Here is a 107521-nt window from a genome sequence, read left to right as displayed (position 1 = left end):
TCGCAAACATATTATGACATGAGAAACATTCAAAGAAACGTGTTTGCAGTGATTTCACATTTTTCTCAGTTAAATATGGTATAATAGACAACACATAGATTGCACTGCAGCTTAAGCCTGAGTATGTTCAATAAGTTGATACTGTTTTTGAGCCAGTATCTGCAGTGTACTGTGTCCGGTTTATCTACCAGATTAAAGGTGATTTGCACACAAATGGTCCAAACAGCAGAACTAACACCGGTTGAATATATCACTCAAGTACTACCAACTATAATGCTAATCTTCACTTCTGTTTTTGTTTTCACTTTGGCTTGCATAATGGGCAGATTATTTTCTTTTACAACAAAATCAGTTGCACTATTTTTTCTTGAGGTGCAGTCTTTGTAAACAACTTTATTTACCGTTATCAAGCTTAAACACTGGTAGTGGCAGGAGTGTTATATTCTTTTCCAACCTTATTGTAGTTGCTACATCCCTGTGCAATTACCATTACATATAATGTGTAGAAAAATGTTCTTGTCTGTTATTTTGAAAGATAAATACCAGACATTCAATTAAAGCACAAGTCTTATTTAACACCAAGTACATTAAGTTCCTCTCTGTTCAGATGTCAGTTTTTGGTTTGGTTTGACTTTGGTTTTAACCCTGTGCTCTCGGAGTGGGCTCTCTTATTTTGACATAAATCAAAACGCACTTTGACAGGAAGTTGCTGCTGGTTGCACGCGCGTTGTTGTCGTCGCGAGCTTGACACAATTACAACAACTCTGGAAACGGCGTAAGTGACAGTTGGCGTCTCCGTTACACAGGTGAGTGGTCTTCAATTTCCCAACGGTTTTAATATCATTTATCAGATATACACACGTTTATTATTTTCATATGAGACTTCTGTGGCCGGGCAGGCTCGGGAGGACGAGGCGTTTCTGTCACATGAGGAGGAGGAGGAGGAGAAAGGGAGGCTGAAAAAAAATAGAATAGGCTTTTTTTGACAGCTAGCTTTTAGCTAGCTTGGTCAGGTAAGGTCGGCTGAGACAGTGGTGTTTGCCGAGGATAAACGAAGGCGTTGTACAGCTGTCACGGGACGAGCGAGGCAGCTGGTAGCTCGTTTGTAAAGCACACGACAGAAACAGACATTATTAATGGTGTGTGTTTTGCCGTGTTGTCAAGCCACCATAGCAGCAGCAGTGTGTCTGTGCTTGGAGCCAGCAGGGCAGCTCAAAGTGCACAGGGAGTAACGTTTCTGGAGGTGTTTTGTCGCTGCTAGCGGCGGATAGCTTCGCCCTTGGTTTTACCGTGACAAAACATCCGCCTCCGTGATATTTAATTGTCTATGTTGCTCTCATTGATAGCGCAAACGCTGCTGGGAATACCTGCAAGAAGACCTGAAGAAGTGGAAGCACAGGCCCAGCTGTCCCTAGTCCTCTCTCGGACTTTACAGCTCTCTTCTCTGCCATGGAATAATTTTTCGGAAAGTTTCTGCAACAGCGCGTCTACAATCGCCCCTTGTTTTGTTTTTTATGATTTTATGAAGGAGTGTCACGCCTTGCCAGAGTTGGACAGTCATTATGATGAGCATTGAAGCCCGGCAGCAGCAGCAGCAGAGGTTTAGCTCATGACTGAAAACCATGAACCAGCCAGAGAAGTGACCTCGGCGGACACAGCAGCCTGAGGGTGCCACACACTGGCACCATGGCATCCAACGAGAGACTGTATGAGGTCTGGATGCTCTACTGCACTAAGGTGAGTTGTACACACACACACACACACACACACTGTGTCTCTGATTTGGCAAAGGGGTTATTCTCTTCTGACATTTATACTTTGCATGTGTAGTGTCACTGTCTGTTTTTATAACAGACTGAACATATCTGCATAGCAGACTATGGTCAGTAATGAGTAAAATAAACTTTCAAATCTTGCACTGACAGGCAATTTTAAACCAGAGTTATTAAGTCCCCTTGTTTGAAGCTGTATTTAGCATCTTTTCATTACATACATTACAATTTTCAGATGGCAAAAACTGTATGCAGTCTCCTGAATTATTTATTTGTAGGTTTATGGAGGAATAATAAAGGAAAGACAGTTGCTTAAAATCAGGTATTACAAATAGTTTGTCTGTAGCTGTGGTCAGGGAGGAGCATCTCATAATGTAGGGGGGGCACTGCTGCAAGGAACAGGGCAGTGCGTTGTTTTTATAGTGCAGATGAATGAGTGATACTCTCGTAGAGACAGCACCCCTTGAGTCAGCTGTTGGCTAGATTTAATTCACTCTGCGATACAGCATGTGCACATCCCAGCATCCGATCAAAGCGGCCCGCCTGAGCCGCTCCTCACGTGAGCCAGGCTGCAGTTACACACTTTATTCCCACAGTAATCCCTCACTAGAACACTCACACAGAGTACACACCAAGCTGTTTTCTGTGAGTTTAGGATATGACATCGAAACATCCTCGCCCGTTGAAGTAAAACACATGCGGACACAAATAGAATATCTAATGCCTGTGGTGTGGGTGTTTGGGGGTTCAGAAGTATTAGAAGTATTCTAGACACGCTGCTGCCCGCACACACTTGTCACAGTCACTTGTGAAAATGCCAGCAATTGCTGTAAGCATACACATTGCATTTGTTCTAGTAGGAGTGTGTATTTGCATTGACTAAGCATTAAACTGCGACGAAGGATCATTTCATTTCATTCTGGCTGTGAGCCAGGGTCCACAGGGCCAGTATTTCTCCCTGCATGAGGCAGAAGAGACACTGAGAAAGAAGCATTTAAATATATATGTGTAGCGGTCTGTCTCTCTCCGAGCAGCTGAAATGTCAGGTATGGCTGGCGGGGTGTCTCTACGCTATTAGTGTGTGTGTGTGTGTGTGTGTATGAGAGAGAGAGAGAGAGAGAGGGTTGCCAGGATATGTTGGCTGTGAGGAGAACCTGCAGTCACGTGGCCTAAATCAGATGAGGAATGTTTCCCTGAGACCCCCCCGTGCCCCTGAAGGGTTAATTGTTCCACAAGCAACCTCCGTCCTTACCTCCCCTACCCAGCCTCTTGTTGTCTCAACCCAGAACAATGATTTTCTTATCTTACTGTGTGCAGGGAAAGACTTGAACTTCAGGTTAGATATGTTTCATAGAAAGTGTTTTCATTGTGAAGAATCTAGTTGCATTTCTGACTGTTTTATCTGAAAAACCACCTCAGTCTGAAGTGATATGATGTGTCAGCCATACACATGCATTGTTTAATAATTTTTTTCCAGGATTTCAGACACTGTGTTGTTAGCATTTGAGTGGTCAAATTTAAACTGATTATCGGATATTGACATTCCGAGCACAAGCAATAGCTATTTAAACTAGACCATATAATTCAGTTCAGCGACTTGCGACTTGCGAAGTGCTTTATTTTTGCGCTCATCCTGGTTCAGTATCCTCCCTCATGTCCTCTGTCTGTGTAATGATTGACAACAATAGAGGCATCACTTCCTTCAGTGTCAGAGGGTGACAGCTGAACTGTTCCCTGAGGAAGAGTCAGTCAGGTGTGTGCTGGTGACTGTAGAGGTTTGCACGTTACAGGCAGTCATGGACCATATTGGAAGAACCAGCTCGTCCTGTTTTATCACCTAGACATCAGCCATCTAACCCCAGTGATTCCATATCTCTGTATGTCATTATTATTCATCTGATTCATCAGTTGATTCTGCTGAAAAGGGAAAAGAGGCAGGGTTTGTATTTAAACATAACTTTTCTAATAACTTCTCTGAAAATGTCTTAAGCCAAAAGCAGCAGCTGTGCACATCTTGATGATGAGATGATGATCAGAAATTGCAGGGCGAGCAGCTGTGGCTTCAAAGCTGGTGTTGAGGAGTGTGTAGGAGCCGGTGTGTTGGTGTGAACTGGTGCTGCGTTCAGATTGTGCAGGAAGTAACTGTCTAAGCATTTGTCCATTTGTATTTACATCCAAAAAAGTAGTAAACAATGTTTTAGAGTGATGTCCAGACATGTCCAGCATTTACACCGGGCTCAGGAGATTCATTCAAGACGTGACCCAGGATCTAAATATAAATAAAAGGTTAGCTCCACTTCAAACAGCAAATACATCAGTAAACAGCCACAACTAATGTGTAAGTACAGCTGTAAGATTGGTCTGTGTTTTCAATTTTGAGAAACACACCAAATGCTTACTTTTAATTTATATGGTATTTAAAGTTCCTCATTGTATTTGTGAATATTAGTAATTTATATGGTTACAGTAATGTAATTACAAACTGCAAACTTGCACTTGCAAATCTGTAATATACTGTTGATATACCCTTTAACAAAAGGTAGGATCATTACATCCTGAAACACCGGCAGGTTTGTACACACAGTAGAGGCTTGTAAATAGAACAAGCTAAGATTTTGTGTATTGATGTAGTAGAGTTATAAAACACTCAGAGGATTTATAACGTATGAATTTTAACAGTCAGGATCAGTAGTTGCAGAGGCTGACTCCAGCTTGCTCCTCAGAGTCGTAGAGGGCCGAGAGGTCACAGACAACTACGACAGCTAAGACTGTTACGTAACCAGCGATCCTCTTAGCTGCCTGTCATTGGTTTGTGCCAGAGTGTTGTCCCCGGGCAGACGGAACCGCTGCTTGCCGCTGGTGTACAGTGGCAACAACACAACGCTGCAGCGGCTCTCCTCTTTCACCAGTAAATTAAGCAGAAGGGCTTGTCAGAGAAAGTGAAGGGTTTAGCAGACTTCTGAATAATTCTCTCTTAAAGCCATTGTCTGCTGCAGAAAAGCCCTTTTAATTCCCAACCACAGGGAACATGCCTCAACAGACAGGGGCATCATTTCAGCCCTCAGTGGCTTTAAAGCTGGGTCCACTATCTAAATTCTAGAGAAGTCCCCACTCCTGTTTAATTGTCAACGAACCAGGGTTTTCTGGTTAAAATCCACAGAGCCGTCATCCTGGCTGATGTCACCTCACCCCACCCTGCCTGGTGAGTAGCGTTTTGACTGGATCGGAGGAACGGCAGTAATTTGCATAAACCCCCTACGCTTATGGGTATAATGGTTTAGTGAGAGGATTGGGGGAAGAGAGGTGACAGCAGAGGGGGGAAGAGAGAAACGAGGAGGGAAATAAAATGGAACATCTGAGCTGGAAGTGATGGAGGAGGAGAAAGTGCCGCAGTTTCACATATTTGCTCAAGTAGATTACTCAGGTCTCTTTCTGGCTTTGCTGCTCGCTTGCTTGTTACAGTTTAATCTGTTTACACACACACATACACACACACACGTGTGTGTCTGTACACCAGCCACAGACTCACACAAGCTCACACACTCGGGCTTCGGTTCATGTGCTGGTATGCAAAGTTTGTTCCCTCAGGCTAGCTTTCTCTCTCACTGCCGCTTATTTCATTCTGTGTTTCCCTCTTGCTTCTCATTTTCCTCAGTGCTATGAATATCTCTGGAATAACACTGATGTCACTGACATTGTGTATCAGGCATGCTTCATGTGGTTTTAACCCCTCCCACAAGCATCTATAAATATTCCCCTGGCACCGACGTCACGGCCCGAGGAGTTGTCACCGACTGAAGGGCAGTGATGGTGCAGGGGCAGAATGACCACAGTCGTTTTGTGCAACCTACAGGGAGTGGACTTTTAAACATTGTGGTTTCAGTGACTCCACACCACTTCCACCACGCCAGGTCACCCACAGCCACCCAAACTAAGCAAGCAGGCACCCAACCAGGCGGCCGACCACGCCTGTCTGGAGGGGTGGAGCCCTTGCCTTGCTTAGCTGCAGACTTGTGCAGCAGCACTTCTTAAGAGCAGCTGACAAATAAGATAAATCTCATCTAATTTTAAACTTTTTTTTAAATGAACCAGTTTCCTTTTAAATTAGTTGGAATTACAACCAAAGCTGTTGGTGTTAAGTTTCCGCAGAAAATAATGACACATTTAGCCTGAGGCTTGTGAATGTTTTTGTCATAATTGTTTTATTACAGTAGTAATTCTTGTTTTTATTGTGTGCGTTTAAAACTTGGTCGACTTTGGTATTATGTGGTTTTTTCTTTCACTTGCCTTTAACTTCTTGAGTTAAAAATAAGTACCAAAAAACAGCTGCAACCAGTAATCGATCAATGGAAAAGTAATTGGAAACTATTTTAATAATCAGTTAATCATTGCAGTCATTTTGAAAATTAAAACCCAGCATTTGTCGCCATTTTTGAACATTTCATAGACAAAACGATTCATAAAGAAAATAATTGGCAGCCCTACCACAAAAAAACATAGAGTTTATAACAAGAGAGGATTCATTTTGGTCAAATGAACATTTACAGGACATGGAAATGATGTGGATTATCTCTTTTAATGGACATGTGTGTCACACTGTTGACATCTAGTGATTTTATGTCTTAAATGGTATCAGTTTTCCACCTATTTAGACCTCTTATTATCATTTATCAGCTGCTATGACGCATTCCAATGCTGCCAACATGTTGTTAGTTCAGAGGATGTGATATGACCTTGCAGAGTCTGATCTGCTGTCCCAGGTCAACACATACGTCATACCAAAATGAATGAGAGCTGTCAGTCTAGACATTGATCCCTCATCAGCACTTTCACTCAGGGCAACCTAACACTCTCATCATTGTGGGAGCCAATTTCGAGAATGAAGTGCATTGATCTGTGTCGCTGGTGACCTTGTTAGCTTTACAGAGGTCAGCTTAAACAGATCTTTAAGAATGTGATGTAGTAGACTGGCAAAGGGCCTAAAATGATAATGGATATACACAGGAGAGCCATGTGATCCTCTCATAGGAATTGTTTTTATACACACTGGGAAACAAGATGATTATGGGAGTTGGGACAAGGTGATTGTTGTGTTAGGGTTCCTACTTGTATATCTAGATCATTATGTCAGGCCAGTGATGAGGATAAACAGAGCCATGTAGAGCAGGGTGTGTCCCTGCCTGCCACAGTCCAAACCCTCAATGGGCATCTGTGCTCCCAAGCTGCTGCCTAAAAAGAGGACATTCTTTCTGACACACACACACACACAGAGTCATTTTGCCACTGCTCCTCGCAAGCTCAGTCATTTGAGAGTGAAGCTGCTGGTTTAAATCGTCACCCTGTTTTCTGGCAGTAACGTCCACATGCATGTATAGACAATAGACTATTGCTGAAGTTCTCCCAGCAGAGCATATTATTCACACGTGGCTGAGGCTTATTCCACTCATATGTCTCTCTCTTCCCTGTCTCTTTCTGTCTCTCTCTGTCTCACACACACACACAACAAAAGCCAGTGTCTCAAGATTGTTCTGATGACTTCACAGTGAATTGCAGAGAGCTGGCTTCCTGCTTAGTTCTGGCTGATTCCCACTCTGACACGCAGACAGAAGCAGTCAGCCTCTCAACCCCTCTCCCACTCTTTAGCCAGATGGCACCGCTATGCTTAAAAAAACCCTGTTTTTTTCACAATTGTTGTGTTTTTTTTCTGCACATTCTTGCATTTTATGCAATGAAGTAAAAAGGAAATATTTTGGTTTGTGAACTGTCTGTGGCCCTGTGTTCATGTGACAGTCTTCTTGTTTGTCTGAAAGAGGCATCATGGGATATTTTCAGGTGTAGATGGTTTGAAGTTAGTCAGGGATAACTTCATTCTAGGGAAGCCCAGTGTCATCCAAGATAGGCCCATTAAAACCACACTGTGAACATTAGTACTGTAATTTGTCTTTGATTGCTTTTTGTTCTTATTCTCCATCTGTTCCTTTGTTTCCTGGGGTAGCTTTATGGCTAAATATGTTGTGGTTAGGGTTAACCCTAACCCTCTAAAAAAAAAACCCCATCTTAATTAATGGTCTCCCAAACCCATGCAGTTCAAACTATACTACCAAATGCACAATATCCTGACTCGTGTTATTATAATCTGCCCCGATCACCTCTTCAGCCCTCCTTGACCCAGATTGCTCACTCGCACCCTCCAGATGGCCCAAAGTCCCTCTGACAGGATCTGCTGTGGGGGTGATTACTCCTCTTATGATGAATTAATGACTCTCTCCAAGCTGCGTCAAGGTTATTCACATAGCCTGCACCTTGCATGCATGTGGAGTAGAACCGAAATTATTAGTCGTTCTGTAGATTGAAAGAAAAATAATTTTCTACAATTTCAATAATCAGTTTATCATTTTAGTGATTTTTTTTTTTCAAAGCAAAATGCCAAATATCTGCTTGTTACAGCTCCTCAGATGTGGAGATTTGCTGTTTTGTATCTTTCTAAATGTTTGGGTGTGCTGGTTGAACAAAACTAGCTTTTGGTGGTAACTGACAAAATAAATGAAATTTCAATAATCATAGTCCAAATTAAGTTTATCTAAATAATCACAAATCACTGATTTAATGACCTTAGAATACTCAGTATAAATCTTCTTGCATTGTCTCTTTCTTTCTCGGCTGGAAAGACATTGCCTTCTACACCTTAAGCCATGACACAGTAAATGTGTATTTACCGGCGTAGTCATGTGTTAACAAGTGTGTGTAATAGAAGTGACTAATTTCTTTGTTCATTGTCAGTTAGTGCGATAATGATGGCAATAAAAACTGACACTGCTCTCCACCATTTGTGTTTTTATTGAGACACTGAAGAGCTAATGCTCCCAGTAGTAATAAGTAACAGGTAATGGGTATTGGGAGACTTTTTGAGTCTACAAGAAAACACATCTTTATGACCCCAGCTCTTGCCAGTTAATCAGTTTTGTAGATTTGCAGTGTGGTCCCCTGTGTTTAGTGTTCTGAGGGGATTTTACACTTTGAGCTCTGCTGTGACCCAGCAGGCTGAGCCAGGCCAGCCTTCCTCTGTGGCTGATGTTGCCATCCCATCCATCTCTGAGCATTGTTCCTGGAATTTAGGAAATGTTGATCAGCCGGCTGCTAGAAACTCCCCCTCAGAATGTAGTCAGACCTGTTTTCCACGCCCAACAGGTGCGTGTTTCAGCTTCCTTCACACCTGAGGCATTCCTGCTGCCACGTGTTTTACATGCTGCTGTAGCAACTTTATAAACAACTGTATCACATTTTTTTAACATAATGTACAGTCTACACTCATCCAGTGTTTAATTCCTCGAAGCAACGGAAACATGCTTTGAGTCTTTGAAAGGGTATTTTAATCTTTCATATCCATTGTCACTCATTCTAAATTACAGTGAGACGAAAAGGTTGTGGCCTGTTGCTGTCTGGGTGTAGAAGTCACAGAGGACTTGACTGTGTTACTCACACATACACATACACACACACACACACACACACACACACACACACAATAAATTCAGTCAAATTGCTGATTGCAAAGTCCTGTCAACTGCTAACCATTTATGTGTTTTAACCATGACAGCTTTTGTTAACAAAGGCAACTGACCGTACTCTCCTTTGTCTCTGGTTCTCCCTCTTCCGTCTGTATCGCTCTTCTCTCCCCTCCTTTCCTTCTCTGTCTTATGATTTCTCAGAGGGATCCAGACTACTTGAAGCTATGGCTGGAGATTTTCATCAGCTCCTATGAGCGATGCCTGGATGTGGACTTTGAGAAGCCACCTTCAAGGTAACTTGTGACAAACTGTGATCATCATCAATCATTTCCAGGTCATTTTTAAATTAGAAACATGTTTCTACTTTAAATTGTTACATTAGTAGTAAAAAGCTATCGCTGATAAAGCTAAATACTCTCTTTGTTTTTGGTTTATCCAAAACTTTATTAGATACACACCTTGCAACAATAGCAATTGCTTTCTAAATATATTCTTATGAACAGATTATAAGCAAGATGTTATTTAACTCTCTTCATGATATAAAAGTGGATACTGTTAAAGTTTATATTCATATAGTTACATTGTCCATAACTTTTAGCTGATGATTTAACAGTTTATTCATTATTTAAGCTGATAATTTCAACGCTGTTTATTTATGTGCTGTCACCTGTTTCCATCTCTGATAAGTATATATATATATATATATATATATATATATATATATATATAATATATAACTTTCCTGATACGTTAACAGTGCCCTTGTTTTAGTTTTCTACATTAGGTCATTGCTAGTTGGCTCAGAACTACCTTTTATGCATCATCCACAACATGACCACATGCCATGCAATCAACCACAGCACAACCCAAAATAGCACGACCGCACCAGAGCAGCCACATTTTGCTGCCGGTGATGCTCTGATATGTGTCAGCACGTGAGCATATGAAAACCTGTGTCCCATGATTTTGACCATACGGAAATAGGTGAATTGTTTTTGAAACCTTGGCCATGCTGCCAGTTGTGATCTCATGAGCATCAGATGAAGCCCCACAGAAGCCAGACAGGCAGTCACATTTTCAATCAGAGGCAGGGCCATGTGAAAGGGTGGAGTGGGGTGGAGGAATATGGGGTGGCTAAATCCTATTTGTTGAGCTTTTCATCTCTCCCTCTCTCTGTCATTTCCTTTGTCTCCTCCTCCCTTGAGTCATTTTCTCTCCCTCTCTCTGCTGTCTCTTTGCCTTATGTCCTCTATCTTCTTTCCATTTTCTTCCCTCCCCTCCTTTCCTCTGCAGCTGCCACATCTGTCCTGCTTTCCCACCAATGTTGATTGCATGGGTTTGGCTGTGCTCTCTCTCTCTCTCTCTCTCTCTCTCTCTCTCTCTCTCTCTCTCTCTCTCTCTCTCTCTCTCTCTCTCTCTCTCTTCTTTCATATGAGCAATGCAGCACTCATGCTGTTTTTCCTAGGAATGCCTGAATGCACCAGGCATGTGTGCGTGATTGAGTGAGTGCAGAACAGGGTCTCCCCCTTCAAGTTGCCCTTGTGTATACTGCAGCAATGCTTCCATGATAAACCTCCACGATAAAAGCCTATGTTTAAAGTATTCATCAGCACTTTACCAGTTTTCACATGAGCCTCTGATGTACGTCTGGTACAGTATATAAGCAGCCCTTCCTCCTTTCTAATGGAAATTCTTATTCATCCTGCTTTGTTGGTTGCAATGCTTCTGTATCTCCAGGCCAGAGGAGGTTCCCCCGGTGTTGACCCTCCTCCCAGACAACATCCTGCAGGTTTTGCGCCACCAGCTGCTGCAGTGCGTCCAGAAAGCCTCTGATGGCTTGGAGCCTGAGCAGCAAAATCTGGCTCTGCTGCTACTCAAGTTCCTGATCATCATCTGCAGGTCAGGACAGGAAACATACTCACGGTTAAGCTGCTATGTGTGAAAAGATTCTGTGAATCCTGTGTTTTTTGGTATGCTTTTGGAGAAAGGCCTTAATTTTTGGTACTCTAAAACAAGTGACTGATAAGCTAACGGTCAACTTGTCCTCTGTGTGTGTCTGTATATGTGTGTATATGTATGTATGTGCATGGTTGGATGATTCTAAAAGGAACCTGTCCAACGTGGAGGAGATTGGTACTTGCTCTTACATCAATCACATCATCACCATGACAACGCTATACATTCAGCAGGTACTACTTGGCAAATTATGGTCTCAAAGACATTAGTGGCACAAAATATTAAATTTACTAAAGTAATTACTCAGATTTTATAGTAAACTGAAATGACACCTTTTTAAAGTTCAGTTGTTATCCATCCTGCATACAGTATGATGTAGTGATAGCTTGAATGAGACATGTAAACGCAGGTTTGAATTGGGTCTGTGTGTGTGTTTGTTTGTGTGGTGTTACAGCTCAAGAGCAAGACCAAAGAGAAGGAGATGGCAGACCAGAGCCAGGCGGAGGAGTTTGTCCGCCACGCTCTGGCATTCTGCGAAAGCCTCTACGACCCGTACCGCAACTGGAGGCATCGAACCTGCGGGTAACAACGTCCAGCAGCTTAACTCACTCACCTTAGTATTTATCCTGGCAAACAAGTGTTTTTATAACAGAAAAGGCTGCACTGAATGCAAATGAATCAGACTGTATATTGATATAGTTTGGAGTGGTTTGTTTTGTGCACACTTGGTTGATTTTGTGCTGTTGTTGTTTGTTTTTAAGCTTGATTCTTTACTATATGTCTCTTCTTTTCCCAGGGAGCAGTTGGGTACAGTAGAGAGAAGCAGACAGAAGTACAAGGCAGCTCCACTCACTGTTGAGTTTGTTCCCTTCTTTTATCGTAAGTCTCTCTTTTTTTTTTTTCAGTCCCTCTCTCTTTCCATGTGCAACGCCATGCCAGTCACACTGTGGAGAAAATCTAAAACTAAAATAGAGGTACAAGCATCAATTGTACATGGTACTATGAATTAACCTGCCCCAAATAACAGAAAACAGTCTCTTCACTATGTTACATTGCATTAAACACTGGGCATGTAGTAATTTTACAGTCCTTACTATTTATGGTTCATACTTCTCCTGCCTGCTTCAGTAGTCCTTTCGGTGTGGATGAGGAAGCAGTCCTCAACATCATAAAAAAAAAGCCAGCTGGTGATCACAGAACATAAGCTCCTCTCTCACCACCTTTTTTTAAAAGGGCTCTCATGCCGTCACTGTCCCTCCTGCTGCCTCCTCCCCTCTCCTCTCCGGGTCCAGTTGAATCCACTCTTTGTGTCCGTGTTCTGTTTGCCAGGCGTTTGAGATGAGCCGATAGTGAATGGTGTCTGTCAAGCCACTTCAGCGATGCTGGCGGCCATTTTGAACAAATACTCCCTTCTGCCCTGTGTCCTGTGTGTGGCTGCTGTGGTTTGCCACCAAAGATAACGCCCAAGGCCCAGCCTCACAGGCTGTGTGTGTGTGTGTGCTTTTCTGTGTGTGTTATGTGCAATGATTAAGTGTGTGGGAGTACCCAGGAAGACTAGAAACCTAGAAAGAAGTTCTCTTCCTTTTCGTCCATTGTGTATATACTTAAAATGATGTAGAGATGGTGGAATGAAATTTAGTTGTGGCGTGACTGGGGTATAGGAAACAGACATCATGGAGCCAAGATGTCATGTTTCTTCTCCCCAGTTGAATGTGTTGACAGATGAGTTAATGGATGACAGAGACCACCATGACCCAGAGGTTACTGGCAGGACCGCCACATGCCTGAGTGTGTTTGTGTACTGTGTGTACCAGCTGTTTGCAGATTTCATAGAGATTCTATGTGTGTGTGTTTTTATTAGTGTTTTGTTTATAGACGCTTCATGGTTGTGTTGTATTTGCATAGCTGACATCATGCCTCCAGATCAAACTAAAGGACTTCTGTTTGTGTGTGTGTGTGTGTGTGTGTGTGTGTGTGTCCTGTGTCAGAGTGCTTCCAGGAGAGTGAGCACCTGAAGGAGAGTCTGAAATGCTGCCTGCTGCACCTGTTTGGAGCCATAGTAGCTGGTGATCAGGTAAGCTTCTGGATGGCCTGGAGGTCAGTGTCTACCTGGCAGGGAGCTGAATCACTTGATAACTGTTGTGGCCTTATATCCTGGAATAGATGTGTTAGGACGAGGCCCAAAAATGGCACCACATTCATTCAGTCTAATTAAAGCTCCTTACCCAGACTTCCACTTTCTTGGGCCGTAAAACATGGGCATATAAGTCTAGTAATTATGACACAAAAATAAATGTTGACAAGTTTTGTGGTAGCTTTTTTTTGGAGGTCAAAGAGTAAATCTTTATACTGCTGATTTGTAAGGCAGAATGTCTTTACTTTGGTCTGTATTTGTTTGCGCAGTTAAAACATCATGGTAAAAGATATACAGCAGTACAGCATCGATGGAGAAGAAGAAGAAGCCAGCGTAACTCTTGGCAAGAAAGCAAATAAATGCGATTCCCAAAATGCTGAAGAATTCTTTTCAAGCATTATATTTTCTTGAGTCAGCAAAGTTATATTCTAAGTATAGTTCATTAACATTTAAGAGGCAGTTAAATATTTAGCATGAGAAGTTCCCAGCCAGTGTTATTTATAGTGTGCTGTATCTGTTAATTGTCGCAGGACAGTGTGTCCTCTGTTGTGTATATCTTGACAGATTTGCTTTGAGTCACCTTTGACTAACCACCATACCTTTCACTCTCCTCTCATCTCTCCTACATCACTTTGTTTCCCTCCCTCCACCCCTTTGTCCCTGGCAGAGAAACGCCCTGCTTGCCATCTCTCCAGCCACCATGGAGGTGTTGATGCGGGTGCTGGCTGACTGCTCCATGGGTAGCTGCTCTTCAGATGAGGGCGAGGACTGGGACAGTGAGGCCCCCGACCGTAAGGCGCTGCTGACTCTGGGCTGCCTACGAGAGGTGGTGCAGCGCCTCCTGGCCTCCAGCTCCGACCAGCGGCAAGTGGAAATCGCCTCAGTGCTGGAAAACTACTTTAAGCTGCTCAACTCGGACCCGGCGGCTGTGGTTGCTGCCCGACAGCAGCAGCAGCAGCAAGCTAAGGGCCGAGTGCCGACACTGGGCCGCCACTGGGAGAGCCGATTTGTGGCCCTGCAAGTACACATGCTAGGTAGGTTTTTAATAATACAGGCCTCAGTCCATTATCAAGTTATGATATTAAATGTATTCTCTTGAGCTGTTCTATTTTGTTGAATAATTATTCGCATAAATTGAATCTACTATTAGCTATTGTGACTCCTGTCTCTGTCTGTCTCTCATGCTGTCTCTCAGACACTATCAGGGACATGTTCCTGTGTTCAGACAGGCCAGTTCTACAAGCCATCTTCCTCAACAGTAACTGTTTTGAGCATCTGACACGACTGCTGCAGAACAGCAAGGTAACCGCGCAGGTCCTCCAGTCTAAATATAAGCTGAATACACAGCTCACATATGAGTGAGAGTGGCTTGATCTTGTGTTTGATAATCCTTCTGAGCTGATTTTTCTGGCTTGGAACTGGGCAAAATCAAACATTATTCTTATCTGATATACTTGACCATATCTTGTGTCTGATACTATAATATCCTAAGGCTGCTCGCAGTCGCAGTCTCATAAAGTGTGACATCCCCAATACATAATTTTTTCTCCACTGCAGTCTTTATTTATACAGAACATTATCATTTCTAAACTATATTGTTTTTATACAGTGATACAATGTCTTGGAGTGAAGTAGTGTGGTTTAGCTTGAGGCTTGTTTGCAGTTGTTTTTTTTTTCAGGATATAAAGGAGAAAATTAACAGTATCTTTTGATAAAAGATCTTGGCTTCAAGTATCAAAAGTACTCATTATGCAGAATGAAATGAAATGGAACAGAAGGTTCTTGGTTACCTTCCTCCATTAAAACTTTCCAAAACATTTTCCACAAATACGCCCATGTTTTGTCTCTTATCTCTCTGGTAAATCAGTTAGAGTAGTTCAGGTATTTTACGTGTAATTAGGACAGACTCTTGTCCAGGTCTGGTGTAGCCTGTATGTCATGTTTAGTAGTTTTTAAAGCTTCAGTATGAGAAAGAGCATTTTGCCCACCTCGCATGTTTGCCTCCCGACAGCAAGGCTGGATCACCAACACGCCTCCTCACAGTGACCCCTGCTGAGGGTCACGGCTTCTAACCTCTCACCCTCTCCTCTCCTCTCCTCCACTTACAACATCTTTCCTCCCCTGCACCGTCCTCTGTCTCTTCCTTGTCTCCATTTTCTATTTCTATCGACCTCCCCACATGCTATGTTGACGTGTTGCCTGTTGTGTGTGTGTGTCAGCTGGTTAACGCTAGGTGCACGGCGGCAGACAAGGACCAGAAAGATATAACCAACAACAGGTTACTGACAGGAGAGAGGGACACTCAGGTACCACCGAGAAAGCCCCACCCCACCTCACCTGACCCCCTTATTATCCATCTACCTGCCCCTCACCTTCACCTGCTGCTGCCAAGTCCCACCACCTTCCTTGACCTCACCGGAGCCACAGGGCCTCTCCACAGCAAGACAGTGCCACAGCTTTGTCCCACATGATTATGTTTAATTGGATCATGTTTTAATGGAAAAAATATAATCCGCTCAGTGAGTTGCTGGACTGTGTTACAGCTGGCACTCAGCACACTGTTAGTCGTGGATGAAATCTGCATAACCTGCTATAAAACCACAACTTCTCATTTTTATACTGTGTGTGTTAGAGGTGCAGTAGGTGTGTTTTGTTTCCCTTCTGCAAAACCAGACCAGCTGATTCCTACTGTTAAATCTCTTGAAGCCACAGCACCTGTGTGATACATCTCAGGACTGTCCTTTGAATGGTGCAGTGTTAACTATCAGTCAGCGCTCTTTTCCTGAATCATCTCATATACACAAAAAGGTCACTTGTTCCCCTCAGTGTATGCCAGCTTTCAGTCTTCTCCGTGTACTTTCCCTACTCACAAAGCCACTTTTATAAAGTATAATCCCTCCATTGATGAGGATAATGTGAATACAGGTGGACAAACCTGCATGAAGACACATGCACACCAATGTGCCTTTGTTGTCGAGCACCTGTAACCCGATACAGCGGCAGATGCTGCAGCCTGCTTGGTGGGTTTTTTTGGGAATAAAGCTTTTCCCGTTCCCGTGGACACCAGTGCAAATCCAGGGTGGAGCTTAGTAGGTTAAAGCAGGTGTTTAGTTAAAAACACCAAAACTAAACTTTCCAAAATAGAATGGAATGAAATGGTCTTGCTGTGGAGGGACCACTTTGCCTCTTGCGTAGCTATATCATCTCATTTATGTTATTACCATTTTCAGTTTCCTCATGGCTCCCCAGCCCTCCTCACTCCCCTCCCTACCTTCCCCCCACGTTGTCCTGGTTTTCTGCGGTATCCTATGGGTTCCACTGGAATGCTATCACATTGGCCTGGTGTGTGTTCTCACAGAGTTCAGTGGTTCGAGGTGATCTGGACTCAGTGATGATGATCTAAGTGTTTGATTTTTGCCACAGTCCCTCTCCAGCTGGTCCAAGACTCTCTGTAGGCTCATCCAGTCTACAGCTGCCTGTTAATTAAACAAGGGGTTCAGTGACCCAGAACATGGTTGGTCATGAGCAGGACAGAGCTGGATGGAGATGTGTTTGTGTTTATTTTTCATGGTTTGGCTTGTGTTTTATGGGTTGCATGCTTTCTGTGTGCGTGTCTCCGTGAGATAAAAGAGTGCAGCTCTTCTTTGTGGCTGTCTGTGTGTGTGTGGAAGTGGGTGTTTTGTTGTTTTTATTTATTTATTTATTTTTTACCAAGTCCTGCTTCCTGCTCCAGCCAGATCTTCGCACTATTAAAAGGATTGGTTTTATTTTTACCTGGAGCAGAAAGACAACACTTTCCTTATCTACACTTTAACATCTGCAGTACAAGCTTTGATGCCAGCTCCTACTGCAGTGACACACGGGGTGCTAACCATTATCAGTGATTTTACTCACGTTTTCACAATAACCGAATCAAACTCCGAGGCATCTGCTTAAGTCTCTCTTTTATTCCTCCCAGTGTGATGCATGTTGTTTTCAGAGCCTTAAATGAGTTGATCATTATCATTTTAGTGATAAAAACCTTGTTCACGAACATGGCTTTAAATTGTATGCATGCTTGTTGCCCATGTAAATAACTAATATGAATATTCATCTGGAATAAGAGGAGATTTGACTTGTGTCCTGTCATCTGTTACCTGTGACTGACCCGTCTGATTGTCTCTCAGGTGTTTCAAGGGCGACTAGACTCCCTCGCTGTAGCAACCATCAAAGCCCTGACAACAGTGATGCACAAATCACCAGCTGCAAAGGTAATAGGAATATAAATACATTCATTTAATCACATGTACTTCTAATTTACTTTTGGACTAAATGCTGATAATTAAATGCTTTTCTTTCTGAGCGCTGAATGTCAAAAGTTACAACAACCAAGAGACAATGATCAATGGCCAAGCTGCTTATTCCAATGTGCTTTTTACTTTATTCATCCACTATTTATGCAGACCTGAAATGAGGATACTGTCTGTTCTCAGATGCCACAAATTTGAATTTAAATTCATGTTCCTTTCTTCTGCCACCCCTGCAGGAGGTTTTCAAGGAGCGGATCGGTTACAATCATCTGTATGAGGTGCTCATCTCTCTCGGTCAACCATCCCGACACCTTCTCAAAGAGTTGATGAACATGGTGAGAGTTCATCATGAGAGTTCACGTTTTTTTTTTTTTTTTCTCTTTAACATTTGTTGGTTTAGATTAACTTTGTTACTGTATTTGTGTGTAGGCGGTGGAGGGTGAGCACACCTCAGTGGGGCTCCTGGGCATCAGTAATGTGGAGCCCTTGCTGTTGCTGGTCCAGTGGCTCCCAGAGCTGGACTCATCGGAGCTGCAGCTTTTCACTGCTGATTGGCTCCGCCGCCTCAGCTGCCTCAATCGCCAGACCCGCGCCACCTGTGTCAACGCCACCATGGTCATGCGAGCACTGGCTGCCCTGGAACGCCATCAACGACTACATCGAGCTTGTGCTGAGAGCCTCCTGGGGCTGGTGGGCTCGCTGGGCTCCCAGTCCTTGAGTGCCAGGGAACTGCTGGGGTTTCTGCGTCTCCTCAGGCCTCCAGAGTCCAGCCAAGCACACCCCTATGTAGCTCCTGCTCTGAGAGCCCTCCTGGCCATGGTGCGCAAGCAGGGCTTGGAGAGTGCCATGCAGTACTTTGACCTGTCACCCAGCATGGCCGGTATTGTCGTTCCAACAGTGCAGCGCTGGCCGGGCTCTGCTTTCAGCTTCCTCGCATGGTTGTCGCTGGACCAGGACCAGTTGGGCCCACACAGCAAGGACAAGAGGAAACAGCTCTACAGGTGAGATGGAAAGACAACAGTTTTAAAGATGCTCTTAACTATTTTCTTATCAGACCCCAACATTAATACTGAAACATCAAACTATGAAATTTTAAAAGTCATAATGTCTATTGTCTGTTATGTTTACAAAAGATAGCTTCATTATATAACATCATTTTATTCATGTAAAGTTCTTTGTCTTCTCTGTTTGGCAAAGAACAGAGATAAAAGAATCAAAAGGGAACATATGTCAACACCTTCTCACACTCTCACCTTTATTTCATCTCGCGCAGCTTTTTTACCCCAGGAGGGACGGGGTTCGAGGCCTTTATTAGCTCAGCAGGTGTGCTGGTGGTGGCTGTATGCACAAAGAAGGAGTATGTCACCGTCATGCTGCCCGACTACTGCTTCTGTGACTCTCTCTGGGTGAGTCCGGTTCAGTGACATCATTTGTTGCTTACTGAAAGGGCAGTGTCACTGAAATGGGAAAATGTAGACAAGAATAAAAAAAATTCCACTTGAACAGCACTTCCACGCTGGTTAAAGGGAAAAAAAAAAATTCTCTCTGAATTTCTTTCTACAGCACAGCATCGGTGTGGTGCATGTGCCAGGGAAGAGGCCGTTTGGACAGAGTCTTGTCTACATTTATGTTGATGGACAGCAGAAACTGTCTGCCCCCCTTAAGTATCCCACCATGACAGAGGTGAGACTTGCACTCATCTAATAATTAATAAAAAAGATCAACGTAAAACATCTGTTTTAATGCATTAATTGGTGAAAGTGTTTTATGTATATGATGTTGAAGTTTACTGTTTGTTAACTCTCAGTCTTGTTCTGTTCTCCTTCACCTGCAGCCATTCACGTCCTGTTGCATCGGATCAGCAGGCCACCGCACCACGACTCCCCCGCCCTCCCAGATCCCAGACCCTCCCTTCTCCTCCGCCACCACACCCACCACTCGCTCCTCGCTGGGCGGCATCCTGTCCCCGCAGACCTGGGGGGGACTTCTGGGGGGGAAGCCTGAGTCTGTGACCAAGCTCATCTCAGCAGGGACACAGGACAGCGAGTGGGGAAGCCCCACATCCCTGCAGGGCCAGCTGGGAAGCGTCATGGTGTTCCATGAACCCCTGCAGCCCAATCATATAAAAGCCATCTGTAGTGCTGGTAAGCAGGAGGAGGAGGAAGGAGAGGAGGATATATTTAGAATTAAAAGAAAAGAATAGAACAGGACAGAAACAACATGGATCATACAGCAGATCAACTGAAGAATGTTTTTTGTTCTCTTTTCCTCTGTCTTATATTCTCACTCTGCTTTCCTACACAGGTCCAAACTGCATCTCTCCCTTCAAAGCCCAGGAGTCAGAGCTCGGTGACCTTTCATTCAAATTACTGCTGCACTACTCACCCAAGGTGATTGGACTGCTGTGATTTCAGCCATCCCTTCTTCAAACTTTCAAAGCAGCCATGTAGAGAGAGCAGTGAATGTGATTCTTGCGATTGAATCAGGTCATTGAGTCATACAGGTTTAGTTTAGTTAAGCAAGTGTTAACTAGACACGGCCCTTCTGTCAACAGGCTTGCAGAAACCCCATCTGTCTAGATCTGTCTCCAAACATGCTGCATGGACGCCTGACTGGGAACAAAGTCGTCAACTGGGATATCAAGGTGGGAGCAACATGCAACTCATGCTATCATTAAGCTGCTGTGTGCTCACATTTGTATTCCAGGTTGTATTCGCATGGATGTTGTGTTTTATTACATGTTGCTGTTTTATCTGTGGCAGGATATGATCAACTGTGTGGGTGGCCTGCCAGTGCTCTTCCCTGTCCTGGAGCAGCTGGCCCTGCTGACCCCTGATCAACATGCCAGTGATCCTGCAGCTGGGTCCGAATTCATCACCCCTGATGTGGCCACACCAGCTGATGGAGACTGGGTCATTCTCCCATCCAACAGAGCGTCAGGTCTGTTCTGCCGCAACCAGCAAGCATTTATTTCTGTTTTTCCCTCATTTCTCTTTACTCTCTTTACTTTTTTCTTCATTATCTGTTCCAGAGGCTCGCCTGGAGAAGAATCTGGTGGCCACCTTCTTGTTGGTGCTAAAGCATTTCCTGCAGAGACACCCAATCAACCAGGAGAATCTGCTCCACTCGCACGGTGTCGGTACACTGGGAGCTCTGCTTCAGAAGGTCTGTTTAAGCCTAAATTTGCACACAAATACTATTACCAGGGTGGAATTATGGGAATTGTGTTCAGGAGGGGCTCAAATTCTCAAATTCAGACACATCTAATTTGTGTCTGCTTCACACACAAATTAGCACATTTCCTAAAACACATGTCCATAATTTTGTTATTACACAAATAGCATGTTTTTACCGTACTCTCAGTACATTCCTCTGTTCAGACATATCTGGGGAGTACAGTCTTGCAGTGTAATTGTTGTTAGGAATTGATTTGACGTTTTAAATGAAGTATTTACAGTTTGCACTCAGACCACAAAAGATCGTTTACACCAGAAACACAAACCCTACACCTCTCTGCGACGTGTGACCTTAAAACAATGCAAGTTGCAAGTTTTGGTGGGGGCATGAGTCCCCTGATAATGCTAATCCTGTATGAGTTGTGGAGTTCATTTCACAAATTGCATTAATTCCACATAGTATTAGTCCATGCAAAAAGGACTTAAGCCTCTTCTGTTTTTCGCCCTGTTCAGGCTGGATTAGTTTGGTTCTGTAGCAGGGACATTAAGAATCTCTGACTGACTTCAGTTTATTTTTGATAAAAAGACCACTTACAGCCTTTATTACATTACTCATACTATATGAAACTCACATGTTGTGAGAATTATGAATGAACCTCCCCGACATTAATTCACCTCCGTCAGCTTTTGTCAGTCTGTTGGCTTGTCTGTGTTTGTTCTGTACGTCTGTGTTTGTCTTTTCCTTTGTGTCTCTCTCTGTTTTCCTCATTTGCTCATTCTTTAATCCTCAACTCTTTTTCTCCCCCCTTTTGCTTTCTGACTTTTCTTTGATCCAAGTGCCTCTGTATTTATTTGTTTATTGAGGCGTTGGAAAATACATCTGAATCAGCAGTTGCGCCATGAGAAAGTGCAAGCCTCCACAGAGACCCAGATAAAAGGAAATGTCTTAGATGCGGTAATAGTTGCTGAACGCAAAGTAACCACACCCTGTAAATGGTAAAACTCCAAATAAACCACTAATGTGTTTCCCCATTCCAACATGCCCCTTATCTGTCTGTGGAAAGTGTTCTGGGTGTCACATTGCTTTATACTTGCTTGCTAACAAGCCTCATCGTGGTTTATTGGTTTATACATAATAAATACCTATTTCATGTGTCGCCCATTTTCCAATCACCTTTGACTTCTACTGTAATCCCTCCCCTCTTTGTGTTTTGTTATTTTGCACATGTGCCAGAAAAGGTGCATGTAACTGAACTAATAGCAGTAAAATACAATCTATTTTTTTTTGGTGTGCGTTTAGCTGCCGGCAGGTCATGTGGACGTCAGCGTGCTCGTTGCTATGCAGCTGCTGATAGAACAGGTGACGTATGAGAAGAACCAGGCTCTGCTGCAGCAGTTTCACACACATCTGCTGTTCAATTTCAACATCTGGAACAAAGGAGACTTCCCTCTACGTATCGGTGAGATTGATGTTTCTGTGTTGGGGAACATGTGTAACATTTGGAATCATATTTTTTAATAGCTAACTACTAGAACACTATGCAGTCTTCAGTAAAATAGAATTGTTAAATAATGTTTGTGTGTCAAACATGGTGAGTGTATGTGTTTCTCTGAGACTGTTACCAGTTCTGAGATGTACCCTTGCTTTTTTCTTATAAAGGTCATATCCAGTACATGTCCACCATCATCAAAGACAACAGGAAACAGTTCAGGAAAAAATATGGTGTTCAGTTTCTGGTGGACACCATACGCCTTTACTACGGGTGAGACTCCATATTCCAAAGATCATACATACATATATTTTGTATTGGTTTTTTTTTCCTACACAAAACATTATCTACATCCCTTTTGTTCTGCAGGAAGAACAGTAATAAAGAGAGTGACCTGAGTGAGGATGACATCCGGACCATCCGGGCTTCTCTCTGTGGCCTCATTAAGTACTACATCAGCAAAGGCATGTCACAGGAGGAGATGCACAGCATTCTGGGATACGTTGCTGCAATCGGAGACGAGGACCAGGTGAGGTGGTGGGGTCAGATATTATTCTGTGAGAGGAAAAGTTGGTTTTTAATGATCATATGCATCAGAATTAAACCTGCTTGTCCTGTTGTACAGTAACTTAATAAGACTGTCCCTCAACAACGACCAGAAAATCCCTGAAATCAGATCAGAGAGTCCAACTTTCACTTTGAACAAAAGGTCAATTCATTTCCAGCCTTGCACGGAGCCAGTCAGCACCTTGAGAAATAGACTTTGAGGTGTGTCGCGCCAGCATCTAAGAAATTTGGAGTAGGTCAACTTATCATCAGTGTATATTTGCCAGATGACCCATATATTGTGAAACTGGTTAATGCCAGCTACTTTTTCCATCTGAGGATTTCCCTGTGAAAGCCGATGACCTTTCACTGCAGGATTTTCTGTTTCCCTGTGACACTCACTGCAGTGATGCCTGTGCAGGAAGCTGCACAGCTCATTTCCCGCCTGGCAGCTGTTTTGCCATCCTCTCTCTCTGCATTATTTTTAAACATTTTCCTCTGTGTAAGCAATATTCGTCAGCTTTTGGCTGAAATAAACCGCTTCATTCCTCGGCTGTTTTCCTGTATGACTCTAAAGCTCCATCACTCACTGGATAACATTTTCACAGGGCTTGTTATATGTCACCTTTTTCTTTTTTTTTTTGAAATCCATTCCTCCTCTTGTCACACCTCCTCCCCACCTCTCTCCCTGTTTTTAGCCCTGTCTTGTTTTTCATTTTGTCTGTCACTTTGCATATCCTCTTACACCACAGCCCTATATGTGGAAGCTTACATCACCCTCTATGGACATGTGGTCAATATAATCGCATGATCCTCCTCTACCACCACGCGTCTGCCACCTCTCTGATACTATTTATCCATTCACCAAGCCGAACTGACTCTTCAGATGCCATCCTTAATGAATCATGTTGAAACAAAACTCATCACAATATAACATAACATAGCATATAACTCTGTTCACGTCACACTCAAGTTTCCCAGCTCCTTTTTTTATATTTTACATTTGCCAAATATGGTTAAAGATATGAGCCTGTGCTGTACATGCAAGGTAAGCCTTGTCTTTTAGATTTATGATTACCTTCTCAAACAATGCAGGGATCTGTCAAAACAAGCCTTGACCGTGCAAAAGTGACTAAATGTAGTTGTGGCTGTGTGTTTTTGCTCTGTGTGCTGCAGCTGTGTGGACTGCTGGAGCTGTTGCTCAGCCTTCTTCAGAGCAGTCCGGCCAGGGACCAACTCTTCCTGCTGCTCTTCGAACCCGGGGCGGCCGACTCTTGCTACGCTCTCCTGCTGAATAACAAACACTCAGACCGACTCAGAGAGCTCGTCTTCAAGGTGAGTTCCTGGCCAACTACACATGGGACACACTACCACGTTCTGTTAAAAGCCCCTGCGCTGAATTGTTGCTCATAGATCCATTAGTTTAAAACGTGACCAGAAATTATGATCTCCTGTGTTCAGCTGTTTGAGCGCATGTTGCGCTGCGACCGCGTCTACGAGAAGAATAAGCAGCGTTTGCGGCTGAGAGAGGCAGGTTACTCCGGCCTGTCGCTGCTCTTCTCTGAGCTTCACATCACTCCGAACCTGATCCGCTGCCTTCTCAACCAGGTCCTCCACACAGGTCAGTGGACGTCTATTTTATCCTACAAATTCATTCTCTGCTGCTCATCAAGGCCAGTGCCATTACGTGATCACTTCTTGAATTAATGGAATCAGTTTTATGAGTCCTCATGGAGCCGTTAAGCCAGTATTTGTTTTCTTTAAACAGAGGACCAGTGTGGATTAACCTTAATTCTCTTCCACTCACGCACACAGTACAGGACACTGGAACTGAAGGCTGAACTGTTTGTAGAGAGGCTGAAAACACAGAGCTCAAGCTTTATGTCAGTGTCAGTGGACAGAATAGACAATAGCTTTTGCACATTGAAATGCCAAATCAGTACTACATATATAGAAGGGTATATGTAAACCTGTGTATCTTCAGATCAAGTGGTGAACTACAAGGACCTGATGTCTCTGGTGCAGCTCACCCACCGGGCCGGACCCACTGTGCGCCTCATCGTCTGCAAGAGGGTGAGCAAACACCTGGACGTAAACCTGCAGACACTCAATATATGTATGATATACACTGAATAACAGCAGACACAGGAAAGGGCTTTGAGGTGCCAGCAATCAATTTTTGTTTTCAAAGGCTTTGTTACTTTTCATTTATTTTTCCTGAAGGTTTCAGTCCTTGTTAATGTGGAAAGTCAGCCGTTAATCCGCCTCTTCCCATAATCTCATCAGCAACTTCTGTCTGATTTCATGCTGCACACAAAACAAACTGTGTGCCTCACAACAGGAGCGCATAGTAAAAGGAGCTGGTACCGTGTTGAGACGTTGGATGTGTGCAGCCTCTCGGTTTTCCTATATCCTGTTGTAATGACCCAATAATCACATAAGTTTAATGGGTTTGAGTCTGTACGTAACTGCATAAGTCAGGACATACATCAACACCAGCAGTGGAAAAAAAAACTTTAAAACATTTTTCATCATTAGCAATTAGAGTTAAGCTTTGAAGATTGTTTTTCTTTCATCCTTTACCTCTTAGTGCTGCGTGATTCATTTCTCCTGCAGGTATCATTAAAGTTTAATGCTTTTCCTCCTCTGTCTTCAGGTGTACCAGCTACTACAGTCCCAGCAGGAGGCTGCCGTCCAGATCTCAAAGCAGCAGTGTTGGCAGGACACCCTTATGCGGCTGTACCTGCGGGGTGAAGGGTCCTTGACGCTGCGGAGTGCTGACACCGTCAGCACCTGCAGCCTGGACCTGACCCGGCCCAGTGGCGGCACAGCTAACCGCCTGGAGCTGCCACTGGAGAGGAGGGCACGGGCAGGAAGCGCTGGCCGCCTGGATCGGCTGGAAGATGACCGGCTCAGCATAGGTGACACGCGCTCTGTGGACAGCCTGGAGAACGGTGACGTCATCTCGCTGCTGGACACGCCGTCTTCCTCTGCCTCCACTGAGCCACAGCTCCACAGCAAGCCGTGGGTGGTGGGAAAATCGGGCGGCCTGACGCTGGATCTGTCCCACCTGCAGGCCTATGAGGGCGCGGAGAGTGGCAGCCAAACACCCGGGAGCATGCCCAGCACTCCGTCGCCATTGGAGGGTTCAAAGCCTTTCCCAGGAAACTCTGGGGATCGAGATGCAACTTCCTCCCTGGCTGAAGACAGTTTCCTCTTCAGTGATGATATCTCACTGGGGGAATCCTTCAACAATGCTGAGGTAAGATGGGGACCACATGGATTTGGCACACAGCTTTAGGACTGATCCACTGACCAGATCAGATCCTTTTCAGTTCATCTTGCTGAGATAACTCAAGAGAAAGGATGAGTAAGGGAGCGTTTTGTCATCATATTGTTGTTTATAGTTCATGAAAAGGACAAGGTTGGCAATGTTCTGTATTAATGACATTCCTACCCTTGTAGGCACTGTCGTTTTAGCAAACATTACTCATGCAGGAGTAAATAGTGCATTTGTTGGGGACTATTTTCAGCAGCACGGTGAATCTGGCATCATAATGAAGGAACATGTCATCCAGTTTTTTTTTTTTCTTTGGTGTGAGTAGGAATTTCAGAGGAGCAATATCACCTGTAATAAATCCTAAAATAGTTTCTTATAAAGCCCCTGGCAGTAAACAGATGATTAGAAATCCCGGTGTCTGTACTTCATATGGTAGTCTGTATCTCGAGGATGTCTAAACAGCAAGAGCTTCTGACTCAGTGGGTGAAATGCCACCACCACCTAGGGGAGCCCAGCTCTGACTTTTATCTAATGCAGTCTTTTCGTCATTTCAGTGTGTCACTGGAGGGCAGAGGTGGAAAGAGAGACAGCCCGCCTCCTCCCACAGCGGGAAGCTGTCGGTTAAAGCATCAAATGTGTCACTTTTAAAGCACTAGTTTCAAGAATTTGTCAGAGTTTTGGTAGTGTTCTGTCAACCACATTCATGAAAGAGCAGCTTATATCAAAAAACATTAAAGGGAGGGGGGTCATACTGAAAGTCAAGCTGTCTTACAGCTTTGAGAAGTACTAGAATTCTTTAGGCACTGAAACAGGGAAGAGTATCTGCTCACACAGCAGATAATGTTCAGATTTTCCAGCCCAGGGCTGCAGTTATGCACCAGAAAAATCATTAAAGCTTAATTGAATCTATTCTAAACATAACACTTGCTTTTCTCTTTTTCTGTCTCTTTTGGTGTGGTGTTGCCCCCTAGCGGGCAGAGGAGGAGCTGTGCAGCATGCTGCTGGAGATAGTGCTGTGCGTGATGTGGCGAGGCGTAGAAGGTTCAGATGATTCGGCGTGGCTGGAGCGCGGCCAGGTCTTTTCAGCTCTCACCAAACTGGGGACAGCCAATGAGCTGCTGCTTCCTGTCGACCAAATCAAACTCAGGTCAGCCCTCTGTTAGACCGCAGACAGCAGTGGATGTAGTAGGGGCTGAATGCTTCCAGAGACAGGCTTGATAACAGCACCTCTTGGTCTCTGTGTTCTCTCTTTGTTCTCTAGTCTAATGGAACGTATGCTGGAATGGGCAGTGAGTGATAACCGCGAGGCATCAGCTGCCACATTACCACAACACACGGAGAATGCAGTGCGGTTGCTGCACATGGTACAAGACTTCCTGCAAGCAGAGGGCCTGGTCAATCCAGCACTGTGGACAGAGAAAGTGCTGGAGGAGACTGTGACGCTGATGGACAGCCTCATGGTGTGGTATTCTTCTGGCTCCCAGTGGTTCCAGCTCTCCCAGGTTGGGCTGAGACTGCTGCTGGGCTTCATGGCTCAGGAGGACCCTGAGGTTACTTTTTTTTCCTTTATTATCCACAATTTCTTCCATGTTCTTACTTTGTTCTTACTTACTTTTTTACTTTTTGTAAAAAACAAGCCTATGAATGTAAAATAGTAATTCACCTGTTTTCTAGGTGTGTGCCATGGCCACTGCCAAGCTCAATGGCATCCTGCAGACTAAGGAGGTGTCCAGCCAGGACGAGGCCTGCTACCTGTTAGGGAAGGTGGAGGGCATCCTGCGACGCTCCATCCAGGAGCAAACGGAGGAGACCTACTCCTTCTTGGTTCCTCTGCTGCGAACGCTGCTCTCCAAAGTCCACCGCCTCCTCTACATGGAGCTGCACCTCCCCCAGCTCCCTGACACCAATGGCAGCCCGTCCTTCTTCGAGGACTTCCAGCTGTACTGCAACTCACCTGAGTGGCGCGTCTACCTCGACAAATATGTATGAGAATGAGATTTACAGTTACTGTTGTTGTTTTAGTTTGTTTTAAATTTTAATTTTAATTTTAAAAAGTAATGGAAATGTCATTTTAATGTTGTTTTTCCTCCAGATCATTCCGTACATGAAGCAGTATGAAATTGAAACATTCAGCCAGGGCCATGAGACCATGGCTCTGTACTGGAAGGAGTGCTACGAGGCCTTCATGGTCAGCCTGCATAAGAGAGAGAGGGAAAGGGGTGAGAGCAAGATTCGCTTCCAGGTTAGTTGGATCATCTCACATAATAACTGAAGCTTCTTTTCCTGCATTTCTGTCCTGATATGCGGTGTTGGTCTGGTCCAAAGCTTCTTTCTCATGAACTCCTGCCTTCTTTTGTCCTGCAGGAACAATTTGTGGAGCCCTTTTCACGCCGAGGCCGTCAGGAGAACCTACGCTACAACAGCATGTTGAAGCAGCAGCACAGCCAGAACAGCGCCATCCTCAGGCAGTGGAAGGCAGCACGCCGGGGTTTGGTGTGTGAGCGAGGGCCCTGGGCTGACAGGTACTCATATTAACTTCTCTCTTTATGTGCATGACTTGGTTTTTTTTCTGCGGTATAGTATCTACTGTAGTGTTACAAATCCTGTCAACTTACATCATGTCAGCTTTAGTATTTACTTACTTAAGTTAAGATGGAAGCAATTGCAGCAGCCGTGGTTGGAAAACAAATGGAAAGAAGTTAAAGTGTATAAATATAATTCCATATAAATATAATTTATACAATTTTTAACAGGCAACAAGATGAGATGCACTGGAGGGTGTCCAGTGCTGAGAACTTCTCCCGCATGAGGTTGAAGCTGGTCCGTAATTACAACTTTGACCCTCACAGAGAGGCCAGCGCTCTGAGAGACAACCTAGGTAAGACAGCTTTGCCTGTGTATGTGCCCAATGGTGACTCCCTGTAGCAGCAAAAGGTACCTACTCCACTGATGCATTATAAGGATGAGTGTGTGTGTACAGTGTGTCATGAGCGCACTCATCTATCCAGCCTACCCCTGATAAACAGATTAAAAAGGGCTGACCTTGAAAATCCCCTTTAAGCTGAATTTATATCCTACCCCTCCATCTACTTTATGAGGAGGATGATCCAATCTGCTCAGTGTGTTCCTTATTGGGTTGTATGTAAGATTGAAGCAAGAGAATTATTTGATTATATTACTGTTGCATAGTTTAACAGTACTTAAATTTTACTTAATTTAAATTAATACTTAATTTTACAGATTTCTTTATGAAACATTATGACTTTTATAGGATTTAAAACAAGTTACTAACTTTTTCAGACTTCTCATACACCCACAGGTCTGCAATTTGCTGTGTTCACAGCATACAAACACACAAGCCGGCAGCAGCTTTGCAGGTGGTGAAAGGGCCCAACAAGTGCCAGATTCAATATAAGTTAATAAAAGTCACCCATTACACTGGCCAGTAACTTTGTGAAATGATAGCAATGAAATGCTTACACTTGCAGACTCTGAACCTTTGTGCGTGCTGTCCATCATACACCCAGCATCAATAAAACAAAACAAAACAGATCAATATCTGCTGCCTCATTGATTCCAGAGGCCTTTGTTAGGTAATATTCACTTTTTAGGAACTTGTAGTAAAAAATTGATCCACAGGAGTGATGTGAGTGAGCAGATTTAAAACTGTAACTCCTCTGTTTATGAAACAAAAACTCTAAACTGAACTGAAAGATGCTGCGGGGTGTTATGTCCCTGGAAGGTACGTTCTTATTATTTGTGTGTGCCAAGGAGTAAATTTAGAGCACCGCCATGTGATATTAACCACTGCACCATCTCTGGATGCCTCCTTAAAGTTTTTAATTGCCACTTGTCTCTCCTGCTTTGCTCAGGTGTCCATCAGCAGCGTGTAAACCCAGAGTCTCTGCTGCTGGAGGCTGTGAAGCAGGTCAAAGTCAGTGACCTGGAAGACGACATCCTGGAGCTGCCAGAGGATGACCCTGCCGCTGCCAGCAACCAGTCAGTCACCAAATACAACAACCACAGAACAGCAGAGTTCACGCAGAGACAAAGAGAGTTATTTTGATGTTTTGTAATATTCCCTCTCCGTGCCCTGCAGGGTTGAAGCAGAGGAGGCAGGCCAGAAGGAGAAACTAGTGTTGTGGGAGGACTGTGAGTTGGTGACAGTGGTGGACGTGGTGCCTGGCCGCCTGGAGCTCACCACCCAGCACATCTACTTCTACGACAGCAGCCAGGAGAAAGAGGAAGGTGAGGAGAGAGTCAGAGGGGTGGATGAGAAAATATGGGATATACATCATTAAACTTTTACTTACATTAAATGCCTACTTGTTTCCTGAAGGAGTGGGCCACGACTTCAAATGGCCCCTCTCTCAGATCCGAGAGGTCCACCTGCGACGATACAACCTGCGTCGCTCTGCTCTGGAGATCTTCCTCATCGACCAGACAAATTACTTCCTCAACTTCAAGAAAGAGGTGACGAGCCACAAACATAACATGTCCACAAAACTAGATAAAAGGAGTATACACATAAAAGTAAACAAGTGTCCAAAACTCTAAAATTCGAGACGAAATTTTGATCCCTCTGGCCTTAATAGGAATAATTGTTATGTACTATTTAAACAGGCAAGGAACAAGGTCTACAGCCGCATGCTGCTGCTGCGATCCCTCAGCCTTTACGGAACCCGCTCACCACAGGAGCTGCTCAAAGCCTCTGGACTCACACAGGTCAGGACACAGGAAACAATGATGTAGAGGTGTTACATATATCAAAGTGTCAACACACACATAATTTAATGAAATCTTCATTTTGTAGGAGCTGACTTGATTGTCTGATCGCTGACTCTTTTGCTTTTGCATCTCTCCACCACACAGAAATGGGTGAACCGGGAGATTTCCAACTTTGACTACTTGATGCAACTCAACACAATTGCAGGCAGAACATACAACAACCTGGCTCAGTACCCAGTGGTACGTTCCTCACTGAATACATTATTGTACGACAGTGGTGACTGGGTGAAAGTGACTCTTTGAGCTAATATGTTGTGTGTGTTTGTTACTAGTTTCCCTGGATTTTAGCTGACTACACTTCAGAGGAGCTGGACCTGTCTGATCCTCGGGTGTTCAGGGACCTGTCAAAGCCAGTGGCGGTGCTTAATGAACGCAATGCCAAAGCTGTCAGAGAGAAGTAGGTCTCCTCTGTACATATTTCAGTAATTCTTTTGTTGAATTATCATCCAAACGATCTGCAGATTATAGGACATTTCTAAGACATCTGTCAGCAACATTTTGAATGTGTCCATCAGGTATGAAAGTTTCGAGGACCCAACAGGCACCATAGACAGGTTCCATTACGGCACCCACTACTCAAACGCGGCTGGGGTGATGCACTACCTGATCAGAGTGGAGCCCTTCACCTCCCTGCACATCCAACTGCAGAGTGGACGGTAAGGAGGCCGGTCAGCCAGGGTCTGCAGCTGCTCCTCCTCTTCTTTCTCCCCATGCATCTCCACTGTTGACAGCGATTGTAATCGTGCCTGTGCATAGCTGCTGCTTCTAGTGTTCAGTATACATCCTTCATCATACATTCCTGCTTTCAGGTTCGACTGTGCAGACCGCCAGTTCCACTCCATCCCAGCAACATGGCAGACCCTTATGGACAACCCCAACGACGTCAAGGAGCTCATCCCGGAGTTCTTCTACTTCCCAGAATTCCTAGAGAACCAAAACGGTGAGGTTTGAATCAAATCCTTTTCAAGTCATTTCAGATGTTACATAAATAACTATCACTCATTTCTGTTAAAGCTGTGATACAAGACATATTTGCTGAATGCAGATAAAAGAGCTTTCAGCTTGCAGGCTCATAAAATGCTTAACTACTGTAAATGGAGGCTGACTCATCATGTAGGTGTGATATGTAGGAAAATGTGAATAAATATTTATTGCAGCAGAATCAGATTTGGCAAATGCTCAGCATTATTCTGTTAGACTTAGATTTACACAGGGTCCAATAGTTTTTTTAGGATGGTCATACATATGATATAAATTCATTCTCTGATCGCCTTTTTCCCCTCACCTCGGTTCTCTCTTTCTGTTCCCTTCTCCTGTGTTCTTGCTGTCACCCAGGCTTTGATCTGGGTCGCCTGCAGATCTCCAAAGAAAGGGTGAATGATGTTGTTCTGCCCAAATGGGCCAAGTCCCCTGAAGACTTCATCTACAAACACCGCAAAGCCTTGGTGAGATATAGTTTGAGTTCTATGGCTTTAGTATGACTCTGCTCACAATGTTTGTGTGTTATGTGGATTTTTGGAAAGGCTGGATTACAACCTCAGTTTGTGTTTTTTTTTCCTGACAGGAGTCGGAGTACGTATCAGCACACCTTCATGAGTGGATCGATCTGATCTTTGGTTACAAGCAGAGAGGCCCTGCAGCAGTAGAGGCTCTCAATGTCTTCTATTACTGCACATATGAGGGTAAAGCATCCACAGCATCCATCATGCTGTCATGTCACATCATGGTTTTATTTTTTTTCCTCAAACTCCCATAATAATTTTGTCAAATCATGCAAATGTATGTGCAAACATTTATCTATTAGTTGTTATTTCTCTAAACTGTATTGTAACCACAGTAAATTACACAGACAGTGGAAGTTAATTAGATTTTATAGTTTTCTCCTAAAGGAGAAATTCAAAAAAATTAGACACAATTGACTGAAAACATTTTTACTTCTACTTTAAGTCTAGAAAAAATTATAAGTATATTATTGTGGTGTTGCAGGAGCAGTGGACCTGGATGCCATCACTGATGAAAAGGAGAGAAAGGCCCTGGAGGGCATGATCAGCAACTTTGGGCAGACACCTTGCCAGCTGCTCAAGGTGCAGACACTCAAAAAGATACATGATACTATTTTACTTTAACATAAATACGCAATAAGCCTGCTACCTGCTATTACTCAAAGTAATGAAGCTCTGTCTTTTCTATGTCTGTGTGTTTAGGAGCCCCATCCGGTGCGTCTGTCTCAGGAGGAAGTGGAGAAGAGGAAGGCTCAGCTGGACTCGTGTCCTCTCAGCATGTTCGAACACCTCAGTGACCTCAAGTCCTTCTTTGTTGAGGTTTGATCTTGCAACTACTCATTTACTCATGAATGGAAATCGAAGTATCTATTTTTTTAACCCATCTAAAGCTGGTAAACTAAAGTAAAACAGGAATAATTTGACTTAAATGTTTTCTGTTTCAGGGCATCAGTGACAACGTGCCGCTGGTTAAGGCTGTGGTGCCAAAGAATCAGTCCCATTCCTTCATCACCCAAGGGAGCCCCGACACTATGGTGAGTGTGATGATTATTGTTATAATAAAGGTTACAGAGTTGTTTCAATTTTTTTTCTACTCTTTTCAATTGTAAAAGTAATGGTGTTTACATTGTCTCCAGGTGACGGTGAGTCAGAACTGCCTGGTTGGGACCCATGGGTGGCTGCCTTACAACAAGAATATCTCCAACTACTTCACCTTCATTAAGGACCCCACAGTGTCCAACACCAAGTGAGAACATGCACTAATAAACCTCTCTGTGGTGCCAGCAGCAAATCACTGTAATCACAGCAAACCTTTACCAGGATCTCTCTGAGCTCTCCCACCCTCTACTCTCCCCATGTTCACCTAGGACTCAGCGCCTTCTGTCGGGACCCTTCGCCCCCGGCGTGGAGGTAACAGCAGGGCTGTTTGTGGTCTCCCACGATGGCAAGTTGCTCTTCAGTGGTGGCCACTGGGACAACAGCCTCCGGGTCACCTCCCTGGTCAAGGGCAAGACTGTGGGACAGCACATCCGACACATGGGTAAAGAAAAGTCTGCATCTTGACTTGTTTGTGTTTGTGTGCAAACTGACGTCGGCTGAAATAGAAAAGACTAGTTTGAGTTAAGTTTTTCATTTTTATACGTGTCCCTCTGTGTATTTGTATGTCCTGTAATAATCATTGTGTTTGCTCATCTCCCCTCCAGACATTGTGACCTGTTTGTCTACAGACCACTGTGGCATCCACCTGATCTCTGGCTCCAGGGACACAACCTGCATGGTGTGGCAGGTTCTGCAGCAGGTTAGGACACCGAGGCCTCACTCATGGTCAAAGAAACATGTTAACATAGGTTTTTAAAAAGTGTATTTACTCTGTGAAACCTCTCTGTTAATATTTTCAAAGTACTTTCAGCAGTTAATCGATAAATACAATATTCATATAAACACACACATACATGCCTAATCACTTCTTGCTTGTAGGGCGGAGCTCCTGTGGGTCTCTATCCCAAACCAGTTCAGGTGTTGTATGGACACACAGATGAGGTGGTTAGTGTCAGTATCAGCACAGAGCTGGACATGGCTGTTTCTGGATCACGGGTAAGAGCATGTAACACACTGATCTCTTATGTTTTGTCTCATTTTGCTCATTGATAATTTGGCCTCTAAACTAGGTTTTAATTCTGAGAGTGAAAGAAAGATGGCGCCAAGCTGTAGACCGAAACTTTTTGTGACCCATCTTCTTTTCAGTGATTTAAAAAAAAAAAAAAGTTAAAACCCAAAATCAATTGCCTGACAAATTAACAGATTTTTCAAGTGAATGAGTTATTGATTTTTCTTTCTTACTAATGCAGTTAATTTCCTCCATAAAAAGCAGAGAACCCAGACAGTTTGTTAGAAGGAGTCGAACTATTTCTAGGTATTATAATGAGCTTTTTTTTAAATTTCTACTATGAAAATGCTGCAGGACGGGACTGTGATCATCCACACAGTGCGTCGGGGTCAGTATATGCGTTGCTTACGGCCGCCCTGCGATAGCTCTCTGCCGCTGTCTATCCTCCACCTGGCTGTGTCCTGGGAGGGTCACCTGCTGGTCCACACCTGCCTCGAGGGCAAAGCAACACTCAAGGTGCATGCACTATTTTTTCTGCATGAACTACACAGTCAGAGAAGTGACCTGGCGAGGCACAGGCCCCCGCTGGAATCTGATCGCTCACCTCTGATAGATAAAGCAGATTAAGATTAACTTGATGTACAAAATGTTTATTAAAAAAATGTTTTTTTTTCTTTCCCAGGATAAAAACGCCCTTCACCTTTACTCTGTAAATGGAAAGCACCTCTGCAGTGAGCCTCTGAAGGAGCAGCTGACTGACATGTGTGTTTCAGGGGAGTATGTAGTTATCGGCAGTGAGCAGGGATACCTGTCCATCCGTGACCTGTACAGGTAAACTTCCAAACACGTATTTGCACAGGAACAAACTCTAAATTTATCATGGGCAACTGTCCATGTGTTTAATGTTAATATGAATCCAGAATGGATTTCAGATTTTAGTCTAACCCCAGTCTGAATGCATGTGGACGCCGTTGACATTCCCTGTGCTTTGTTCTTCCTGTTCAGTCTGTCCCTGTGTACGGAGCCCATGGCCATGCGGGTGCCGGTGCGCTGCGTCTCCGTCACCAAAGAGCAGAGCCACGTGCTGGTGGGCCTGGAGGATGGCAAGCTGATCATCGTGGGCGTGGGCAAGCCGGCGGAGGTAAAGAACTCGCTGAGGAACTACATCGCTCAGAGCCTGGAGGGATCGCCGCTCATGGCCTCCCCCCTGCTGGCCCCGCTTCGAGCTCGCTCGCCAACCCGCCTGTTGCACCAGCGCGACCAGCTGGTGTTCAGCCCCACTTCCAGCTCCCAGAAACACTAGCAGCTCTAGTCCCTTCCTCCCCCCTTCGTTCGCTGTAGATCTGCCACACACAGATAAAGCTGCTGCACATTTCACCCATGTTGCAATGCTCGGCCTCAGTGTCCTCAAAGACCTTTTACCCCACAGTCACCTCTCCGTCTCAGGGATGGTTGTCATTTGGCTTCACTCCTCTCTTCCCAACCCACCACAAACACACACACACACACACACACATTTCCATCTGAGCCACACAGATTTAACACATTCCTTCAGCACACAGCTGAGCAGACACAGTCGCTACTAGAACCACAACTGTGATACAGGAACAACTTGTTGTGCTTACCTCATTCTGTTGTTTTGAAATAATTGGCATCTGTGCAATATCTGACTTTATTTGGCCGTTGACCTGGGATAAACTCCCTCCCGTGCTGTTTACCTGAAGTGTCATTATGTTACGTGTTTGAGTGTGCTCTACGAACTATAACAAATATGCTGTGAGACAAACTTAATACTAATTAACGCTTCTGCAGACTCCAAGCCATATTAAAAGTGTAGCTGCAATCTAATAATGCAAACTAATAACCTAGCGCCAAGATAGACTTAAATGTTCTGATAATGTAAATAGGTGGTGTAGCTGTGATGGTGGTGTAGATGTAGGACGTTCATACAAACAGTTTGATCTGAGTCATCGCACCGTGTCATCTTTTCTGTTCAAATCGACTCACACCAAAGCGAATCTTTGATTTTTCTCTTCATTGCCTCACAAGTCAATCAAGCTCTAATGAACTAATCAATCACTCATGAATCATATCCTCCCCTCCTTTTTCCCCCTCTTCTTTTGTTTTCTTTGACTTCACGCTTTTCTTTCCCCACCCTTCTCCTCCCTTGTCCCAACTCCTCCTCCTCCCTTGTCCCAACTCCTCCTCCTCCTCCTCCTCCTCCTCTTCCTCCTCCTCCTCCTCCGCTCTTCTCAGATGCGTTCGGGCCAGATCACACGGAAGCTGTGGGGCTCCAGCAAGAAACTGACCCAGATCTCTTCGGGGGAGACGGTCTACAACACCCAGCACAACCACAACTGACCCGTCCCAGTCCCCCTGAGCCCTAAATCCTCCCCCTCCACGCACATCCTACATTCCTGTCACCCAGTTCTCCTCCATACTTCAGTCATCAAACAGGTTGCCTCACTCTGTCCTCTGTCCCTTCAGTTCCTCCAGCACCTTTCCATGGTTTAATGGGTGGTGGGCAGCTGTTTTGAGGTGCTAGAGCATCAAATTTCACACAGTCTGCACATTTATGTGTCTGTTTATGTCTGTCTGTGTAATCCATCCTGCTTCGGATTGGCCCTACGGCGCTGGCGCTGTGGTCCAGATCCAGAAGTCGCGCCCAGCCTCAGCACCACCACAGCCCACCACCCACCCCTCCATGGCTGCCCTCTTCATCCCTCAGCTGTTCCATCATTACATTCACATCATACAACACCGTTCCTCCAGCAGGAGCCTGCTCACAGAGGCACCGCGTATTCTCCTTCTCAGCTAAAATTTGAAAGGATCGATCGGCTAACTGCTCTCCTGTATGTTTGTGTCTGTGTGTGTGTGTGTGTGTGTGTGTGCGCATGTGCAGTGTATTGCCATGCTCAATCTGAAAATATAGTTTCAAGTGACCTTTTTGTCCCTCCCTCAGTTTGCCTTCCGATGCAGACAGGCGGGGCCTGTGTTCTGTAGGCCGAGACTTTTCATGATTGCCTCAAAGCTGCCACACAGCAGCCTTATGCAGTAAGACGGCTCCATCACTCATAAGACCAAACTCTCTGCCTTCCCCATGGTTTTTACATGTGTCTATGTGTGATTTACTTTCTTTTCATTATGGATTTCTTTGTTGTTGTTTTGACTTTTGATTTTTCTTTTGACAGATTCATGCATGTGCCCAGCAACTTGGCATCTGTTCGTGTACATGGTATTTTTGGTCCATTTTGAGATTAGGTAGCAGTGATGGAGAAGTCTTCTTTTTATGTTTATGTTTGGATATAGCTGACTTGTTTTGTATCAGAAACAGAACAGCAGAAGATAGCATCTGTCTTCAGTGTTAGCATATCGCTTAAAAATAGTTTTTTAAAATAAATTAAAAAAAAAAAAAAACACAGGTGAAACACTACATTCTTAAACACAACAAGCTTCCATGTGAAGATTTATCACAGCAGTAGAGAGAAAACAACTTCAAGTCATGTAACGCTTATCTCTCCGTGCTCCATTGAATGTTTTTAAGTTACTTGAATCCGTGTTTGTTTATTTATAAGTAAAAGTAGCAGTTTTTTAATCTCACTTGAGTACGGACACCGGTGTGGCATATTTGAAACTCGTCTAACTGTTCAGACACCTGTAAAAGAAGGAGAAAGAAGAAATCCTCAAGGGCTTTATGAGATGTCAGTGTTAACAGCAATACAGCTCCTTCGGCAGGTGCCTGTCGATGCTTTCTTCCTGTTTTTCCTGTTTTACCAGCCCTCTACTGTATCTCCAGTCTTCCTATAGATTAACTGGGTTAGTAAATGGACCCTGACTCCCTGCCCTTTCTCCCCAGCTGCCTTTAGCTATCATCCTTTATCATTTTTACATCTCATTCTCCTTCCTGCTCATTGTGAAGTGACTGATTTTTCTTTTTCTGGGGCTGCAAGGTTTGCCTTGTTAGGTTGCTTGGGAGATGTGTTGCTCGTGTGTGTGTGTGAATGGGATTTCTTTACTCTGTAACATCCGAATCACAAAGAAGCCACAGTATGAAGCTTCTGTGGATGAGACTGTGTGATTCATATTTTTGCACCGTACTTGTGTGTGTGTTAGTGTGTGTGTGTGTGAGGACATGCTAATGATGCATGTGTTTATTTTTTATAGCCAAATTCTTGTTTTCATCATACATGTTGATATGGTGTCTCTGATTGTGTGAACCGTGTTCAGCCCCTGATTGTTTTGGCTCTCTGATGGGTTTGGCATTGGACACAGGGTTTTTCTAATGGTTCTCTCTCTCTCTCTCTCTCTCTCTCTCTCTTTGTTTTCGTTTTTTTATGTGATTTTGTATTTAGTTATTATTTAAATGTCACAGCGAGGTGTAGTGCAAAGACCAATCTGTGTCCTTCTTTAAGAGATTCCTGTGAAAGGTGCAGAAAATATTTTTCGAGTTTGTTTTTTTTTTTTTCATTCATCCATATACATTTGTCCTTCAGACAAAAGACCACTGTTTGAGTTGTTCCACGACTGCAACAAACGGAGTGCCTTTATCCCAGTGTGGTGTTAACATAGAGCTAGGTTTTTTCTCATTACTGAAGCTTGTCGTCCCCGTAAATCAAATGAAAAAGCAGCATTCCACAAGTTAAACCTCCGCAGTTTCAACGGGAACCAAGAATATAGGAGCAAAATCAAAAAGTACTATTTTGTGTCTTAGCAAGTCTTCTCTGTGACGGTCACCAAATGGATGTGTGTATATCTGTGATTATTTATGAATACAGTATATAATGTACAGCATGATTTTTATTTCAGCGTATTTGAAATGTACTTTTGCACTTTCCAGGTACTAAATTGTAACAAATTCTTTTAACTTGGTTCCCTAATCTGTACAAACTGCTTTGTATACACAAGTGGAAAATGATCATTAAAGTCTTGTCTAAGTTTAAATATAAATTTGTGGTTTATCTGTCTGAGGTTGTAACTGTTTAAAGAAGGGCGGAGAGTGTTTGCTGTGGCTGAGGTTAAATGTCTTTTTCCTTTTTTTTTTCAGTATGATACATTCAAGAAACAGAAACTTTTATATATAATATGCCAAGTTTTATTCAAGGAGACACAAGCAAACGGAGCAGTAGGTATCCCAAACTAATGGAAACAGTGCTGCTTGTGTAGAAAGATCAGGATAGTGTCCTCTGTCTTATTCTGTGTTTCTATGTGGTCTTCACGCAGTGATTGGGTACGAGCAGATGGACGCTCTCTTCAGTTCACAATCAGCGGCCGTCCACCAGCCCTCATCTGCAGAACAGGGTAGGGACAGATTTGTAAAAGACACATTGGCTTGCCAACTATTTAAAGTGCTGTTGTTTAAATATTCTGAAAATGAACTGTTTTAAAGAGACAGAACAAAGGGCAAAGACTGGCAGGATCAAAGTTAATTTTTTAGTATCTTATCAACTCTTTGTGACAGAGCCAGAAAGTTATCTGAGCTTCTCTGACCTATAACCCCTCAAGCTAAAGGTGTGATTTCATAACACAAGCCTCTCACACAGTTGGATTTGTAATGTATTTATCAGCTTGGCTTAAATAATGAGTAGGTGCTGGTATTTGTTTTAATGAAAAATGTGATACATAGATTTGACTTTTGGTGAAAACAGCACCTAGATATTATGCGTTTTCCTTTGCTTTAATGGCCTTCCTGCCCAGATACAGAAGCCTTCTGTGAGATGCTGACTTTAGACACGAATCAGTCATTGGTGTAGATACAGTATGTGTGTGTCTGTTGTGTGTTGTGAGTGTAGGGTCTTACCTAAGTTGAACATCTCCAAACAGACAGGTTTGTCAGTGTGAATGTTGGGGTGTCCTGGCATCCAGTCGCTGTAAGTCCACTCTGACCCGTCTGCCCATGATGCCTGCTGGTTCTGAGGTAGGCAACACACATACAGTATGTCAGTAAGTCTGCACACATACTTGATTAGCCCATTCTTATTAAACTTGACAATTAATGTATTAAAATGTACAGTGGAGGATGAAGTACTCAGATCCCTCACTTACACAGGACAGAAACAGATGGAGCATTTTTAAATAAAAGTTCAAAGGTCAATGTTTCACCAAGGTAAGACTAACACTATCTGTGCTGCTGATAACGTATCTGATGACACTCTCCTTGGCCTCCTTTCATTGCCATGGTACAGGACCAGACTGCTGGCATCACAGTCAGTTTCCCAACGTCATTCTACTATTACATTATTGCTTTTTTTTACTTGAAAAATAATATTTCCTGGCTACAGGTACTGATGGGAGGTTTGCATTGCTTTTCCTGAAAAACAGCCTTCCCTCTCTTTCAGAATGTGCGTAATTGACTGTCAGCGAGAGGCTCTTGCCTTGACTGTGCCTCCCAGCCAGGTCAGCACGGGGTTCTTCTCACCACCCTTGGTTACCAGGAAGACCAGGCGGGAATGCAGATCACCACTGGTCACAGATGCGAGCTCAGCATTCGGGGCGAGAGCTCTGCAGACGTCCTGGGAGCAAAGGACACAGAAAAGTATGAGATTTAATTTGAAGAGCCACAAACACAGAATTTTAGAGTGTGTTCTTAAAACAAAGCATCTCCTAATCTATTGCAGGACTGGTAGATTGTCTCACCTGTGCTTCTTTGAAGGCCATTGGCATGGGGTTGAACTCATAGCAGTTTCTGTTGATGACCTCCCCCTTACATGCCACTATCTGTTTTTGGATCCCAGAGAGTGCAGTTCCCTGCCCAACACCAGCTGGGATAGACATCGATTGTTCTACTTCAGGCCTGATACTATCTGAGGAAGACATGATGGGTTCAGTTCCCTGCCTGAAACCATCTGGGATCGACATGAAGGGTTCGGTTCCCTGCCTGAAACCATCTGGGATCGACATGAAGGGTTCGGTTCCCTGCCTGAAACCATCTGGGATCGACATGAAGGGTTCGGTTCCCTGTCTGAAACCATCTGGGATCGACATGAAGGGTTCGGTTCCCTGCCTGAAACCATCTGGCATCGACATGAAGGGTTCGGTTCCCTGCCTGAAACCATCTGGGATCGACATGAAGGGTTCGGTTCCCTGTCTGAAACCATCTGGGATCGACATGAAGGGTTCGGTTCCCTGCCTGAAACCATCTGGGATCGACATGAAGGGTTCGGTTCCCTGTCTGAAACCATCTGGGATCGACATGAAGGGTTCGGTTCCCTGCCTGAAACCATCTGGCATCGACATGAAGGGTTCGGTTCCCTGCCTGAAACCATCTGGGATCGACATGAAGGGTTCGGTTCCCTGCCTGAAACCATCTGGGATCGACATGATGGGTTCTGTTCCCTGCCTGAAACCATCTGGGAGATGAGGAGCAGAGGGTTCCTCCACCCGCACCCAACCACCACCACTCTTCTGGGCTGGAACATCAACAGGGACTGAAAGACAGAGGGTCTTTAGATTAGACGGGCTGCCTTAAATATAGTGACAGTTTATTAATCACAGAAGAGACAAAAATATGGTCTTTTACAGACGTCTCCCTTGTAAATTAGCTGCTTCTTGCATATGTTACTTTCATAGTAAGAGCTGAAAATTTTGGTGAATAAATGATATTTGTTTTTCTATAAGTTGTGACACTCTATAGGTTCCTCACTCTCATCTGTCAGCCAGTGTCTTCTATCCATCTCTCCAAATCCATTCCCAGGAGAGGACTGGATGAAAGCTGGAGGAGAAAATGTATAGGTGCTTAAATTAGTATATTTGCACATGGGTTTGGATAATTAGTTCTCGATGGTGTTTGACAGACAGTATAACAGTGTGTCTCTCCTTACCAACTCTTCTGTCCATCTCACTTTTATCTTTCACCAGGCCAGTGTTGAGGTCAACAAGGAACCTCCTATAGGGCTCAGTACCTTGTCTGAATCCATCAGGAACAAGCTGGCTGATATCGGAGTGTTCCGTGCCCTGACGAAAGCCGTCAGGGAGCTGGTAGGTTGAAGGTGTCTTCTGCAAACCTCGAGGGGCTGCGACTGGGACAGCTTGGAGGCCTGTGAAAGGTATGGTTTATTGTACAGTGAGCTGTTGCTGAACTCTTCCAGCTGTGGTTGCACGTCCTGCATATTTATTGTTAGAGAAATAGGCAGTAACATGAACCAAGTGAACCAGCAGTCAGTGGGTGAATGCACAACCTTAGACTTTGCTGCAGATTTAACAAACGCCCTCACCAGCTGACACATAACTGTTGAGCCTTTTATATCAATTATTAACTATTGTTCCAGAATAATATACCGGCCCCAGCTTTTCTTTAACAGTGTAATAAATCAATGATGGTCAAAGTCTAATTTCTATGCAGCCACTGGGGAGGTCTGATTGCTCTGATTACTTTATCATTTGCCACAGTTTTGCTGCCAAGACAACAATGCACAAAGCTGCAACTAATTATGTCCTGGAAATATCAAACAGATCTAACCTGTACTGTTCTCCACAATAACCAGTATTCTGTTAAGAAAAAAATCTAAAGTAATATTAAGGAGAAAACGGACTAGGCGTGGCTGTGGAAAACATTAAGCTGAAATCCATTTCCACTGGGTTTTATTGTGATGATTTTGTGAATTTTGTGATTTAAAAAATTTATATGAATCTTCACAAAACCATTATGTCTCAGAATAATTATTTTTGGAAATGAGGATCATAAAATCTCCTTGGTTTTCTGTAATAAAATGATTAAAAATGATTTAAAATAAAAAACAGGAGAATCACATCATCTACAAATGAAAGAATTCAATATATCCAGTAATATACAATAAATGCTTGCCCAGACACTCATTATTAAGACTTATTACTCTACTACACTTAATATATCAGATGAAAACTGTATTGAAAGATGGAGTGATCTTACCTGACACTGCCAGGAACAACAGCACTACTTTCAACATCCTTTAAACACAAGAGACAGAGCAACTTTAATCAGTGTTCGCTGTTTTTTCACCTGCTCTTTTCCCCTCTGCACAATTTCCACCACACAAACAGTATATCACATTAACACTGTCTGTGCTGTATCAGCTTGTCAGTGTGTTTAGCTGCTGGTTGTATAACCTGCTGTAAATCTAAGGACTGATGGAAACGGTGAGTCGGTCTGTGTGCTGCTTACCTGAGACAGCAGTGATGAACACTGAGAGCTAAAAAAAGCTACTCATTAATATGTCACTGTCTTGGTCATAAACACTAACTGTACTAATAACACTTTGAATGTGATTATCTATTAATCTGCATCTCCCATTGGATGCACTTTACCCCCAGGTGTTGCCTGATAAAGTTTTGAGCACAGATATAACAGCAGGTAATAAAGTGCAGGCTGTCGGCAGTTGACCTGTGACGTAACGCCGTCAGACTGAAAGGCCAGCTTCCTGTGACATCCTGTTATACTGTACACATCCTGTTTTCCAGCTCTTGTAAATATATTGAAGGTGAATGGCACTTGGTTTAATCGAGGGTCGCTCAGTCAATATTTGTAAACGTGGACAGAGAGTGGAGGTTACAGCAGATGTGAACATGAGGTAAATGCGACAGAGAAGGTCACTAAAAGTTGTTTTTGGGGAATGGAGTGCAGTATTTTGATGTACTCCTTCTCAATACTGCAAACCTAATGACAGGGGTATAGGTAGGAATTCAGGTTGAATTGATTTAAATTTTATTTTTTAAAAATGTTCTGCTCCTCATTTCACTGAATTTTTAAAATAAAGTGTATGTTATCACATCAGCAATGTTTAAGTCTAAAGATACAGTTGGTCCTATAGATTCTTTGTGAAAGAAGTGATAAATTATTCAGTATATCTGGATCCACGTGGTGCATATGCAGCACAAATTCATGAATTCTTCATTGTCTATAAGGAATTCAACCAGTTCCTATCATGGATATGTCAGAGTGTGTCAAGGTGTGTCCTCTTTTGAAATATGTTAAAAGTTCAAGGTTGTGTGTAAGAGTTGGCGTCTGATTTTGTTTTTCTGTCATCCCCTTTGCAGGAGAGTGTGGAGGTCCAAAACGTGGAAGACTTTGACCTTTGTTGAGCAACACTTTGGAATTTCTCGGTTTTAATACTCTTGGCACACAGCGGGACGGTTACGCTGCTTAAGTGCATTCTCATAGTGAAAAATACTCTAACTCCGCTCTGCCGGCTGACGCGGTAATTCAAAACGAGCGTGCAAACTTTCTCACACCCCGATTGGCAAACTTACGCAAGGCACCTGAAAGGCACGCGGCATCTCTTGTAGCGATGTCAAGCACACGACAATTAACCACCAAACAGTAGGAAACATGGCGGAACGGCCTTCAAAGTAAAAGTTGAACGAAAACTTCGGTTACGAGTGGAAACCTGTGTGCCCCGAACTATCAATTTGCGCATAATACCTCTCTCTGGGTGGCTTAAAAAACAGATTGTTAACACATTTCAACCTCTGGACGGCGTGAGCTCCGAAAAGTTGCAGCACGCTGGTTACTAAAGCTTTTATTTTTTAAGTCATGACAGGAAGTTGCCCTATTAGTTATACTCTGACATCGTTTTCCAGGAAATACATCGGTACCTCTCACATTTGCTGCTTGACCACATAAGCCTGGGTAGTGTAATTGGAGCAAATAGCATCTGGCTAATTGGTGTTTTGTAGCTGATTACCACAAGGCAATCAACTAATTGATCTGGGAACTCAAACCGCGAGCAGTTGCCATAGGTTACACGTGACGCAATGAACGTGACAGTGACAAAGTGACTTCTTGCAGCTAAAACAAGCTAGCCTAACTAGGTAGCACGGTTGGCTAAGGCAAACAACTTTGGGTGTCTTTCCGTTGAGAAGCAAAGAGCTCGACACAAGTGAGCTTTAAACGGAGCGTGTGCGTGCAGCGCGGGTTGGAGAGTTTCTCATCTTGTTTTTCAAGGTCTCGTCTGCTCGGAAATGGCTCTGGTAACGGCGTTAAGAAGACTGGCTCACTTTAGGATACGAGAATACTCTCGGAGGACGACGGCAGCAATTTCGGGTGACTGGCTGACGGGTCAGAGGAGTTTCACCACCGGCACACAGCCCGTGAGGTGGGTAACTTTACGAAGAGGAATATGCAAACACAGGGCAAAGTTTGAACTTAAACCGGTTGGATAACATCAGTCTGTCCGCACGCCAAACTCCATTCAGAAAACACATGTAGTTAAATGTGACCTTTCTTATCGGTTGAGTCCTGACAGAATATCAGGTAGAATAAAGACCTTTTGCTAATGTCACCCTTTCCTTTGCTATGGTCAGTTCTGTAATTTGCCCTAAATATGTATAATAATAAATATGTACATTATGGGACATGTGCCACCAAGCAGACCTTATTTAATTTAGATTTCAGCTTTCAGTATTGCATTGTTTCTTCCCATAATTGATCCTTTACTAGGAACACTATATAGGCCACAGCCAGTGCACGCAAAAAAGTAAGACTGTTATAGACTAAGACTAGAAAATGATTTTCAAAATAGGTGCAGATGAATTTACAGTTGTACATTTTTTATGTGAAAAGCAGGAATATTTTTATTTGACAAGAATTAACCTCTTACACTGATTTTATTTCCTTTTTGCTTGTATGAGCAACTTTATTTAGAAATTACCTACATGTAGCATTTAGGTAACAAAGCTGGTTTAATATGAGTAAACTGTGCATTTATGATTTTGTATAATTTACACTGTTCTGTGTTTCCTGATCAGCTCTGACCATTGGAGGGCACTGCAGTGTGGTAGAAGCAGTCAGGGATGTATAGAGCCCTAACTCTTTAACCATATAGGCGATTGACCTAAAAAGCAGTCAGATTAATACCTTAAGCCTTGAGCTTTGAATTAAATGTAGTGCTGTTTGAGTTGGCTCATGCCAAAATGCCTCGAATGATTGCTTGAAAGTTGTAAAGTGTGTCGCACCATTAAAAGTGTCACACTTCTACATTTATTTCGGGCTGAGATATGTTCAGAAGATAGGTTCTGTACCAGTGCTGAAAAGCCAGAGAGTCATAACAATAATATAAGACTAGTTGTTTTTGACACTTGTACTAAACTTCATACAAATTACTTACAGGAATAATGGTCATTTAGATGAATTGTTCAGCTCTGCCTTTGGGTTTTTATTCAATTTGGATTGTGTTTGATTTAGTGGTGTGAAAACTTGTGTGTTTATGCCACAAAATCGCACATAATGTGAGTCTGTAGTTTGTGGGAATAAGCTGCTTGAACCTTGGATGAGGCTAAGACTTCACATGTCTGTGAGGCTGAAGTGATCCATCATTCTGTCTAGGCACAAGGCTTGGACCAAGGCTGGGGTTCACAGGGCCAAACAGCTTACTTAATACTTCTAACTTGACGCTGAGGTTGAAGGTTTGGTTTGCCAGGCTGTCCTTAAACTGTCTGACACGGTTCGTGTGTGGTCACGTCAGACGGGTATGGCCTGCCCAGACCTTCACATTACTGTCATTTTCAAAAAAATCCACATGGGTGATCAGAGTTTAACTCTTAATGTCCAAGACTTAGCATGCTTTTGTCTTAAGAGGTCACTTAGTGCAGGTATGGTGAGGGTATGGAGTAGAGCTTGCTAATTGATAGTTTCTTGTAAAGAAGATTACACAGGGTTTCCTCTGATGTTGAACTTTCCAGAAGGTCACTGAGTTTAATATTTATTGCGAAGGAAATTCTCTAAGTTCCTTTGCAGTAAAGGGTCACAGGTTGTCTGATAATTTTACAAATGTGATCACTTTGTAACTCAGGAATCGTTTATATTTCAATGGATTTTATAGTTAATTTCTGGAAAGTTATAAGGAATTAAAGAATCCCGCAGCCTTGTTTTTTGTGTATCAGTAGTTTGGGTATTTACATGTTATTGAGTAGGCGAAGTTAAGCAAGGAACAGTTGATTTTGATGTCTTCGTTCTTTGTCGTTCTGGTACAATTCATGTTTAATAGCTAATAAGAACTTTCGTTACTGCTCAGAGATCAGAGAGAGATCTTAATTTGATTTCCACCGAAACATTCGCTGTGGTTAAATCGTGATTTGACCAACAAGGCTAAGAACATGAGGAATGTTTATCCTTCATTACACTGGACAGAAACATTCATTGACTGAATCAAGTCAGGATTCGGCAGCTCCTGCACAACTGACTAAAGTTGTAAGTTTCATTCAACACAGTCGAAAGACACTTTCCTGTTAAATTCATTGTCTCAGCTTTTCATATTACAGCAGCTAAACAGGCTATTTGCTGGTAATGGATGCAGACAATCCTAAGACATAATTCTGATATTGATGTGTAATGATAATGTGTTGTTCTCTCTCTCTCGCTCTCTGTATTTTCATGTCTCAGGTCGGACAATAAGGTGACGGTCCACTTCATCAACAGAGACGGGGAGAAGATCACAGTGAAAGGGTCTCCTGGAGACTCGCTGCTAGATGTCGTCATTAACGAAGACCTCGACTTTGATGGCTTTGGTATGTCAGCGAGCAGAAACACACACACACACACACACAAACGTTTTTGGTGTGGGATAGCGCTGTGAACTGCTTTTTCTTTGCTCATTCTCATTTCATCACCCATTTTTTCCCTCTGTTGCCTCCTCGTTTGTGAGCTGTTCTCTGGCAGGATGAAACTTGTCTTACCCTGTCTGTATGTAACTGAGTTAGACCTCATCCATCAGATACAGTTCTAAAAGTGTGTGTGTGTGTGTGTGTGTGTGTCCTTGTGCTGTAGGGGCGTGTGAGGGAACGCTGGCATGCTCCACATGCCATCTGATCTTTGATGAGGAAGTCTACAAGAAGCTGGGGCCGGTCACGGATGAGGAGATGGACATGTTGGACTTAGCCTACGGCCTGACTGACACGTAAGGAAACACACGCACACACACAAACACACACACACATAGAAACAGGCCTGTGGAAATCCATAAATAAATGTAGTATGTGCCATTAAAATTACAGCAGCCTTGTCCTTTAAGAAAGTCTCCTCCCAGCGTGACTGATGAGTTCGTTCTGTTGAGGTAATGAGATTTGTCAAAGCTGATCAGATAATCAATGAGGGACAAAGGAGTAGAATAAAATGTGAGAAATGTAGTTGCACTTACAGGCTGTGTATACTTGCATTGATACAATTGATTTTAAATTGGAATAATAGGTATTAAGAACTCAGGCAGAGTGAGTCTCATAGCCGACAGGAGGTTTATTAGGAACACTATGCTCATATTCAGTATTGATACAATAAAGTTTTTAAACACTTATTATGTGGAGAGTCACTAAACATGGTAATAACTGTATTCACCCATAGCTAACAGTACGACTATAACTCAAATGTGGAAGCAGAGGAAACACTGTGGAGCTCAGTAACACTGATGGCAGGGTGAGAGGGGTGAAGTCATATGATCCACTATCAACCAATGAGGCGAGAGCTTTTTGTAATTCAGATTTTACTCCTAATGCCTCCACCTCAAAAACATCCAAAGTCGACCTGGATGTAACATACGCTCCTCATTTTTTTTTTTTTTTTTCCCCACTTCAGGTCTCGTCTGGGCTGCCAGATCTGTCTGACGAAGACTCTGGACGGCATGGTGGCCAAAGTTCCAGAGAGCGTAGCCGACATCCGACAGAGCAAAGACGAATCGGCTTAACCGTAGACCCTCTGCTGTGGAACGTGGGTGTAGACAGTGTGGTTGTGCCCAGTCAGAACTGAGGTTACGGCGAGCACACAGGGACAATGGTAGGTGTAAATCTATCAGTACTGCAGTGTCTGGTCAGCTGCCACAGCTGGGGTTTTTTTTTTTTTTGTTTTGTTTTTTTTTGTTGTTGTTGTTGTTTTTTTCTTCATTTAAAAAAAATAATAAAAACCTTCCAACTCAAAGACCACTAGCACCAGCTCTTAATAAACAGGAAGTAAAAATACAGGACATGGACTCAAACTAAAAAAAAAAATCTTTTTATAGAAAACAAAACTGCGGTCTCTGTAACCATTAGACAACCTTTACATCGTATTATGAGGAATAACAAAATATTTATGATATGTAAACTCTAAACTAAGACGAACCTATGATATCACATCATTGTAAACTCCTATTAATCTGCCCTGATTAAACATTTGTCCATTTTAATCACTGTCCAAACAAAAAAAGCTAAACGTGCATTTAACTGTGAATGTATTGGACAGCAGTGACAGACTCTGGACTGTCACTGCTGTCCACTTCTAGTTTGTGGCGATGCCTTCCATTCATTGAGAGAGCGTCTTTTTCCTTTCCTTGTTACTGTGACTAAATTTACACTTTAAAGTTACGAAAACACAGCTCAGGTCCCGATGCAACATCCAAACATATGAAATTCAGACCCTTCTTTTTCTGTGTAAATTTAGTCATGTGATCTGAACAAGGCGAAGGAAAAGGTCAGCTGACTGAAATGCCCAAAGTATTTTATGTTATTTTACATCGTATGTATACCCCTATTATTGCTGGTTTGATCGAATCCGTCATGTAACCCTATGATTTCATCATGTGATTGTACATAGCTAGAACAACCATTTATCTGTGTATAGAGTGAAAAATAATGTAATAAAAAAAAAAAATCACCTTTCTAATGGCATTCTGAACTGTCAGTTTCTGCACGATAAATATGCTGTTTGTATCCGATTTGATCATCCTTTCAAAACTTTTAACAACAAAAGTAAACCAATGATTTCAGCACGTTTAAGTCAGACTTTTAGGCCTAATAACACTACGTACCTTAATACATATATATATATATATAATAAAGAGGCTTCAACAGTTTAAGAAAGCAACAATCTTGTTGCCTATTTAAACAAAGTTTGAAAAACATGAATACTCCCATGTTTGTAATAGAAACATTAGGACAAAACAAATATGATTAATAATCAATACAGGCTTTTTGAAAACCACAGAAAACAAAGATCAGAACCACAAATTGCACAGCTGTGTATATACGTTTGAGCACATGTAGTGGAAGTGTTAATGCTGAGAAGTGTCTGAAGTGTGTTCCATGTAGAAAAGACTGGAAAACTCTTTCTGACCACGTCAGCACGGTCGCCACTGATGCGACAAGTTATGACACTTTAACTCTGAACATACGCTGACTTGTAAAGAGAAAAAGCAAAGTGCAGTTGTATGGATGATCACAGTGTGTACCCAGGCTGCAGTTACTCTAGCCCACATATGAATCAGACCAACGTATAAAAAAAACATCTACAAAACTACTTAAAAAAAAAAAAAAAGGCTCAGAGAGTTGGGTTAATAATAATACAAAATAAAAGCACAGTAGAATTTGGCCTCAATTGCTTTGTTTTGATTGTCTTGTGTTTGGCTTGCTAGTCAGAGTTTGGAGATTTAGAGGCAGAGAGTAGGACAGGGTGGGGTTGGGGGTCGGAGGGTGTGTGGGGGTGGGGGGGGGGGGGGGGGGGTGGGGGGGGGTTAGGAGAAGTCCCACACAGCCTCAGGAGCGTCGGCGGTGGGTGATGTCGGAGCGTGGCAGGACGGGCCGGGGGGGCAGGATACTGGAGGGTCCTCGGGGCTGGTGAGGGGCACTGCTGGGTACATGAGGCTGAGGAAGGAGTCTCTGGTGTGTCTCTTCACCTGTCGCAGAACAACACAACTCAATACACGGTGTAGTGTTATCTCTCAATTTTAAATCAGTGTCAGCTCTCTCTGTGTTATTAATTTTTTACCCCCCCCCCCCTCCCCCCTTCTTGCTTCTTTATATTTAGTCCCCCAGACCTCACAGGTAGCAAACCCACCTGCTTGAAGAAGGCGTGGGTCAACAGTGCAGATGCTGACGGTCTATAGAAGAGAAAGACAGGACAAGCACTGTCAGTTGTGTCATGATTCGTGTGTAAGTGCAGCATTTGAATGTAATCGTTGGGGTTGTTAAATAAAGTTGACTCTTTAAAGTAAGGACCTGCGCTCAGGCTGCTGCTGCAGACACAGCTGGACCAGGTTGTGCAGGGTGGCTGAGTGGTTTTTAGGTCCGGGGCTCTGAGGTCGGTCGGTGGGAGGAGCGGTGGCGCTGTGCGTCAGGCTTCCGGTGGCCACGCTCTCCCCGATGCCGGAGTCCACCCCGGACCGCGACACCTTCAGCCCCCCCAGCTCGCCGAGCGGGAAGGGGGCCACATCCAGCAGGCAGCAGTGGGAGCCGCGCAGCTTCTGAAGAAGCATCTGAACAGGAGGATTCAAACGGAGAGCAACGCTGCATTTTGTGCTTTGAAAGCTAAATGTGCACATGTTCTTGAAAGACATGTCTGCGTGGAAGTGTCTTCATTACCTGAGTGGGCGGCATGTCCTGGAAAGGCACCCTGCCGCTGACCAGCTCACAGGCCACGATACCTAAACTGTAGATGTCCGACTTTACTCCGTAACCGTGCAGGTCCTACTGAGGACAACACCACGGGGAGAGGAGCAACACAACATGAAGCTGAAATAAACTGCAAAATTGTTGCTTTCTAAAAACTTCCATTTCTGTTATTTAAAAAAAATAGCTGGAGATACTTGTGAGAGTCTGTGATTTAGTTTAAGGAGTCCTGACCTGTCTCAGTAGTTCAGGGCTGAGCCAGGGCAGCAGGGCGGGACTGTGGTGGGGCATGTCGAACACTGCCCTCATCCTCTTCCCCTCACGCATCATACTGAAGACACTGTGCAGCCCTGAGAGGTAAACACGCCCCTCCCCTGACAGCAGGATATGACTGGCCTTCACTCCCCTAAAAAAAAAAAAAACACATTAGGATACAGATACTTTTTTTATTTTTAGATTTTTTTCCTTCCTTCCTCTTATAACATTGCCTGTCTCCCACTGACCGGTGAACGTAGCCCATCCGGTGCAGGTATTCCAACGCTTTCAGCACCCCGTGCAGCAAGTACGCTATCAGGGATTCACTCATTCCATCTGGGAAATACGTCCTCAGCAAGGTGTCTGCAGAGCCTGCAGACAGGAGGAGACCGGAAAGATGATTCATCTTCATTTTGAGGAAGTGGTGCAAATTGAGGCTGTAGTAATCATCACTATCAGTTGCTGACCGTAAGCCATGAGTGGCGTGAGGACCCACAGCTGGCAGCAGGAGCTGAAAACCAGGCGAGAGGTCAGCAGGTTTGCGTGACGGAAAAGCCTGGACAGCAGGACCTCGTTCTGGGGATTTAAACGTAATGACACACAAACACACCTGGATGAAGAGGATGATGAATAAATGTCTGGGTGTGTGTGCGTGTGTGTGGAGAGAGCTGCTCACCATGAGCTGCAGCAGCTCCTCTTCCGTGCACTCATCCAGGTTGGTTTGTTTGACGGCCACCAGCTGGCCAGTCGGGATGTGCCGTGCCATGCTCACCTGGCTCAGGTTATTGAAGCCCCTCCCTGTAAACACAGCAAACTGGCTTGAAGTGAAATCTTACTCTTATTTTGAAAGACTCTGGATGGAAATCAGGTTTAAGTTCAACTCTTTGCAGTTTCCTTTTGGAGCGGACGTAACGGGCTGAGTCATGTGTGTGGTGTGGTGTTCTCACCCAGCTCAGACAGCAGCTGGTAGTGGGCTGGCTCAGCTGACAGCCCTGTGATGTCATCTCCACCTGCCGGCCCTTGCAGAGTGTATTCAGAACCGTCACAGCTCTGCAGGGACGCACACACCCACACACACACATACACCCCACAAACATGTATTATGCATTTATCTCACCGACTGAAAGTATGAAGTAACTCAGTAAATAAACATGATTCACTGTATTTTATCTTTTTTTTTATATGTGCATTAAATGATTTCTGACCTTTATCTCTGTTCATGACCAGTAGGAACTGGATCTATGTCGCTGGTTGAGACCAACATAACTAAGGTGAGGTAATGTCTGAGGGGGACGGTGGCTGCCAGGGGGTGGCACTGTGACTCCGAGCACAGCAGAGGGGAGGGAGGGAGAAAGGCGGGGGATGCTTGCAGTTTTAGTGATGCAGACAGAGGTTTGGGACACAGGAGATTCTAGTTCTCTTTCTGTCTCACACACACACACACACACACACACACTTGCTGAATGGTTGTTTTTGGTTTTATCCACACACACTCCTTCTATTCACTCCTTACTGTCCCAGCTTTTTGTCTGTGTTATCAGGAGAAAATGGCCTCACACAACAGCAGTACATTAGTAATTATTATTAAGTAGTTAATAATAATAACTAAATATTAAGTACTGCACAATGGATGGTTATAAAGGAACAAGAATAGAGGTAAACTGCTGAAAAGGTAGTAAGTGTTGTCATCACTCTTGTTTTAATGTGTCTGTTGTGAGTCCCCAGACTTCATGGAAGTGCAATACTAAATGGAGTTCCCCCTTTAGGTGCTACCAGCAGCCTGAACAGCAGCAGTGTTATTCCAGTCGTCACTGTCCTTGATGGTTAAGCAGCTCCACCGAGCTGATAAATAATGAACAAACAGTGATGATATGATGGAAGAGCATCAGTGGGTGACGCCTGTCTCCATGCTGACAGTGTCTTGGCTACTGACCAGGAACTGGTGGCTGGTGTCCTCATAGCGCTCCTCTATGTCCATGGGCTGGACCTGAGCGTGGGAGATGCAGGAACAGTCCTGGTGAAGGGGGAGGGGGGGTGGGGGTGGGGGGAGGAGCACAGGTGAGACATGCCCCACAGGACAAGGAGGAGTGGAGAGGAAAGATGGAGCTTGGGAGGTGGAGGGTGATAAACTGCCTTGTGGGAGGGTGGGAGGGTCAGAGATGAGGCAGCGAAGCAAGCATCTGGAAATATGGGCTGTGAGGGCACTCAAATGGCATTTTATTGGAAGTGGTGAGTGGAGAGACAATTAGAACGATGGCAACAAAGGCAACAAAGAGGCAGCTGACTGACTGATGTGTCCCAACAGAGCAAGATAAGTGCTGCATTAATACAGAGATGTGCCTATTAGATATGAGACATAGTTAATATTAATATCTGATAGTTTCCAACCTACATTAGCCCATATTATATATGAAAACAACAAGACAAGCTATATAAAGACTGACAGCTCCCATAACTCAGAAAAAAATCGATTTAAAAAAAATAATATTAACTGATTGATATCAGCTGATATCTACAAATACTGGTGCATCGCTATGTGAAAGCTCCTAATTTTTTTTTTAATACACTTAAAAGATTCCTGAATTTACCCACCAGGGGCCATCTGATTCGTGACTGCAAACATCTGCTAGGTCACAATAAAGCGACACAATCACAGAGGCACAAAGCAAAGCCCATGCAGGGTGATATTCTTACCAAGAAAGACATTGAGTCCTTTTGGCGACGGTAAAACCACAGGCGTTGGCATTCATCCGCTCACAGGCTGCAGGAGACCGACCGCGATGGAGGGAGGCAGGAGGGCGAAGCGCAGCAGTGTAATATGAGACACACAGAGAATTTCCCCCAACTAGACTAGAAAGCAGCCAGCATCCGTCCAACCTCAGCCATTCATCCATCCGCCTGCAGCTTACCTGGCTGCATCAGCTGATCTACAGATCTGAGCAAACCATAAGAAAATTCACCAGCGGAGATTTTCCCGGTCCAGTCCGGCCAGTGCTGCGGAAGGAAAACTGTGGTGAAGGCTGGAAGACAGTGTTTGCTCCCGATCAGGAGTCATATTTTTTTTTTCATGCAGTCGCATCTTTGTTTATGTAATTAAAAGAGGTCACATTGATAATGGCGCAAGAAGGCAATATAATGATCAAATTCAGTTCAAGGTTAGATGAACTGCAGCCATTTATTGCAATCAGAGGACGAGTATTTGTCAAAACCGATAGTTAATGTCGTCAATTAAGATGACTGTTAGAAAATATAGAGGATAATTATCTCAGTTATTATTATTTTATTACACTTTGATTATTAACTCAGGACATGGTCCACACAAAGACGCTCATCCTGTGGGGTCCCATTCGGTAGCTAGGCTAGCTAACGTATGTAAACGTGCCTGGTTAAAGCATTTGTTTATTATATTTAATATATTTATTTAAAAAGTACCCGACGTGAAGAAAAGAAGCTGCTCACCTTCTCCTGTCGACAGCAGCTCTGGCTCCTCGACGTAAACAAGTTTTTAAAAATACAAAGGACAGTCTGAAAACCTAAACAACGCTTTGTTTACAAAGTTTATCTTATAGCATTTTGTGTAAAAATTATATTTGATGGATTAAAAGTAACGAGTTTTACTGTCAGTAACGAACCGCACAGTGGCCCATAACGAAAATCTAATCTTTTGACAGGACTTTTAATTTGACACAGAAAACAGGCGCTTAGCAAAGACGTCATCAAACCCACTGTCTCAGCTTGATGACGACGATGTGAGAGCTGTGTGCCACCTCCCTCCCTTCCCCTCCATTGTTTGAGGTTTTGGTGAGGGGCTTGACAGACACCGCATGCACCGCTGGAACTGCCCATGCTGTGGATTAATATCGATATAGGGTGAGTTTAATGATAATAATGTGTAATGTTGTAATGTTTGCCGCGTGAGGGAGGCTGCCAGTTTGAGCTAATCTGTTACCCCAGCGCTATATCAAGAAAAAACAGTGAAGCTGTCATCCTCACCTACAGGAGAACATGTCAGACGTTAGCTAACGCTCAGTACATAACCCGAAACAACAAAAACAAACAATGCTACGTTAAATGCGAAGGGATTTTGTTAACGGACTAGCCTCACTTACCAGCAAGTGAGTCCAGTGAGTATCTCACATAACGGTAAATGTTAGCTGGCCTGCGATAACATTGCTAGCGTTAGCAGACGTAGCGTATTTAAATATCAGTAGTGTTAGAGTTAATGTAATAAAGTTTTTTTTAGCTATATATGAGAGATAAAGATGTGCAGCAAATGTTAGCTAATTGGCAGTTGAACATTAAGTGCTCCTCAACCAACGAGGGAACCACAAGAATTTAATTTTCATAATTAATCCTAAAATTATAAAAATTTTACTTACAGGAAGAAAATTTCTTCAATTTTTATTTTAACCAATTTTTGAATGAATTCAGGTCGAGTTGGAGAGTAGCTCCCTCTGATTGATTAGAAGCTTTATCAGCCTGTGCGTTTACTGACCAGTAAAGCATCTTTCACATATGTTTTTCAAACTTCAGTTTTGCTTAAATCATTTCTTTGATAGAGAAGATGTTGTTTGGGGCAAGTTTTCTTCTCTTTGCAAGACATGACAAGGGACGCCTGTTGAAGTTGCAGTCAGAGGTTTCTGGTTAAGCAGTTAAACTCGCTGGTCCAGTCAGTGTCACATGCCGTGTCCCATGTCCTCTCTTTCTTTAGAAGCACTCCCGCCTCAGGCCGTGTCCAGTTTGTCAGATCTAAGATGGGCTGCGTGCGGATGCTGTGATACAGCACTAATGGAGACAGTGAAGCAGGGCAAATAACTGGCAAATAAAAACAAATACAAGCCGAGAAGAATATGTTTCCACACCGGGCTTTAACTAAATCAGGTCAGAGTTTCAGGAAGCTTCTTGTAGCATTTGTCATTGACCTCAACTTATATTTGAGTGATTTCCACTGCTGCACCAGTTGTAGGTCACTCTGGATGGGAGCATCAGCTGGATGCTCAGATTAGACATGACGGGGGATGAAGTCGGTAAAAAGCTGATGTAAGCAGACAGTCCCTTTGGGACAGCTGGAACACACTCATATTGTGTTTAGTGCTGCGGCTGTCTTCACTTTGCTTTTCTCATCCCTATAATGTGCAATAATCTTTGAGCAGAATTAAGTGGCGGTTTCCAGATTGCGGTCACAATTTTCTCCTGCTTCTCTAAACCAAAAGAAATTGGGTGTTTGTGGTTATTAATGATGACCACAGATCCCCATTTGCTTTAACCATTTGAGTGTTTTTGTATATCAGGACGTTAAGGAGGCATTATAATGTAAGTGCATCTCTTGTTAGCTGCCTTCAGATACCAAGTTCCTGTATCATTTATTATCATAAACAAGATGCTGTCTGGCTGCGACAGTGTTGCTCATGAGATGAGTCACAGGCACTCGGACAAGATTAGCTCTTGCCTTTTAACACAAGAAAAAGAAGAAGCATATATCTGAAAGATGCTGCTGTGATGAATGTGAATATAATGGATGCAGAGTGTCTTCACCTGGCTCATACTAATGATTAATACATGAAGCATTTTGTGCATTGAATTGCTCCAAGGGCAAAAGGGGAATGTGACTGTAATAATTCCAATTTCATTCAGTCAATACCTGTGTCAGTAATGGGTCAGTACAGTGCATGTGCCAGGCCTTTGATGGTAAACAGCACATTTAGGCTGTAGCATTGCGTGCATCCTGGTAATCTCCTTTATGGAGCAAACAGCTTCACTGTTACGTAAGCAGAGGTTGAATGTTGCCCAAGGACTCTGTCTTTCCACTGGCATGCTCACACACACACCCACACCCACACAGATATGCATGTGTGTCTGCATGCACAGATACAGGCCAGGCACTAAGGTCAGTGATGCACACGGTGCTGAGGTTGTAATGGGTGATAGGATACATGTCCCTGCACAGTACTGTCTTTATGAAGTAGCTATTTATGACTTAAAAATGGTCAGTTTTGCAATAGTACAATACAGACACAGCTGTTGAAATGGCCTTCATTTTCCCAGTTCTCCACTGGGAATCCCTCCCTTTAAGAGAACACATCCTTTCTCATTCCTCCAGTCATCCCTTTAAGGCCTGGAGCAGTCCCCACAGAGATAGGCAGCAGGAAGTTGGCAGGGGGTGGGCTCTGTGTCACCGCTCAGCAAAACAGTGCGGCCATATTTTCTCCTGTTAATTCTCAATGAATAACCTTTCATTTATCTCAAAAATTGCCCCCTATCAAATTTAAAAGAAGAGGAGAAATCTTTGAGAGATTTTCAGGCCTGACTGATGTAGTTTAGAGCTGTCAAATCCTGAGGAATCTGGTTTTAAATGTCAGCAACTGAGTGGGAAGGAGAAAAGAGGGAGGGCCACAGGGGGAAATGACGGATGTCGTCAGATGTGCTCCATGCACTGATTAGTAACACAATTAAACCTAATGAACATTCTCTTTTCTTCAGTCTACCTCACAAACTGAACAGATTAGGTGAAATCTGATATCTAACACTTCTCCTCTCTGCTGCAGGTAAAGGTGTGTGTGTGGGCACCACCCATCAGTGGAGGAACAGGATGTGATGCCACTGCGATTGACACTTCCATCTTTCTGTCCAGCTTTGTGTTTGTGAGTGGGGGGGGGGTCCCTCCCCCTTCCCCCTCCAAGGACAGGACATGTTTGAAGTCAAACCCCGGGCGGTGGAGAAGAAAGAGTCGAGCACAGAGACAGGTAGAGGGTTTGTGTTGTGTTGTTTGTGCGTGGCACCTGTTAGCTTTGTGTACATATTCAGATGCTGCTCTGCCAATGTCACGGTGCCCTGAAGTACAGTCTGCTGTGTCTTTGGGCCTGATGCTATAGTTAGACCCATCTGTCCCAGTAAACCACATATTCGCTCATGTGGAAGGACATCGAGTTGTACAGTGCCTGAGCCAGGGCAACACACACACACGCACGCACATTCACATGAATATTCAAAAATACAATCACTGCAACCTGACATTCTGCATTTCACCTTGGCTGCATTGTTTTGACCAAGTTAAAGCATCAGATACTTAATATTTTCATTGGGATAGATAAAAAAAACACTTCCTGGCTCTGTCTAAAGGTAAAGATCCTCTATTCATCACAAGATACTGGACACTGTGTCTGTCCTCTAACCCACAGATGAGGGGCTGGGCGGCAGCGGGAGGCATTACGGCTCGGTGGGCTCTGGATCGGCCGGCTCTGGTTCCATGTACCTGTCAGACAGCCAGGACTGGGTGGTGTCCCCGAGCTGCTCTCCAGACGAAGGCTCCGTCCAGCACAACGCCATCTCCCCCATGCTGGCAGAGGAAACGTTCCGCTACATGAGTAAGTGTCCGTGTTAATATTTCACTGAGCAGGACGGATACAGTTGGACATGACTTCACTAGTTTTGAGTAAGTTGTGATAATGAAAATGGCCGCATTATGTCTCTGTCTAGCATTTCTGTGTCTGTGTGTACTTTCTTTTGATTGGTCGAGCCTGTGGCGACATCAGCGAGCAGATGGTGTGTTTGCACGTCTCAGTGCATTAGACACGTGAGGGATTCATCTTGTACAGCGCACATCCTCTTCAATCAAAATCACAGGGATTTACTGTGGATATTATTTGGCTCAGGGGTTGTCATTGTGTCTATTTGTCTTTGCCTGTGTGCGCTAGACAACAGACACTGTGTGTGTGTTTGTGTGTGTGTGTGTATGAGAGAGGGAGACAGACAGTGAGCAAGAGGAATTCAGAGATCCAGCCAGAGTTAAGTGCAGCTGAGTTCAAAGCCGGGGCCAGAGTCACGGGACAGAGAGCGGTGAGGAGTGAAGGGGGGGGGGGCAGAGTGGAGAGACAGAGGATGAAGACAGGGCAGTAGAGAGAAGAGTCGGGGGTCATGCCGGTTTTAAACATCCACAATGAGGAGATTTACGATAACTTCGCCATGGAAGGTGAGCTGCGGCGTTGGTGCGGTGTTCGTTGTGTTCCTGACAGACTTCAGAGAGAGAGAGAGAGAGACATGTGAGCCGGTGTGACTGCAGAAGCAGCTTCAGTCATGTCTTCAAGGTCAAGTAGAACGTGACGGGGTGGAGGGTGGAGGGGAAAGTGTGTACATCTTACTCTGTGCAAGTAAAAGCCTTTGAAAGACAGGAAGTGGGCGAGTCTGAATCAATGCTTGTGTGTTTACATTCAAACCAGTTGTGGTATGCGGGAGCACTGTTGACAGTTGGATAGACTTCCTGTCTGTTTTATTTTCTCACACTTGCATCATTTGCGATACATATTTCCTCTCTGCGTTTGTGTTCTTTGTTCGACTTTGTTTAGTCAGATCTGACCTGGTTTTCCTTCGATGTATAAATATGTTTTCTCTGACCTTCCATTAGCTTATCCTTTGCTAATGATTGACCTATATAACTGCTGCAAAGCTCATAGTGTAACACAGAGAAAAACACAAAGTACTTTGCTATTGTTTCCATGATTTTGTATGAAAGTGCTGCACGTGTGAAAGAAGGGGCACAGTAAGGGAGTCTCGGTTTCATATTCCTGCTTCTGCAGTGTAAAATCAAACACGGCCTATTAATAGTGCTGGATGCACTTGCAGAGACATGGCATGTTAATGTGCCCCCTGCTCATACAGTACATGAGGAAATGCATGAGAGCACTCAGCGGAATATGTTAACAGTCTGGATATTTCACTACATTATATGATGATACAAGCATCTCAAGTTATCAAGTGTCCAGTTTTTGTGTCGTGTTGTGAAATGAGAGGAGGGAGCTGTCTCACAGATTGGGCATAAATACTATTTGAACTCCAGACAGTATAGAACATTACAGTTGTAATTTAGTGCAAGTGCAAAGCATGTTTGTTTGAATAATCCTAATGCAATGGAGCTCATACTATTTTAGGGTAGGAAATTTTAGGGTAGTTAACCCAGATGTGGTTAAATGAACGCTGAATATTGTTTCTTCACTGTGTTCTGACCTATGGAACAGTTACTGTAGATTATAACACAAAAACATCATTGAAATTGACAGAATTGTTTGTCTTGTCTCCTCAGACTTGACCTTTGTCCCCAGTCTTTCACGTTCAGTTGAGAGGAACAAATCCTTTATTTAAATTAGCATTTTTAAAAAAGAGGATTGGTAATCCTGAGGAGGGGGGGGTTGTGTGTTTGTATGTAATAAGTACTTCTTACATTATTCTTTTAAATTGTCAAATAAACAAATGTTGTACCTGGAGCTGGTGTAGCTGCGGTTTATGGTGCCAAAGGTCCAACCAACCATGAATCAAAAGCTCCAAAGTGTTTATTAACAACTCACATTGACCATTGTACCGTGTGTGTGTGTGTGTGTGTGTGGGCTGTCAGTAAAATGACAATACTAATTTTGTAACTCATTGGACTTTGCAGTTATTCAGTTTATTGTGACCAGAGTTCAGTCACTTTCTTTTCCTTTCACGTCCCACTGTACTGTATGGATATGTCTGTGCGCTGTGTGTGTCTGCATTTGGATCAATATCTTTAGTTTTTTAAGTGGAGTTTGGTGGTATACGTTCAACGACACCAAACTTCACCCAGCAGGTAAAAGCATAGGTGTGTTTGTGTAAGTGTGTGTGTGTGTGTGTTGAGATGAACTGTCATACAGGAACATGAGAGATTATATGCATTGTGTATATACTGTATCTGTCTTGCTGTGTAACAGGAGATATCTCTGTCGGGCAGAGGTTATTTTTAACTGCTGGTTGTTGGAGGAGGGTGCAGCGTCCAGATCCAGAGGTCACTGAGGGCCTCAGATTACTGGACCCCAGCTCTCATCCATCTGAGCAGCTGCTTCGCTCGAGGCTGCTCATTACATTTAATCCTCAGTGAAATGTAGATTGTTGTATTATGCTGAATTTACCAAACAAAAGAGGCAGAAACTCAGGAACATTTCCCAGTTCCAGTCTCTCAAATGAGAGGATTTGCTGCTTTTTTTATGTTTTATACAAATGTAAATTTGGATTTTGGAGTGTTGGTCAGACATTAAAGTAAATTGAAGACATCCCATTTATCACATTCTCATTTGATTATAGGATTGAGTCGAATAAGGAGTATGTTTAAATGCTTAATCATGTCATTGCAAGTTTTGTTTTGTTGAATGTGACTGTCAAAGTGTTTTATGGTCAAGATAAATTCATCTCTCTCCTCTTCCCATTGAAACGGCAGCACTATGGAGTGTGTCCTCAGTCTGTTACAGGGCCTTTAAATCAAAACCGATGGCTCAGTGATTAGAGATGCCACTTCTCTTTAAACAGGTGGAAGTGGGAGCAGTGCAGCGCTGGTGACACCCACTCAGGTGCTAAAAGCAGACCAAACTAATTGGCGTGTAGTTTCTCTGACTCAACAAACTAATGTTTCGAGATGAAGTTGATTTAAAGCTTCAGCTTTCACTCTCTGCTCCTTTCTTCTTTCTGTCAGTGTTGCCTTTACGTGCTCTTTCTCTTCTCTCTTTATTTACTTTGCTTTCTTTCTTTTAAAACAATCTGGTTACCTCTGCACCTTTTTGAACTTCTTTTCCCTTCTCTCTCTCTCTCTCTTGTATTCCTCACTAGCATATCTTGCTTTGGAGCCCTCCTCTTATTCCCATCCCGGCTCTCAGAGCCTCTCCAAAGGTATCTTTCTCTTCCTATCTGCCTGCTCTGCTCTGCAGCTCCCTCATTTAGCTCCACAGTGAGAGAGAGAGGGGCTTCGGTCCTCAGTGCAGCTCTGTACTGATACTTGGATCTGGAACCGCTCCAGAGCCACAGACCTGGAGCCCCTCTCTGCCTTTTGCATGTAGATGACAGCAGTCAAGAGATTTGCCTAGTTTAGCTCCACTGTAGACAGCTTGTTGTAGTGTAGCACTGTATAGTGGGTGTGTGGTCTTACTTGTCTGTGCGTAGGGCTTCTGTGGCTCTCACTTACTTTCAGACCACTAGCAACCACACCGCCATGTTGTGGATCTCACAAATGACTATCCATAGCATCAGCTGCGGCTCAGCCATATACTCAGCACACAGTTTAACCACACCATTTAATGATTGGCTGCTGACGCTGCAGTGAGTAACTGGCTGCTCACGTTGCTTGTGGTCAGAACGTTTTATTATGTGATCAGTGAAGCTGGCATGAAGTGTGTCTGGGGTGATGTGGTGCTTTTATTTTTATTCTCTGAAATGTTTTTGGTTTTTGTGTGGAGTCCTCTGAATGCACAGTTTGCATGCACATGCCATAGTGTGCATGCTAGATTGCATGTGCATGTGCTCACGTGTGTCCTGTAAGTGACACGTATTCTCCTGCCAGTCCTCAGTGCCGATCGTGTGGAGCAGATGACCAAGACGTACAATGACATCGAAGTGGTCACGCACCTTTTGGCTGAGGTACGTGTCCCCTTAGTTGTAGCACTTTGTTTTTCGACGAAGAAGCAGAATCTAATTGGCTGATTGATCCCGGTGTCCTGTGCTCTTATTGGACAGCGGGACAGAGACTTGGAGCTAGCAGCTCGGATCGGTCAGTCACTGCTGCAGAGGAACCACCTGCTGCAGGAACGCAATGAGGCCTTAGAGGAGCAGCTAGCACAGGCCCTGGACCAGGTAAAAGCTAACATTTTAGGATGACACTTTGGATTTTAAAGCTTTTTTTTTTTTTACCTCCCAATTTCTTTAAATTATTGCCACAAAAAGAAAACCCTGTCCACTGACCAGGTTCACCAGCTGCAGCACGAGCTCAGTAAGAAGGATGAGTTGCTGCGGATGGTGGCCAGCGCCTCGGAGGAGAGCGAGACCGACTCCAGCGTGTCCACCCCCCTGCAGCATCCTCAGCCGCCTGGAGGAACCACGGCCGCCGCTGCACTCAGCCAGCTGGAGTCTCTGCAGAGCAAGCTGCAGGAGCTGGAGGAGGAGAACCTGACCCTGAGGTCTGAGGTATGGAGTATTCACAAGCGCGGGGGCGGCATTGGAGACGATGAATCACTGGAGCTTTTGCACTGATTTATAAAACATACTGAAATACTTCTCCTCTCCAGGCATCTCAGCTGAAGAGAGATACTATCACCTATGAAGAGAAGGAGCAGCAGCTAGTGAGCGACTGTGTCAAAGAGCTCCGTGAGTGAAATGCAAAAACACACACACACACACACAAAGTCTCAAGTGTGGGATGCTCTTTTTAACTTATGTTGCTGTGTGTGTGTGTGTGTGTGTGTGTTCGTGTTCCCAGGTGAGTCCAACAGCCAGATGGTGTCTCTGACAGATGAACTCTCTCAGAAGAACGAGGAGCTGCTCAGACACCAGGAGGAAATCGCTCAGCTGCTCTCCCAGATCGTGGAGCTGCAGCACAGAGTGAAGGAGGTGAGGGGAGGGGGAGGTGGCAGACTGACCTACTGGTCCATATAACAAACTGTATGTCATTCATGTTCCCTATTTCTAACCATAGACAGAGGAACTGAGGTTTTATTGTGTATAAAGACACTGTGCCTGATTATCATGTGTGAATACATTTAGTGTGTGTGTGTGTGTCTGAATGCTCGTGTGGTGTGTTGTTCCTCTGCAGCTGGCTTTGGAGAAAGAGGAGCTGAGGATCCACCTGCAGGCCTCCAAAGATGCTCAGAGGCAGCTCACAGCAGAGGTACCGTCTCACACAGGCTCTGTTTAAACTCCCAGATAAAAACTGTAACACAGCATGTACACCATCTGTAAGGATTAGATATAAATAATACAAAAACAATACTAATTTCATTTCATTTTAATAGTTTAATAAACAGTTTAGTGCATAATTTAAATAGGTGCTAAAACACAATTTTTGTAGATTAATTTTTAAATGAGTAATTATGTTATTTCTGCTAATCCATTAATAGCTTTAGCAATTTATTTATTGTAATTCAACTAAATTAATTTAAATGTGTGTGTGTGTGTGTGTTTCAGCTGAACGAGTTGGCAGAGAGGAATGCCGAGTGTGTCGAGATGCTCCACGAGTCTCAGGAGGAGATCAAAGAGCTTCGCAGTAAAAACACTCCCTCTGCTGGGATGCGACGGCACCTTTCCTACGGCCTCTACCCCATGGTGAGAGAAACACACCTCGAAGGTTACTACATAGCTGCACAGGAAAGATCTGAATCTGAAGCTGATCCGTCTGTGTGTGTGTGTGTGTGTATACAGGACTCCCTGGCAGCAGAGATCGAGGGCACCATGAGGAGAGAGCTGAGTGTAGAGGAAGAGACCGCCTTTCAGGACCAAAGGTTAGAAACCTGAAGACTGATGCAGTTTTCACCTCTCAAACCAGACTCATTGCTTATGTCAGGTACAGGTCAGGAGAGTATATTGATCATTTGAGGATCTTGTCTCTGATCTTTTATGTTCTCGCCCTGCAGAACATCCCAGAAGCGAGTCTTCCAAACAGTCCGCTCCGTCAACGCCTCAGCGTCGCGGTTGTCCTCAGCCACCCCTCCGATCCCCGGCTCAGGACAGAGCTCGCTGGTGATGACTGCACAGCCTTTCCAGTCCTCTCAGGGGTACGTGACAAAGAATACTGGCTTCCTGTCTTTCATTTTCCCTCAAGGATAAAGTTTGGACCCTTTTCAGCTCAGTAAACGTGTCTCTGTCTGCAGGGACGAGGTGCGAATGGGCCAGCCTGGCTCTCCTGGTGGAAACGACCTGAGCAGAGCCCTGCACCGCCTGTCGCTGCGACGGCAGAACTTCCTGTCCGAGCGTCAGTTCTTCCAGGCGGAGCGCGAGAAGAAGCTGCAGGCTCTGGCAGGGGCGGAAGCGGACGGAGAGGGCAGCGGCTGCAGCACGCCGATGGGCAGCACGCTCTCCTCTTTCTCTAACCTGTCAGAGCTCTCCATCAGCTCCAGCGTTTTTAAGACCTTCCTGCCTGAGAAGCTTCAGATCGTCAAACCCATGGAAGGTAAAATTTATCTGTCGCATTTCCAGCAGAGCAGCTGACGCGGAGAAGCTGTCCAGAGAAATTTGACGTGTAACTGATTCAGTCTGAAAGAAAAAAAAAGTTTATTCAACTGGAACATTCTGGTTTTCCATTTTCAGGCTCACTGACACTCCATCACTGGCAGCAGCTGGCCAAACCACACCTGGCCACCATCCTGGACCCACACCCAGGGGTCGTGACTAAGGGTTTCCGCCCGCTGGCTCAGGATGCTGTCTACCACCTCTCTGACATGGAGGAGGATGAGGAGGGCGAAGAGCACAAAGGGGCCGGTGTCCTGGAGAAGGGGGCGGCGGAGCGGGGTAAGGAAGAGGAGGAAGAGGAAGAGGAGGAAGGCGGGATCACCTTCAAAGTGCGCTACACATCTACGCCGGAGGAGAGGAAGGACAGAAAGCATTCGGCGTCACCTCTCCCTGTCCCACCTCTCTCCCCCACCATGCCGACATCATCCTCTTTGATCAGACCAGACCTCGGTCTGAGTCCTGCACCTCTTCATGTCTCTGAGACGTCCAGCCTATCATCGCAGCCCATTCCAAACGCATCTGCAGCAGCGGTCCAACCACAGAGTCAGATGTGCCCCTCGTCATCATCATCAGCAGCAGCAGCAGCATCTTCCTCTGGTAAATGAAGTGTACAGTGTGCTGTGATTTCAGTTTGAAGATGTTCCTATCAGTTCCTATCAGTGCTCGTTGTGAGTGTGAGTGTTTGTGTTTGTCGTAACCTGATTTGTTGTGTGTTCAGTCCAAAATCCAGGAAAGTGTCAGAGCTCCACCTTCTCCACCTACACCTTCACGACCTGCCGCATCCTGCACCCCAGTGACATCACACAGGTCACCCAAAGGTCAGTCACCTTCAAAGGATAAAGAAGTTTATGTCAGCTAATGTCTTTAATGTGCCACTGTTCATTTATCATCATGCTCACACACACACACCCTGTCTGTGTGTTTCAGTTCTCAGTCACCTCTCTTGGCCAACACACCCAGCTCCATGAGGACAGGTCCCAGTACCCCTGTGACTCCCTGCAGACTCAGCCTGGGTGACTCCTTCCCTCCCCGCCGCCCCCCAGCGCCCACCAGCAGCCTGGCCAAGCTGGTCCTGGAGAGGGGCATTTCTGCACAAGTGTCCACTGACAACCCACCTTCATCCCCCAGACCCGCACCCCGGCAGCCCCTCTTCTGTTTCCTCCCTACTACACCCCCTAACTCCCCCTCTCACTCACCCTCTCCCTCTCCTGTGCCCCCGGAGTCCCGCCAGCACCCGGCTGACAATTTCCTAGCCTCACGGCCGGCAGAGCTTTTTCTCCAGGACGTTTACGGGTTGAATCTGGGCCGCGCCCCGCATCCCGATCTGCCCAGCCCCTCCCAGGAAACCCCACCCCTTGCCCCTTCAGGCCGAGCCAAGCCCGACCCTGTCAGTGTCGGCCTGGTGGAGAGGCTGCGGCGGCTGGGATTTACCAAGGTGCTCCATGGTTCGGAGTCTGAGGCTTCAGGGCCGCGCCAGGATTCTGCCACTTTTGTGTCGGCGGGCGGGGGGAGCCTGTTGGACGGCCTGAGGCGCAACCAGAGCCTCCCGGCTATGATTGGTGCCAGAGCGGGAAAGTCAGTCGGTAACCCCACACCTCCTCCTCACCCCACCTCCCTGGCCCTCCCCCCGCCACCGTGGGGAAACCTTAAGGAGCGCCGCCGGCATCTCGCCTCCGTCTCACATGTCCCGTCAAGTTCAGCCAAGCGCTGAAGAGGAGGATGAACTGGGAGGGGACATAGTCCAGAAAATGAACCACCTCCTTTACACCTCCATCCTCTTCCTCCTCCTCCTCTCATCTCTCCTCCTTTCTGCCTTTGGAGAGACGAGTCAGGGCAACGGTGGGCGAAAGAATCCCTCCTTTTTATGACTTCATTTTAAAGCACAATTGAACAAAACTGACTGTTTTTAGCGACACCGCCGTGTCTGTGTGTGTAGATGTTTGCTATGATGCTAGCTGTTAAGGCCTTTACTCGCCTCTGAACAGGCGATTCAGCTCTGTACCTTCTCAGCCGCGTCTGAATTGGGTTCTGTAGTTTTCCGTGTGAGGCTCTGGATGTTGAGGCGCAGGCGGAGGAGAGAGGGAACGCGTAAGTGGACGAGGGTTTGCGGAAGTGGATTGGAAGAGAGCAAGAGGTGAGGCACAGTAGAGCTAGAAAGAGAAGGGAGAGCGGCCTCTGCATGTTTATTTTGTGTAAGTGCGAGAAAGTGAAGGTGAAGAAAGAAGGAGCATCCAGAGTCTTGCTTTTTCAAGGGCTTGTTCTGTAGTGGCCTGGAAAAGCTTTAGTCTGTAATAAAACAGCATCATGCCCATAACACAGAGAAGGATTTACAGACGTCTGTCACAGCAGATTCAAACCATTTCTAAACAGAAGGGATTCCACTTGCTTTTATTACTTGAGGACTAGAAGACCTGAAGTGCTCGCTGGCCTAACAGCGTACTGCCAGGCTCACCTCGTAGACAGACCACGCCTCTAACATGCCAACATTATTAATATTCGAATAGTTTTACAGTAGACCCTTGTTGCACGGATGTCTGGTGACCGTCCACGTGCCCTTGCCGCCCCCCTTTTTCCTGCCTCCCGCGATCGTGCGCATGATACGTCGAAAGCGACCTCGCCCGCAGGTCCCAGCATGCACCTGTCGGCGGACAGGTGGGGCCAGGCTGAAGGCGAGGTCAGAATGGCAGGCCAAAAAAAAAAAAAAAAAAGAATCTGCCTTTTCCTTCAGGTCCTGTTGTTTGGTGTGGTATGAGGCCTTATAAGTAGAAGCCAGCACTGTTTTGATTTGTGTTCCTGTTAAACCATGTTTGTGTATATTGCACACGGTGGGGTTTGGTTCGGTGGAGGCCGTGCTCATTAGAAGATCACTGCTCGGTTGAGAACATTTCAGCACAGTCTGTGGCTTTAAGAGAAAAATGCTTCTGTTTTCGGGGCTCTGTGTTTATCTCAGGCCACCCGCGGGGCGTTCAGGTTCAGTCTGTTTAGGGGGAAAAACCACTGACATGTGATTTTGGGTTTATTACCAGGACGTATGCGGTTCACACTTTAGCCAGCAGGTCTGATTATTCCTGTAGGAAAACATATTCATCCTACATTCGACTCATAACCCCACATAATCACGTTGCTTCGAGCTTTGTGCTTGACCCCTGTGACCCTTCAGCCTTCAGCGCTGCTGTCCCTAACCTTCATGGATCCAACCAGACTCCCCCACTCAGTTACTGCACTTTTACTTTTGTTATTTAACCTTTGTTTTACTGACATCGCTATTTGAATGATATAGATTCTAACATGAAACTCTAGCGTGTAACGGGTGCCTGCTGTAACAATGTCGGCTAACATTTCGTCATAAGCTTTTAATACATGTAGCATTTCTTCTTTTCTTCTTTTCTTTGGTTTGTTGCTTCTCATATGCAGACGCCCGCAGAAGGGAATCCAAATCAAGCCAAAAGTGTTTTTCTTTCTGAAGAAATAGAATACTCTGGCTTACACACGTGTGTGTGTGTGTATATGAGATGCATTTTGTGCTAATTAGCTGTAACATATTTAACTATGGAAGAAGAGCTTCAGTTTCATGTTTTTATATGTTTGTAGGACTGGAGAGAAAGACGCATTCAGACGGTTCATTATCTTTAGATGAGTCGTAGTCATATTCACTCCTTTCAGTAAAGCAGGAGGTTCAGGGTTTTGTTGTTATTTGGCTAAAATATAAAATGTCCTCTTCATGTCTCCCTTCTAAGACCATGATCCTCTGTAAACTACTTATGGGTATTATTCAGTTGCCTCTTTTTTTTTTTAAATAAAGTAATGGAAACGAAGCCACTGGCTCACACTCTGGTTTATTGTTACTCTGACTTGATTAAATAACTTGTGCGGTAAGTCTTGACCTAAAAATAGGTCTCTGTAAGATGTCCAGCCTGCATCCTCACATGGGACAGATCTTAATGCTGTCAGAACTTGAGGAGAACTGGCCGAGGGCAAAGTCCAGACCCACCCCGACTCCGCTCCCCACCCCGAAGGCGGCGTAAAGCGGCTGGGTGAAGTTAGCACGGAAGGTGTGAAGGTGTGTCATGCTCTCTGCCACACTGTAGAAAGCCAGCGTCCCCGTGGACAGATCCAGGTAGATGCCCAGACGGGGGGAGTAGGTGACTGGTATGTCCCTCTTCTCATTGTCGTGCATGGCCGAGCAGCAGGTGTCCGACAGCTCCAGGGTCCAGGACTGGGCGTTGTAGCCGAGCCCCGACCTGGCGTCTGAGCCCTTCCTGTTCAATGCCCCGTAGGCTACACCCATAGAGGAGCCGCGGCCTCTCCATTCCACCTCCCAGTAGCAGCGCTGGGCGTACAGCGGGCTCTGGCACATCACCTGTGTCCAGCCGTCAAAACGCTGGGGAGTGTCCGGGTAGGGCTGCGCTGCCCCCTGCAGGGTGGCTTTGGTGTTACCCTCAGAGAGAGCCAGTCGTCGGTGGGCTGTGTTGGGGTCAAGGGTCAAGGTCACAGCATCTAGAATGAAGAATTATTCAGAAAATGAAGACTCTAAACCCTCTCAGTCCTGAAACTCGTCTAAAGTCTGATGCTGTAGTTAAACGCTGAGACTCACACTGCAGGAACTCGTCTCTGGTCCTCGGCTCTGGGGCCTGGATGCTGTCAATGTTGATTTCTCTCACTGGAAAATCCAAACAGTCCGTTCACGCACAAATCCTCAAAACACACTGTTTGTTCTTTGCCACATGCAGCATCATATTTTTGTGTCTCGGAACAGAGAAGATAAAGGTCCGTGAACTCACGTGCAGGGAAAGCAGGGGCGTAATTCATGGCGTCAGGGGTGGGCGAGTCCAAAAAGAGGCTGGGGTTAACTGTCCCATGAGAAAACAATGTCACAAACATTAGAATGAAAAACATCTTTGAATATGAAAGAACTGAACCTGCGAATTAGACATTAATCTACCTTCTGTTGGTGTTTCAGACAGAGCAGCCATCCCCCCTGTTGAGGATAAACAGAGTCACAGTGTAAATGTAATCTACATACTCTGAAGAGTGTTGAACTGTAAGTGTGAACAAATAAGTTACTCAGTAAAATCCAGCTAAGCACTGGGCACACATAAATGTTTTCAGACAGCTTTCTAGCCATACATGGGTTTCCTCCTGCAGATGGTGTGTTGTTGGCCGGTGCAGCCGGGGTGGTGCCACGGCGATGGGAGCGGAAGAGGCTGCTGATCGACGCCATCCGACTGAAACCTGACCGAGGAGGGAGAGGGCGGAGCAGGGAGATGGAGAACAGCAGGTGTTATCTGTCAGAGATGCACTGGACAGGTTTTGCCACTGGGTGGCAGCAAATGGTAAGTTTTATTTAAAGGTTAGTTTTGTACCTCCAGTTGATGCTGGAGCTGGAGCTGGAGTTGGAGCTGGAGCTGGGGTGGCTGGGATTGGAGTCGGGGTCGGAGCTACAGCAGGAGCAGCCTGGATCTGACTGGACCGGCTCCACAGGGACTGAGACTCTCTGCGGCTGGGAGTCGGACTGGGTCTGGGGCTGGGGTTGGTCTCCCTCACTGTTTGGGGGATGAAAGGAAGTGAAACTAAGCAAGTAAATATGTCAAGTTTATGAATACAGCACCTTTATGAGTCATCTGATTTATTTCTACCAGACAATGGAACAAATATGAGGAACTGATATTTAAACGGGAAAATCTTTCAGTAGGAAGTCTCTGCGACCTCCTGCTGGGTGAAGCTGAACAAAAATTTACCTGACTCCCTTTCGTCTCTCCTCTGTCTGTCCCTTAGTCTGGGGGAGTTTGTGTTTCTTCTGTCTGCAGCAAGGAAGAAACATCTTTTCAAAACACATATTTACTACTCCGTCGTGGCAGGTGTGATGTTGTTTCAGGAGTTTTCTGTTTAGTTTAACAGCACACGTAGTCTCACCTCGTGGTGTGTCTCTGCTCCGCACATCTTGACTTCTGAGGCCTATACCTGAATCATAAAATATTTATAATATTTAATATTTAACAAGGACATATTGAATTATTTTTGATGTTGTTATTTACAGTCTAATGAATGTCAGTACCAAGTCCTCGCCTGTCCGTGCTCCGCGTTCCAACTGAGATACTGGGTGTAGAAGCTGTAAGACATGAAAAGAAATCATGTATGTGTATGTGTACATATATAAACGTATATGCGTGTATATATATACAAATATATATATATAAATATATATATATATATAAATATATATGAAAAGATGCAGTGATGGAAAACAAAAACAACTGTGAACACACCTGGTGAACGGCTGTTTGTGTTCCGGGATCCCAAACCAGAAAACACTGTAGAAAATCAGACATCAGTTAATGAGAATAATGAGATTATGGAAACTGTGATCCTGTGATGTGTTCAAAGTCAATAGGAAAATAGAAAACTCACATTTAAGTATCCCCGCTTTCGCTCCTGCACCACGGTTGGCTGTGAGAGGAAAGAGGAAGTCACTGTTAAGGAAGAAAGCTCAACACAACAACAGAGAAAAATGTCTGAATGAACTTACAGTCTCCCAAAGTGAACAAAGTGGTGTCGTTGACTGGAAGAGAGCAAACAACAAAGATGAAAAATGATAAAGCATGAGAAGAAAAGAAGGTATGTGAACGAGACAGGACAAAAAAATAAATAAAGATAAGAGTCTTGTGACTGACCTTGTTTGGTGATCTTTCCCAGCTCCTGGTTGCACAGGTCCTCCACTCGCTCCCTGAGGTCCAGGATGGCGTCTCGCACATGCTCAAAGGAAGCCTCTGGATTGGCCACCACGGTGGGCAGGTCCCCAGACTCCAGGGGACTGCACATGGACTCGTACGTCTGAAGGAAAATACGGCCTTTAGCAGTCAGGACCTTCAACTTTGACTTTAAAGGCTCTGTTTTCATCAAAAGTCCAGTAAAGTCCAGTCTACCTGCAGGTATCGAATGTGGTCTTCGCAGCGAATCAGGTCCTTCATCTCCTCGTCCCTCCTCTTCAGCTCCTTGATCTCAGCCTCCAGGCTGTTCACCACCTCCTGGGCATGGCCCATCTTCTCCTGATTGGCCTGATCAAGTACCTCCTCCAGAAGCTCCTGCAGACGCTCCACTGAGTGCTGCAGCTCCGACATCACCTGCTCTGTGTCGTCGTGGACCCGGTCTGAAGAACGCTGTGCGGGGGGGGTAATACAGTGACTCATTACACTCAAACACACACACAGTGAGGTCCACCCTGAAATAATTCTGATTTAAAAAGAAACCCTGCTGACCAACCTTCATCCCCTCCATCATCTTCTTCATGTCTTTGAGCTCCTGCTCTCTGTCTTTCAGTCTCTGCTGATTCTCTGTCTGCAACTCCGACAGCACTTTCTACAGAGGGACACACAAAGACACGACGTCCATTGACATTCCCATCAACGTCATGCAGACAAAACACAAGCACCAGGAAACAGTTGTGTGTGACATGAGAAGGCAACATGAGAGGGTGGAGCGTCATGAATGGACAGGAATGTAGTTAGGAATGTCTCCAGCCTGCCCGGAGCCGTCATTTAAGGTGGTTTATAGGAAATAAATGCAACAGTGTTCCAGTTTATGATCTGTTACAAATATTTAACCTGTCAGGCAGTGATGCTGCATCTGACTTGCTAAAAACACACACAATGGGTGAAAACTACTGAACTATGTTATCTTACATTGTGTAATTACAACTTAAAACAGTTTTACACCACTTATTAAAAAGGATTTGGGGACGTTCTGAGGGCCCCTCATTTCCTTCTTCTCATCCGGTGCCTGAGGCCCCTGAAGCATCCACCCTTGCCTACCTGCTTCTCCAAACGCTCGGCCTTGGTGGACACACACTCGTGGCCTTTGTGCTGGTTGCTGGTGCAGAGCCAGCAGACGAACACCTTACACTGGCGGCAGAAGAACTCCTGCAGGTACTTGTGCTGGGTGCAGATCTTCTCAGCCAGATTGCCCGTGGGTGCGATGAGCTCGTGCTGCTTCAGGGCCTTCTGGGTCTGGTGGGGCTTCAGGTGGGCCTCGCAGTAGGAGCTCATACACACCAGGCAGCTCTTGACTGCTGCTCGCTGCTCTCCTTTGCACATGTCACACAGCACTGCTGAGGAGGACAGCTTCCCTTTGGACCTGGATGAGGAGGAGGCAATCCCACGAGCGCTACGGATGGAGTCACGCACATCAGATTTGAGGGCCCCTTTGCGGAGCTGCTCCACAGCTTCAGCCAGCATGGTGTTCCTGGATAAGGAGGGCTTGGGGCAGAAGGTCTGCCGGCACTGGGGGCAGCTGTAGATCCCCTTGGGGTCGTCCTTGCTCCAGTAATCCTTGATGCAGGCCATGCAGTAGCTGTGCCCACAGGGGATGGTGACTGGATCGTTGGGGAGATCCAGACACACGGGGCAGTTAAACTGCTCCTCTGTCCACAGTTTACCACTCATGATGACGATGTCAGAGAAAAAAGAAGGAAGAGGCTGAAATTTGTAGAAATATAAAGCAGAGAACGATCCAGAAACGGGAAGAGGAAGGTTTAGCCTGCAAGGACTCACAGGAGGAAAATGCCGTCTCTCAGGTGAGAGCAGGGAGAGGTGAGCCGGGCGGGGCCAGAGCCACCAGGCAGGTCTAGCGGGGAAAACGGGTGTCGGTGGAAAACTGTTAAATGCTGGCAGAATAAAGGTGTGAAAAGACCGATTGTTTCATCACGTCACATGGTTCCCAACCCAGAGGTCAGGCCCACTAAAACTCTGTTAAACAAATTAGTATTCTTTTCTTTTTTTTCTTTGGGGTATTTAAATGAACACATGAGAAGTTTAGAGGGAAAACATCTGTTTTTGTGTTGGGACTGAACACAATTATAGTAATCTGAAATGTGGACAGGGACTCAATGAGAGAATGCTTTGTATGGGGGGGGACGTTTGGAGCCACTGATTCCATATTTTAAATAATATATTACAGTTTATTTTTAGGATTTTTATGTGGAATATGAATCTGAAAACAATAGCTGTCAGATAAATAAAAATAGAGTGGCTCAAATGCAACACCGGCCTTGTAAGATACGGGGACAGCGTGTGTATCCTCTCAGTGAAACTGGTCCATCCAGCCAGCAGAGGGCGCAAGTGTCTGAGACAAACAGCAGCAGCGCACGGTTCGAGCTCGTTTTATTGGACAAAATAGAGGAAAACAGAGACGTGTCACTTTTCAGATACATATCATTTACTTATTAAAATCTGACTTTTTGCAGCATCATTGATTTTTACATCATCTAGAGAAACGCTGGTAAGTGAATATTGAAAAGTTACAAAACTTACATAATCACAGAAAAATTAAATCTTTATTGCTCTTTCTATAGGACAAAACATAACCTGCTCTCCGACACAGTCTTTCAGTATCAGTGTCTTTCTCTCTGCAGTCTTTTCTTTTGTTTAGTGAAGTGTCAAATTAAATTTATGTCCATTTAAAATCTGGTTCAACTCTCACTTATTAAAATATAGACTCAGCACAGTTGGTCAGTAGGTGGCAGTATTGCACCCTTTTTGTGGAATTACCGTCCATTCTGTAAAAAAAAAGAAATAATGCCAGGTTTAACCAGGTAATTAGAACAATTGTAAAATTATCATATATATATATATATAATAGTATATCAGCTCAATGTTTAACACAATCAAACAAGAAGTTAATTGACCCGCAAAAGAGGCTGTGATCGGGCGAACGATTTCTGAAGCGAAGCCGGAAGTAGGCGGAGGTGAAACCTCTTGCGCCTCATGATTAGCTGCTCCACCGCGTTTCCCAACCCCGCTGGAGTTTCAGCTTGATTTGCCTCATTTTTTGATAAACTTATGAGGTTTTTGAGTTCGTCCTGATGTCAGATAAAACTGTTAAACGTCCCGGGGTCGGGGTCGGGGTGCTGGTCACAGACTCAGCCCACCCTGGTTGCGTCCTCCTCGGAAAACGGAGGAGCGCTATGGGTAAAGGGACATACCAGCTCCCCGGGGGTCATTTGGAGTTTGGGTAGGTGGATAAAACACTTCATTCACACGTGACTCTACTTAGAAGCGTTTATATGGGATACAAGGCCGTTTGTTAATGTTTAACACTGGTCTTCATTCATATAATTCAACAAACATCTCTTCCTGGAACAAAACATGCGCCTTTTTTCTGAAATTAAATTGGGAATTACAGTGAAATAAATCCTTTTAGTCATTTATTGTTATGCCGAATTCTCCCTCAGTTGTAAGCAAATATTGAAACGTGTTGTGACTTTGCATTGTTACAAGTGCTGGCAAAATAAGAGTGCGATAACATTAATTTACTATTTTTTTCAAATGCAGAATGGTAAAAGGTGGAAAGGCAGTGTAATCATCTTTGAATTTCTATTTAAGACAGTTCGTTATCTCACATTAAATGTCCATCTAGTTGAGGAGAGTCATCTAAATATGTTGCTTGATGTGCAGAACATGTGATCTGTCCTGAAATGTGTGATGTTGTAAGGAGGATCTGAGTGTGATGACTTCCAGTGGATGTGACACACTGATTCTATGTCATTGAAAGAGAGACGTGGGAGGAATGTGCTCACAGGGAGGTGCTGGAGGAAGCAGGGGTGCGCTTGGTGAACGTGCGCTTTGCGTCAGTGGTGAACTCCATCAGACTGGAAGAGCAGTACCACTACGTCACCATAATCATGCAAGGACACCTGGACAGGAAGCTTTCAGGAGAGCCAGAGAACCTGGAGCCAGAGAAGAACGAGGGTACGTGGAGTGGTAGAAAAAAAAAATCTCCACCCACCTGAGCAGATGATAAGATGTGTGGTTCTTTCCCTCCCAGGCTGGACGTGGACACGCTGGGATGAGTTTCCTCCAGAGCAGCAGCTCTTCCTGCCACTGGCCGGTCTGAGACAACAAGGCTTCCAGCCGTTCGGGAAGACAGAAACAAACTCTGAAACTCAGCCTTGAAACTGCCTGTTGCATTGGTAAACTTTTCTCCGTCCCCAAGGGATAAACAAACATACTATTTTATACCAGGTTTTACATCAGTGGTCAGTTTACAAAGCCACCTTTTCCTCAAATGTCATGGTACATACTGTCATTTTTTGCAATATTAAGAACTGTTACAAGTATAGTAGAAGATGAATGTGTTTTCTATTTAAAGAATGTGAGACATTCAGATTGTCAGCAGTTGTTTTATTCACATTTTACGCAAATAATGCCACAAATAAAACACACACGAGCAAAAGAAAAATACAATATGTTTAAATATTTTATTCTTTCTTGGAAAATAGTTTTTGCTTTTTAGTGCCAGCTAATGTTGGTTCTAGGTCTTAGGAATATTTTAACGCACCAACTATTGGCTGCAGTAGGACATTTATGGAAGTCTGTGTCGTTCTCTCATGCTGTTTTTCTCCACCTCACATCAGGGTGGCACCGCTGACACCCACTGCTAACAGCACGGTCCACAGGGTTGCAGCAGCGGTGACCACGGCGCCGTTAAAGGTCTTGTCGTGGGCGTAGGTGATGATGTGCAGGGCTCCTCTGTAGGCCTCCTCACAGGTCGGCTGGATCTGATCCTCTGGGAGCTCGAAGCCGAATGTCCCGTTATCTCTCAGCTCGAAGGTGTAGGCGAAGGGGATCCCCTGCATCCGAGCCCAGTCTCTGGATGAACCGGAGTTGGGGTCTGTAGAAAGAGTTTGTTGTTTTTATGTTTGTTTTTATGTAATCTGTCCTCTGAAAACCAGCTAACACCCATCATGATCAGCAGGGATGTGTATACTTACATAACACATCAGGTGAGGCTCCTACAACGTAGTTCCTCCCATGAACCTCCCTAATGGCGTCTGCCGCAGCCCGACCCACCTCCATCTGAGGAACCACACGTTAGCTTTTGTCATGCAGTCACTGAAATACGCACAATCCAGCTGTGACAGATGGGAAGAATGTGACTCCATCTTTGATATGTTGGACAAACACTGGTGGAGGAGTGTGAAACGTTGCTAGTGTAGCTGCTAAAGACAGTTTGCATAAATTTTTGTCCTTGTGATAACAGCAGCACATCCTGTTTAATATGTGATATCAGATGTTTTCAAACTCCCAAATATTAGTATCATCTACTCAAACTGAATAAGAACTGTAATGAAGGAGACCCAAATTTGGATGGTCTAGCATCAGATTTGGGGTCTGTACATCGTCCACGAAAGTCCGATGCGACCCTGCGTCCTCTGCCAAGCTGCAGAACAGAGGTGTTGCTTGAACGGCTTAGGAGAGGGGGCTGGCCTCTGTCTGCTAAAGCCGGGGAAATCGAATGGATATAATCCTGTTTTGCATAATTCTCTCCGGATGGCGACTCCCGCGGGTGATTACCTGCATCGGCCTCCATCCCCCTCGCTTTCCTCTGTCAATCCTTCGCAGCCTCCTGCTGTTCTGTCTTGGCAGAGGACGACTGACCGCTATTGGACGCTGAGTGTGTTCATAACATTTATCCTATTGTCATGTGTGTGGTGTGTTTACACTATGAGAAATGTTCAACTGTACTGTACTGAATCCAAAACCTTGAAATGAACCAACATTGTCTGTCTTCCTGTGGGCTTTGGGATCTACATAAGCTCAGTTTCTATGGCAATATGCAGAGTATTGTCTTTATTAATGTAGAAGCATGCAGTGATAATTGTAATCAGGGTATAAAAAGAATGGTTCTGTGATGTTACGGAGAGTATTGTGTGTCAGAAATGTGTAAAACACGTGTTTCTGTGTTTGTAGACAGACATACCAGCTCGTTGTAGTTGGGGGCGGTGAAGTTGGGGTGTCCGTAGGGAACCAGGAGCAGCTGGCCGTACGAGTGGATGGTGAGGAAACACAGGAAGTCGTCCTTCCGGCTTCCCACGTACTCGGTTACGGCCTGGGCCTCGGGCTCAGACACAGGTTTTGAACCACAGTAGATGTTTGAGCAGCAGTCAGATGACACCCCGATTGCTGCAGAAGCAGCCAAACAAATAGAAACAATCTGAATCAGATATATTCATAACACCACTTCCTCCCTTAATATGAGCTAACAGTTTAAATCTGCATTAACACTCACTGCCCCAGTTGGCGTCAAAGTTGCGGTTGAGGTCTGTGCCGTAACAGCTGCAGCCCGAAGGTCCTGGTGACCTGTTCTTCCTCCACAGTCGAGTCTGAATGGGTGGTAATGTTCAGTCAGTTAAAATCAGGTGCTTCAGATCATTCAGTCGTTTAGCAATAACTAAAACTGCCACTTAACATTGTACATACTGAAATTCGGCCTTGGGTTGCTATTGGATATTACTCTTCCGTTCATCTTATTTTGAAAATTTTGATGATTTTGTACTCTTAATAACTGAACTATAGTTCGTTTTAACTTAACTGCCATTGCCTTAATTGAATATCATCCAATAATGGATAGGAAACTATCATATCCTGTTCATCTGTGGCTTGTGAGACTGAGTGCAGGACCATGGAAAAAGTAATTTGATCAAATACGAGGACTGACTGTGTTGTCCTTCCAGGAGTAGATGTAGCCGTCCACGTTGAGCACCGGCGTGACATAGAAGTCCATGTTCTTCATCATCTGTTCCATTTTTGGGTCTGTTTTGTATGTTTGCAGAATCTGATTTAAGGGGGGCAAACAAAAAACATCAGGGACGAACGTGATCTGGAAATATATAATAATGTTTATTTATTTAAATGATAAGTAATGTTGTTTTTTTAATTGGCCACCTGTCTGTTACCTGTCTGACGAAGTACTGACAGAAGGCTGGGGCGATCCACTCCCTGGCGTGTATCCCACAGTCCATCCAGATAGCTTTCTTTTTCCCTCCAGTACTCAGACCAATCTGACACACAAATTCAAATAACCTCTTACTTGTCTATTGTTAAAAAAAAAAAAAAATCAATACACCCCAGAGTCCATTTGCTATTTGTTGATTTGTTTTCAGGTGTGAAACAGTTAAATATTTGGATCACCTTAAGCAAACTAATAGTCCTGTTCTCATAGGAGTGTCCATAATCCTCTGTGGTTACGACATCAGGGTAGTCCTGAGCAATCTGAGCCATCCATTTGGAGATCTGTAGATCACATCCACACATTAGAGAGAAAGAGAGTGTGTGTGTGTGTGTGTGTAGTTGTCTGTCAGTGTAGACTTGTGTGTGAACAGTGATCAGGCTTTCTCACCTCTGGCATGGGGTGGTATTTGAAGTAGTCATACTCCAGTCTGTTGCACACACACACACACTCGGTAAACACGTTGTCACAGCCGTCGTCTTTATAAAGTTGAATTAGTCACTTCACTACTTAAATTTCCAGTTATTTTATATTACTAACCCACATATGATGCATTGCTGAAGGTGAATATTACTTATTAGTGTTCTTATTAAGAGTGAAATGAGGAAATGACATAAAGGATTAACTGATTATTCAAATAATTCATTCTGTCGATCAACTAAACAATTAATCAACTAATCGTTTCAGCTTGAAATAATTAATAATAATGTCACGCTCAAGTATATTTTTCAATGAAGTCCATTTTTTCAAGGCACATTTTGATGTGAGATTTAATTTGAGTAAAGGACCTTTATTTTTAATGTAAAGTATTTTGATATTTTATTATTATTATGAAATTTCTGAATAAAACTCACCTGTCTATCGTTGCTGCGCCCACTGCTGAGAGTAGCACCGCAACGCTCAGTCCCACTAAGTTAAGCATTGTCACTTTGTGAACACAAAGCCCTTCTTCGCAACTGATTACTTGACAGTAAAGCCTTTATAGAAGACATCCATCAGATAAAGACACACCTTTGTCTCGGCCGCAGCTCGCACATGATCATCGGGTTGGTTAATGTTTAGTCTGAGCTCGGAGCCTTGATCACTCTCTGTCCTTTAGAATGGAAAATAATCTGTCAGTAATGACTTTTTTTTATATCCTTAAGTGCCTTGTGTTCATCAGGGTCATTTGATTGATAAACAGATCAAATCAAAGCGATAAACATGTAGACTGGAGCCACATGCTAATTCTTTATTACACTGAACTGCTGTGTAAGCTTCTTTCTTGCCTGTTAAGGTTAGGGCTGGGTTATCTACCCTCCTCACTTCCTTTCCAGTATAAACTTTCTCAACTGCTAACTTTAACTTTTCCTTGCATCCACACGTTTAGATTCAACATGTCTATTAGTGGTAGATTGATTAATCTTGGGTTAAATAAATAGAAATAATGGAGTGCAAGGACCTGCCTTGTAATAAACAAAATATTTTGTATTACCTAGCTGTTCTGTCTACTGAGATCTCGGAATTCATTGCTTCATTTGGTGCCTTGGTCCAGTCTGGAACCCCTCAGAGGTCTTTGAAAGGATTTCTGTAATTCTACAAATTGAAAAGTGACCTGCACCATTGTCTGACGGAAGCAGCATCGTATTCATCTGCACAGGATAACGTGTTTTTATAAGAAGAACACAAGGGGGAGAAGATTAGATAAGGTGCATTATGTCAAAGACATGAAAGGGAACAATAAGGAGGTGAGACTAATGGCAAAAAGAGCAAAGGTTCACACGGTTCTGTGTCATAAAGGCAGGTGTTGCACTTTTTTTTCAGTTTAACAAAAGAATATGAGCTCAGATGGTGAGTTTAATATGAATACAGTCTGTAATTAATGATGTGATTTGAAAAATGTGGTCCTCTTTGTCCTCCAGCAGCTGTGGCTATGGTTTGAGCAGTTTGATATTAAAAATTGTGGTTTAACCTCAAGGAAACTTTATTTCAAAAGTACGTCATGAGTGATGCTGCCACTCTGTTAGCATATTTACAGCTTCTGGTGACTCATTTTCAGGTTACAGTAATACTTTTATCACAGGGATTAGTAATTAATGGAATCCTGTTATTGCTTTCTCCATGATATCGGTGCTAAACCCGTCCCATGGCACCGTGGTGATATAAGATTATTATCTGGGAATGTGCAGGAATCAGAGCATGTTGTCCAGTCTCTGTCAGCTCTGATGCAATAGGCTGGCTCTGACATTTAAAACACGTTAGAGTTTAGTCTTCATAATAGACCAGAGGCATAACCAATCTTTCATTCATCAGTGAGGCAGAAATGAAGCAGGTCAACATCAGCTGTGCTCAGGTGGACTGATATTCCAGACCCGACTTCATTTCGTTTTTCATTTTTAAAATAGCAGATCATAATTGTATCCCTGCAGTGCACAGAGTCCTCCTCGTGGTCTTGAGATCCTGTTTTTGGTTTATTTTGGTGCTAAATTGCTGTTATTATCCTGCACCGCGGCTCACGAGGATCGCCTGTGACGCAGGATTTTGTTTTCATGTTATGTTATTCTTTCTTTCCTCTGCGATTACTGTTGTTACCATGCTTAGTAACAGAGCCCTGTAATGCTGCAACCTAGTGCCACTTGATGCCTTCATCATAGAGTTGGTTTGTTGAGCTCTTATAAAAAAAAGAAAAACATGTGACCAGCAGAGGTCAGTACAGTTCTGAGATCAGATCAGACCTGCAGCCCGTGATGATCACAGAGGCCTGATTGCAGACACCTGTGAAGGAGAGAGTGGGCGTTTTACTCCAAAATAGGGCCGACACTGTTTTGATACAAACACAATCCAGTAAGTGTGTGTTCGACTGAAAATGTGTGTGATCTGCTGTGTTTTCGAACCCAGACTTTAGCCCACTGAGATGAATTACGTCGTGCAGTGTGTGGTGTTTTCTTTACTCTGAGCTCTGCATGTTAACTACGCCTCAGCAGCTCAGGTCTTTGTTGCCGCTCCTTTGCTGACATGTGCATCATGTCTATTCATGAGCCCCCTCATGAGATATAGAGACAAGACCTGTCTCAGCTTGAGCCCCGTGTACGCAGACAGAGGAAGTGTGTCTTTGTGTGTGTGTGTGTGTCCCAGATAGAGAATCAAAGCACACATCACGGGCTGTTTCTTCATAATGATGGATGAAAGCACTAATGCTTTTGGATGAGAGAGGCAGGCCGCTCAGTTGCACTCAGACACAAGCTTACAACATTTCAAAAACTCTCTCTGCCTCTATATGTGTGTGTCTGTGTGTATGTGTGTATGATGTTACCTTAACCCCACTGATTGCATCATAAAGTTTGGTTTGGGGAACATGCACAGCTGAGATAAGTGATCATTTTCATTTTAGAGTTGAGTTTTATGCTCAAACATTCAGTGTTGTTGTAGTTTGGGACTCTTTAGGAAACAGAGACTCAGCCAAACATTGCATCACCCGATCATCTAACATTTAAAGATCCAGCTCCAGCAGTTTATTCTAGCTTTGGACTCTTTGTTTTATGAGGTGCAGTTAACGTGGAGCAAACACGGCGTGAGGGAAAAAGCTGCGTCAACATCTGGACGGACTGCAGAGCCGAGGAGGCCGGCGGGTTTTTGGTGCACATTCCTGAGGGGCCTGGAGCGTAGCTGTAATGGGTCGGTGGGTGTCGGCTGGCTTGGATGTGAGTATGTTTTTGTTGTTATCTGTTCCACACTCACGGTTTTATGACTCTGAAAATGTGTGTTAGTATTTTTAAAATCCCAGATGCTGAGTGGAGCTTTCTTGCCGTTAATTAGATGAGAAGATTGATACCGCTGCTAATTCTGAAGCTGGAGCTTGGAGATGGTTCGTTTATCATTGAGTAAAAGTAGAAAACGACTCGATTGATTGTGTTTCATGTAACATAATTGTGCACCATTCCACTGTCTGTGCAGCAGCTGATAATTTTGCACAGCCAAAGGTCAAAGTCAGTTGTTGTGTTTCTCCAGTTTCTCGCTGGAGGACAGATTGGTGTGTGCTCATTAGTATTGACTGAGCTGTCCTGGGGCTCTCGTGAATTCTTTAAACAGGCGGACTGACATTCTCTTTAACACGCATCAGGAGCCTTGGTGCTTTACCTGAGCTGCTTCTGCCTGAGGGGATTTTTTTTTTTTTTTTACATCAGGAGTTTCAGCTGCACTAAAGTAAAGTACCAACAAAACAGCTTTGCTGGAGCAGGATGTTCTGACACCCTGGAGTATCAGAGAGTGAACAGTTCCCCAACTCATGCTGGTCATGACCTGTGTGAAGACCTTGATCCAGACGAAAATAAATATGGAGCAGCTGCCAAACTCACGTCGGAGGGTTTAGATTAGGAAGCAGAAGGGAGAGACTTTTTGGCGTGACATTAATAAACCATTATCTTAAAACATGTGGAAGATACCGGCACATTTGAGGCAAACTGGAGCACCCGCACACACACTCTTCCCTCCCACACGCGCCAAGAGAATAAAAGCTATAGAGGTACTTGTAAAACCATCAGCAGGACTGACAGCAACCACCAAACAAATCACAAACACAAAGAGTGATGCCCTCCTCCCCCACAGCGCAAACCAACTCCCCTTCCTCCCCCGCAGCCTCCAGACTGATTTTTCAAAGCGTCGGTATCATCTCAAGCGGTAACTAAAATCCTGAGGCGCTCTCATATTGTTTCCCCCCCCATAAACAAAGCCATCACGCTGTACAACAGACTCTCCCCTCACTCCTGCGGGTCGGCCAAATAGCCAAGTGGAAAATGTAACAGTTGTTCCACAGGCTCCAGGACATTTCCAAGACGTCCCGCAGTTTCAAACAAATGATTTGAAACAGTCAACGTGTAAACAAGACAGGGACATTCACATGAAAATGAAAAAATAAATCACCAGACAATTTAGGTAAAGACAGCTGCTACTTTCCTCGAAACCACCGAGCAGGACTGTGGCTCTTTGTCCTCCTGATGATCATCCCTGACATCCCGAGACACCTGGAGGTTGTTCACTCCAGCCCCAGAAATCACAAGCTGTTATCGATCCGCTGGTGGTGGAACGCTGATTTAGAACAATGTGGTGAAGGAGGAGCCCTACCAAAACTGGTGACACTGATCTTTTAACTGAGGAGAGGAGACCTGGGAGAACTCCCTGCAAGTCTGGGCTCAGCTTTTATGGGGCCCCTTATGGAATAAATAAGTCTATTTGGGGGCCCCTGGCATTGTTTCAGACGACCATGAGTTGTTAGCAGTTTCAAATAACTGTTTTAAAAATAAGATAACACAAATTTGTGTAGCAAATTTTCTTTCTTTTTTTTTCATACTTTACAGCAAGGTCATATAATAGTTATCCTGTCTGAGCTAAGGAGCACGCATTTGAGGAAATCCAAACCTAACCTGAACCTAACCTTTGGATAAACGGTGCAGTGACGGTCGTGAGTTGATTGGAGAAAGAGAGAGAGAGAGAGAGAGAGAGAGAGAGAGAGAGAGAGAGAGAGAGAGAGCGAGCTCCTCAGTTGCCTTAGCAGCGCAGCTTCATTCCTCCACAGTCCGGTGCTGTGAGCGCAGCGCTGCGCGTCGCGGAGCTTCCCTCACGACTCCGCGTGAATTAACCTGTCACACTCCGGCTCTTCTTCATTTATTCCACGGTTTTAAGTTTTTCAAATAGCCAAAGTCAAGTTTGGGCTTTCTCCAAGTTTCTCAGCGCCCCCCACCTCCCCCTTCTTCAGCTGTTATGAAGGAGAAGGCGGCGGCGGCGGCTGCAAGTTGATTCCAGCGCGGCATCGCGTTTTTAAACAGCCCGTAAGGTGCTGTGAGAGCACCAGCACCTGTAGTACTGATCACAGCTGTCTCTGTATCCAGAGAGGATGGCTCTGCAGGCGGCAAACGGGAGTGTGCTGGAGGTGTCGGTGGGCTGCGTGGAGCAGGGGAACCTCAGCGTGGAACTTACCGACTATAACATCAGCTGCTCGAACAGCTCCGTCCTCCGCAGACCGGCCACCAGAGTCAGAGGTAAGATCTCCTCTCCTCTCTCCTCTCCTCTCCTCTCCTCTTCTCTCTCCTCTCCTCTCCTCTCTCCTCTCCTCTCCTCTTCTCTACATCAAGCTGCCTCATGAATCATCCGAGCTGAGGTGTTAAACTCTATTTATGATCAAATCTCCAAGTGGCTCCGTCAGGCAAAAGGCAACATCTGGCTCCAAACAGATGTGTTATAGACTAAACAAACAAACACCTGATTGTTTTTTTGTTGAACTGATTATCAGGGCTGGGAATCTGTTTCTTAGATTGCTTTCTTTCTTTATAAAAGCAAGTTTATATGTGACAGTGAGTATTTCCTACAAAATAAAAGCATGGAGCTCTTGTAGAAAAGATGGATCAAGCTTTTATGTCAGCCTGACAGCGCTGTTTGCTTCTAATTACAAACTGACATCTATGATTGATTAGCTGCTTAGAAATGTAATCAGTGGACCTAATGCAGTTTGATCACAGATATTAAATTGGATGTTTAACAGCACTTTTCCCTTCATACCATCACCTGTTTTCTCACTGACTGAAAATGATCTGCAACTTCCTCGGCCTCGCTGCGTGCAGCAGAGATCAGCAAGGAGCCCAATTTTCTTGCTGCCTCGCTCATCTGCATCAGGGCTGCCACAGTCAGAGTGAGCAGCAGTGCAGGGCGTGCGGTGTGAAAAGCTGTTTTAATTCTCACTGTTTATTTTTCTTGCCTCTAATTCTGAAAATGCTGAGGGGATTAAACCCCCCCACCCCCACACCCCCTCCTCCTCAGCAGAGGAGATAAGGCGCCTGAGCTTTGTCTTCTATCAGGACACCAGTGGGCTGATTAGGGAATGAGCAGCGAACGTGGGCGAGAGTTGTGTTTTGTTTTTTTTTAATATTTTCCCCCTGCTGCCACTGCAGCAGTATGGAGGAAAAATTTTCGAATCTTCCCTCACTAAATAATTCACAGCCCTTCCTCCTTCTGTGCTGCATTACTTTTATTGACCTTATACAGGAGGCAGGCATGAACATCAGCCGCAGTATAGGCTCAACTATCCCAAGAGCAATCAAACACCCGGGGCAGGGGGGGTGGGTGTGTTTGGTGTTTGACCAAGAGGAATGTCCTGCGGACAGATGCTGCTGCTTGCATCCTGTTCGTGAGGTGACACACAAACACTCCTCTTTTATTTACCTTCGTCCTTGGTGGACCTATTCCTCCTCTTCAGGCCATAGGAGAGCAAAGGAGCATGATTTTGCAGCTGTGTTGTTTCTCTTAGATGTGATGCTCCAGTTCTGGGACAGGAAATTAAAGCCCCACCCCACCACTTGTGGAATTACCCTGTTGGATTCATTGAATTGGAAATTCATTGCTTGCAAAACGACTGTGCTTCTGAAACAGTGGAGGGAAAAAAAAAGTACTTTCATGTTTGTTTTGACGCAGGTTTATTTAGTTATTGTAGTTGTTATTTTTGTTGTTATGGTGGGAATTTTTTTTTTTTTTTGCATAAATCTAAATAAATATTTGGAGCTCAAAACACTCAAGCAATTAGAGTTGAAATGGAAAAAAGTAAGCTGAAAAATTTTCACTTTACAGTTCATTTATTCACAGAAAGAACTCAAATGTTCAACTCATGATCATTTGCATTATTGATTAATCTGCAGATCAGTCGTTTAGTCTAAACAAAAAAACGGCCATTGCTGTTTCCTGTAGCCTAAGGTGACATTATCAAGTTGCCTGTTTTGTGCCACTTCCTGACTGAAGGGCGTATGCTTACACCTATATATCATATCATGTTACTGGGCTCATAACTTTGACCAACATAAGACTTATGATTGTATTTCAAATACAATAGACTATAGACTGCACCATTACACAGCTGTCAGCCCTACCTGAGTTATTTTGTTCTCCTTTCTCTTTTAGTTACTATAGATACTAAAGGGGTTTTCGAACTGAGGCGTGCCTCCCACGGGAGGTGTGGGAGAGTTGGGGGGGTTCAGAGAACTTGCCTGAGAATCGTCAGGTTTTTAAGTTGAAGTAATGTAGAATTAAACTATAGGTGAATCCTCCTGAAATTTAAATGCCCAAAACATCAGGGTTCTGAGTCTGAGACTCTTTTGTCTGCAGTGTAGAGCAGCAGTAAAACTGAAACCACATCTGACATGCATCACATTACAGTAATCACTGTGGACTCCTGAGAGCAGCTCAGGTCAGACAGAGCCTGTGTTTATGTGGAGCAACATCTGTAGCTGCACCTTGGCTTCGCCCCGGACGCTCTCCGCTCCCTGCTGATTCAAAGTGGCACTTTGCTGAGCTCACCCCGTTCTTTGGAGCGCACGTGTAATAAGTTATCACAAAGTGGATCTCATAAGCATGAAATGAACACAGTTTAATTTTTTTTTTTTTTTTCCAGAGAGAAACCAGTGAGAGAAAGGGTGGTGGGGGGCTCAGGAGGTGTCTTGTAGCAGAAATTAGCATCTCGTTCCCTTTGGGTATGTACACGGTGATGTAGCCTGTCATAACATGATCACGGTCATCAGATCAAATAATTGGAAAAAATTTGAAGCGACCTGGCGAGGCGGAACAAACAGCACCACAACACTCAGGCGCCGAGCGGCGGAGAATATTTGGAGCATCCTCCTTCCTGTTAATGAGCTGCTGCATCCTGTGCACAGTCCAATCCACACAAGCTCCAAAACCCTCCTCTTTTATTGTAGATTATACAAAGGAAAATGAATAAAAGATTCCAGCTTTTACTTATATATGCATCCCTCTCAGCAGCTCACTCCATGAAAACTCATATATCCCAGATTATAGGGGTAGATAGTGATGCTTGTAGAGTATGACAGCACCAATAAAGATCCCCTCAAACGTGTGCAGCACTCCTTCAACCATGCAATAGCTGTATCGATCTGTAATGCCCTGTGTCTCCACACCGGCTTTATTGACTCTCTATAGCGAAAGGAATGGAGAGAGGCAGAGCTGCAGCTTTATGGGTTTATCTGGTATCATCAGTTAGACTTGAAAGCACATGATGTGGGACTAATTTCACTGTCTGTTAATCCTTAGTCATGTAACTCACTAGCGTGGTGTAGGTGATGAAGTTAAAGCAGACCTGCTTTACAGGGATCCCTCAGCAGCTGCCACGACCGCAGTACGTGGCTAAGAAGTTTAGTGGTTCTGATAATTATCAACTGATTTTTACTCTGTGAGTTTTGAGTCTTAGGAGGATTGTTCAGGGTCCAGGTGTTCAGGGTCTGAACCGAGAAAGTCCGTGGTTGCACAGCAGCGCGTCAACCTTTGGAAACTCCGCTCGGCTTTGTTTACATAATGATTTATGAGAATGGAGTGGAAAACACCTCAGCTGAATGTTTAATTTGATTGCAGCACTGAGGTGCTGCTTCCAATGAGGCCGCGTTGAAGGGAATGAGGAAACCTCCCGTTGAATCAATTTAAACAAGCGAGAGGTCACGACAGTTAATTTCACTTCTTTTAATGAGTTTCTCGGTGGCAGTTTTGAAAGATCAATCACAGTCCAGACGGTCCAGACTGTTCTCGATCGTGGTTCTCCTCTTTGAGGACATCTCTTGTGAGAACAGCACCTTTATCACCCTAACACTGAGTAGATTATCAGAGGTTTATCTGGGCTTTCATTTGCTTTGACTGACAGGTGTCTCAGCCTGTTACACTAAAGAAGGTGGTTGTCTCAGATTCACAAAGCAAGCAAAGACTGATACCACTCTCAGCATCCTGTTAGCTTAGCTTCGAATCTATGTTCTTGTGTGGTGCTTTACAAATCTTCAGTTGGTCGTCACACATTGGCAGGCGTCTTCCTTCCTGTCCTTGTGTTTGCAGAGACAGCAGAGTGGACGGGGATTTACTGAATTTGTCACCCTCAGGAGAGGCTGCAGTGCAGTAACTCAGATTGTCGGCTAAACGCTTTAAATAGACATGAGCTCACGGATACAGTGTGCGTTATCTACCGTAAAGCTTATTGCCCGGTGTCTTCTCGAGTTTCCTGTCTCTTGGTTTGCTTCTTTACATGGTTTTAAGTTAAAAATATTCACTTTTTATTCCTTAAAACACGTTGACGACGCGGAGAAAGGAGGGATTCGTGAAATCAGAAGCCGCCATACATGTCTAACCTGAGCCTCGTGGGTAATTGAATATGTGCCGCACAAACAAGCTCTTTCGAACTTCCAAAAATTTCATTGTAATGTAGGATCAATAGTGTTCTCTCATGGGGTGATGTGGTAGAGAGACTAATTGAGTTGAATTGTGCTGACTGTAACACCAGCCCTCCTCATTACTGTGATAAAATGCGATACAGAGATGGGCTCCTGCACACTGAGCACTATGCTAAATTGCTGTCAAAGGATTCATTAGTCACCACATTTTTAAGCCCCAGTAATACAGTGCAGTCATGCATGGAGCACACAGTTTAAAAAAAAAAGGGAGGCCAACAGGTTAAATCTGCGTTTAGTCAGATTCATTCAGTCCAGATATGTTATTATATATCAAATGAGGATGTGCATAGAAAGCCCACTGATTGAGTTTTGTCCTTTTCAGAGATCCACATACCTGAGGCCTGAAATCAGACTCGGTATTCAGTGATTCTCCTCAGTGAGCCCGAGTCAAAGGCACGCCATCCCGATCGCTATCTTTTGATTGAATCTTTTAGGATACAAGACATGTCGTCAACTCTCTGAGCTTACCTCGGGAATATGAAGGGAGGGTAGCATCTTATTATTGGACATGACAACAGCAAAAGAGTGATGAGAGATTCAAAGCCAGAGCCGCGATGTGTGATACCAGCGCGGCGTGGACGCAGATCAGACATAAGAAGCAGCCTTCTACGCTGAGCAAACACTCATACCGAGCATGTTTGTAGTGGTTGTTTACTTGTTAAGGGTGAAATGACTCCAAAACACAGCCGCTAATGGTTATGAGGATATGAATGTTGATGTCTAATGAAAAGCAAATCCTTGAGCTTGGAAAGCTGGAAAAAGGTCTGGTCTGACTTGAACTGAACCAGTTTTCTTCATGTGCTGTTTCATACATGGACACAGCAGAAGGTGAATTACAGCAGCTCCCTGTTCTTAGCTCAGATTTAACATTCCCCTACTGTCTCTGGGAGATAACGTTGTTTTTCATATGGGAAAATGTCACTGATACATTTCCCGATGACATTTAAAAATAAAGAGGTCTCTCAGACTTTGTACTCAGAATGTAAATTTAATTTGAGGATGTTTTTCCCTTGGAAATGTCCCTGAGTTAAGATATTTCAAACAGCATCTCATCACAGTCTTCAGCCGCAGATGATGAACACAGAGGCAGCTCACATCTGTCCTTAAACGGAGACACAATCTCCTTATGCGCACACAAAATGATGACAACTGAGGAAACTCCATCTGCCGATGAACACTGTGAGAAAGGGCTGTTTTGTGTCAGCTGACTAACATTAGGTGGAAAAATAAGCATTTTCAAGACGTCCCATTGAGCTCTGGGAAATCTCTATGAACATGTTTGAAATTCGACAACCTGATTAATCAAATAATCAAGAAATAAACTGATCATTAAAATAATAATTAGACGTCTCAAAGCTGAGACACTTTGCTCTTAACGGCGCTGAAGAAAACGAATTAGTTACTGACTCCCACAAGTTCAGAACTTTTATTTCCTGACTCATGTCTGCTGCTTCACAGGTTCCTTTTTTTTTCCAAAGGGCTTTCTGCTCACTTGTAATTAGGAGGAACATCAGATTTGGACGGAGCTGACAGTCATTTCTAACAGTTTGGAACATTTCATCATCTCACGGGGGCCTCGCTGTGAAACACAGCCCCCGTGGCGAGGTTGTGATTAAAAGGATAGTTCAGAGCTCCGGCTCTTTTTCTGCAATCGTAAGATTATTGCTGCTCAATATTAATGGTCTTTGTGACGATTTATTCGTGTCTTGTGATGAGATCCAGCTCTATCGATCAAACTATTAAAAAAAAATACTCCACAACCTCCAGTAAAAAGCTTTCAAACCGCTTTCTGTGCCTATAAAGTTGTATTAAATGTAAAGAGAAGACAAAGTGAAGTAATGTAATTTTGTTTTAATGATCCCTGTGCTGAATCATAATTACAGTTTGCATAGCCGCAGCCAGTGGGATACACAGAGTTTAACTAAACATACATAAGTCTCAAATAAGCAAGGTGCAGTCATCACCCCTGAGGAGAACCAAAGTGAATTGTCCTGCACTCGATAGGCTCAGGGGAGCCAACATACCGCCGGGTGCTCAGTGAATAGATAATTCCATTTTCACTCGGCTGGATCGCGCAAGATCTAACACAACCGGAGCTGCTGAGCCTGTGGGAGCTCCCTGCTTTGTGTTTGTGTCGGACGTTAGTGCTGATTATGCATATCTCACCTAATTCTGTTGTGGAAATCAGACTTGTCACCTGTGCTGGCGAGTTATCCTTCGCTGACTGAAACACGGTGGCTGTTGCTTATATGAACTTGGTTCCAATCTTCAGCTGATGAAACTGCTCCGGGAGCCGTCAGAGGATTTTCTTATCAAAAGAATAATTCATAGTTTTTGCAGGTGCGGGCAGGTGGCAGAGATGATTAACATGCATGCTGCTGTGTCCTGGGTTCAAATCCAGACCTGGTCCGCCTTTTATCTCTGCTGTCTGCAGGTTGTCAGATAAATGCTAAATGATAACTCAGCCTAACAAACTGTTTTTTTTGTGTGTGTGTGTGTGTGTTAGTGTGCGCCTTCAAGGTGATGTGTGGCGTTGTGTCTGCAGGCTGCAGACCGTTAGACGTCTCCCATGTCTCGCTGTCTTTAATCAGAGGGCTCCGTCAGCGCAGCACATGGCCGGCCTTGACCTTGTCCTGTCAGATGCTTTCATTCTCAAACAGACTCGCCGTGACAGGCCAGCGTGAGTGAAGGGAGCATCCCCAAAAAGCCCCCGGCCGGGCCGTCCTGCTGCTCGCTGATGCTCAGCTGCACGGCAGCGCTGAAAGAAGGACGCCGCGTTTCTTTTAGAACTCGGCTTCATTCTTCAGTTTTTCAGACAGAAAACGTTCTGTCGTGGTTTTTAGAAGAAGCATGATGGACTGAGTGGATGATTAATAGTTACTCTGTCTATTCAGTGTAACAAAAGAAAGCCAAATAAATCACATCCAGTGTTATTAAATGAAATAATATCGATAAACAGCTGCTCTTTGTAACTCCAAACAGAGTACATCCGTGGACACAGGCTTGTAAAACTCTCCCTTCCCTGCTGCATAGGAGCCAGACCCCCTGACTGAAAGAGCCACAAAACCACTACAAACAGCGTGGCTGTGCTCTTTGTTGTCGCTTTGTGTCTGTCTCTGGCCATTTTGCATCATTTTGTAGTTGTTTCAATTCTCCTTGTAGCCATTTTACATGTAATTGGCTTCATTTTGTGTGTCTTTGTGGTTATTTGACATCTTTTTGAAGTCCTTCAGCATCCTTAGCTGTTGTGCGTCTCCTTTTCTTTCGGTTTTATTATTTCATTTATCGTTTGGTTCTTAGGACGAGCAGCAAAATATTGATTTAAGATTTTGATTATGGAGAGTAACTCTGTCTTTGCTCTTCTTTATGCACCTAGATTCTTATTTCCCGTGTGAACAGCCTGATACAACCTGTTATCCTCATGCTTTGATGCCATTTTGTTTTCTTTCACCTTTCTCTTCTTTGTCTTTCTTCTTTTATTGTTGCGTGTGTCATTTAATATGTGGGCTGCTTGAAAGATTGCAGGGGAAAGTGCTCCCTCCTGCATACAGATGAAGAAAATGTTCATTCTTGAACTCATTTTCCTCTTTAGGATCTGGGGGAAGTCTTTTGTCAACCAGCCAGCTCAATTAACGCACCAATCTTCTCCTGCCTCTTTTGTTTGTCCCTCCACTTCTTCTTCTTTGTTTATCGCCGTTCCCAGGAACATTAAACATTTTTCATCTCTCGCGACGACAACAGAAAGATCCCGCTCTCGCTCGGAGAGATTTTATTAAAAGGAGTTGGTGTTTCCTGTTTTATGTCCATTAATTCAAAGCTGTGTTCTTGATAATTCACTTGTGCCAACCTGCTTCCTTCCTCTAATGAATCAGCCGGACTACGTAGAAAAACAGAATTTATAAATGATGTCCTGTCTCTGTCTCCGTCTCTATCAGAGATGGACTCTCTGCGTATCCTGCTCTACTCGCTCATCTTCCTGCTCAGCGTCTTTGGCAACCTGCTGATCATCGTGGTCCTGATGCTGAACAAGCGTATGCGGACCGTCACCAACTCCTTCCTGCTGTCTCTGGCGGTCAGCGACCTGATGATGGCCATCTTCTGCATGCCCTTCACCCTCATCCCCAACATCTTAGAGGACTTCATCTTCGGGGCCTCCATGTGCAAGACCGTCACGTATTTTATGGGTGAGGATGAATCAGTACATTCAAACCATTTCCTGTTTTGTTTTTTTTAAATAAGATTAAACAAGACACTACATTTTAATAAGTGAGCTTTAGAGGTGCTGGTAGCTGAATTGTGTTACCATTAGATGAAGCCTGGCTAAGTCTGGCAAATTGTTTCTCCATTTCCTGTCTTTATGATTTATATTTTATAGCTCTTATATTAGAACCATCAATCTGCTGCTGCTCATAAACGTAGACGTGTTTTCCCAACTTCAGAGAGAAATGTGAACTGATCAGGACCAGGACTTTTGATTGGTGTTTGACTAGGGAGCAGACGCTAAGAGATAAAAAGTCACTACTACGATCATCACGTCAGCAGATGTGTTTAAGTGGGTTTTAAAAATGTTGCAGAAGAAAAGCTGAAATGAAAGTGTGGATTCGAGTTGCATGAAAAAGGACAGTTATTTCCAAAATCATACACAATGAGCTGCAGCCAGACCTCACAGGGTTTGATTTGAGTTTGATCATTTTATATAAGAACGAGCTGGCCATTCGGTGGCCTGGGTTAATAGGTGTTTTATTATTCTAACCTGGGAGTCTGGTGTGTTTTCACGGCCGGTAGCGGATCAGACACTGTGCTGCAGCTTTAGAATCCTGCCTGAAAATTGCTCCATATCCAACAAGAGCCTGTCTCTCAGAGAGGCTTTTTCTCCGGGGCTACATTTTTGCCTGTCAGAAGGTAACCATCACGCTGAAAGAGCTCCAACAGTCACACATCTTCAGGAGTGTGACTTAGCGATGAGCTGGCTCCCATCAAGGCCAGAGTCAAGGTGCCACGTGAGGCCTGAGTCAGACCGACGCACGAGAGACGGGAAAGAAACTGAAATCGGCTGCTGCTCTCGTCTCTTTGCTTCACTTTGAGCTCTGAGTGGTTGAGAAAAGCTATTGAATGGTGAGGTCCACAATCCTATTATTGTCTCAGAAATGTGATGCACCATCTGTGAGAGCAGGCTCGCCGAATCTCCTTTTCAATTCCTGGGTTCTCTGAGCTGTGATGAGGAAGCAGGGGGCAGGTAGGGGGTTGGAGGGGGGGCAGTTGACGGGGGGGGGGCAGCTGCTTCGGACTTTAAATACAAACTTTTTGTTATTTGGCTGCTGCGTCTTATTTTATGCTTTCAGAGTGGTTTAGCTGATATGAATGCTGGCCTTTTATTCAACTGTGAATAATAAATAGGTAGATAGGTTTTTGTTTTCTGCTCCAAGAACATTATCATTCTTGGGAGGCCGGAAACAGAGCCAGGTTAAGGCTAGAGGAGGCCCAGTTAGCTTGTTAGCTCAGTGGCTAATGGGAAAATAACTTCAACCAGTTCATTCAAAAGATGCATTAGATGCATTGGCAGTCCTCTTTTGTGGGAGCAGCTTATTCTCCGACAGAGGAGGTTAAATAAAAGTGGAAGGTGCGATAAGCTGTGATAGGTGCCTCTATTATGGACTGTCCAGGTCTCTGGTCCCTCCCTCAGTGTTGACCAGTGTGTGTTTGTGTGTGTGTGTCAGCGTTCATCCCAAGCTGAACTTGATGTGAGAGATTTTTTATGGATTGATTTCCACCCCGGTGAACAAAATTCACTGATTGCAGCAATTTGGTTGAGATGGATGGATTATCGCCTGTCGTCGCCCGAAGGGGGAAACATATATGACGTGGAAACTTTATCACACAAACACTGATCTACAAACATCAACATGTGTGTGTGTGTGTGTGTGGATGAACCTCCTCTGAGCCTATCATGAGTGACGCCTTCTATTAGCCGAAAGCAATCAATACCAAGGATCATTGCGACGATCCTCGCCCATTGATTTTTTTTGCGGCGAACCTGCTCGGCGAACTCATCTGTTAGCACACGCCCATTAGACATATAATACACCATCCATCCTTCTAGTCAACCCGTTCTCCCGTGCATCCATCCATCCATCTACCCCGAGCTCGATAATCATGTGAATCATAGCCCCTGTGCTGTTTTGGTGGCAGTTACAAGATCGATGTTGTAATATTCGGTGTGTGTGCGCACGCGTGTGTGTGTGTGTTTGCAGTCTTCAGTCACATTTATGAATCCATGTTTGTGTTCTTGTTGCTGGTCCTATGATGCAATTACCAACCAACTTAGCGGCTCAGTCTGTCTGCTGCCCCCGAGGTGCAGTTTGCATAATGTATTCGAATTAGAATTTGGTTTTTCGTGGCTTCCAGCAAACTTTTACAGCAATGGCTGCGAGAACATCTGGTACCTATAACACATCAATTCCATTTGTAATGTTTTATGTCTTTAGGGCTTCTTTAGGACATTCAACTGAGAGTTAGGTGTGACCTAAGAATTAACGGGCCGCGGTTTGAGCTCAGGAATGTGCCGAAAGATCCTCCACCGCAAACTTCAAACGCTAGTTAGGAAGCGGACGACTGCCAACGTCGGCTCGACTCGATGGTTAGTCGGCCGGTAATGAACTTGGCGGCACCTGGACCAGAATCTCTGCAGAATCTCCCTCAGTCGAACACCAGGCCTCTCAGCGCTGCCAAGTGTCAGGGAGTGAAAGCTTTAATCAGCACGTCTGTCTGCAAACTCCACTAGAAAAGACTCACAGAGGTAATAACTGGGACATATGAGAAATGAATATAATGGAAAACTGTCCACTCTTTTTAATATACACACAGAAAAAGTATCAACACCAGCAGCAGTTATACTGAGCTGCTGGCTCTGCTTTATTGCTTGGTGTTTAAATAGCATATGCAAGCATATTAATGCATGAGAGGGAGGGTGATCTATATACAGCTGCTGCAGTGTGTTTTAAAGTGGGTTTTACTGCACCAAGTTTTTCTCTTTTGTTTTCTAACTCTTCCTTAGAGGCCAAACAAATTGGCCCATCACGAGTGCCGATCTCCGATCAGTGTTGCCGTCCCCTGGCAGTAATAAAACAGATGGTCGAGGGGACCTGGACTGAAATGTTGAAAGGGTTGATGAATTCGGGCCCCGGGCGGCCCCCCGGGATGAGAATCTAATCCCTCAGACAGAGACGCTCAATTTCTTTGAGCTGCCTGTGACTACCTGCAGCCGCGTATCATCCATTCAAATCACAGGGCCGGTCAGTGCCCATACATCACCTGGCAGTGCACTTCCCTTCAGTACGAACACGCACAACCTCCAGCTATCAGTCTTTTTAAAAGCCAGGGTTTGAAAACATCAGCCGTTTGAAAACCTGTGGCTCTATTTCACGCAGGCTTCACGCTGTAATGGGGGCTCTACAGGGGCCGAGCTGCTCATCTTCATGTATCCCTGCCCTGAAAAATGGTATATAAATATGTGTTAAAGTGGTCTGCCAAATATAATGAGCCAATCCCACCCCGCGGTGCTTCTCCTCATAAGAGGGAAATATAGCCCGGCTTCTCATGCAGTTTTTATGCCGGCTGGTGGCGAAGCTGACGGAGTCATTCCGTCATTCGTGTTACTGAAACAGGAAAGTAAGCGCACCTTTCAAGCCTGAAAACAAGGAAATATGTGTTTTCCTTTTTTTTTTTTTTTTTTTGCTGAGACATACAGAAGAAAATCAGGAGTTGTGTTTGGGTGGAAGCAGCAACTTCCTCCTTCCGCTGCAGTTTTTGATGGGATGTCATGTGTCAATGTGTCAAGTGTTAATTAGTGAGCTGTAGAGGTGCTGGTAGGCGTATTTAGGATGGAGCCAGGCTAACTGTCATCCAGTGTTTGCGGTCTTTGTGCTAAGCTCACATGCTTTAGCCTCATATATTTTTATCAGACAGAAAAGAATAATTGTATTTTCCTAAAATAACAAACTCTTAAACTCTTAAATTCCTTGACTTGTTTCTTTTTTTTTCATTTGAAACTTACCCACAGTCTTTCTGACACTCTCTCTTTAATACTTTTTGTCTTTTAATCCTGCTTTTTGTCTCTTTTTTTTTTTTTTTTTGGTAAACCATGTGCGACTTAAATAATGCGTGTTCTATTCTTTCGTCTGCTCGTTGTTTTTATTGTTTCTTTTGATTACTCCTCTTCCTCGCCACGCTGCAAAAGAGAGAACAAGATCAAATTTCCTACCTCTCGGTGTTCCTCGTTTCCACAATCAGTATAAGCTGGCGCTGTGGCTGGGCATGACTGCCTTCAAGCATCAACAAAAGAACCCCCCCACCCCCATGTGTGTGATTTGGTCTTTCAGTGTCTGTGCTTAGCACTTGAAAGAGACGTGTGGGTGTGAGAGACTTATTGTGCGAGACTCGGTACGGTGCCGGTGCACCGTTAAGATCTGTATGTGTTGACTGTGCCACCCACCTCCTTCTGCTTAGCCGGAGCTGGCTCAGTCCTAGTTGACCGGTAGTTTACAGCGGTCAACAGTCAGTCAGGATTGTGTCACGCAGCGAGTGGGCTGCCTCTCCATCCGGTGCTTTCGCAAGAAGGCTTTTACACCCTGAGCCTACGGACAGTGGGAACTCTTTGATAAAAAAACAAACATTGTAACTCACTCCCAGATTTTCGGAGCACATAAATATATATCCCAATCTCTACTTCTCTCTCTGTATCCCAAATATTTGCTTATGCATACAGATTTTGTAGCTTCTTCATTGTAGTTTTATTTGTAGATACTCTTAGCCTAAGTTTTAGGTGATGCAAACAGGAAGTATGATGTTGCTGTGGATTCAGAGAGTTACGCTGTGGGCTACAACTTTTTTTTTTAGCCTATATTTACTTAACTTTACTTAACCTGTGCTGAATTAGCTGATAGCACTTCCTGTATACAGTGTACTCATGGATGTGCAGACAGTTACCACTGGATTGCTGTGATACTGAACAAAGCTTAAAAATATGAATCATTCCAAGGCAAGTTCTGCTCTATAAGGTGAATCTTTTTTTTTCCCCCTATGATTTCTAAGCAGGTCTATGGATTTATTCATGATGGACATCAGAGTTAAAGATGTCCTCTGGTCAAATTATAATAACTAGCTTTCTGTTTTTAGGACATGACACACACCTGTCTCTTCCACATCAGCCAGTGTCTTTGCCTCACCTCTCACCTCTCGTCTGTCAGGAGCCAGGCAGGTTTTGGTTTGGTGTAGTATCCTCTCAGCAACAATCGAAAAAATTACTCCGTCTTGCAAACAACTGACGTTCTTATGATAATTCACAGCAGAGTCTCCGACAGCTCACGGAGCATAAAAGGCATTGAGATGTCTTTTTGTGACGATGATGTTCTCTTTGTTCTCGAGTCTCTCTACGAGTCCGCTCCTTTGTTCTGTTAGTGCGGGAATAAGATAAAGCCGTCGTCTGCTTCTATCAAACTCCGCATCACATCCCACACCAAATCCACACGGTCCTCTTTCTTCTCTAGGTTGCCGTCCACAGATATATGGGTTTTTAAAGTTTTGCAGTTGCACTAAATCCTTAATCTTTTAGCCTCTGATAACAAAGATTTTATCGATGGTTTGCAGGAGAGAAAGGCTGCTCCAGCAGAGGGACAGGATAAAGCCGGAGCAGTCCACCACTCAAATACTTAATATGGCTCCTGTAAATTGATTTGCACCATGCTCATAGGAGTATGCATAATGACTCCCTCCCTTGAGTGATAACGCAAAGCTATGGTTCAGACAGGACAAGCTCCTCTGTCATGAAGGAACAATGAGCGGGGGATGAATGATGTGACGGTGAAACGGTGGATTGAAGTTGTTGCCTCTCGTAAACGACGGAGGATCAGTGTGGTGAATTAAATCCTGGGGGGGGGGGCGACTGCCGGTGACACACAGGTATGGGTTTATTATTGCTACTCGTCTCACCCCAGCTCACCCTCAGAACAAAGGCTGTGCACTGAGCGAGCTTCCTCCCCCTCTGCAGAACATGCATATTCATACATGCAAATAGAGCTTCGCCTTGGATTGTCTCTGAAGGAATTTGACCCGTGCTGAACGCTATAGAGACAGTGTCCTTGGATAAGAGAGATTCTGGTGTAGCACTAAGCAGACTTGTCTTATATATAGCTTTCTAACTGCCTGAGACAGTGGTGATGGAGCAGTTTGGAGTTTGTTTGACTAACGGATTTAATGGCACGGTTCTTGTTTGTAGAGTTTAATCAGCCTTTTGCTCTCTGAATGTTTACCTCTCCCCTGCAGGGATCTCCGTCAGCATCTCCACCTTCAGCCTCGTGGCCATCGCCATCGAGAGGTACAGCGCCATCTGTAACCCGCTGAAGTCCCGCGCGTGGCAAACCCGGTCCCACGCTTACCGCGTCATCGCCGCCACGTGGGTGGCGTCGCTGCTAATCATGGTGCCCTACCCGGTGTTCAGCAACCTCAGGTCCTTCCCCAAGGCCAACGGTACTGTGGGCCACATGTGTCGCCTGGTCTGGCCCAGCCATCAAGCTGAACAAACCTGGTAAGTACTGGTGGGATGATGAGGCCTCTCAACCTCTACACAAAGTCTGTGAAAACTTTTTAAAGATTTCATTTGCATGGCAGTAATTAGGTGGACGTGCCTCCACAATCATGACAGGGATTAGCGAGTAAAAGATGAGTGTATGACGTCGGTTAGCGAAGGGAAAACACTCTGCATGGCTTGGCTCCTAAATATGTAGAGAAACGACCCATTTACATTCAGTGTAATTGTGTAATTTACATATGCATCGGCAAGACAAGCAGAAAGAAGCTTCATTGATTTAAAGCAGTGCGACCGCTTTCCAGAAAATAGATTGCATGCTGATTTGGTCAATTTGAAAATATCTCAATTTTCTGGTACACACCTCATTGTTCTCAGAGCCCTAAAAATCTCTCCCTGTGTAATCTCTAATTTAAGATGATAAAGGTGAGCAGGCAGATCCTGTTGAGACTTAATTAGAGACGGATTGGTTTCCTGGAAAAGCAGGGGTCATTCCAAAAGACGGAGGAGCTGGGAAAGACAGCGGAGACGACATCATTAGACCGGGATACTGCAGATGACGTGTCTGCCTTCAGTATTGCTGCTGCGAGGACGCATGTTGCCACTTTGCCGTCATTTTAAATTAACGTGATTGTTCTTCGGCTCCTACTCTGAGAAGGAGGGGAGAGTAAAGCTCATGCAAAAGGTCGACGGAGAAATGATTACTGCGGCTGGGGTCTGGATTGCTCTGCATTAGGAAAGCCATCCATCCACCTACACGCCCTCTGAGGACCAATAGACGCTTGTTTGTTGTTAAAAGCACATGTTAGACATCTTGGGACATACTACTCCGGGATTTTCTTAAATCTGTCCATAAACAACTCCGGCTGCTGCAGGATGCTGCAATTAAAAATGAAGAAGAAGCTGAACGTGGCAAGACCTTGTACATCTCTACATGACAGCCTTTTGTGGTCTGACTCTCTGAAGGATTCTGTTTTCTCCTAACTGTCTATCAAACTCTTAAAGCTTCACTGGGAAAGACGAGGCAGTGGGAGACCAGTTAATTAGTCTGCTCGGCTGAGGAGGAGGAGGACGAGGAGGAGGAGGAAGAAAGCCGAGGCTCAGATGTCAAAAGTCCAGATGTGTCACGGAGCACGAGGACCTTTCAAGTTTTAATTCACAGTTTCATCTTCACCCATCATGACATGTCTTTTAAATTACTCTGAAATCAGAGGTTAAAACTTCGACTGCGAGGAGCTAACACCTTTTCCATCGACCTCTCACTGTATGAAAATGGCACCTTTTTTTTTTTTTCCCCGCCTAATGAAGCCGTGCACAGAGTTATTGAAGCATCCAATTTTAGACTGAAATCACAGTCTGAGATGAGACAGCAAATGATATCGAGACACATAAGAGCCATCAAGTGGGTAATGAGGCAAAGAATTTGAAAATTTGATGATTTTTAAGGTTTATAATTACGATTCTACGCAGCCAGTTTTAAAATAATCTTACTATACGTTGCAGACATTTTTGTTTTTCGAAGACAAACCTTGACCCGTCCTCAACCCAGACAGTCAGACTTTCATTATGGCCTATAAATGTCTCAAGCATATTTTATGATCTAATATTCAATGCCATTTACATTATACAGCTTACAGTGCACATCTAACCTACAGCTGCTTTGCATTATTAAAGCACTTTAGATATAGATGGCATAGCTCATGATCAGACAAATAGAACCTGCAGCACTTTATGGGAGAGGTTTACCTGAAGAAATGTCTTCAGATTGGGTCCAACTTTTTTTTTGGACCAGTGAGTTAGTCCATCCAAGTTTATAGACTCTTGAGGACAGAAGTTACCAGCCCTAACCTGCAAAGAGTGTTTCTTTAGCACCCTCCAGCTCTGAGTTTAGCAAATAAATGTAGAAATCAGCGATGAAGAGATTCAAATTCTGCAAAGGAAGACAACGTCCAAATGTCCACGTCTCCCCTCTGGGTTTATTTGTAGTTGTGTTTGTGGTGCAGAAATGTGTCCCACACACATTTTTGATTTTCTTTGATGATTAATACGAAGCACCTTTCCCAGCTGATAATCACTCTTAGGTGATGTGGGGAACAGAGGGAGCTCCGTATGAATATTCATCAGGTTTTTTTGTTTTTTTTTCATGTGTCCCTCTGCTACAGCTCCATCCATCTGGGTTTCCCCTCGAGGAAAAAACACACACACAGAAATCCACCAGCACCTTTTTTTTTTTTTTTGGTTAGTGTGTTCCTGCACTCCTACGTGTTCACTTCCTGACAGCTTTTGTCCAACAGATTTTCAGTATCAAACAGGCAGCTGATGAGAGGCCTTTTTTTTTTTTCCTGCAAACGAGAAGTGAAAGAGAGAGGCTGTGCAGAGTTCAGAGGGTTGGCCCGGGAAGACATTAGAATATCAGAGAACGAATGAAACCCCCGTCTCTTCCTCTCTGCTGTCGCTTTCATGTGCTCACTGATGTGCGCCGCAGACGTCGGTGGCTAAGAAGAGCATCCTCTGATTACAGCCAATCAAACGGGAGATGTGGCTGCAGATGGTAAAGATTTATTACGATCAAAGTGACGTCCGGTCTCCACAGGTTCTCCATCTTATTCATTCATGGCTCACTCTTTGTAGTTTTCTCTTTTACAATAATTGCGCAAGTCCTTCACCTAAATAGGTTTTTATTCACGCGACTCACTGATAAAGATCTATAGCTTTATTATCTCTTATGCATCTCACTCATTGTACTCTTCAAGGGTTGAATATACTTTGACACAGATGCTGAGACGCTGACTTTGTTCGGTTTCTTTGTTCTTTACTTGGTTCACAATTTTTTTTTTCCCTGCGAGATATCATCCATCCAGGCACTCGAGGGAGCCCCGATCGTTATTCTTTCTGCGCGAAGAAAAAAAAAAATGGCACATTTATGATCAGAAAACAGCTGAGTACACAGCCCCAAGCTGTACAGAATGTCTCTGATGGTTTTATTACAGCATATTTAACCGTGTTTGTTTGGTAAAATGTAATTTCATGCAGCAAATGGCCTCTAAAAAAAAAATAGTCACTTGTTTTTCTGTGGTGAAATAAATAACCATGTGTGCTGTCATGCTGCGTTCAGATGAAGTCCTGTTGTTACCATGTGTCAATATGCACTGCGTTACTGTGTAAACTCTCAATATGTCAAAAGGTGGGTTTGATAAGGTTGTGTTGAAAACCTTTCCGGGAGTTAAACAGGACGGCTGCCTCCTTCTCTAAGATAATAGGCCACAGTGTGTTGTAGTGTTAGACCTGCAGCAGCTAACTGATCCAACTGGTCTAACTAACCCACTTCACTCTGCAAACTACGGAGAGCTCATGTGTACTCATGTTTGGATACTGCATGAATTTGACTTTAGCTGGTGAACACAGTGGAGCATTCACCAGCTTCAGAGCCCCGTATTTCCCTCTGAATTTAAAATACAGATAATCCGAAAAGAGATGGAGGCAGTGTAGAGGAGGGTTAAACTGCAAAACTGGCCCCCAGGATGCTGCAGTACCTTTTTGCCAGACAGCATGGGGGTAAAAGGGAGAGGGGTCAGCCATCTGCAGGGTTTTCAGCACAGCTCCAACACATGCATGAAGGTGAATGAGGAAAGATCCAGTTTGTTTATTCACAAGTACGTTTTTCAGATAGTTTTCTTTGAGTAGCTGCAGAGTCTGAAGTGCTGTGTAGGTTTGTTTGGGCTGATTCTGTTCAGATGGTGGTGTTACTCTTTCTCTGTGTCTGCGTGTGTGTGTGTTTTTTTTTTAACGCCTCTCTTTTTTCCATTCTGGCTGTTTTTCAGGTATGTGCTGCTGCTGTTCACTCTGTTCTTCATCCCGGGAGTAGTGATGATTATAGCCTACGGTCTGATCTCCAGAGAGCTGTACCGAGGTATCCAGTTTGAGCTGAGCCAGAACAGAGAGACCACCGGTGAGGCCCATCATAAATTCACTCCGAGCTGCAAAAGGCTTTTTGCTTCACATTGATTTGACTCATAGTGGAGATGAAAACATCTATTTCACTTTTTACAGACCTGTGCAAACCTGCAGTGAATTACAACAGGAAACCAGGATTCATTTAAAATATGGCAGCTGCTGGGAATAACACATTTCAAATTAAATACACATCTGTTTGAATGTCTTCCTTCGTGTTTTAAATAAATATATAATATATAATAAATACAGTAAATATTACATACAGTTTTCTGACGTGGACACAGGGAGATTTGTTTTGCCTCAAGCAGTGAGTGACATATTTTGTCGCTACCTACAGGTTCTGCACCTGTTACATCCAAAAATACACTCAGCTGTCACAAAGCCTGCTCTGGTTGTTTTCATGCCTGTGTGTGTGTGGAACTTCTCCGTGGCCTCACAACAACATAGCAATGTAACACGGTCCCTCCAGGTGAATCATAAGTGCTGGTCTAACTGCTGGTTTCCATGGAGTCCAGTCTGAGCTTGAGACTCTCTGAAATAGCCTTCAGTGGTGACTGTTGATCTTCTGCTAAATGTTGAGGATGATTTCTTTGTGATGCTGCTAAATAATGAACTTCTATTCTTGGCAGTGAATCTGTGTTTTGTGGAACACTTCCTGTTCCTGCTCCCCTCTTTGGATATTTTTGCCTACACACTGTGAAGTTTGTGAACGTTTAATAGTACGTTTTTAGTGTTTGTTGGGTAACACTGTGGCCCTGACCCTCCGCAGGCCAGAAGAATGGCGTAGGCAGAGCCATGGCAGGCTCCAATGATGACGATGACGGCTGCTACATCCAGGTGGCGAAAAAACCCTCCTCTGCGGTGGAGCTCCCCACCCTCTCCGCCTCGTCCGGCGCCGCCCAGGCCAAGACCGAGCGCGCCCGCAGTAACACCTCGGAGGCCAAGCTGCAGGCCAAGAGGAGAGTCATCCGCATGCTGATGGTGATTGTAGCGCTCTTCTTCATCTGCTGGATGCCCCTGTACACAGCCAACACCTGGAAAGCCTTTGACCTGAACTCGGCCTCCAAAGCCCTCTCAGGAGCGCCCATCTCCTTCATCCACCTGCTGTCCTACACCTCTGCCTGCGTCAACCCCATCATTTACTGCTTCATGAACACGCGCTTCCGCAAGGCCCTGCTGTCCACCTTCGCCTGCTGCTGCCGCAGCCGTCTCTGCCGCCGGTGCTCGTGGTGCAGGAGGAGGGAGGGAGGAGAAGATGGCATCACCGCCGCCTCCATGGCCACGTCGATGGCTACCTCCATGTCCAAGTTCAGCTACACCACCGTCAGCACCACCGGCACCTGCTGAGCCTGGAAGGAGAGCTGAGGTGGGCACATCAGAGGCTGATGGGCAGCAGTTACTGAGTGCACCATCTCTCTTTTTTTTTCTTTTTTCCAATCTCCTGTTTTTCACTCTTCATCTTAATATGCTGTGAGTCATGTGCTGAGTAATACCCCTGCCCTCGTTTATGAGGTCTTTTTTAAAAGGTCTCGTCCAAATTCCGCGTGCATGGCTGCAGAGCGTGAGGCCCGGGAAAACCAACCGCTGTTTTCAGTTTGGTGACATTCTTTCTCTTCTGTTTAATTGGCAGCGTTCGCTTTGTTGCATCCTGGAGAGAACATCAAGTGCCTGTGCTCTTTTGTGCGGCTTCGTCCTGGTAAGGTTTGTTCACCGGCTGAGACTCACGTTTCAGCGAGAAACTGCGCTGAGAATACAAATTCTGTTGTACGTGTAGATCCTGTCTCCATGTTCTCGTCGTGCCAAAGGTTTATGTCTGGTGAGGACTCATTAACTCTGTGATGAATCAGTATGGATCAGCTGCTTTTGTGTTAAATGTTGCTGTTGTTGTCTCGGCTGTCAGAATTATTTTATTGACGAGGTAACTTTGGACACTAGAGTTTCTGAAATCACCTTGTTTACACTGGAATATATGAAAGCTCCTCGCCTTCCTGTGAGCTAGTGTTTTGCTCTTGTTGTGTTACGCTTCATCACTTCTTGTGCGTAAGGCAGATTTTTCCTGCAAGTACACAAACAACAGGAAGAAGAAAAAAATCATTGATGGGGCTGATTCTGTTGATTCTTCAGTAATGACGGGATGTTTTTGACCCTTTTGCAAGAACCACTCTGTGATTCAGGATGATGAGGCAGGTGCGTCTTTATAGAAGCATCTTGAAGATAAACATCTGAAGACGATAATTTAGCATTTTCTCCCAGCATGCATAAACAAGGCGGCGTGGTGTATTAGAGAGTGAAAGTGGGATCAAACAGGCTTGGAACTTAAATCTCCGGTCAGCGCTGCTACAGATGTACATTGAATACTGATGCAGCTGCCCCTGCCGCCGATGGCACGGTAAAAATGCTTTAGTCAAACACACCTTTTCCGCTCAATTATCTCTGTGGTGTCTTTAATGTACTCTCTCTCTTTCTCTGCCTTCCACAGTGCTGCCAATTACTCTGAGCATTACCTAAGTACAAAGCCCCCCCCACCCCCCCACCCACCGTTTCCAGGCTCAGACTAACAAGGTGTTTCTCGGGGACCCTCTCCCACACTGCAGACCTCACGGCTCTGCCTCGGTGAAACTGACAACAAATATGTCTCCGTTCGCACGCTCCACTCCAATCATTATACTGACAACAACAAACTTTATGTATAAAGAAGCTGTGCACAAAGCAGGGAGCTCACAGTGCGCTCCCAGAGAGAGAACTGAGGAAATCAGACACTAGAAAACGGAGTAAAAATAAGTAGGTAACTAATATAAATAATAATAAAGTAGAGTAAGAAATACAAGCAGTAATAGTAATACCC

General features: G+C 44.4%; 9 protein-coding genes across 18 annotated transcripts; 5 read left to right on the top strand and 4 right to left on the bottom strand.

The window, feature by feature from the left end:
* Positions 1-756: 756 nt before the first annotated feature.
* On the top strand, positions 757-37991 carry nbeal1 (neurobeachin-like 1). 4 transcript variants are annotated; one of them, XM_041032186.1, is made up of 55 exons: positions 757-806; positions 1529-1737; positions 9482-9573; positions 11018-11179; positions 11388-11469; positions 11691-11818; positions 12033-12115; positions 13225-13310; positions 14038-14404; positions 14566-14672; positions 15590-15676; positions 17537-17620; positions 17896-17994; positions 18089-18660; positions 18933-19065; positions 19223-19342; positions 19494-19803; positions 19964-20049; positions 20214-20303; positions 20422-20599; positions 20691-20824; positions 22136-22295; positions 22496-22598; positions 22695-22854; positions 24048-24206; positions 24333-24492; positions 24856-24944; positions 25528-26133; positions 27123-27298; positions 27413-27701; positions 27826-28134; positions 28244-28393; positions 28516-28673; positions 28905-29029; positions 30024-30150; positions 30251-30399; positions 30491-30624; positions 30775-30876; positions 31024-31119; positions 31212-31336; positions 31455-31595; positions 31749-31879; positions 32275-32384; positions 32504-32621; positions 32926-33023; positions 33144-33260; positions 33386-33475; positions 33578-33687; positions 33809-33981; positions 34145-34239; positions 34419-34535; positions 34903-35064; positions 35231-35379; positions 35554-35689; positions 36805-37991. In XM_041032186.1, the coding sequence occupies exons 2-55, from the start codon at positions 1687-1689 to the stop codon at positions 36907-36909; spliced, it is 8280 nt and encodes a 2759-aa protein (XP_040888120.1). In that variant the 5' UTR covers positions 757-806; positions 1529-1686; the 3' UTR covers positions 36910-37991. The 4 variants fall into 4 exon arrangements, with proteins under 4 accessions (XP_040888120.1, XP_040888119.1, XP_040888118.1 ...); XM_041032185.1 differs by having other exon boundaries at positions 766-806; positions 1347-1737; XM_041032184.1 differs by lacking the exon at positions 757-806 and having other exon boundaries at positions 1329-1737.
* A 1769-nt stretch (positions 37992-39760) lies between these two features.
* Positions 39761-41319, bottom strand: LOC121178242 (lectin-like). The gene is made up of 4 exons (XM_041032804.1): positions 41182-41319; positions 40920-41057; positions 40346-40457; positions 39761-39834 (listed from the first exon to the last, which is right to left on the bottom strand). The coding sequence occupies exons 1-4, from the start codon at positions 41317-41319 to the stop codon at positions 39761-39763; spliced, it is 462 nt and encodes a 153-aa protein (XP_040888738.1).
* A 3779-nt stretch (positions 41320-45098) lies between these two features.
* On the top strand, positions 45099-49387 carry LOC121177988 (adrenodoxin-like). Its single transcript, XM_041032451.1, has 4 exons — positions 45099-45614; positions 47900-48024; positions 48284-48413; positions 49085-49387. Exons 1-4 carry the CDS (start codon positions 45481-45483, stop codon positions 49191-49193), a joined length of 498 nt encoding a protein of 165 aa, XP_040888385.1. The 5' UTR covers positions 45099-45480; the 3' UTR covers positions 49194-49387.
* Positions 49388-49842: 455 nt separating this feature from the next.
* Positions 49843-55785, bottom strand: stradb (STE20 related adaptor beta). 3 transcript variants are annotated; one of them, XM_041032449.1, is made up of 13 exons: positions 55582-55785; positions 55032-55116; positions 54817-54883; positions 54056-54136; positions 53070-53172; positions 52799-52920; positions 52590-52698; positions 52371-52494; positions 52102-52273; positions 51841-51945; positions 51478-51734; positions 51317-51359; positions 49843-51155 (listed from the first exon to the last, which is right to left on the bottom strand). In XM_041032449.1, exons 3-13 carry the CDS (start codon positions 54826-54828, stop codon positions 50994-50996), a joined length of 1290 nt encoding a protein of 429 aa, XP_040888383.1. In that variant the 5' UTR covers positions 54829-54883; positions 55032-55116; positions 55582-55785; the 3' UTR covers positions 49843-50993. The 3 variants fall into 3 exon arrangements, with proteins under 3 accessions (XP_040888383.1, XP_040888382.1, XP_040888384.1); XM_041032448.1 differs by having other exon boundaries at positions 54817-55116; XM_041032450.1 differs by lacking the exon at positions 54817-54883.
* A 77-nt stretch (positions 55786-55862) lies between these two features.
* Positions 55863-69416, top strand: trak2 (trafficking protein, kinesin binding 2). Of its 5 annotated transcripts, XM_041032442.1 has the most exons (17): positions 55864-55992; positions 58668-58865; positions 59301-59486; positions 62731-62790; positions 63458-63534; positions 63631-63747; positions 63859-64077; positions 64179-64257; positions 64370-64500; positions 64703-64777; positions 65074-65211; positions 65308-65387; positions 65520-65660; positions 65757-66055; positions 66193-66711; positions 66833-66932; positions 67042-69416. In XM_041032442.1, exons 2-17 carry the CDS (start codon positions 58811-58813, stop codon positions 67823-67825), a joined length of 3060 nt encoding a protein of 1019 aa, XP_040888376.1. In that variant the 5' UTR covers positions 55864-55992; positions 58668-58810; the 3' UTR covers positions 67826-69416. The 5 variants fall into 5 exon arrangements, with proteins under 5 accessions (XP_040888375.1, XP_040888376.1, XP_040888378.1 ...); XM_041032441.1 differs by having other exon boundaries at positions 55863-55992; positions 65074-65387; XM_041032444.1 differs by lacking the exons at positions 55864-55992; positions 58668-58865; positions 59301-59486 and adding an exon at positions 59493-60091.
* A 445-nt stretch (positions 69417-69861) lies between these two features.
* On the bottom strand, positions 69862-74650 carry trim25l (tripartite motif containing 25, like). Its single transcript, XM_041032446.1, has 16 exons — positions 73923-74650; positions 73375-73470; positions 73038-73271; positions 72786-72945; positions 72641-72673; positions 72523-72561; positions 72381-72425; positions 72170-72223; positions 72028-72075; positions 71853-71915; positions 71478-71657; positions 71242-71346; positions 71057-71092; positions 70896-70964; positions 70709-70774; positions 69862-70611 (listed from the first exon to the last, which is right to left on the bottom strand). The coding sequence occupies exons 1-16, from the start codon at positions 74550-74552 to the stop codon at positions 70037-70039; spliced, it is 2433 nt and encodes an 810-aa protein (XP_040888380.1). The 5' UTR covers positions 74553-74650; the 3' UTR covers positions 69862-70036.
* Positions 74651-75879: 1229 nt separating this feature from the next.
* Positions 75880-77658, top strand: nudt15 (nudix (nucleoside diphosphate linked moiety X)-type motif 15). The gene is made up of 4 exons (XM_041032452.1): positions 75880-76119; positions 76660-76856; positions 76933-77077; positions 77522-77658. Exons 1-3 carry the CDS (start codon positions 75971-75973, stop codon positions 77058-77060), a joined length of 474 nt encoding a protein of 157 aa, XP_040888386.1. The 5' UTR covers positions 75880-75970; the 3' UTR covers positions 77061-77077; positions 77522-77658.
* On the bottom strand, positions 77510-80818 carry LOC121177990 (carboxypeptidase O-like). The gene is made up of 9 exons (XM_041032453.1): positions 80751-80818; positions 80287-80326; positions 80079-80180; positions 79844-79948; positions 79606-79722; positions 79177-79270; positions 78868-79070; positions 77879-77963; positions 77510-77778 (listed from the first exon to the last, which is right to left on the bottom strand). The coding sequence occupies exons 1-9, from the start codon at positions 80816-80818 to the stop codon at positions 77513-77515; spliced, it is 1080 nt and encodes a 359-aa protein (XP_040888387.1). The 3' UTR covers positions 77510-77512.
* cckbra (cholecystokinin B receptor a) lies at positions 77671-107243 on the top strand. Its single transcript, XM_041032447.1, has 9 exons — positions 77671-77776; positions 78858-78943; positions 83426-83576; positions 85761-85910; positions 94076-94324; positions 100461-100722; positions 104544-104671; positions 105446-106042; positions 106307-107243. Exons 4-8 carry the CDS (start codon positions 85766-85768, stop codon positions 106021-106023), a joined length of 1362 nt encoding a protein of 453 aa, XP_040888381.1. The 5' UTR covers positions 77671-77776; positions 78858-78943; positions 83426-83576; positions 85761-85765; the 3' UTR covers positions 106024-106042; positions 106307-107243.
* Positions 107244-107521: the final 278 nt, after the last annotated feature.

Source organism: Toxotes jaculatrix, chromosome 24 (genome assembly GCF_017976425.1).
Source record: "Toxotes jaculatrix isolate fToxJac2 chromosome 24, fToxJac2.pri, whole genome shotgun sequence".
NCBI lineage: Eukaryota > Metazoa > Chordata > Actinopteri > Toxotidae > Toxotes > Toxotes jaculatrix.
The sequence above is the reverse complement of the archived record's forward strand: the minus strand, read 5'-3'. Positions and strand labels throughout refer to the sequence as shown.

Excerpts from the sequence above, each read along its gene's own strand:
- nbeal1 (XM_041032186.1), top strand. The coding sequence starts at position 1,687 with ATGGCATCCAACGAGAGACTGTATGAGGTCTGGATGCTCTACTGCACT. Across the intron at positions 13,311-14,037 it reads CCATAGTAGCTGGTGATCAG|AGAAACGCCCTGCTTGCCAT; the intron begins GTAAGCTTCTGG and ends TGTCCCTGGCAG. Across the intron at positions 28,394-28,515 it reads AGAGCAAGATTCGCTTCCAG|GAACAATTTGTGGAGCCCTT; the intron begins GTTAGTTGGATC and ends TTTGTCCTGCAG.
- LOC121178242 (XM_041032804.1), bottom strand. The coding sequence starts at position 41,319 with ATGTCTATCCCAGCTGGTGTTGGGCAGGGAACTGCACTCTCTGGGATC. Across the intron at positions 40,458-40,919 it reads GGCTGGGAGGCACAGTCAAG|AACCAGCAGGCATCATGGGC; the intron begins GCAAGAGCCTCT and ends TGCCTACCTCAG. Across the intron at positions 39,835-40,345 it reads TTTGGAGATGTTCAACTTAG|ATGAGGGCTGGTGGACGGCC; the intron begins GTAAGACCCTAC and ends CCTGTTCTGCAG.
- LOC121177988 (XM_041032451.1), top strand. The coding sequence starts at position 45,481 with ATGGCTCTGGTAACGGCGTTAAGAAGACTGGCTCACTTTAGGATACGA. Across the intron at positions 48,025-48,283 it reads CCTCGACTTTGATGGCTTTG|GGGCGTGTGAGGGAACGCTG; the intron begins GTATGTCAGCGA and ends CTTGTGCTGTAG. Across the intron at positions 48,414-49,084 it reads GCCTACGGCCTGACTGACAC|GTCTCGTCTGGGCTGCCAGA; the intron begins GTAAGGAAACAC and ends TCCCCACTTCAG.
- stradb (XM_041032448.1), bottom strand. Across the intron at positions 52,495-52,589 it reads CACGCCACTCATGGCTTACG|GCTCTGCAGACACCTTGCTG; the intron begins GTCAGCAACTGA and ends TCCTGTCTGCAG. Across the intron at positions 51,946-52,101 it reads GCCCTGAACTACTGAGACAG|GACCTGCACGGTTACGGAGT; the intron begins GTCAGGACTCCT and ends TGTCCTCAGTAG.
- trak2 (XM_041032441.1), top strand. The coding sequence starts at position 58,811 with ATGTTTGAAGTCAAACCCCGGGCGGTGGAGAAGAAAGAGTCGAGCACA. Across the intron at positions 63,748-63,858 it reads TAGCACAGGCCCTGGACCAG|GTTCACCAGCTGCAGCACGA; the intron begins GTAAAAGCTAAC and ends TCCACTGACCAG. Across the intron at positions 66,056-66,192 it reads GATCGTCAAACCCATGGAAG|GCTCACTGACACTCCATCAC; the intron begins GTAAAATTTATC and ends TTCCATTTTCAG.
- trim25l (XM_041032446.1), bottom strand. The coding sequence starts at position 74,552 with ATGAGTGGTAAACTGTGGACAGAGGAGCAGTTTAACTGCCCCGTGTGT. Across the intron at positions 72,946-73,037 it reads ACCACATTCGATACCTGCAG|ACGTACGAGTCCATGTGCAG; the intron begins GTAGACTGGACT and ends ATTTTCCTTCAG. Across the intron at positions 72,426-72,522 it reads GAAAGCGGGGATACTTAAAT|TGTTTTCTGGTTTGGGATCC; the intron begins GTGAGTTTTCTA and ends GATTTTCTACAG.
- nudt15 (XM_041032452.1), top strand. The coding sequence starts at position 75,971 with ATGTCAGATAAAACTGTTAAACGTCCCGGGGTCGGGGTCGGGGTGCTG. Across the intron at positions 76,120-76,659 it reads GGGGGTCATTTGGAGTTTGG|AGAGACGTGGGAGGAATGTG; the intron begins GTAGGTGGATAA and ends TGTCATTGAAAG. Across the intron at positions 76,857-76,932 it reads GGAGCCAGAGAAGAACGAGG|GCTGGACGTGGACACGCTGG; the intron begins GTACGTGGAGTG and ends TTTCCCTCCCAG.
- LOC121177990 (XM_041032453.1), bottom strand. The coding sequence starts at position 80,818 with ATGCTTAACTTAGTGGGACTGAGCGTTGCGGTGCTACTCTCAGCAGTG. Across the intron at positions 80,327-80,750 it reads GGCGCAGCAACGATAGACAG|ACTGGAGTATGACTACTTCA; the intron begins GTGAGTTTTATT and ends TGTGTGCAACAG. Across the intron at positions 79,949-80,078 it reads GGACTATTAGTTTGCTTAAG|ATTGGTCTGAGTACTGGAGG; the intron begins GTGATCCAAATA and ends TTTGTGTGTCAG.
- cckbra (XM_041032447.1), top strand. The coding sequence starts at position 85,766 with ATGGCTCTGCAGGCGGCAAACGGGAGTGTGCTGGAGGTGTCGGTGGGC. Across the intron at positions 85,911-94,075 it reads ACCGGCCACCAGAGTCAGAG|AGATGGACTCTCTGCGTATC; the intron begins GTAAGATCTCCT and ends CGTCTCTATCAG. Across the intron at positions 104,672-105,445 it reads CCAGAACAGAGAGACCACCG|GCCAGAAGAATGGCGTAGGC; the intron begins GTGAGGCCCATC and ends GACCCTCCGCAG.